The sequence below is a fragment of the Scyliorhinus canicula genome, chromosome 4 (genome assembly GCF_902713615.1).
Source record: "Scyliorhinus canicula chromosome 4, sScyCan1.1, whole genome shotgun sequence".
NCBI classification, from domain to species: Eukaryota; Metazoa; Chordata; class Chondrichthyes; order Carcharhiniformes; family Scyliorhinidae; genus Scyliorhinus; species Scyliorhinus canicula.
In genome coordinates this window covers 75,346,325-75,468,220 of record NC_052149.1, presented here as the reverse complement: position 1 = coordinate 75,468,220, position 121,896 = coordinate 75,346,325, and the positions used below count along the sequence as shown (strand labels likewise).

The 121,896-nt window shown below is 47.6% G+C and overlaps 1 protein-coding gene across 3 annotated transcripts; it reads left to right on the top strand.

Annotated features, from left to right (window-relative positions):
• The first annotated feature begins 312 nt into the window (after window positions 1-312).
• LOC119964682 (ubiquitin-conjugating enzyme E2 U-like) lies at window positions 313-111,834 on the top strand. 3 transcript variants are annotated; one of them, XM_038794482.1, is made up of 11 exons: window positions 314-654; window positions 4,347-4,495; window positions 5,884-5,965; window positions 28,650-28,742; window positions 33,747-33,844; window positions 74,323-74,452; window positions 77,797-77,881; window positions 86,794-86,879; window positions 89,653-89,740; window positions 98,253-98,371; window positions 111,493-111,706. In XM_038794482.1, exons 2-11 carry the CDS (start codon window positions 4,430-4,432, stop codon window positions 111,645-111,647), a joined length of 1,002 nt encoding a protein of 333 aa, XP_038650410.1. In that variant the 5' UTR covers window positions 314-654; window positions 4,347-4,429; the 3' UTR covers window positions 111,648-111,706. The 3 variants fall into 3 exon arrangements, with proteins under 3 accessions (XP_038650412.1, XP_038650410.1, XP_038650411.1); XM_038794483.1 differs by having other exon boundaries at window positions 316-683; window positions 111,493-111,834; XM_038794484.1 differs by lacking the exon at window positions 5,884-5,965 and having other exon boundaries at window positions 313-683; window positions 4,347-4,499.
• The last annotated feature ends 10,062 nt before the right edge of the window (window positions 111,835-121,896 follow it).

Sequence of the window (121,896 nt, the reverse complement as noted above, 5' to 3'; positions counted from 1 at the left end):
GGCTTTTATGTGTCTCATCCTAGAGGTGGGGTTGGTAGCTGTCTTGGGTGGGTCCTGGTCCTGGACCTACCGGAGATGGCGACCGTTGTCTTTTATCTTTAGGGATTGGTCATAGTCAGTGGGTAGGGGAGGGGGGCTTATGATTGGGTTTTTTTCAAGGGTAGGTGTTTATAAATGGTATTTTGTTTATATGGATTTGTTTATTATGTGTTTTATAAAATCGAAACTTTAATTAAAATATTTTCAAGATAAAAGTTTGAATGGTGATTGCAATAACCAAATTTTAGGGTGAAAGCTAACAGTATGAAACAATTTTGCGTTGACTGTATTAGACGCCTCAGGTTATGGAGAAGGGTTTGGTGGGAGATTTTTACGTTGTGCTAATGTTTGTATTAGAGGAATTCAGAGTGAGGTTTAAATGGAGTTAGTCAGATTGGATTAAGGTCAATTCCACAGACTGTTCCTGCAGCGACTGTGTGTAGCCAGCAGGGGGAGGAGGAAGCAACACCGCCTACTCCCACCGGAAACACCATCTACTCGTAACCGAGCAACCGGGGCAACACTTCCGGTCCTCAGGAGCACAGCTGTAGACACCCAATTTTGGGCGAAATTTGCTGGAAATCTGCGGATTGAGCACTCGGGCCAAAACTGAGGGTACTGCACGTTTCAGAAATATATTTCAGGTGCTTAAGTTTTAACCTTTCATTTAAAAGATAAATACATTTGCATTCACTCCATCGCTCCTAAAGGAAGCCGATCTCTGTAATTATTGTCCTTAACTTTTATTAAGTGTTGATAAATCTGTTTTGAGCTCCAACATTTGTGAACAAGCTGGACTGCAACTGGAAATGGAAACTCCCTCTCGATAATGCCCCTAAACGCCGCAGTAATACCCCAAATAATACCTCAATATCCCTTAAAGACTCCTACTCCTATACTTCAATACCCCATTTCACCCTCCCCTCACTATCTCAGACACTCCTTGATACAGACCCCCTCATTACCGTCTACATCCACCCCAAAACTCCTCCATTGCCTCAGTACTCTCGGCACGCTCTATATACCCTGTATACATACATCTACCATCTATGCCTCTCATACCCACCCTCTAGCAACTACATCTACCCTCAGTGCCCTGTACACTTAGGCCTGGTGGCCTTACACCTACCCTTAACGCAATGACTCCCTGCACCCATTCTTGGGATGCTATACACCTCGCTTAGTTCAATTCCCCAAACAGCTACCATTCATACCCCTTTATATCAACCTTTTGGGGGTAACCATTGATGAAAAACTGAACTGGACTAGCCATACCAACACTATGGCTTCAAGAACAGGTCAAAAACTAGGAATCCTGTAGAGGGTAACTCACCTCCTGACTCCTCAAAGCTTGTCCACCATCTACAAGGCACAAGTCAGGAATGTGATGAAATACTCTCCACTTGCCCAGGTGAGTGCAGCTCCAACAACACTCCACGAGCTCAACACCATCCAGGACAAGGCAGCCCGCTTGATTGGCACCCCGTCCACAAACAATCACTGCCTCCAGTGTATACCATCCAGAAGATGCACTGCAGGAGCTCACTAAGGTTCCTTGACAGCACCTTCCAAACTCATGACCACGACCATCTAGAAGGGCAAGAGCAGCAGACACATGGGAACCACCACCTGGAAGTTGCCCTCCAAACCACTCACCATCCTGATTTGGAAATGTCTCACTGGCCCTTCACTGTTGCTGGAACACCATCCCTAACAACACTGTGGACACCACATGGACCACAGTGGTTTAAGAAGGCAGTTCACCCCCACCTTCTCAAGGAAAATTTGAGATGGTCAATAAATGCTGACCTAGCCAGTGATATCCACATCCCAAAAATGAATTTTTAAAAATCGACGTCCGAACAATGCCCATTTCATTCGCCATCAGTGGCCACTACACCTCCCTTAGTTCATACTCTGAACTTCCCCTCAGTGCCTCGTTTACCTGCCCTTAGACTAATATCCACCTGAGGAAGGAGCAGTGCTCCGAAAGCTAGTGTTTGAAACAAACATGTTGGACTTTAACCTGGTGTTGTAAGACTTCTTACTTAGACTAATAGATCTACCCTTAGCGTTCCCTACAACTGCCCTCAGCTCAATGTCTCTACATCTGTCCCTTCTACCAATCCACAGCTCAGTACTCCCCCCCCCCCCCCCCCATATATGCCCTCAGCTCAGTGATCCCTACACCTGTCCTTTCACCAGCTCAGGGTCTTCCCAAATAACTTTCCAACCAATGATTTACTTTTTGAAATGTGGTCACTGTTGTAATATAAACTTAGGATCAGGATGTTACATAGATGATAGGAGAAGGAGGAGGCCTTTTGGCCCTTCAAGCCTGCTCTGCCATTTATCACAATCATGGCTGATCATCCAACTCAATAGCCTAAGGGTAGCACAGTAGCACAAGTGGATCGCACTGTGGCTTCACAGCACCAGGGTCCCAGGTTCGATTCCCCGCTGGGTCACTGTCTGTGCAGAGTCTGCACATTCTTCCCGTACCTGCGTGGATTTCCTCCGGGTGCTCCGGTTTCCTCCCACAGTCCATAGACGTGCAGGTTAGGTGGATTGGCCATGATAAATTGCCCTTCATGATCAAAAAGGTAAGGAGGGGATAGGGTGGAAGTGAGGGCTTAAGTGGGTCAGTGCTGACCCGATGGGCTGAATGGCCTCCTTCTGTACTGTATGTTCTATGTTCTAATCCTGTTAACCTATTACTGGCACAAGCTTGTGTCAAGTGTGTGATGCAAGACCTCAGAACTTCTAGTTGAAACTACTTTTTGAATTTAATTGATAGAGACTTTGAAGATGGGAAGTAATGACCAAAAAAGATCTTTTAAACCTTGAATTAATGCCAGATTTTTATTTTAACTGCCAGACTAAAGGGATTTTCTAGGGAACTTTCAGGAGCTGAATGTTAGCAAGTCACAGACCCACCAAGGATATTGTTGTCAGTTCTACTCTTTCTAGTTTCCCATCAGAGGTGTGTTGTGTTGTGAAGAGCCCACAAGGTGTCAAATCAGGTTAGCAAGGAATGAAATCTCCGTAAAAATGTGTTACGGCTGGGATGGGAGTAGTGCCCGTCTTATTGAGCCCCACGACATCGCATTTAAATTTTAATGTTTAATTTACTCATGAAAATGGGCAATTGTTTAAAACAATTAATAAAAGAGACTTTAACCAGGTACCTTCAATAAACTCAGAACAATTGTTTATTGTAAAACAAAACTCTTTAACAAGTTGCAGGTACTGGTTAACACAATAGTTATCCATCCAGATTACAATCTATCTCTTCCTAAAACAATGCCCCCAGCGCACATACAGACAAACACACACACAGCCTGTAGAAATGGGCTTTAGAGGGTAGGCATTATACAATAAAGGATAAAGTTTTAAGGGTCTTGATGCTGTCCAGCTGGAGTTCCCTCTTGTGAACACGGGCTGTTGGTCTGCGTATATGTAAGTTTTCACCAACAGAACTTTGGTGTTGAGGAAAATGTGGGGCTGGATCAATTCTTCTGGTCTCAGCTTTGCTAGTCCAAATGCGGAAACATTGAGGATTCTCAGGCTACAAGTTAATAACAACACAAAAATTCCAGCAAGGAACAGAGTGAGAGGGTAAGCCTTTCTTTCTCAGCTTATTCCCCAAGATTAACTTCAAAACAAGAGGCCTGCTTGTTGACATTTCGAAGATTAACATCTGACCCTTTTTTTAAAGAAACTCCCCGGTCAGCATCCAAATGTCTAGATAATACAATGGCTTTCCATATTTTAAAAGAAACATTTAGTCTTGAAAGATATGATGCTAATAAGTGTTATATCTTTGGTTTTGGAAACTTATTGGCAGTCAGCTTTATGGGTGGTGATCTCTGAAGAAGCCATGCATCTTCCATGTCACCTGCAGAGGTTGGGCAGAGAAAGGGGATAAATATACAATGGTTAAAAAAAAATCATACTCCAAAATACCCTTCAAGTAAGAAATAAAATAAACCTAGTGTTCACATCATATGGTATAATAGCGTGTCAATTCAGACTGCAGTTTTCCCGATCATCATCACACTAAAACAAGACAAACTCTCAGTGTGAACATATTAAACAGGATAATTTCCTACTGTCAAGAAACCAATTTTGCATTAAAGTTCAAATGGCATCTTGCCTTTCATACAAAATCACTTTTCTTCCTATTCATCCCTCAAAATACGTGATTGGCAATGTTGTTTGGATTTAGATGTTATTTAATTAATTTTGTTTATTTAACTATTGTAGTATATTAAACTGTGCTTTCTGATTTGTTTGACACTACCAAGGTGGAGGAAGGATAAAATGACTTATTTTATACTGATGCGATTAAGCAGATTGTTTCTTTGATGAGGAGTCATCCTGAAAGGCCATGCAATCCAAGGCTTACTTATTACTGGAAAGAGAATATGCACAACTTCAAGAAGCTAGACTCTTTGTAAGTAAGTCTGAAGAGCTTAATATATTAGTTGACCTTCTATGACAGGAAAGACTTTCGCACAGTCTGCTTTGCATTATTTTCTCCCTCAGAATTGACACAAAATCTGGGGATCAGAGCTAAGTGATTTGACCCTTTTTGACAGATCTCGGTTGTCATTTTCCTATTTTTCCCATATTTTGTCAACTTGATGTCCTGAAGTATTGCTCACAGACAAAACAGCTTTATTATATCATCCCAGTCCTGTTCAACTTCCAATCTTGAGTTATTTTTGGTACCTGCTCTATCTTTCAAATTCTCTCTCTCATAGTTGCTTCCATTGATGTCTCTGTATTGTCTGCAGCCTTGTTCTGATTCTTTCTCTGCCGAATTCCTTAGGTCTTTCCTTCCCTTTTCACTGCCACTGCTACCGTCCCAACCTCTTCACCCCCCTGATCATCACTTTCTCTTTGAATCTCCCCGGACTCTCTTCCTCACACTATCTTTCATAGTTAGATGATGAATAAGGTAAGTGAGTTGTTTGATTTTGTGCTGTTTGATATTTTTGAATTGGTCGCATTTAAGTACATAAAAGTTCTTGAGCCAATTTGTGCAATATGGAAATAATTGGCTCAGTTGGTAAGCATTTGATGGGTGAAATTTGAACAATCCGATGCTTTCTGCCATAAAGACACAGAATTCATATTCCCATATTTTACAGATATAGGCTAAACCCAAAATGTTTAAATATAGATGTACTAATGCATAATTTAATAATAATAATCTTTATTGTCACAAGTAGGCTTACATTAATACTGCAATGAAGTTACTGTGAAAAGCCTCTAGTCGCCACATTCCGACGCCTGTTTGGGTACAGTGAGGGAGAATTCAGAATGTCCAAATTACCTAACAGCACGTTTTTCGGGACTTTTGGGAGGAAACCGAAGCACCCGGAGGAAACCCACACAGACACGGGGAGAACATGCAGACTCCACACAGACAGTGACTCAAACCAGGAATCGAACTAGGAACCCTGGAGCTGTGAGGCAACGGTGCTACCCACAGTGCTACTGTAATTTATCTGATTAACAGGAATTTAGATTAAACTGATCAACAGGAATTTCAAAGCTGACGAGGACACTTTTTCTGCACTTTAACTTGATTTCCCTGCAGATAGTGCTTCCTGCTAAAGTACAGTTATGCGGGTGATAGCTGCCCTCTTGGGTGAGCCAGGACAGTATTGGTAGATTAATTTTCCATGGAAGGCAAAACTGAACCCAAATGTCTTCGCTCACCATTCAACTGGGTCACTGGATGTTGCAGTTGGGAGGAGGGCATCCAAATAAATGTGCATGTTTGAAGGTACCCAGGGCACTTCAATAACACAATATACTTTTATGCAACTGTAGGGCATTACCGTGTCCCCAGTCAGAGATGATCTGTTGGAGTGGGTGGCCACAGTTCAGGGATTGAAAGATTCCCTATGGGAAGGTAAGAAATGAACTGAACCGCAATCATTAATTTAATTTATTTCTGAAACTTCATGTGTTGTGGAGAGCAAAAACTGAAATGGCTTGTTCTACATCAGATGTTGGCAATTATTAATTTAAATGAAAAGGCCACAATAAAAGTCTGGCCGTCTGTTTCAAATCTTCAGCTGTTTGATAATTACTCGGCATTTCTTCCTGTCTGTGCACAGTTTTCAGTTCTAATAAATCTGAGCATTTTCACATTCCCCCGTTTCCTTTTTTGAAATTGATAAATGCGATGGTAAATTCACTCTGCATCACGTTGGCGCTAAATGGCTGACAGATGGGGTTGAAATTGCAAAGGAAATTCCATTCTGAAGGAAACAATTTAACAATTAATTTTAGGTTTTCATTGTTTTCTATACAAATTATCATTCTTTTTGCCATTTTTTTTCTTCCTTGTTTTTCTACCAGTTTTACCCCCTGCCCTCCTCCTGTCCTGAATTCATTGATTTCTTGCTGGAGGAGAATTCCATAAGCAACACTTATCACCAGCATCATCTTGATGTCTCTTTCCTTACTCTCTCCATCTTCCCTTAAACTCTGTCTCTGTATGTCTGTCTTCCCTCTTGCTCCCTCGCCCCTCACTCACTCACCCAACTCATATTATTTTCCTGTTGTGTTCCCTCTTTCTTCAAGGTGTTGCTCAATACTGATCACCAGTAGCAGGATCTATGCTTGTGTTCTACTCTCTAATCTCAGACCAGTGAAGGCAATTGTAGCTCAGTTTAAAGTCACTCCAACTGAGAAGCACAAACCCAGCATAGATTGAACCTAGGATCTTTGTAGTTTCAATTGCTCTAAGATTTACTGTTCAAAACAGTTGGACTACCTTACAAGCCCATCTCCTGTTCATTACTTATTTTATATTGAACTTAGTTGTCAAAATGAAGTGTAAAGTTTCAATGGTTGACCTACAAAATGTTGGTCTTTGAAGGCTCACTCATCCTGTCCAGTGTGTAAATAATCTCTATAAACAAGAATGTCTCAGGTAATTGCAATTTAAGTAGAATTAGAGGCCCTGCATTGGTCCTTGCTGCCTTCAAACTCCCGGAAAACATCTCCTGGCATCTGCTTCTGAACATTACTGGAAAATAGACATGGATGTCGGATGAGAAGGGGCGGATCATTGCATAATAGACAAAAAGTCTGTTAACACTTATCCCAGGCACACACACATGTTGGCAAATTATCAGAGGGTAGTCAGTGCCTATTGGAACTGTTGCCTACGTGTGTCAATACCTTCTGAAGAAATAAAATACAAGAAAAGGCTGGGATGCCGTGGGGGCAAAAATATGACATACACCATTTTTGAAAGGTGTGATATAGAATTATACCTGTGACCTATTGCAGCATTAAATTCTCAATCTTCACTCAAGGCCTGATGCTTCTGTACATCAAGGGAGTGTAAAATCTCTTGAAATATATTCAGGAGAGACTTCTATGTCAATATGTGGAAGGTCCAATAAGGGACAGCGCAGTGCTGAATCTAATTCTGGGGGATGAAGCCAGACAGATGTTTGAAGTGGCAGTGGTGAAGCATTTAGTGATAGCAACCACAACAGTATGATTTAAGTTTGTTTTGGAAAAAGAGAAAGTTGGTCTGCAAAAAACGGTTTTGGATTGGGGAAGGCACATTTTATTAGAATAAGGCAGGATCTGGCCAAAGTAGACTGGAAGCAGCTTCTTGTGGGAAAATCTACAGCAAAGCAGTGGGGGGGGGGGGGGGGGGGGGGGGGGGGGGTGTTCAAAAAGGAAACAGGGAGAGTACAGGTCCAATATGTTCCCTTTAGGTTGAAATGTAGGAGTAACAAACCTAGAGAATCCTGGATATCTAGGAATATTCACGACTGGTTAAGAGAAAAAGGCGAGGCTTTTCGCAGGTATAAAGGGAGCAATCAGCAGAAGCCTTAGTGGAGTCTCAAACGTGCAGGGGAACTTAAAGTAATTAGGAAAGAAAATAGGGGCCATGAAAAAGCACTGACAGATACGAATAGGGATAACCCCTCGACATTCTGTCAGTATATTAAGGGGAAGTGGATAATCAGGGAATGAGTAGGGCCCTTTAGGGATCAAGGGGACAACCTGTACCTGGAGCCGGAGGACATTGGTATTAAACAAGTACTTCGCAACTACCTTCACTCGAGAGGAGGATGTAGGTATAGAATTTGGGCAAATGGTCTACTGTGAAATCCTTGAACAGTTTGACATAGGATTTTGCGTGCTTTAAAGTGGACAGATCCCCACGTCTGGATAAGTTGTATACCAAGCTGCTGCAGGAGGCAAGGGAAGAAATTACAGGGGCCCTGACCCAAATTTTTAATTCCTCACTGGCCGCAGGGGAGGTGCCAGAGGATTGGAGGACAGCTAATGTAATTCAACTTTTTGAGAAGGGTGGCAGAGATAAACCAGGGAATTGCAGACCAGTGAGTCTCAATCAGTGATAGGGAAACTACTGGAGAAAGTTCTGAAGGAGAGAATTAATCTCCACTTGGAGAGGCAAGGTTTGATCAGGGACAGTCAGCATAGCTTTGTCAGAGTGAAGTCATGCCTGACAAATTGGTTGAATTTTTCGAGGAGGTGATCAGGTGTATAGATGTGGGTAGTGCAGCTTATATGGATTTCAGCAAAGCGAAGATCCCACATGGGAGGCTGATAAAGAAGATAAAAGCACATGGGTTTCAGGGTAATTTAGCAGATTGGTTCCAAAACTGGCTTAATGGTAGGAGACAGAGGGTGGTGATAGAAGGCAGTTTGTGTGACTGGATGCCGTTATCCAATGGCTTAGCACAGGGATCAGTGCTAGCTCCATTATTGTTTGTGATCCATATGAATGACATGGATGAGAATGTTGGGAGGACAGGAGAGGAAGATAAGTAAGTTTGCAGATGACACAAAGATTAGAAGGGTGGTTAATAGTGAGGAAGAAGGTCTTGGGTTGCAGGAACATATAGACGGGTTAGGCAGATGAGCAGATGAAATTTAAACCCTGAAAAGTGGAAGGAGTAACAAGATTCATTGAATGGCAGGACGCTCGGAAGTTCAGAGGAACAGATGGATCTTGGGAATCTGAGGGAGAGAGCAGGATCAGAGGGAGAGAGCACATCCTGAGTGAGGTAGAGTCAGAGTGAGTGTGGGTGTTGGAAATTTGGGGCACAGTGAGAATTTGGCGCAGAGGGGAAAGTGGTTGTTTTTACTTTTTTCTTTGCTTTCTAACTTTTGAAATCTTCAGAGTGGTCTTGCTCTATTGCAGTAGTGGAGCCTACAATGGAGAGAGCTGATTGGTAAGTACTGGGTAAGGTTGGGTAAGTATTTACTACCTTTATAGCTTATAGTTTGTCAGGTCTTTTTGTGGTTTATAGTTTGTAAGGTCTATATCTGTAGTAAAGAGGACCAGAAAAGAAGGGCCCTAGAGTAATTGATATTATCTGATATTAAACATCTTCCAATGGTTTAATTTAAAGGGATAAATCATGGCAGGAGAGTGCAAAGCCATGGTGTGCTCTTCATGCTCCACACAGGAAGCTGGGAACATTTTCAGTGGCCGGGGCCAGCACATGTGCAGGAAGTGTCTCCAGCCGCAGCTCCTGGAAACAAGGGTTTCAGAGCTGGAACGGCAACTGGGGCCACTGTAGAGGTAGAGAGTATTGTGGATAGCATGTATAGAGAGATGGTCACACCGCAAGCTGCGACCCCACAGTCAGGAAGGGAATGGGTGACCACCAGTGTGAGCAAGAGGACTAGGCAGGCAGTGCAGGAATCTCCTTTGACCATTCCTCTGCAAATCAGATGAATCACTTTGGATACTGTTAGTGGGAATGGCCTCTCAGGGGAAGCATCAACAACCAAATTTGTTGCATCACAGTTGGTTCGACTGCACAGGGGAGAAGTAAAAAGTGTGGAAATGCAATAGTTATGGGGGATTCAATTCCATCGTTATTAGTGTAACAAGTAGGCTTACATTAACACTGCAATGAAGTTACTGTGAAAAGACCCTAGTCGCCACACTACAGTGCCTATGCGGGTACACAGAGGGAAAATTCAGACTACCCAATTCACCTAACAAGCACATCTTTCAGGACTTGTGGGAGGAAACTGGAGCACCCGGAGGGAACCCACGCAGACACTGACTCTGCACAGACAGTGACCCAAGCCGGGAATCGAACCTGGGACCCTGGAGCTGTGAAGCAACAGTGCTAACCACTGTGCTACCATGCCGCACTTGTAAGGGAAATAGGTAGGTGTTTATCTGGCCACAAATGAGTCGCCAGTGTTGGTGTGTTGCCTTCATGATGCTGGGGTCAAGTATGTCTCGGAGCGGTTACAGGACATTCTGGAGGGGAAGGGTCAACAGTCATTGGTTGTGGTATATAATGGTGTACCATTGGGTGGCACGGTAGCACAGTGGTTAGCACTGTTGCTACACAGCACCAGGGTCCCAGGTTCGTTTCCCGGCTTGGGTCACTGTCTGTGCAGAGTTTGCACGTTCTCCCCGTGTCTGCGTGCGTTTCCTCCGGGTGCCTCCCACAATCCAAAGATGTGCTGGATAGGTGGATTGGCCATGCTAAATTGCCCCTTAGTGTCCAAAAAGGATAGGTGGGGTTACGGGGATAGGGTGGAGGTGTGGGGTTAAGTAAGGTGCTCGTTATAAAGGCCAGTGCAGATACGATGGGCCGAATGGCCTCCTTCTGCACTGTAAATTCTATGATTCTATGATTGTATGGTACAAACGACATTGGTTTAAAAAAAGGGATCTGGTCCTAAAAGCAGAATGGAGGGACTTAGGAAGTAAGTTGAAAAGTAAGACCTCGAAGGTAGTGATCTCAGGATTACTGCTCGTGCCACGTGCTAGTCAGAGTAGAAATAGCAGGATATATTGGGTGAGTACTGTGGTGATATATATCACTGTAAATACACAAGGGTTTAATGTAAATACACTACTACTAAGTAAACACTAGAGAGAGCACCAGAGACATCATGACATGCAGACATACAGCTAATGAACACATAGAATAGGACACGACCAATGGGCAGTCAAGACACCCAGTGGTGACACGACCACAAGGGGGCATTACACAACCCATATATAAGGACAGGGCACACATGCTCTGTCTCTTTCCGCAGGCGACACTTGGAGAGTAGGACAGGGGCAGATCAGAAGTATCACACCCAGCATGTGGCTTAGAGCAGACTGGTTGGTTAGAGTGAGTTACTATGGCATAGCAAGATTAGCAGGAGAGTTGAACTCATAGAGAACTGTGCTAATGGTTCAATAAATCACATTGAACTTGCTTCAAAGTCTGGAGTATCTTTGGGTCAAAGCTGCATCGAGTTGCAGCCTGTGTTATCCCAGAGTACATAACATAGCAAATACATGGCTGAAGAGATGGTGCGAGGAGGAACGTTTTGTATTCTTGAGGCATTGGGACTGATTCTGGGAGAGTAGGAGGACCATTACAAACTGGAGGGGTTACACCAGGGCAGGACTGGGACTGATGCCCAAGGAGGAATATTTTCTAGAGTGATTGGGGAATGTTGCAAATAAAATGGGGATGGAAAACCTGTGCAAGGAATCAGAGGAGAGGGAATCAAGAACAAGAACAAAAGACAGAAAGGGGAATAAGAAAAGTGATATGCAGATAAATCAAGTGCCAGAATCAAACAGATGCTACAGTGAAAAACAGTGAATGGATAAGTAATATTTAAAGACAAACCTAAGGCTTTGTGCCTTAACGCGCAGAGCATTTGCAATAAAGTTGATGAACTAATTGCACACATAGATGTAAATGGGTATGATATAGTCGGAATTACGGAGACATAAGAACATAAGAACATAAGAACTAGGAGCAGGAGTAGGCCATCTGGCCCCTCGAGCCTGCTCCGCCATTCAATTAGATCATGGCTGATCTTTTGTGGACTCAGCTCCACTTTCCGGCCCGAACACCATAACCCTTAATCCCTTTATTCTTCAAAAAACTATCTATCTTTACCTTAAAAACATGTAATGAAGGAGCCTCAACTGCTTCACTGGGCAAGGAATTCCATAGATTCACAACCCTTTGGGTGAAGAAGTTCCTCCTAAACTCAGTCCTAAATCAACTTCCCCTTATTTTGAGGCTATGCCCCCTAGTTCTGCTGTCACCCGCCAGTGGAAACAACCTGCCCGCATCTATCCTATCTATTCCCTTCATAATTTTAAATGTTTCTATAAGATCCCCCCTCATCCTTCTAAATTCCAACGAGTACAGTCCCAGTCTACTCAACCTTTCCTCATAATCCAACCCCTTCAGCTCTGGGATTAACCTAGTGAATCTCCTCTGCACACCCTCCAGCGCCAGTATGTCCTTTCTCAAGTAAGGAGACCAAAACTGAACGCAATACTCCAGGTGTGGCCGCACTAACACCTTATACAATTGCAACATAACCTCCCTAGTCTTAAACTCCATCCCTCTAGCAATGAAGGACAAAATTCCATTTGCCTTCTTAATCACCTGTTGCACTTGTAAACCAACCTTCTGTGACTCATGCACTAGCACACCCAAGTCTCTCTGAACAGCGGCATGCTTTAATATTTTATCGTTTAAATAATAATCCCGTTTGCTGTTATTCCTACCAAAATGGATAACCTCACATTTGTCAACATTGTATTCCATCTGCCAGACCCGAGCCCATTCACTTAACCTATCCAAATCCCTCTGCAGACTTCCAGTATCCTCTGCACTTTTCGCTTTACCACTCATCTTAGTGTCATCTGCAAACTTGGACACATTGCCCTTGGTCCCCAACTCCAAATCATCAATGTAAATTGTGAACAATTGTGGGCCCAACACGGATCGCTGAGGGACACCACTAGCTACTGATTGCCAACCAGAGAGACACCCATTTATCCCAACTCTTTGCTTTCTATTAATTAACCAATCCTCTATCCATGCTACTACTTTACCCTTAATGCCATGCATCTTTATCTTATGCAGCAACCTTTTGTGTGGCACCTTGTCAAAGGCTTTCTGGAAATCCAGATATACCACATCCATCGGCTCCCCGTTATCTACTGCACTGGTAATGTCCTCAAAAAATTCCACTAAATTAGTTAGGCATGACCTGCCTTTTACGAACCCATGCTGCGTCTGCCCAATGGGACAATTTCTATCCAGATGCCTCGCAATTTCTTCCTTGATGATAGATTCCAGCATCTTCCCTATTACCGAAGTTAAACTCACTGGCCTATAATTTCCTGCTTTCTGCCTACCTCCTTTTTTAAACAGTGGCGTCACGTTTGCTAATTTCCAATCCACCGGGACCACCCCAGAGTCTAGTGAATTTCGGTAAATTATCACTAGTGCATCTGCAATTTCCCTAGCCATCTCTTTTAGCACTCTGGGATGCATTCCATCAGGGCCAGGAGATTTGTCTACCTTTAGCCCCATTAGCTTGCCCATCACTCCCTCCTTAGTGATAACAATCCTCTCAAGGTTCTCACCTGTCATAGCCTCATTTCTATCAGTCGCTGGCATGTTATTTGTGTCTTCCACTGTGAAGACCGACCCAAAAAACCTGTTCAGTTCCTCAGCCATTTCCTCATTTCCCATTATTAAAACTCCCTTCTCATCCTCTAAAGGACCAATATTTACCTTAGCCACTCTTTTTTGTCTTATATATTTGTAAAAACTTTTACTGTCTGTTTTTATATTCTGAGCAAGTTTACTCTCATACTCTATCTTACTCTTCTTTATAGCTTTTTTAGTAGCTTTCTGTTGCCCCCTAAAGATTTCCCAGTCCTCTAATCTCCCAGCAATCTTTGCCACTTTATATGCTTTTTCCTTCAATTTGATACTCTCCCTTATTTACTTAGATATCCACGGTCGATTTTCCCTCTTTCTTCCGTCCTTCCTTTTTGTTGGTATAAACATGGCTGCAGAATGACCAGGGAAGGTAATTGAACATCTCAGGGTATTCGGTATTTAGGCAGGACAGACAAAAAGGAAAAGGCGGTGGATTTGCATTGATGGTTAAAGAGGAAACTACCAGGACAGCACGGTGGTGCAGTGGTTAGCACGGCTGCCTCATGGCACCGAGGTCCCAGGTTCAATCCCGGCTCTGGGTCACTATCCGTGTGGAGTTTGCACATTCTCCCCGTGTTTACGTATATTTCGCCCCCAGAACCCAGAGATGTGCAGGGTAGGTGGATTGGCCACACTAAATTGCCCCTTAATTGGAAAAATGAATTGGGTACTCTAAATTTTTTTTGAAAAAAAGAGGAAACTACCGTAATAGAAAGGAAAAATATTAGCTCCAACAATGTGGAATCTGTATGTGTAGAGCTGAGAAACACCAAGAGGAAAAAATTGTAAGGTTGATGTTCGGAATGGTATTAAACAGGAAACTAATGACGCCTGTGATAAAGGAACATCTGCAATTATGGGTAATTTCAATTTGCATATAGATTGGGCAAATCAAATTAGTTATAATACTGTAGAGGAGGAATTCCTGGAATGTATGCAGGATAGTTTTCTGGATCAATACATTGAGGAACCAACTGGAGAACAGGCTATCCTAGACTGGGTATTGTGTAATGAGAAAGGAATCATTGAAAATCTAGTTGTGCAAGACCCTTTGGGAATGAGCGATCATAATATGATATAATTGTTTATCAAGATGGAGAATTACATAGTTGATTCTGAGATTAGGATCCTGAATCTTAATAAAGGAGATTATGATGGTATGAGGCATGAATTGGGCAGCACAGTAGCAGAAGTGGCTAGCACTGTGGCTTCACAGCACCAGGGTCCCAGGTTAGATTCCTCACTGGGTCACTGTGCGGAGTCTGCAAGTTCTCCCTGTGTCTGCATGGGTTTCCTCCGGGTGCTCCAGGTTCCTCCCACAGTCCAAAAATGTGCAGATTAGGTGGCTTGGCCATGATAAATTTCCCTTGGTGACCAAAAAGGTTAGGAGGGGCTATTCAGTTATGGGGATAGGGTGGAAGTGAGGGCTTAAGTGGGTCGGTGGCCTCTTTCTCCACTGTATGTTCTATGTTCTATGATGGATTGTGAAACATTACTTTAAGAGATGATGGTGGATACGCAATGGCAAATATTTAAAGAATGCATGGATGAACTACAACAATTGTTTATTCCTGCATGACATAAAAGTAAAAACAGGAAAGGTAGGCAAACCATAGCTTACAAGGAAAATTAAAGATAGCATTGATGTAAGGAAGAGGCATACAAATTGGTCAGATAAAACAACAGGCGGATTAGGGACGGTTTAGAATTCAACAAAGGAGGACCAAGGGATTGATTAAGAAGGGGGACAAAAAGGACTTCCAGTGGCAGTGATGCAGCAGTAAGCCACACATGTGGGAGCTCCCGTTTTAAAGAGATTTTTCGGCTCTTTTGAGAGCCCAAAACGGAACTTTTTCGACGTCTCCCGGTGGGGGAAGGTGTGCTGAACGACTTTCCCTGCAGTCCATGACTCGAACTCGGAGTGGAAAGGTGGAAAAAACAGCAGCAGCTCCTCAGAAAAAACGGGGGAAGGGATCCAAGATGGCCACCGACAGAGCTCCAGAGGAGTGGAGACTCTGGGCCCAGAAACAACAAACTGATCTCCTGCGCTGCTTTAAAGAATTCAAGGATGAAGTACTGAGCTCTCTGCAGGAAACAAACAGAAGGCTGTCAGAGATTCAGTCCACCCAGGGTGCTGCCATCAAGAAGTTGCAGACGCAGGCCATTGAACGAGAGGAGGAGGCCGTGGTCCTCGTGAGTAAGGTGGAGGGGCACGAAGCACTCCACAAGAAGTGGCAGGAACGCTTCGAGGAGCTGGATCACCGCATGAGGCGGAAAAACCTGCGGATCTTGGGCCTTGCGGAGGGGCTAGAGGGATCGGACCTGACAGCCTATGTGGCTGTAATGCTGAATTCGCTAGTGGGGGCCGGGTCTCTCCATCTGCCCCTGGAGCTGGAGGGAGCACACAGAGTACTGGCCAGGAGGCCTAAGGAGAATGAACCCCCGCGTGCGGTGCTGGTGAGGTTCCACCGGTCCAGTGATCGGGACTGCGTGCTGCGCTGGGCCAAGAAGGTGAAGAGCAGCAATTGGGAGAATGGGGTAGTGCGGATCTACCAGGACTGGAGTGCGGAGGTGGCTAAGCGGCGGTCCGGATTTAATCGGACGAAAGAGGTGCTTTATAGAAAAAAGATAAAGTTCGGAATGTTGCAGCCCGCGAGCCTGTGGGTAACTTATTCGGACCGGCACCATTATTTCGATTCCCCGGAGGAGGCGTGGGCCTTCGTGCGGACGGAGAAACTGGACTTGAACTAGGGGTTGGGGGTTGCGAGGTCGGCTGTAAGATATTAGTGCTGGATTCGGCTGTTGCTGTGTTCTCTTTTTCTTCGGTATTTTTCGTCTTGTTTTAGTACTTTTGCAATTTTGATATGGTTATTTACGGAGGGGTTGTTCTGCTATGTTTTTGTTTTTGTGCTTGGGGCATTGTTTGGGCTGTGTATCTTGCGGGGAGGGTCGGGGGGGTATGTTGTACTCTATGTCGGAGTGGGGGTATGGAGGGGGGCTGATATTTGGGAGCTGCGTCAGAAGGGTGTGGTGGGGCAGGGCGAAAGCGCGGGCTTTCCTCTGGTTTCCCGCACTGCGGGGCTGGGGGGCGGAGACGGTGACGGGGGAGGTGGGGCCTTAACTGGTTCTTCCCCGCACTGGAGCGGTGCCAGGAGGAGGGATAGATTGGGGGATGATCCCACTTCGGGAGGGGTCGGGCTATTGGCGGGAGTTTCCGGGGTCAGCAGAAGTTAGCTGACCCACGGAAGTACAATGGAGGACGGTTCGCGGCTGGGAGAGTTCCTAGCCTGGGGGGGAAGGGAGGGGGGGAAAGGGGAATACCGGGTTGCTGCTGGTAGGGGCAAGAAGGAGCTGGTGGGGGCTGGGGGGACAGAGGTGAGGGGTTGTCGCTATGGGGACGGGGTCGAGCAGGGGATGCTGGCCTGGGGCGGGCAGTCGACGGGCTATGGCTAGCCGACGGGGGAGGGGGGCGGGACGCCCTCTGATCCGGTTGGTCACCTGGAATGTGAGAGGGTTGAATGGGCCGGTGAAGCGGTCAAGGGTACTGGCTCACCTGAAGGGGCTAAAGGCGGATGTGGCAATGCTTCAGGAGAGTGGCGATTCTGGTGGGGAAAAATGTGTTGTTTGAGGCATCGGAGGTGGTGGCGGATAAGGGGGGTAGGTATGTGATGGTTAGGGGCAGGCTACAAGGAGAGAAGGTGGTACTGGCTAGTGTGTATGCCCCAAATTGGGACGATGCGGGCTTTATGAGGCGTATGTTGGGACGGATCCCGGATCTGGAGGCGGGAGGTCTGATCATAGGGGGGGACTTTAATACGGTGTTGGATCCTTCACTGGATCGGTCCAGCTCTAGGACGGGCAGGAGGCCGGCGGCGGCCAAGGTACTGAGAGGGTTTATGGATCAGATGGGTGGAGTGGATCCATGGAGGTTTGTGAGGCCGAGGGCACGTGAGTACTCTTTCTTCTCCCACGTACATAGGGCCTACTCTCGGATAGATTTCTTCGTGGTGAGTAGGGGACTGATTCCGAGAGTGGAGGAGGCCGAGTATTCGGCCATTGCAATCTCCGACCACGCTCCGCATTGGATAGAGTTGGAGATGGGGGAGGTGCGAGACCAACGTCCATTGTGGCGGTTGGATGTGGGGTTGTTGGCGGAGGAGGAGGTGTGTAGGAGGGTCCGGGCAAGTATTGAGGGGTACCTTGAGGTGAATGATACGGGGGAGGTTCAGGTGGGGATGGTCTGGGAAGCCCTGAAGGCAGTAATTCGTGGGGAGCTGATATCCATCCGGGCACACAGGGAGAGAAGCGAGAGGAGTGAGAGGGATAGACTGGTGGGAAAGATGCTGGAGGTGGACAGGAGGTATGCAGAGGCACCAGAGGAGGGACTGTTGGGGGAGAGGCGCAGCCTGCAGGCTAAATTTGATTTGCTGACCACTAGAAAGGCGGAGGCACAGTGGAGGAAGGCACAAGGGGCAGTGTACGAACATGGTGAAAAGGCGAGTAGGATGCTGGCTCATCAGCTCCGTAAGCGGGATGCGGCTAAGGAGATTGCTGGAGTGAGAGACAAGAGTGGGAATGTGGTGCGGAAGGGGGTAGAGGTGAATGAGGTCTTCAAGGACTTTTACGGGGAACTGTACCGGTCGGAGCCAACGGGGGAGAGGAAGGGAATGGAGAGGGTCCTTGACAGGCTTTCTTTCCCGAAGGTGCAGGAGGAGAAGGTGGAGGGGCTGGGTGCGCCGATTGAGCTGGAGGAGCTAGTTAAGGGGATCGGGCAGATGCAGTCAGGGAAGGCACCGGGGCCGGATGGGTTCCCGGTGGAATTTTATAAAAAGTTCGTGGACCTAGTGGGCCCCTTGCTGGTGCGGACACTCAACGAAGCGTGGGAAGGGGGGACTTTGCCCCCGACGATTTCACGGGCGCTGATCTCGTTAATTTTAAAGAAGGACAAGGACCCCCAGCAGTGTGGTTCATACAGGCCCATATCTCTCCTCAACGTGGATGCTAAGGTGCTGGCAAAAATCCTGGCCACCAGGATAGAGGACTGTGTGCCAGGGGTTGTGCATGAGGACCAGACAGGTTTTGTGAAGGGAAGGCAGCTGAACACGAATGTGCGGAGATTGCTGAATGTCATTATGATGCCGGCGATTGAGGGGGAGGCAGAGATAGTGGTGGCGCTGGATGCGGAGAAGGCCTTCGATAGAGTGGAGTGGGGGTACCTATGGGAGGTGTTGGGGAGGTTTGGATTTGGTGAAGGGTTCATTAGATGGGTAAGGCTGCTATATGAGGCCCCGATGGCGTGCGTGGCCACGAATAGGAGGAGGTCGGAGTACTTCCGCCTTTACCGAGGGACCAGGCAGGGTTGCCCCTTGTCCCCCTTGTTGTTTGCACTGGCAATCGAGCCGCTGGCGATGGCATAGAGAGGTGGAGAGGCTTGGTGCGAGGTGGAGAGGAACATAGGGTGTCGTTGTATGCCGATGACCTGTTACTGTATGTGGCGGACCCGGTGGGAGGGATGCCGGGAGTGATGGAGTTACTAGCCGAGTTTGGGACCTTCTCAGGTTATAAATTAAACTTAGGCAAGAGCGAGGTGTTTGTGGTGCACCCTGGAGACCAGGAGGAAGGAATTGGTAGGCTCCCGCTTAGGAGGGCAGGGGAGAGCTTTAGGTACCTGGGGGTGCAAGTGGCCAGGGACTGGGGGACTCTCCACAAGCATAACTTTACCAGACTGGTAGATCAGATGGAGGAGGAGTTCAGGAGGTGGGACATGCTGCCATTGTCGTTGGCGGGGAGGGTGCAGTCCGTCAAAATGACAGTGCTTCCGAGGTTCTTGTTCCTTTTTCAGTGCCTGCCCATATTTATCCCCAGGGCCTTCTTTAGGAGAGTGACCGGCAGTATTCTGAGCTTTGTGTGGGCACATGGGACTCCGAGAGTGAGGAGGGTGTTCCTGGAGCGAGGAAGGGATAGAGGCGGGCTGGCGCTGCCCAACCTTCTGGGGTACTATTGGGCAGCCAATGTGTCAATGGTGCGTAAATGGGTGATGGAGGGGGGAGGGGCGGCGTGGAAAAGAATGGAGATGGCGTCATGTAGAGGTACGAGCCTGGGTGCCATGGTAACGGCACCGTTGCCGCTCTCCCCCAAGAGGGTTACCACGAGCCCGGTGGTGGTGGCGGCGACCCTAAGAATCTGGGGACAGTGGAGACGGCATCGGGGGGAAACAGGGGGCTCGATGGAGGCTCCACTGGGTGGCAACCATCGGTTCATCCCGGGGAACACGGATGGGGGATTCAGGGGATGGCAAAGGGCGGGCATCAGCAAATTGAGGGACCTGTTTATTGGCGGGAGGTTTTCGGGCCTGGGGGAACTGGAAGATAAATTTGGCCTTCCCCAGGGGAACATGTTCAGATACCTGCAGGTAAAGGCGTTTGCTAGGCGACAGGTAGAGGGATTCCCTTTGCTGCCCTCGCAGGGGACGATGGACAGAGTGCTTTCGGGGGTGTGGGTAGGAGAGGGGAAGGTGTCTGACATCTATAAGGTAATGCAGGAGGTGGAGGAGTCGTCAGTGGAGGAGCTGAAGGCTAAATGGGAGGAGGAACTCGGGGAGCAGATAGAGGACGGGACTTGGGCGGAGGCCTTGGAGAGAGTCAACTCTTCCTCCTCATGTGCGAGGCTTAGTCTCATCCAATTTAAGGTGCTGCACCGGGCCCACATGTCCGGGACTAGGATGAGTAGGTTCTTCGGGGGTGAGGACAGGTGCAGCAGATGTTCGGGGAGTCCTGCGAACCACGCCCATATGTTCTGGGCATGCCCAGCACTGGAAGAATTCTGGAAGGGGGTAGCGGGGACGGTGTCGAGGGTGGTTGGATCCAGGGTCAAACCAGGGTGGGGACTCGCGATTTTTGGGGTTGGGGTGGAGCCGGGAGTGCAGGAGGCGAAAGAGGCCGGGGTCCTGGCCTTTGCGTCCCTAGTAGCCCGTCGAAGGATTCTGCTACAGTGGAAGGATGCGAGGCCCCCAAGCGTGGAGACCTGGATCAGTGACATGGCGGGATTTATAAAATTGGAAAAGGTCAAATTTGCCCTGAGAGGATCAACACAAGGGTTCTATAAACGATGGCAGCCTTTTCTGGACTTCCTGGCTCAGAGATAGGTAACTGGGTCAATAGCAGCAGCAACCCGGAGGAGGGGGGGGGGGGGGTGCATTATTGTAGTGTTTATTCTGTAACTTTATAGTGTGTTAATTTGCGTTGTTGTTAAAATGCTGGGTTGTTCATGGGGATGGGGCGAATGTATATGATTGTTAATATTATTGTTATTTTTGGTATTTTACTAAGGTGCGTTATTGTTGTATAAAATCAAAATTTCTCAATAAAAATTATTTAAAAAAATAAAAAAAGAAGGGGGACAAAAAGGACGAGAGTAAGCTTGTGGGAAACATAAAAACTGACATTTCTATAGGTACATGAAGATAAAAAAGATCGGTGAAGACAAATGTTGGTCCCTTGAAGTCAGAAACAGGGGATTTTATAATGGGGAATAAAGAAATGGTTGACCAACTAATTACATACTTTGGTTCTGTCTTCACAAAGGAGGACACAAATAATTATCAGAAATGTTAGTGAACATAGGGTTTGGTGAGAGGGAGGAACTGAAGGAAATTAGTATTAGGAGTGATAAATCCCAGGGCCTGATCATCCACATTCCAGAGTAGTTAAGGAAGTGGCCCTAGAAATATTGGATGCATTGGTGGTCATCTTCTGAGATGTTATAGATTCTTTAACAGTTCCTACAAATTGGAGGGTAGCTAACGTAACTCCGCCATTTAAAAAGGGAGGTAGAGAGAAAACAGAATTATAGACCAGTCAACCTGGCGTCGGTTGTAGGGAAAGTTCTAGTGTCCATTGTAAAAGATTTTATAGCAGAGCACTTGGAAAACAGTGGCAGGATTTGACAGTCAGCATGGATTTGCAAAAGGAAAATCATGCTTAACAAATCTACTGGAATTCTTTGAGGATGTAAAGAGAGGGGGAACCACTGGATGTGCTTTATTTTGACTTTCAGATGGCTTTTGACAAAGACCCTCATGATAGATTAGCATGTAAAATTAAGGCGTGTGGTGGGAGCAGCACAGTGGTGGAATGGTTAGCACTGTTGCCTCACACCGGCTAAGACCCGGGTTCGATCCCGACCCCGGGTCACTCTCCATGTGGAGTTTGCACATTCTCCCCGTGTCTGCGTGGGTCTCACCCCCACAACCCAAAGATGTGCAGGGTAGGTGGATTGACTACGCTAAATTGCCCTTAATTGGAAAAAAATAATTGGGTACTCTAAATTTATTAAACAAAAATGAAAGCACATGGGATTGGGGATAATGTCTAGAGGTGGATAGAAAAATGGTTGGCAGACAGGAAACAGAGTAGGATTAATGGGTCTTTTTTCAAATGGCAGACAGTAACTAATGGGATACTGCAGGGATCGGTGCTGGGACTCTAGCTATATATTAATGATTTAGATGAGGGAACTAAATGTAACATCTCCAAGTTTGCAGATGACACAAAGCTGGTGGGAGGGTGAGCTGTGAGGAGGATGCAGAAATGCCTCAGTGTGATTTGTACAAGCTGAGTGTATGGACAAATGCATGGTAGATGCAGTATAATGTAGATAAAAAATTGTGAGGTTACCCACTTGGCTGAGGAGGAGTATCCTTGCTTTAGAGGGAGTGCTGGGATAGTATACCAGATTGACTCCTGTGATTGTGGGACTGACATATGAGGAGAGATTGAGTTGATTAGGATTATATTCACAGGAGTTCAGAAGAACAAGGGGCAATATCATAGAAACCTGTAAATGAGAAAGTTCTTCACCCAGAGAGTGGTAAGTCTGTGGAATTCGCTACCACAGGAAGCAGTTGAGGCCAAAACATTGTTTGTTTTCAGAAAGGAGTTAGATATAGATCTTGGGGCTAAAGGGATCAAAAGGTATGGGGGGGGAGGGGGGGGGGGGGGGTGGAGAGGGAACAGGTTACTGAGTTGGATGATCAGCCATGATCATATTGAATAGCAGAGCAGGCTTGAAAGGCCAGATTGCCTACTCCTGCTCCTATTTTCTATGTTTCTGTGTGCTTGTTCACAGATCCCTGAAGGCGGCAGGATTGGTTAATAGGATAGTTAAGATGGCAGAAGAACATAAGAATTAAGAACAGGAGTAGGCCATATGGCCCCTCGAGCCTGCTTCGCCATTCAATGAGATCATGGCTGATCTTTTGTGGACTCAGTTCCACTTTCCGGCCCAAACACCATAACCCTTAATCCCCTTATTCTTCAATAAACTATCTATCATTATCTTTAAAACATTTAATGAAGGAGCCTCAACTGCTTCACTGGGAAAGGAATTCCATAGATTCACAACCCTTTAGGTGAAGAAGTTCCTCCTCAGCTCAGTCCTAAATCTACTCCCCCTTATTTTGAGGCAATGCCCCCTAGTTCTGCTTTCACCTGCCAGTGGAAACAACCTCCCCGCATCTATCCTGTCTATTTCCTTCATAATTTTGTGTGTTTCCATACGATCCACCTGCATCTCAGGATTGCTACCAGTGCCAAGGTAGTAATCTCAGGATTGCTACCAGTGCCATGAGACAGTCAGAGTAGAAACTCAAGAATAGTCAGAATGAATATGTGGCTTGAGAAATGGTGCAGGAGGGAGGGGGTTCAGATTTTTGGGACATTGGAACCGGTTCTGGAGGCGGTGGGACCATTACAAACCGGATGATCTACACCTGGGCAGGACTGGAACCAATGTCCTAGGGGGTGCTTTTGCTAACACTGTTGAGGAGGTTTTAAACTAATGTGGCAGGGGGATGGGAACCAGATTAGAAAGTTAGAAGTCAGTAAAGAGGCAGCAACTAAAGCCAGTAAGGTACTAGATAATAAACTCAATGTGACTAAGGGGAAGAGTAGACAGGGAAGAGATGATGAATGCAAAGGGACAGGTGGTCTGAGGTGCATTTGTTTTAATGCGAGAAGTGTAGCAGGTAAGGCAGATGAACTTAGGGCTTGGATTAGTACCTGGGAATATGATGTTATTGGTATTACTGAGACTTGGTTGAGGGAAGGGCAGGACTGGCAACTGAATATCCCAGGGTATAGATGCTTCAGGAGGGATAGAGAAGGAGGTAGAAGGGGTGGAGGAGTTTCATTACTAGTCAGAGATAATATCACAGCTGTGATTAAGGAGGGCACTATGGAGGATTCCATTGACCATGGCAGGTTGATGGAAAAAGTGAAGTTGTATGGGGTTCAGGGTTTACTAGCTAGATGGATAAAGAACTGGCTGGGCAATAGGAGAGTAGTGGTGGAAGGGAGTGCCTCAAAATGGAGAAGGCTGACTAGTGGTGTTCCACAGGGATCCGTGCTCGGACCACTGTTGTTTGTGATATACATAAATGATCTGGAGGAAGGTATAGGTGGTCTGATTAGCAAGTTTGCAGATGATACTAAGATTGGTGGAGTTGCAGATAGCGAGGTGGACTGTCAATGCAGCAAAATATAGATAGATTGGAGAGTTGGGCAGAGAAATGGCAGATGGAGTTCAAACCAGGCAAATGCGAGGTGATGCAGTTTGGAAGATCTAATTCAAGAGCGGACTATATGGTCAATGGAAGAGTCCTGGGGATAATTATGTACAGAGAGATCTGGGAGTTCAGGTCCATTGTACCCTGAAGGTGGCAACGCAGGTCGATAGAGTGGTCAAGAAGGCATACAGCATGCTTGCCTTCATCGGACGGGGTATTGCGTACAAGAGTCGGCAGGTCATGTTACAGTTGTATAGGACTTTGGTTAGGCCACATTTGGAATACTGCGTGCAGTTCTGGTCGCCACATTACCAGAAGGATGTGGATGCTTTACAGAGGGTGCAGAGGAGGTACACCAGGATGTTGCCTGGAATGGAGGGTGCTAGCTATGAAGAAAGGTTGAGTAGATTAGGATTGTTTTCGTTGGGAAGATGGAGGTTGAGAGGGTCCTGATTGAGGTCTACAAAATTATGTGAGGTATGGACAGGGTGGATAGCAACAAGCTTTTTTCAAGATTGGGGGCGTCAATTACAAGGGGTCACGATTTCAAGGTGAGAGGGGCGAAAGTTTAAGGGAGGTGTGCGTGGAAAGCTTTTTACGCAGAGGGTGGTGGGTGCCTGGAATGCTTTGCCAGCGGATGTGGTAGAGGCGGGTACGATAGCATCATTTAAGATGCATCTAGACAGATATATGAACGGACGGGGAACAGAGGGAAGTAGACCGTGGAAAATAGGGGGCAGGTTTAGATAAAGGATCTGGATCGGCGCCTGCTGGGAGGGCCGAAGGGCCTGTTCCTGTGCTGTAATTTTCTTTGTTCTTTGTTCTTCTAAATTCCGAGTACGTCCCAGTTTACTCAACCTCTCCTCGTAATCCGACCCCTTCAGCTCTGGGATTAACCTGGTGAATGTCCTCTGCCCATCCTCAAGTGCCAGTACGTCCTTTCTAAGGTAAGGAGACCAAAACTGAACACAATACTCCAGGTGTGGCCTTACTAACACCTTATAAAATTGCAGCATAACCTCCCTAGTCTTAAACTCCATCCCTCTGGCAATGAAGGACAAAACTGCATTTGACTTCTTAATCACCTGTTGCACTTGTAAACCAACCTTTGGTGACTCATGGACTAGCATACCCAGGTCTCTCTGCACAGCAGCATGTTTTAATATTTTATCATTTTTCTGTTTTCCTACCAAAATGGATAACCTCACATTTGGGGTAGCATGGTGGTTAGCACAAATGCTTCACAGCTCCAGGGTCCCAGGTTCGATTCCCGGCTGGGTCACTGTCTGTGTGGAGTCTGCACGTCCTCTCCCTGTGTGCGTGGGTTTCCTCCGGGTGCTCCGGTTTCCTCCCACAGTCCAAAGATGTGCGGGTTAGGTGGATTGGCCATGCTAAATTGCCCATAGTGTCCTAAAAAGTAAGGTTAAGGGGGGGGGGGGTTGTCGGGTTACGGGTATAGGGTGGATACGTGGGTTTGAGTAGGGTGATCATTGCTCGGCACAACATCGAGGGCCGAAGGGCCTGTTCTGTGCTGTACTGTTCTATGTTCTATTTGTCAACATTGTATTCCATCTGCCAGACCCTAACCCATTCACTTAACCTATCCAGATCCCTCTGCCGACTTCCGGTATCCTCTGCACTTTTTGTTTTACCACTCATCTTAGTGTAGTCTGCAAACTTGGACACATTGCATTTGGTCCCCAACTCCAAGTCGTCTATGTAAACTGTGAACAATTGTGGGCCCAACACTGATCCTTGAGGGACAACACTAGCTACTGATTGCCAACCAGAGAAACACCCATTAATTCCCACTCTTTGCTTTCTATTAATTAACCAATCCTCTATCCTTGCTACTACTTTACCCTTAATGCCATACATCTTTATCTTATGCAGCAACCTTAATTGTGGCACCTTGTCAAAAGTTTTCTGAAAATCCAGACATACCACATCCATTGGCTACCCTTTATCTACCGCACTGGTAATGTCCTCAAAAAATTCCACTGAATTAGTTAGGCACGACCTGACCTTTGTGAACCCATGCTGCATCTGCCCAATGGGACAATTTCCATCCAGATGCCTCGCTATTTCTTCCTTGATGATAGATTCCAGCATCTTCCCTACTACTGAAGTTAAGCTCACTGGCCTATAATTACCCGCTTTCTGCCAACCTCCTTTTTTAAACATACGAGATGCTTGCTTTTATCAGTCATGGCACAGATTATAAGAGCAGGGAGGTTATGTTGGAACTGTGCAAAACTGTGGTTAGACCACAGCTGAAGTGTGCACTTCTGGTCACTTCAAAATAGGAAGAATGTGATTATACTGGAAAGGGTGCAGAAGAGATTAACCAGAATGTTGACTGGGATGGATCATTTGAGCTATGAATAATAATAATCTTTATTATTGTCACAAATAGGCTGACTTTAACACTGCAATGATGTTACTGTGAAAATCCCCTGGTCACCACATTCCGGCACATGTTTGGGTACACTGAGGGAAGAATTCAGAATATCCAATTCACCTAACAAGTATGTCTTTTGGACCTTGTGGAAGGAAACCGGAGCATCCGGGGGAAACCCATGCAGACATGGGGAGAACGTGCAGACTCTACACAGACAGTGACCCAAGCCGGCAATCGAACCCGGGTCCCTGGCGCTGTGGAGAAACAGTGCGAACCACTGAGAACAGAGGCTGGATAAGCTGGGGTTGTTTTCTTCAGAGCAGAGAAGACAGAGGAATGACATGATTGAGGTGTATAAGATTATGAGAGGTATGGGCATGGTAGATAGAAAGCAGCTGTTCCCTTTAGAATCAGAGAAGAGTTGCAGTATCATAGAATCCCTATAATGCAGAAGGAAGCCATTCTGCCCATCGAGTCTCTACAGACCCTTTGAATGATCACTCTATCTGTGTCCACCCCATCCTATTCCCGTAACCCTATAACCTAACGTGCACATCACTGGACACGAAGGATACTAAGGGGCAATTTATCATGGCCAGTTCACCTAACCCACACATCTTTGGACTGTGGGAGGAAACCGGAGCTCCTGGAGGAAAATCTCACAGACATGGGGAGAATGTACAAATTCCACCCAGACAGTTACCCAATGCCTGAATTGAACCCAGGTCGCTGATGCTGTGAGGCAACAGTGCTAACCACTGTGCTGCCGTACCACCCACTAGTTGAAGGTCCAATAACAAGGAAGTATAAGGTGAGGGACAAGAGGTTTCGAGGGGATTTGGGGGAAACATTTTTCACCGTGAGAGTGATGGGAGTCTCAAATGCACTGTATGGGAGGGTAGTAGATGCGGGAAACTTCACAGCCTTTAAAAAGTACGTGTATGAGCATTTGAAATGTCATAACATTCAAGGCTGTGGGCCAAGTGCTGGAAAGTGGGAATGTAGATTAAGTGTAGTTTTGTCAGTGCAGGTTCGATGGGCTGAAGGGCCACTTCTGTGCTGTATGGTTCTATGACATTATAATGAGGAGCCATCTCGGTCTCTCTCTCATAAACCGATGAAGTGCAACATCAGAATTTCAGGACTGAGAGCAGGTTTGCTTTCTCGGTTTTGAACATTGCATGAGCAAAAGACCACGTGCAAAGGAAATGCAATTTGTACAATAGTGGCTTACCACAAAAATAAAATTACTGAACGATATTGAACCCATTTTGTTTTGGTCTGAATAGCTAATTACTGTCATATATAATGAGAAGTTGCATTAATTAAAACCATGTTGTTGTGCTTTTGCAGGTGTTCTGAACTAATGCCAACAGGAATAACTTTAACAAAAATTAAACTCTTCAAATAATTGTCAGAATCAAGTCCCATGGGCAGTTCTAGTTGCAACAGTGATTCCCATTCTGCATTTTGTAATCCTTGTTGAAAGAGTGTTGAAATGTTTACTCTGTGCATTTGAAATGAAAAGAAACTTTGATTTTTTTTATGTGATTGAAAAAAGTCATCAAAACTATTGACCTCCTCCTCAAACTATTAATTTCTCCCTCTGTAAGTTAAATTGACTTTAAACATTTCTCAATTATTCAGCTGACAAAGGGATTGACCAGTTTGGAAAATCCTAATATATGCCGTTAGTTGATCTCAGTTGGAATGGCTTTATTCTCTGACTCCTGACCATTTCCCAGTGACCCCTGTCGGAAAGTGTGCATACTGGGTGAGGGCAGGAGTCGATTCAGCTGTGATGCCTCTATAGCTAAATAGCCTGCCGAGGGAATTCTGATAGGTTGCCCTTTGTATCACTTTGTGGAGTTGATTGGACAGTGTGTTGCACTTTCGGCTGGCGGCACAACTCCTTCAACAACATGACATTGAATATGGTGTCTGGGGCTCCTCCAAACCTGTAGGCCCACATGACCAGAAAAGATTGGCACTCAAATAACGTCCAGGTAGTATGTGAGCATAGAGACACAGTGCTACAACCCCGTCCTTCAAGCCTCTGCTTTCCTCCTCCGTGCCAGAAGTTCTTGATTAACTAAAACATTTTTTCAACTTCATCAAGGTGCTTCTCTTCAACTATCCCTGAAGTATACAGAAGATTATGACTCAACCCCTCCAAATGTTACTTTCAATACAATTCCATTTCATCCCAATGGTGAGTATCTGCAAACATTCTCTTAAGGGATGGGTTTGCCAGGAACAACATAATCTCAGCATCTCTTTCAGAATCCGATTGGATGGCAGCACGGTGGCGCAGTGGTTAGTACTGCTGCCTCACGGCGCCGAGATCACAGGTTCGATCCCGGCTCTGGGTGACTGTCTGTGAGGAGTTTATACATTCTCCGTGTTTGAGTGGGTTCGCCCCACAACCTAATGATGTGCAGGGCAGGTGGATTGGTCAGGCTAAATTGCCCGTTAATTTGAGAAAAATGAATTGGGTACTCTTTTTTAAAAAAAAAAACTTTTTAATTATTTTTAAAAATAATTTTTATTAAGATTTTCAAAAACATATTAAAAACATAAAATAACAGCAAGAAAACCGTAGTAACAACAACAAAAAGAAAAAACACAATAACCCCCAAAACCAAACCCCCCCCCCCCCCCCCCAGTAACTACAAAAAGAAGGAATAGATAAGCACCCGGCATATTCAGTAAACACATATGCACATTTCTCCTTTGCCCCGCAACAGACCCCCCCGCCCCCCTCCCCCCCGGTTGCTTCTGCTGCCGGCCCATTTTCCTACCGTTCTGCCAGGAAGTCAAGGAAAGGCTGCCACCGCCTAAAGAACCCCTGTACTGATCCCCTCAGGGCAAATTTCACCTTCTCCAATTTGATGAACCCCACCATATCATTGATCCAGGCCTCCACACTTGGGGGCCTCGCATCCTTCCATTGAAGCAAAATCCTCCGCCGGGCTACTAGGGACGCAAAGGCCAGAACACCGGCCTCTTTCGCCTCCTGCACTCCCGGCTCCACTGCCACCCCAAAATTGGGAGTCCCCAGCCTGGCTTGACCCTGGATCCTACCACCCTCGACACCGTCCTTGCTACCCCCTTCCAGAACTACCCCAGCGCTGGGCATGCCCAAAACATATGGGCGTGGTTCGCTGGGCTCCCCGAGCACCTAGCACACCTGTCTTCGCCCCCCGAAAAACCTACTCATCCTCGTCCTGGTCATGTGGGCCCAATGCAGCACCTTGATCTGTATGAGGCTAAGCCTCGCACAGGAAGAGGAGGAATTCACCCTTTCCAGGGCATCCGCCCACGTCCCCTCCACAATCTCCTCACCCAGCTCCTCTTCCCATTTACCCTTCAGCTCCCCCACCAGGGCCTCATCCACCTCCTGCATGACGTGGTACACCCCCGAGAGCACCCTGTCCCGCACCCCACGTGGGGGCAGCAAAGGGAACCCCTCCACCTGCCGCCTGGCAAATGCCCTAACCTGCATGTACTTAAACATGTTCCCCGGGGGGAGCCCAAACTTCCCCTCTAACTCACCCAGGATCGCAAACCTCCCATCCACAAACAGGTCCCTCAACTTCCTAATACCTACCCTATGCCAGCCAAGAAACCCACCATCGATGCTCCCTGGAACAAACCGGTGGTTCCCCCGTATCGGGGACTCCATTGAGCCCCCCACCTCCCCCCATTCCGTCTCCATTGCCCCCAAATTTTGAGGGTAGCCACCACCACCGGGCTCGTGGTATACCTCGTTGGAGGGAGCGGCAATGGCGCCGTTACCAGCGCCTCCAGGCTTGTGTCCACGCAGGACTCCATCTCCATCTTCTTCCATGCTGCCCATACCCCATCCATTACCCACTTACGCACCATCGCTGCATTGTTAGCTCAATAGTACCCACAGAGGTTGGGCAACGCCAGCTCCCCCCCATCCCTGCCCCACTCCAAAAACACCCTTCTCACCCTCGGAGTCCCATGTGCCCATACAAATCCCGTAATACTCCTTTTGACCTTCCTAAAAAAGGCCTTCGGGATAAGGATGGGGAGGCACTGGAACATGAACAAAAACCTCGGGAGCACCGTCATCTTGACGGACTGCACCCTGCCCGCCAGCGACAGCGGCACATGTCCCATCTTTTAAACTCCTCCTCCATTTGCTCCACCAGCCTAGTGAGGTTAAGTTTGTGAAGGGTCCCCCAGCTCCTAGCCACCTGGACTTCCAGGTACCGAAAGCTCCTCCCTGCCCTTTTCAGTGGGAGCCTACCAATCCCCTCCTCTTGATCCCCCGGGTGCACGACGAACAGCTCACTCTTACCCAGGTTGAGCTTGTACCCCAGGGCATGGTCCGAAATAACTGTGGCCGAATACTTGGCATCCTCCACCCTCGAAATCAGCCCCCTGCTCAGGACAAAAAAATCGATCCGGGAATAGGCTTTATGCACATGGGAAAAAAATGAATACTCCCTGGCCCTCGGCCTCGCGAACCTCCACGGATCCATCCCTCCCATCTGGTCCATAAACCCCCTCAACACCTTAGCCACCGCGGGCCTCCTGCCCGTCCTGGACATATATCGATCCAATGGGGGATCCAGCACCGTGTTAAAGTCCCCCCCCAGTATCAAGCCCCCCGTCTCTAGATCCGGAATGCGGCCCAACATGCGCCGCATAAAACCCGCATCGTCCCAATTTGGGGGATAGACATTCACCAGCACCACCCGCTCCCCTTGCAACTTGCCGCTCACCATCACATACCTCCCTCCACTGTCAGCCACCACCTTTGACGCCTCAAACGACACCCTTTTTCCCACCAGAATTGCCACCCCCTGATTTTTTGCATCCAGCCCCGAATGAAACACCTGGCCTACCCAGCCCTTTCTCAGTCTAACCTGGTCCGCCACCTTCAGGTGCATCTCCTGGAGCATAGCCACGTCCGCCTTCAGGCCCTTCAGGTGCGTAAACACCCGGGCCCGTTTGACCGGCCCATTCAGCCCCCTCACATTCCAAGTTATCAGCCGGATCAGAGGTCTCCCTGCCCCCCTCCCCTGCCGACTAGCCATAACCCGTCCCCTGCCCACCCCAGGCCAGCGCCCCTCGCTCGGCCCGTTCCCCACGGCGGCAATCCCCCACCCCGGCCCCCCCTGCAGACTCCAGCTCTCCCCCCCCCCCCCCAAGGCTAGGACCCCTCCCAGCTGCGTTACTCCCTCCGTAGCACTCCCGTGAGCCAGCTAACTTCTGCTGAACCCGGCAGCGCCCACCACACCTCCGACCACTTCCCAACGTGGGGGTACTCCTCCTCCCCCAGATCCATCAGCAGACCCTCCTCCTCCTCCTCCTCCCCCTCCCGCTCTTGTGCGGGAAAAAAGCCCGCGCTTCTCAGCTCCGACCCCGCCCCCATCCACCCTCAGCGCGGCATGCAGAAGAAAAGCCTGCGCTTTCCCTCTGCCCGACCCCGCCCCCGCAAAAAAAGACAGCACCCCACCCACCCTAGAAACAACACACAACCATCTTAAAACAACATAAAACAGAGACCATTCCCACCAAAAGTTAACACAGTTATTTACAAACCCCCGACCCTCAGTCAGAGTCCAACTTCTTGGCCCGCACAAAGGTCCACGCCTCCTCCGGGGACTCAAAATAAAAGTCAAAATAAAGACATTGCCCCACCCACCCTGAAGGCAACACACATCCTGCATTAAACAGAGAACCCCCCCCCCCCCCCCCCCCCCAGAGAAAAAATTAAACACAGTTACATTTTCATGCAAAACCCCCATCCTTGACCCTCAGTTTGAGTCCAGTTTCTCGGCTGCACAAAGGCCCACGCCTCCTCCGGGGACTCAAAATAATGGTGAAGGTCCCTGTAGGTGACCCACAGACGTGCCGGCTGTAACATGCCAAACTTCACACTCTTTCTGTGAAGCACCGCCTTCGTCCGGTTGTACCCGGCCCTCCGCTTGGCCACCTCCGCACTCCAGTCCTGGTAGATCCGCACTACTGTGTTCTCCCACTTGCTGCTCCGCTCCTTCTTGGCCCACCTAAGCATGTCTGTCAACGAACCGGTGGAACCGCACCAGCACCGCCCATGGCGGCTCATTCGGTTTGGGCCTCCTGGCCAGTATTCTGTGGGCCCCCTCCAGCTCCAGGGGCCCCTGGAAGGACCCAGCTCCCATCAGCGAGTTCAACAAAACGACCACATAGGCCCCCAGGTCTGACCCTTCCAGCCCCTCCGTGAGGCCCAGGATCCGCAAATTTTTCCGCCTCAAACGGTTCTCCATCTCCTCGAACCACTCCTGCAACTTCTCGTGGAGCGCCTCGTGCATCTCCACCTTTACCGCGAGGGCCGCGGCCTCATCCTATCTTTCAGAGGCTTGTTGTCGGAGCTCCCGGATCTCCACCCCCTGGGCTGTCTGCGTCGCCAGCAGTTTGTCCGTATTCGCCTTCAGCGAGTCCAGCAGCTCCACTTTGAGCTCCTGAAAACAGCGCTGGAGAGTCTCCTGCTGCACCTGCGCCCCACTGTCTCCATTCCTCGAGGCCTCCGCCGGCCGCCATCTTGATTCTCTTCCCCTGCTTTTTCTTAGGCGCTGCCACTGCTATTCTGCTGGCCCCACTCCTGGTCAAGACCATAGACCACTGGGGATCCGCTGCAGACACCTTCCCACGTCGGAAACCGTCACGCAAGTACCGCTGGGGGCCCTTAAAAGAGCCCAAAAGTCCGTTCCTGGCGGGAGCTGGCGAACGTGCGGCTTAGCTCCGCATAGCTGCAACCGGAAGTCCTCTAAATTTTTTTTTAAAAAACGATTGGATGGATGGTCTATTTTGGGAATTGGATTGGAAGTTCGGAGGGAAGTAGATGAAGACCGTGGTTGTTGAATACTCCATGGGACACAATCCTCACAGTTTTGGAGTGAAGACAATAGAGCATTATTCACAGAGAGCAATAAGCTTTTGTGGTGATGCAAAAATAGATGATTGTTCTGCAGTTTTTCTGCCTCCATTAGTGATCATGGAATATTTACACAGAACATACTTGGAGGTTAAATGGATGTCATAGAATCCACGAATAAGCCAATTGTAATTGTATGCAGAAGAGATGCGGAAGGGTTTCATTGCTGAATGATCTGCTCTTGTTTTTATGTCCTCTTATAAGATATCAGTTACTTGACAATTCATTCCACTTTTTTTTCTGCTTATCCTTTGTTCACAGTGGACGCAGTTTCAGCCAAACCATGTATAGACTTTCTTGAAAATCCCAGTAAATGGGAAGAAGGCTTTTCCTTGACAACCATTCTACTTACCATTCAGGTAGGATGACATTTATACAGGGGGGGGGGGGGGGGGGCAGCAGAGAAGGAGACCAGAATCCGAGATTGGGACTGTTTCCAGGTCTCAGACCTTCAGAGCAGGGGAAGTACTCACTAATTGTGATTTTCAGATGGACACCCCTCAGTTGACATTGAGATAGGTACTCTGTCCAATTAAGGGTGGTGGGCTGGTGGGGGAGCGGAAGGATGAAGAGGAGGACCATCTACAGGGAAACCTGAGACTATTGTAACACCCAAACAGGCGGAGAGAACTTCTAAGTCTGTCTCTAATGTCGGAACCCCGACCTGCCATCATATGCTCCAGGCACCTAAACTAACTCCCCCTGCCTGTGGGAACTTGGAGGTTGACTCAAAAATTCCAGTACGGTGGGTAGCTCTGCTGGCTGCCAGGTCCTCCTCTGCAAAAATAGCCTGGAGACAGGATGGAACAAGTGAACCACCACTCCAGTCAGCAGGGTTAATTTTCAGTCCCAAATCCAGGCAATTATATCTTTCATGTTCATTTGAAAGGAACTGATGGTTCTGTACCTTTACATTAATAGCATGCCAATGTCCAAAGCTGCCAACTTTGAATGAGCTAAACTCTGAGCATTCACTAGCATCTGGAATCTGTACTTTGGACCCCGAGGGCAGAGGCTTTAAGTATCGAATTGTAGGGCTGGTTTTTATTCATCCTCTAGTAAGGACTGGTGATACATTGGCCTGGAGTTTAGCTTCAAAGACATGTGAGGACTGTTTCAAGGTCGGGAATCCAAGAAGAACAAACTGTCAGTTAATCTCCAGAAACTGGAGGAAGATTCATGAAAATCAATAATGAGCTAAGTACTTTGTAAGGCTGTATGGGTGGATTGACACCTCAAGCCATCCATCCTCAGTTAGACCCTAACATACCACATTAAAGTGCTGCCAATATGTCCTGGTCATCTTTGCCACTATCTGCACTTTCAATCAGCGGAATCAAGCATAAACCCTACTTATGGAAGCATTTTATTGGGTGTTGAGTGGGATTTACATTTGATCATTTATTCAACAGAGCTGTCAGAGTCAACCATGTCACATAAAGAAGGCATATGAGGGGCTGTAATACTGAGCTAATTATGCACGGGTCCGTAATTCTGCTACTATGATAAGAGAACCAAATGTAGCAGCATATATGATGGGAGTCACTCGTGGATCCCAGTTTTATAAAATCCAAACTACAACAATGCCAATATAAAAGCTGTTATGAACAGCAGATGGCCAGCAGGGAACAGGCTAATGAGAATAGCCTGGAGGAAAAGTGTCAAGTGAGGAAATAAGACGAGATGGTTCGTGAAGATAGCTTTAATTTTTTCTGTTTAAATCAACACGTCTCCTTCTTGACACTTTCCAACAGAAAGATAATCTATACATATTGTATTTTAAATATAACTAATGCATTAAAAAAGTCAAAATATGTATGCGGTACTATTTAACTAATCAACAAATCATCAATTTAACTTTTGTATGAAATCCACTTTGATATCATTGGCGTCACTGAGACATAGTTGAGCGAGGGGCAGGATTGACAGCTCAGTATTCCAGGATATAGGATCTTCAGGTGAGACAGGGAAGTATTTTCAACAATTTCAATAATTTTGATCAGGGAATCAATTACAGCAGTAAGGAGAGATGGCATCTTAGAAGGCTCTTCAAATTAAGCCATATGGGTAGAAATTAAAAACCCAAAAAGAGCAATCACATGCTGAGAGTGTTCTATAGGCCCTCTAACAGTCCAAAAGAAACAGAAAAGTGATAGGGTAGTGATCATGGGGTTTTCATCTTCCCCCAACATTAACTGGGGTAATCATAGTCTGAAAGGTTTAGAGGGAGCGGAACTCTTAGAATGTGTCCAGTAGAACTTTTTAAGCCAATACATAGAAGGTCTGACAATAGAGTGGGTGTCCCTTGGGGGGGGGGGGGGGGGGGAGGTTCAGACCGGTACAGTTCCCCATAAAAGTCCCTAAAGACCCCATTAACGTCTACCCCCCTCTGCACCACCTTCCAAACTCTATCCATCACTCCCCCAATCTCCCTGGCCGCGTCTCGCTTTCGGAGCTGGTGTGCCAGCATCCTGCTCGCCTTCTCCCCATATTCATACACCGCCCCCTGTGCTTTCCTCCACTGAGCTTCCGCCTTTCTGGTGGTCAGTAGATCGAACCTGGCCTGAAGGCTACGCCGCTCGCCCAGCAATCCCTCCTCCGGAGCCTCCGCATATCTCCTATCCACCCTCACCATCTCCCCTACCAATCTCTCCCTCTGCTCCCCTCTCTCCCTATGGGTTCGGATGGAAATCAACTCCCCTCTAATCACCGCCTTCAATGCCTCCCAGACCGTCCCCACTCAGACCTCCCCGTTATCGTTGGCCTCAAGGTACCTCTTAATACACCTCCTAACCCTCCTCATCTGCCAGCTGCCCCACCTCCAAGCGCCAGAGCGGACGCTGGTCCATCTCCTCCCCCATCCCAAGGTCCACCCAGTGCGGGGCATGATCCGAAATGGCAATGGCAGAGTATTCAGCATCCTCCACCCTCGAAACCAGCCCCCTGCTCAGGACAAAAATAGGCCTTATGCACGTGGGAGGAAAGCGAGTACTCCCTGGCCCTTGGCCTCGCAAACCTCCAGGGATTCACCCGGGCTCGTGGACCTGGATCGGTCCAATGGGGGATCCAGCACCGTGTTGAAGCACCCCCCCGCAATGATCAGGCCTCCAGGTCCGGAATGCGGCCCAACATGCACCGCATAAACCCCGCATCGTCCCAGTTTGGGGCATAAACATTCACCAACACCACCCGCTCCCCCTGCAGCTTACCACTCACCATCACATACCTCTCGCCACTGTCAGCCACCACATTTAACGCCTCAAACGACACCCTCTTTCCCACCAGGATCGCCAACCCCCGATTCTTCTCATCCAGCCCTGAATGAAATACTTGCCCACCCACCCCTTCCTCAGTCAAACCTGGTCCGCCACCGTGAATTCTTCCGCCGGTGCAGACTCGATGGGTCCGTCTCTAGGAGCATGGCCACATAGAACATAGAACAGAACAGTACAGCACAGAACAGGCCCTTCGGCCCTCAATGTTGTGCCGAGCCATGATCACCCTACTCAAACCCACATATCCACCCTATACCCATAACCCAACAACCCCCCCCTTAACCTTACATTAGGACACTACGGGCAATTTAGCATGGCCAATCCACCTAACCCGCACATCTTTGGACTGTGGGAGGAAACCGGAGCACCCGGAGGAAACCCACGCACACAGGGGGAGGACGTGCAGACTCCACACAGACAGTGACCCAGCCGGGAATCGAACATGGGACCCTGGAGCTGTGAAGCATTTATGCTAACCACCATGCTACCCTGCTGCCCACATCCGCCACATCCGCCTTCAGCCCCTTCAAGTGCGAAAACACTCGGGCCCGTTTGACCGGCCCGTTCAGCCCCCTCACATTCCAGGTTATCAGCCGGATCAGAGGGCTACCTGCCCCCCTCCCCTGCCGATTAGCCATAACCCACCCCCTGCATACTCCAGCTCCTTCCTGGCCATTTCAGCAGCAACCCTGTACCCACCCCGCCCCAAGCTAGGACCCCTCCTAGCTGCGCCCCTCCCTCCGCAGCACTCCCGTGAACCAGCTAACTTCTGCTGACCCCGGCGACTCCCGCCACACCACCGACCCCTCTCCACGTAGGACTACTCCTCCTCCTTCGTGCCCATCAACTGCCCCCCCCCGCTCTTGCGCGGGAAAATAACAACCAACAAAGGCCCGCGCTTCTCAGTCCCGACCCCGCCCCCCATCATCCCACAGTGCGGGAAACCAGAGAAAACCCGCGGTTTCGCCCTGCCCAACCCCGCCTCCTCTAGGGCAACTCCCATTGCCAGTCCCCACCACCAGCTCCCCGCACACCGAGTTTACCTCCCTGCCCGAACCCGTCCACCAGACCCATACAAAAAGACATAAAGACATCGCCCCACCCACCCTGAAGGCAACACACATCCTGCATTAAACAGAGAACCCCCCCCCTCCAGAGAAAAAGTTAAACACAGTTACATTTTCATGCAAAACCCCTATCCTTGACCCTCAGTTTGAGTCAGGGCCGGCTCAAGGCACCGGCAACTCGGGCAGTCGCCCGGGGCGCCATGTGCTCGGGGGCGCCAGAGACTCGGGACCCGCGCATGCGCAGTTGGGCCGGTGCCAACCAGCGCATGCGCGGTGGCCGCCCGCCCCCAGGGCGGCCCCCCGGCTCGGTCCGCCCCCCCGCTCAGTCCCCCCCGCCCCCCCTCGGGTCCGCCCCCCCGCCCCGCCCTCGGGTCCGCCCCCTGCCCCGCTCTCGGGTCCGCCCCCTGCCCCGCCCTCTGGTCCGCCCCCCTGCCCCGCCCTCGGGTCCGCCCCCCCGCCCCGCCCTCGGGTCCGCCCCCCCGCGTGTCCGCCCCCCTCTCGTGTCCGCCCCCCTCTCGGGTCCGCCCCCCCGCCCCGCCCTCGGGTCCGCCCCCCCCCGCCCCACCCTCAGGCCCGCCCCCCCTTTGGGTCCGACCCCCGCGTCCGCCCCCCCGCGTGTCCGCCCCCCTCTCGGGTCCGCCCCCACGCCCTGCCCTCGGGTCCGCCCCCCCTTCGGGTCCGCCCCCCGTGTCCGACCCCCCGCCCCGCCCTCGGGTCCGCCCCCCCTTCGGGTCCGCCCCCCGCGTCCGCCCCCCCGCGTGTCCGCCCCCCTCTCGGATCCGCCCCCCCGCCCCCCCTCGGGTCCGCCCCCCCGCCCCCCCTCGGGTCCGCCCCCCCTTCGGGTCCGACCCCCGCGTCCGCCCCCCCGCGTGTCCGTCCCCCTCTCGGGTCCGCCCCCACGCCCTGCCCTCGGGTCCGCCCCCCTTCGGGTCCGCCCCCCGCGCCCGCCCCCCCGCCCCGCCCTCGGGTCCGCCCCCCCTTCGGTTCCGCCCCCCCGCGTGTCCGCCCCCCTCTCGGATCCGCCCCCCCCGCCCCCCCTCGGGCCCGCCCCCCCGCCCCCCCTCGGGTCCGCCCCCCCTCGGCCTCGCCCCCCCCCCCCCTCGGCCTCGCCCCCCCCCCTCGGCCTCGCCCCCCCTCGGCCTCGCCCCCCCCCTCGGGCCCCGCCCCCCTCTTGCCCCGCCCCCCCCTCGGGCCCCCCCCCTCGGCCCCGCCCCCCCCCCTCGGCCCCGCCCCCCCTCGGCCTCGCCCCCCCCCCACCCCCGAAGGGCGCCGAAGTTCAGCTTGCCCGGGGCGCCAGCAACCCTAGAGCCGGCGCTGGTTTGAGTCCAGTTTCTCGGCTGCACAAAGGCCCACGCCTCCTACGGGGACTCAAAATAATGGTGACGGTCCCTGTAGGTGACCCACGGACGCGCCGGCTGCAACATGCCAAACTTCACACTCCGTCTGTGGAGCACCGCTTTCGTCCGGTTGAACCCGGCCCTTCGCTTAGCCACCTCCGCACTCCAGTCCTGGAAGATCCGCACCTCCGTGTTCTCCCACTTGCTGCTCCGCTCCCTCTTGGCCCACCGGAGCACGCACTCCCGGTCAACGAACCGGTGAAACCGCACCAACACCGCCTGCGGCGGCTCATTCGGCTTGTGCCTCCTAGCCAGTATTCTGTGGGCCCCCTCCAACTCCAGGGGCCCCTGGAAGGACCCAGCTCCCATCAATGAGTTCAGCATAACGACCACATAGGCCGCCAGGTCCGACCCCTCCAGCCCCTCGTGAGGCCCAGGATCCGTAAATTCTTCCACCTCGACCGGTTGTCCAGCTCCTCGAACCGCTCCTGCCACTTTTTATGGAGCGCCTCGTGCATCTCCACCTTCCCCACCATGGCCACGACCTCATCCTCCCTTTCAGAGGCCTGCTGCTGCAGCTCCCGGATTGTGGCCCCCTGGGCTGTCTGAGTCTCCATCAGCTCTCTGGTGGTGGCCTTCAGCGACTCCAGCAGCTCCACCTTAAGCTCCTGGAAGCATCGCAGAAGAGTCGCCTGCTGCTCCTGCGCCCACTGCCTCAGCTCCTCGAGGCCTCCGCCGGCCGCCATTTTGTTTCCCTTCCCCCGCTTTTCCAGGGGCCCTGCCACCGCTTTTCTGCTCACCCCACTCCTGGTCCGGACCATAGAACCCTGGGGATCTACTGCAGACCTCTTCCCACGTCGGGAATCATCGAAAAAGCTCCTTTGGGGGCCCTGAAAAGAGCCCCAAAGTCCGTTTTTAGCGGGAGCTGCTGAACGTGCGGCTTAGCTCCACATAGCCGCAACCGGAAGTCTATTGGGAGAAATTCTAAGAGACAGAATTAAACTGCATTTGGTGAGGCACGGATTAATCAAGAACAGTCAGCATAGTTTTGTTACAGGTAGGTCATGTCTGTCCAATATGATTTAAGTTTTTGAAGAGGTGACCAGGTGTATTGATGAGGGAAATACATTTTATGTAGTTTATTTGGACTTCAGCAAGGTGTTTGATAAGGTCCCACATGGGAGACTGATAGAGAAGATAAGAGCCCATGGGATCCAAGGAAATTTGACAAATTGGATCCAGAATTGGTTGAGTGGCAGAAAACAAGAGGGTGAAGGCCGAGGGGTATTTTACAAGGAATCACTACTCTTTTCAGCGATTTAAAGATATTATCATCCCCAAAACTGAAACTTGCGGAACTATCAAATTCCTTAACTTTGTTCCGATCGTTGTCATTTAAGAGTCCAAGTAACATTTCAGTTGTTCTATTCCACATTCTGTAGATGTACATCCGCTGTTTAATACAGCATAATTGAAGGATTCTGCAACCAGCTCGTTCATCACTGGACTGAAACTTATCGTTACTAAGTTAATGCCTTCTCTTTGGTTAATATCTCCCTCTTCTTCACAGTTTTCTATCTCGTGTTTGGTTTCAAACACCCTATTATATCTCTGATGGCAGTTTGTTGCATAATGGAATTTTGAATAACACCTAAAACACCGACTAACACGCATCCTTGGCATTTCTGGGGTTCTGCTTCTGTAGAAATTTCCCCATTCAGTCCTTCAGTTTTAATTGTTAAAGGTGTATCTGTTCTTGTTATTTTTAGTTTAAGTCTCCTTTCATATCACGCTTCCGGCCTGATTCTCGATCACTTCGCCATCCCGTTAACATTGTGTCTTCCATAGTCTGTCTTATTGCTGATCAGCCCATTTGTGTCATGAATGCTGCTGAGAATAAACGTTTGCCCAGAAACTTTTTGGCCTCTGACATTTGTTCAAACAGGTGTGTCTTTCTGCATATTTAACTCCCATCAAAGCAGGCGCTTATCCATATATGTAACTTAGCACAGTCCAATCATTTAAACGCCAACATGGTTTGGGGGATTTCTAGATGGAATTTTTTGCAGCCTAGTAAATAGTCTACATACTCTTCTATGGAGGTATCACCCAACTCTCTGTCAAAATCTGACCAGGCCTCATAAGTGCTTAATAAGTAGTCCTTTTGGTAAATTTTAGCCATGGAAGTTAATAATGTATCCAGACTGTCATCTGAGTCTAACTAATCCAATTCCAAGAATACCTGGCATCTAAGTTTGCTTTTGTATATTAGTGAAAGTGCCAAGCCATTCCTTGTTTTTTCTTGGGCAAGGACATAATCCATGTCCATATGGCAACTTCATTATTCCATTGGTCATAGGGTTGATGCTCAGAAAACAATGAAGGACACAGAAGAGAAATTCACAAATGCGAAAGTAAAGAAATTTGTTCCAGACAACATCTTTGGTATCTGTGCCCATATGACTGAAGACAATAAAGACCAGTTTAAAGGGAAGGATCTGCTGGTAGCTTACTATGACATGGATTATGAAAAGAATCCAAAGGGTTTGAACTACTGGAGAAATAGAGTGATGAAGGTCGCTCAGAAATTCCTGGAAGCTGGTGAGAAGCTGCATTTTGCTGTTGCGAACCACAACGCGTTCGGTCAGTAGCTCTCAGAATTTGGCCTGGACACTGTACTGGTGACGTTCCTGGGGTCACAATCAAAACTGCAAAAGATCAAAAATATGTGATGCAGGAAGATTTCTCACGTGATGGCAAAGCACTGGAACGATTTTTAGAGGACTATTTCGCTGGCAAACTGAAACGTTACCTTAAGTCTGAACCAATTCCAGAGAGCAATGATGGTCCTGTGAAGATTGTAGTAGCTGAGAACTTTGATGACATTGTAAATGATGAAACAAAGGATGTCTTGATTGAGTTTTACACTCCATGGTGTGGCCACTGCAGGAGTCTGGAGCCAAAGTATAAGGAACTCGAAGAAAAGTTGAGCAGCGATTCTACCATTATTATTGCCAAGATGGATGCTACAGCCAATGATGTGCCTTCACCATATGAAGTTCAAGGGTTTCCCACACTTTATTTCTCCCTGATGGGTAAGAAGCAGAGTCCAAAGAGATACGAGGGAGGTTGTGAAGTTAATGACTTCATGAATTACTTGAAGAAAGAATCTACAAACCCTCTGGCTGTACCAGTGGAAGAAAAGAAATCAAAGAAGAAGAAGGACAAGGAAGATCTGTAAATTACTAGAAGCACCTCTAATTCTAACATGTTGATATGCAAGGAGTAATTGGAGCCAGGGTTGAGTTTGAGATTTGGTGGTGGCATAGTCACTTTCTAAGAGGATTCACAGTCTGCCATACTGGTCCCATTTCTGTATCAATTTTAAGATGCACTATCGGAGTTATTGAATCAAAAGGGGCAGAAATTCAGGTTTTGTTTTGGTCTTATTTTGCACTGGTGAATGTTTTTGTACATTTTGGAACAATAAACCCCTTTAAACCAAAAAAAAAGAAAACAATGGAGGATAGTCGTACCCTGACACTCTACACTTGGATTCAGCCATTTGTTTTCCAAGTTTGTCTAAATCACTCTTCTAGGTGAGAATTCATCCTAAAAAAATCTTAATTTTTAATCCTTTTTACTTACTATGGGCGGGATTCTCCCTTATCTGGCGGGACAGGGGGTCCCGGCGTAGGGTAGTGGCGCCAACGACTCCGGGGTCGGGCCTCCCCAAAGGTGCGGAATTCTCCGCACCTTTGGGGGCTAGGCCCGCGCCGGAGCGGTTGGCACCACGCCGACTGGCACAAAAACCGGCGGCAGCGGGGCTGGCCGAAAGGCTTTCGCCGGTTCACGCATGCGCGCTGTGGGTTTCTCTTCCGCTTCCGCCATGGCGGAGGCTGTGGCGGCGGAGGAGGAGAAAGAGTACCCCCAGGGCACTGGCCCGGCCCCTGATAGGGGGGCCCCGATCGCTGGCCGGGCCACCGTGGAGGCACCCCCCGGGGGCCGATCGCCCCGCGCCCCCCCCCCCCAGGACCCCGAGGGCCCGGTCGCGCCGCCGATCCCGCCGCCACCAGAGGTGGTTCAAACCTCGGTGGCGGGAGAGGCCTCCCAGCGGCGGGACTTCGGCCCATCGTTGGCCGGAGAATCACCACAGGGGCCTCGCCGATCGACGTGGCGAGATTCCCGCCCCCGCCAATTCCCGGGTGGTGGAGAATCTCTGCCACGGCGGGGGCAGAATTTTCGGCGGCCCCAGGCGATTCTCCGACCATGCTGGGGGTCGGAGAATTTCGCCCTATATCTCTGTAATAAGAACTAGGAAGGAAGTCTTGACTTCAAATCTAATTTTATTGTGTTCTACAATCAATTACGTGGGCAGCATGGTGGTACAGTGGTCAGCACTGCTGCCTCACAGCTCCAGGGACCCAGGTTCAATTCCGGCCCCAGGTGACTGTCTTCCCCATGCCTGTATGGGTTTCCTTCAGGTGCTCTGGTTTCCCCCCACAGTCCAAAGATGTGCAGGTGAGGTGGATTGGCTATGTTAAATTCCCCCTCAGTGTCTAAAAAGTTAGGTAGGGTTATGGGGATAGGGTGGAGGTGTGGGCTTAAGTAGTGTGCTCTTTCAGAGGGCCGGTGCAGACTCGATGGGCTGAATGGTCTCCTGCACTGGAGGGATTCTATGATCATAATTCTACTCCCAACACCATAGTGCCACATGTATCCCCTTATACATGTCTATACAATCTATTAAACAATAAGTGTGGTCTATTGAACAATTAAAGCTCCATTTCTAACTTAAGCACTGGGGAATATTAACTCTTTCCTAACAGATGTACTGTACTTAAGATTTCCAGAAGGCAGTTGATGATATCCAGAATGTAATTGATAAAGTGCCACATCAAAGGCTATTGCGGAAAATGGAAACTCATGTTATGGGGTAAGATATTGACATAGATAGAAGATTGGCGGCTAACAGAAAGCAGAGAGTAGGCATACATGGGTCTTTCTCAGTTGCCATATGGTGTGCCCCGGGATCAGTGCTGGGACCTTAACTGTTTATAATTTACACAAATAACTTGGATGAATGGAATGAAGAGGTGGATAGGATTGTTGCCAAATGTTCTGATGTCACAAAGCTAGGTAGGAAAGTAAATTATGAAGAGGACATATGGAGGCTACAAAAAAGATACAGATAGGTTAGTGAGTGGGCAAAAACTGGTAAATGAAGTATAATGTGGGGAAATGTGAAATTGTCCATTTTAGCAGGAAAATAAGAAAGAAACATATTATCTAAATGGTGAAAGATTGCAGACACCTGAGGTGCAGAGGGATCTGTGTCCTGATGCATGAATCACAAAAGACTACTATGCAGGTACATGAAGTAATTAGGAAGGTTATCATTTTTTGCCTGGGGAATTGAATATAAAAATAGGGAGGTTATGCTTCAGTTATTCTGAGCACTAGTGATACCACATTTGGAGTACTGTGTATAATATTGATCATCTTATTTAAGGAAGGATGTAAATGCATTGGAAGCAGTTTACCAGGTTTACCGGACCAAATACCTGAAATGGTCAAGTTGTCTTTCAAGGAAAGGATGGACAGGCACGGTTTGTATCTGCTGGAGTTTAGAAGAGTAAGAGGCGACTTGATTGAAATCTACTGAGTGATCTTGACAGGGTGGATGTGGAGAGGATGTTTCCACTTGTGGGACAATCAAGAACTGGGGTCACTGTTTAAAAATAAGGGGTCACCTATTTAAATGGAGATTAGATAAAATATTTTCTCTCAAGGGGTTGTAAGTTTTTGGAACTCTCTTCCTGAAAAGGCAATGGAAGCAGACCCTTTGAATATTTTTATGGCAGAGGTGGATAGATTTTTGGGAAGCAAGGAGGTGATAGGTTATTGGGGGAAGATGGGATGCAGATTTGAGGGTACTATCAGATCAGCCATGATCTTATTGAATGACAGGGCAGGCTTGAGGGGCTGAATGGCCTACTTCTCCTACTTGTTTATATGTTTCTTCACATGACTAGAAGAATCTTGACTACTCCAAGCAGATCTTAGAAGAATGGGTTCATGTTTGACAAATCATGTTTAGAAAATAATAGTTATGCCTCTATGAGTGGGCAGATCAAATGCTGACTATGCATATATATGCCCTACAGGGAAGGGAATAAAAACCAGAAAGAGACTGGGTATTTTAGTGCCTCATCCTCCAGGGGTTCATGTCCAACACTGTGAAGCTATAGCTAAAGTGAACTAGGATGAAGTTGTGATCACAGGACAGTTTACTATAAAACAAAACCTCCACTTTTGCTCTTAAAGAAGCATTTAGATTGGCCTGAATTAGAAGTAATTTGTTCTGATTTGATGTTGGCTGTTAGTGATGCTTTGAAAAGGTGCAAGAGAAAGGGGCACAAATTAGAATCACAGTTTTCAACACTTGAATTACCCAGACTTAAAGAGCTGCATCTGTTTCCAGAACTTTAGAAAAATGTAGGGTTAAGGAAGATGGAGGTTTATAGGATAATGAAAGAACTAGATTTGTGTTTATATGGAAGAATAAATTCAGCTAAACAAGGAATGTAAGAGCAGAGACAGGTTGGATGTTGGGTCTTGTCACTTTCCCAAAGAATAGTGGACTAATAAAACAGATGGCTGGCCAATGCAGAAAAAACTGATTTGCTGTTTTCTTCAAGGTGGAGCCACCCTGGGTTCTGCTGGGATCTATAGGAACATATGAAATCGGAGCAGGAGTAGGCCATTTGGCCCCTTGTGTCCGCTCTGCCATTCAATAATATCACGGCTGATCCGATTGTAACCTCCCACATACCCCCAATAACCTTTCACGCTTTATTATCAAGAATCTAACGGCCTCATCCTTAAAAATTGTCAAAGACTGCTTCCACAGCCTTTTGAAGAAGGGAGTTTCAGAGATCCACTACCACCTGTCAAGACGCCTCAGGATCTCGTATGTTTCAATCGAGTGCAAATTACTTTGTCCAAGAGGTAGCCATCCTGTAATATAAATCAGAATCAGTGTGATCCCCTGGGTTAGCTTTGATCACACAAAGGGATTGGAGTGGAATTTTCCTGTCTTGATTCCTAAATTGGCATGGGTTTTTGTCTTTTTGTTTGGTCTCTCTCAGGAGATTGCACGGCTCAGACAGATTTAAGATGCGCATCACGGCTCTATGGGACAGGCTAGGCAAACCAGGCTGTCTGTTCCTGTACATTGCTTTGATACATTCTTATGTATGATTTCGATATTGGAAAATTCATGTGGATGGCTGTGATGCAGCTGCAAGAGTAACAAGTCAATGAAAAGAATGTACAAATCACAACATTCCTGCTTTATTGCCTCATGCTGATTTACAGGTCGATGCACTTGCAGTAGCTGATGGATGCTTTATTCCAAATCTTCGCAGAAACATTGGAAGAAAGGTTATGGAAAATCAGCATTATTACTTTGAAATATAAGACAAGAAAGTTAATCCACATTCAACATTCATATTTTAAATGCAAATCTTTCCCAAAAAAAAGGAATTAATAGAAATGATAAAGCAGTCTGACTTCCAAGTCATGTGTATCCAGGAGCATCATCTCCATCATGATGATGAATGGATTTTTACAAAGAATTACAGTAGTCCCTGTATTCTTTCTCAACCCACATTTATTAAATCTGTAGATGGAATCGACTGTAGAATACTTAATTGCAGAATTCTCTGAACCTATCGGTTACATAATAACCTGCTATGGCCCAAAGGACCATAGTCGTCGATCTAGAAGCACTCAGATTTTATGAAGAATGATGCCAAATAAAGGAATCTGTTCCACCCCATAACTACCTGATTAACAAGGCTGATACGAATGCACAACAAGTAAATGTGAGCAAACGAATAGTTCAAGACACCTTTCATGATGATACAAATGGAGAATTTCTTCTTGACTGCACCATAGAATTCAAGCTCTGGTCTGCAGATAACAACTTGCAAAGAAAAAAAGGGTAATTTTGAATGTATGAATCTTGAATATTGCTGAAAAGCTAGACATGTTGCCAAAGCAGATGAGTGCAAAGCGAAAAGCTTAAGCAATATGTCTCTCTTTATAGCAAAATATGAATCCCCAAATATAAGATGCCCAGCTGGATTACATCTTAGTCTGGAAAAAGTAAAACAAAACCGGATCTGGAATGTTGGAGCTTACAACTCTGAATACAGTTGGATCAGATCATAGAATAATGACAGCAAAAATAATCTTAGTTTAAGGTTTCCAAGAACAAGTAGCCAAGTTCTGGGCAAGAATTTATGCTGGAGCAGATTGAATAAAGATAGTTAACATGAAAAACCTATTTATGATCAGAGACCCAAACAGATTTTCAAACCTTTGAAATGGAAAAGACAGCACACCATCAGAAGCTTGGATTCTGGTAAAGTAAGTAGCTGAAGCAGTGGTAAAAATAATCCTCAAGAAAGCACATCACTTGAAACCTGATATCAAAACTCATCCATTTGTTCAAGAAAAGATAGAACAGATAGGACAAAGATATGTTAAAACAGAACATGTAGAAAATATTTCAAGAAAGTCTATGGTGTTATGCGAGGGAGACATTAGGAAATTAGGTCCAGAAATGAGATTGAAGATGTAGCAAGCAATTTCGGGGTTAAAGTGACTGAAGGAAAATACTGCTAGCACGGCTTCAGAGGGCTAGGCCACACCTTGCTGAGTTACGTTGTCCCAGTCATACTTAAATCCGTTAGTAGGAATAAGCAAGGTGCCCCAGATCCATTGTTCTTTGGGACATTCTGTCTGACTAGCTATTAATCCATTACAGAGTCTTGTGGCCTCTTTGTCTGTCAATAGGAGGTTAGTTGCATATCTATAGCATGGCTCTGTTCTTTTGTATAAATCGGAGAGGGCAATCAAATAATCAAGATAACGATGATAGGTTTAAGTCTGTAAACTCCAGAGAACCTTTGCTTGAGGGGCTGGGTGGAGGTTCGAGAGAGAGAGAGAAAAAAAATCCTGTTTTGAATAGGTATAGGAGAAAGCTTTAGAAAAGGTTTCTGAATAAATGTCCCTAACAAGAAAGATTGCTTTGTAATGCAAGTATTGCCTTTTGAGTAAGTGGTATGAGTGCTGCATGTTTATTTAAAGTGTTGTTTAATTGGAACTAGTATATTAAGGTATATAATCTACATGTAATCTGTTAGTGTTAGAGTTTAGAAATTTAAATATTGTTTTCTTTTGTTTCAATAAAGTTTGTTTGTAAAATAACCAAGCCCTATTTCTTATATTGATTTCCATGCCATCTTTTGACTTAAAAAAAGTTATGGTCCTGGTCCCATCTCTTAGCCACTGACTGACCAGGCGCCTGTAACAATGGTCAAGGTGATGCTGCTGACTTTTACTTTTTTTTGAAAATATTTTATTGAGGCAGTTATAATTTTAACAATTTTCAACATCAAATTTCAACAAAAACAAGCTGCTGACTATTACAATAAGAAGTTTGACAACTAAAAAGACAAAATGAAGATTAAGGACAATAGATATGTATGTACTAATACTAGCCAATTTTGTAACTGGATTCAAAAATACCCTAAAAGGAAAATTTAAAAGGAAAGAATAAAATAACAGAGAAACACTCATGGAAAGTTCACTTTGACCAGCTGTTGGGCCAAGAGCTGTCAACATATACCTTGAACATATATGTCAGAAAGAGAACGTGACATTAACAGCGAGCCATTTACTTATGAAAATCTAGTAAACCGAATTGCAAAAGCCAGATCAGCAAAAGGCCCTGGTCTGGATATGGTTTTAGAAATTGAAAGACGCTTAAAATTATGTTCTATGGCTGAGTAACCATACTTTCACCAACAAAAGCGAAGGCAGCTGCCACATTCTTGAAAAGTTGTATCATACACCCTCAAAAGCAAATTGAAACCTTGCGATCAACTCTGTGGGAATCTCACTTAAACCAAAAGCAGCAAAGATTTACAGATGACTTCCATTAATAAAGTACTCAACTTGTATGGTATAGAGAAATCCTGATAGAATACATGATGAATAAAGAGAATAAGAGAAGGACTGTCATAGGGACTTTGACATTTAATTGATGATAGATGTGAAAGTTAGTTGCTGAATGAAAATTATCTATTGACTTCAGTCGTGCTAATAACGCAAGGACACTCCTCTGACTCATATTCCTGAGAGTGGAAGGAAAAGGTGGAGTCAGGCAGGGCATTGCAGCAGACAAATAGTGACACAGGGATGCTTTCCCCTATAACCTAGTTCTTGTGCTGTTGAACATTACAACCCAATAACCCCTCCTAACTGTCTTGGACACTAAGGGCAATTTATGATGGCTAATCCACCTAACCTGCACGTCTTTGGACTGTGGGAGGAAACCGGAGCACCCGGAGGAAACCCAGGCAAACACGGGGAGAACGTGCAGACTCCTCACAGACAGTGACCCAGCGGGGAATCGAACCTGGGACCCTGGCACTGTGAAGCCACAGTGCTATCCACTTGTGCTGTCCCTGGTCGATCCAGGATAGGTGTTCCCCTATCTCCTTGTTCCTCTGCCTTTCCCCTCTCCCTTTTGTGTTCTCCCTCCATCGGCTTCAGCTGTGTTAGTTTTGTGGGGGGGATTTGCCCCCCCCCCCCCCCAACAAACCTGGCCCCTTCCTCTACTGTTGTCTCACTTTGTCCCTCTTGGGCTCTCTGCCTCCTTCCCCCCTCCTCCCCACTAGGTTGTGCGTTCCTGCCATTTCTCCTTGTCCTTCTTTTTCCCTTTTTAATCCTTCCCTTTTCCCTTTCTACGGGCTGTTGCTGCCCTCATAAAGGTTTTGGAACAGACCAACAATTGCCCCCATGCAGTGAGGAAGCCTTCCTCTGACCCTCGGATGGCATATTTGATCTTCTCCAGATAGAGAAATTCAGCTAGCCAGTCTACAGCTGTGGGTGGTGCTGCTGATCACCAGCCGAGCAGGATTCTCCGGCTTGCGATTAGGGAAGCGAATGCTAGGGCCTCAGCCCTCTTCTCCACGTGTAGCTTCAGCTGCTCTGATGTCCCGCATGGCTTCATCCTCACCCCCACAACCTTAGACATTGCCTCAGAGAAGGCTGTCCAGAACCCATCAAGTTTGGGACAAGCCCAGAACATGCGAGTGTGGTTGGCCGGGCCCTTCTGGCACCGTTCACATTTGTTCTCTACTTCTGGGAAGAATCTGCTCATTTGGGTTCAGGTCAGGTGTGCTCTGTGCACCACTATGAACTGCATGAGACTGACCCCTGCACAGGAGGAGGTGGAGTTTGTCTCCGGGGCCCAGGGGTATCCTACTGTCACTTTGCAGAGGAAGTGTTTTATTTGTAGTTATCTCATGTCCTGCCCTGTCGGTAATTCCCATTCCTCCGTCAGTTCGTTCAACGTCGCTAGTCATGTCCTATGTAGAAGTCCCTGACTGTCAGCATGCCCCTATCCTGTCTCCATTTTTAAAAGGATGAGTCTAGCATGGCTGCGGGAATCTGTGGTTCCTGCAGACGGGGACCATGGGGGACATCCCGGTCAGCCCAAAGTGCTGTCTTAGTTGGCCCCATGTTTTCAGTGAGGCTGCTACCATTGGGCTCGATCTGTATTTCGTTGAGGGGGATGGGAACGCTGCCGTGGCCAGGGCCCAGAGGGCCATTCCCTTGCAGGAGGTATCCTCCATCAGCTCCACTCCGAGTTCAGTTCATGCACCCATCCCCTCACTCTTTCCGCTGTTGTTGCCCAGTGTACATTTTGGAAGAAGGCCTTGGATATGGTATGGACCTAAACTGGAAGAGGAGCCTCAGCAGCACGTTCATTTTGATAATCTGCACTCTCCCCGCCCAGGAGAGTGGGAGTGTGTCCCATCTCTATAGGTCTCTTTTGACTTTCTCCACCAGGCTGGTTAGGTTCCACTTGTGGATCTGTGTCCAGTCTCTGGCTATTTGGTTTCCCAGGTATCGGAATCTGTTTTGAGCTCTTTTGAATGGGAGTCCCTCCAGCTCAGTCCCTCCCTCGTTTGGGTTCACTGGGAATGCCTCAGTTTTGCCCAGAATGAGTTTGTAACCTGAGAAGGTTCCGAACTCTCAGGGCAGCACGGTAGCATGGTGGTTAGCATAAATGCTTCACAGCTCCAGGGTCCCAGGTTCGATTCCCGGCTGGGTCGCTGTCTGTGCGGAGTCTGCACATCCTCCCCGTGTGTACGTGGGTTTCCTCCGGGTGCTCCGGTTTCCTCCCACAGTCCAAAGATGTGCGGGTTAGGTGGATTGGCCATGCTAAATTGCCCGTAGTGTCCTAAAAAGTAAGGTTAAGGAGGGGGTTGTTGGGTTACGGGTATGGGGTGGATACGTGGGTTTGAGTGGGGTGATCATTGCTCGGCACAACATCGAGGGCTGAAGGGCCTGTTCTGTTCTGTACTGTTCTATGTTCTATGTTCTTTCAGGATCTGCATGATTGCTTTCAGTCCCTCCTGTTACTTTAAGACGTACAGGAGCAGGTCATCCGCATAGACTGAAACTCTGTGCTCTCTGTCTCTTCTTTGGATGCCCTTCCAGTTTTTCACACCATCGTAAGGCTATCGCCAGGGGTTTGATTGCTAATGCAAACAGGAGCGGGGCAGTGAGCATCCCTGCCTTGTGCCTCTTTGTAGCTGGAAATATTCAGAGCTGGTGGTGTTGGTTCGAACATTTGGGAGCGTTGTATAGGAACCTCACTCGGAAGTTGAACTAGCCCAAACGTTTCCAGTACCTTGAGGAGATACTTCCTTCAACTCTGTCGAAGGCCTTTACTGCGTCCAGGGAGACGATCGCCTCTGGTGTTCTCTCCCCGGGGGGGTCATTTTTACGTTCAATAACCGCCTGATATTCGTAGTGAGTTGCCTACCCTTGACAAACCCACCTCAACGACTACCTCTGGTACACAGCCTTTTAGCCAGGCCTTTATAAGAATTTCCGCATCCACGTTCAGCAGCGAAATAGGTCTATATGATCCACATTCCATTGGGTCTTTGGCTTTTTTGGGTATCAATGAGATTGGGGCCTGCGCTAGCCTAGGAGGCAAAGTGCCCCTTGCTAGTGAGTCTGCGAGCCTGACTCTTTGGTAGGGCCAGGGCCGGTGCAAACTTTTTATAGAAGTCCGCCGGGAACCCATCCAGTCCCAGTGCCTTCCCCACCTGCATGGAGCTGATGCTTTCCATGATTTCTCCCAGATCTATTGGTGCTTCCAGCTCCCCCCATCTGTCTTCCCCCACAACTGGCATTTCCAGTTCGTTGAGGAACTGTTTCATCCCTGCGTCCCCGTTGGGAGGCTCAGAGGTGTAGAGCCCTTGGCAGAAGGTCACAAATGCTTGATTAACCTCTTTTAGTTCCGCTACCAGTCTACCTCTGCTATCCTTTACCTGCGCTATTTAACTCGTGGCTGCCTGCTTTCTCAGCTGGTGAGCCAGTTGGTGGCCAGCCTTTTTTCCATGTTTGTAAAAGGTCCCCCGTGTCTGGCGGAGTTGGTATACTGCTTTCCTGGTGGATATGCTGCCCCACAAAATTGCCCAATCATTAATTTTAACCTTCACTGACCTCTGTGGCCAGATTCCCAATATGTGTTGCTCACATAAAAAGCACAGCACTGGAGTGTAAGTTCATAAAATCAGCTTTTTTAGTCCAGGCCTGCATACCCCTGCACGCTACCAGAAGGCAACGTTTGAAGCATTCTTTAACCTGGCTTTGTGTTGAAAAGAGGTGAGGAAAACATTGGAGATGGTGTGGACAGGACTGGGAGTTAGTCAAGAGTAATTCTTTCCTGTTGGCATGTATACTACACATAATTTACAATACAGAGTAGTGACACCTTACTGAATATTGTGACAGGTTCTGAGGGCTTAGCACAAATCTGAAAACACCAGAAGACAATGAACAGAGCTTTTCCTAATGACTCAGTAAGTGCGTTCCCAGCTCTGTATTACGTCAGCTAATCTCAATGAGGGTGCAAATTGGAATGCTGGAAAATGTTTGGAGGAAACAAAATAAAACAATTACCTTACACATAATAGGAAGAAGGATCGATTCACATTGAGATTGAAATAGAAATAAGGTTTAAAGTAAAACATAATCCTCTTTAAGTTCTTTAATGACAGCCTATACATTCATAATTCAACCAGTATTGTTAATTGGTTGGGTTTTCGATGCATGGGGGTGTGGTGTGGTTTGTATAAATCGTAATTGAGGGACACAGTGCTTGACTGGCTGCTTCTCATATCCAGACTAAAGGTAGAATATGGCAGCTGCCTAGCTTCATCTGCGAATATAATGAATTAAGACAATATAGAATAACCTCAATATTGAACTGCAGTCAGAGATAGAGTTTTCTTTTCAGTGTTTACGATGGTGTTTCAAATTTACTGCCTTTGAGGTACATATTTTGTTTTTTCTATACTGTATTGTCACTCCATTTAATTAAGTGTAATAGCCAGTCATTCCAGCAGAGAGAGCCATTGTCTGCAGTTTGTGTTTAATCTACAGTGCACTCACTTTCACAGAAGCATAAGATTTGACACTCCCCCCGCCCCCCCAACATTTTGACCTACCACACCTGTGGCAGCTCCCCGAAAGATCTACCCACTTAGTCCCTTTCCTTGTTTCTTCCCCATAACTTTGTATAACATAGAATATCATAACTGCATCCTTGTTACGTGCAGTGATTTTTAGTTTGAATTTGGGATATAATAAACAATTAAATTAATCTTATTTTCAGGTCAGCACAGTGGTGCAGTGGTTAGCACTGCTGCCTCATGGCGCCGAGGACCCGGGTTCATTCCCCGGGTCACTCTCCATGTGAAGTTTGTACATTCTCCCCGTGTCTGTGTGGGTCTCACCCCACAACCCAAAAGATGTGCAGGGTAGGTCGATTGGCCACACTAAATTGTCCCTTAATTTGAAAAAAAAGAATTGGGTACTCTAAATTTTTTTTTTTTAATGAATCTTATTTTCTTTTGTATTTGTAATTTCTAATTGTACATAGCAATCCTTTCGATTCTTGACCTGCTACTCTTTATCTAACCCCCTCATTTGTTTTTCTATCCCATCCAACGTACTCTGAGCATTCTCCGCCACTCCCACATTTCAAAAGCTGTTATCCTAGATGTAGGAGCTGTTTCAAGGCCTGTGTATTGAGTCGGCTTCAACGTGGGCTTTTCTCCTGTGGCTCAACTCAGTACAAAGAGCAGCAGACACATCAACAATCTGAAGACGGTTTAATATTCTACAAACTTGCTTTCATGTACATGAGATATAAAACCTGGAAAGCTGCCAAGGTCCTTCTACCGAACAAAGATACAAACTATACAACATTTAAAAATCAATAGCCCTCCCCAGCTGGATGTGATCCAATCCCTGAATCTGCTATGTTTAAACTCACTCAATAGAATTGCAAGCAATGTTTAAACTTCACCCAATAGAATCGCAAGCAACCCATGATTAATGCCAGGATCCTCATCCTGACAGCTATGTACAATTGCAACATCCTGTGCTGTTTGTTTGTGAGAAACAGAACAACAGAACCAGCACCCTGGATTGTTTCACTATTGATTACTTATTACTGCTGTGTCCTAAAAATACATGTTTAATGGTTAATAATGATTACTCGGCACTCTTCCTAGAATTCATCCCAATCCTTAATAAAGTAACTTATGTAAAACTAATCTAGTAATCTAGTGGCATGCAAACTATTTAGTGGTAAGAGGTATCATCGCTGACCCCCCCCCCCCCCCCCCCCCCCCCCCCGGCCCCCGCTTGAATCCCCCCTTTTGGCCCTTGGCTAGCCCAAGAACAGGCCATCAAAGAGACATAGAGAATTTATTGGAGTCTGGCCTAGGTGTGCAATGGCCAACAGGCAAGAGCCGTAACTGTTCCTCTTTAACTAGGGGGCGACAGTCTGTCTGCCATTCCCTAATGCGGCGTCAGAAGCAACAGAGCGTGATAAAAAAGACAAGCAATATAAACAGCTGCAAAATTACAGCAACGTGCGATATAATACGTATCCATGGATGGATATTGGTATTCAATCCCCAATTCCATATTTTAGAGAAAAAGTTCTGTGACTGAAACTGTTCCGTCGCCTTCTCAGCTTGAGTCTGGATGAGCACCCGCTCTTTGTTCCTGTGTTGGCCAATGGTAATAGACTCGGATAAATTGGTTAGAACAACATTATGTCCCGGCAATTCACACACAATGCCACACTTGGTATAATTGTGGAATGACGTCACAATGTAGTAGTTGTCCAAGTATTGAGCATGATTAAACACAGTCTGATTGGTTAATTTGACCGCTAACGTGCAGTTCTCACACGTAGTATACCCGCAGTAATCTTCCGTACTAATGGCCCTCTCTGGGCACAACCAGTTATTTCCCCAACCCCTTTGCATACCGGAGGTTGATAGAGAATATTCTACCTGCCCTTTGGATTGCATGTGCTTCCTTCAGTTTAACTAACACATCATTCCCATAGTGTCCCAAGTTGTTCACCTGAAGAAGTTCATGAGTACTGTTCTCCCCTGCCCTGGGAATATGCAACATCATTCCCACTAGGAGGGTGTGGTTATCATTGGCAAAGGGAACGCGACTCGCCAATGCAACTCCCTCAGGTGTTCAGGAGCTTGGTGGGCAGTTTTTTTTTTAATAAACAATTTTATTGAGGTAGTTTTTGGCTTTATAAACAGTTACAGACATCATCAGAAAGGAAGCAAAAAAGGCAAAAATGTGCAAACATCCACGTACTTTCAATACTTCCATCGTAACATATTGCACAAGCCCGCTCCCCTCCCACCGGTACTACCCGCCATATTTTCCCTCCTACTCTACTGTACCCCTCCCCCCACCCCCCTGCTGACGCTCACTCTCCCGCAAAGAAGTCAATAAATGGTTGCCACCTCCGGGTGAACCCCTGCACAGATCCCCTCAAGGCGAACTTAATTTTTTCCATCCCCAGGAAACTCGACATGTCCGCAAGCCACCACTCAGTCTTCGGGGGCTTTGAGTCCCTCCACGCCAATAATATTCGTCGCCGGGCTATCAGGGAAGCAAAGGCCAGCACATCAGCCTCTTTCTCCCCCTGGACGCCCGGGTCTTCCGAAACCCCAAACATTGCCACCCCTGGACTCATCACCACCCTTGTTTTTAGCACCTGGGACATGACCCCCGCAAATCCCTCCCAGTACCCCCTCAGCTCAGGGCATGCCCAAAACATGTGAACATGTTTCGCTGGTCCTCCCGCGCACCTAGCGCATTTGTCCTCTATCCCGAAAAATTTGCTCATCCGAGCCACCGTCATATGGGCCCGGTGAACGACCTTAAATTGGATCAGCCCGAGCCTAGCACATGTCGCAGTCGAGTTTACCCTACTCAGGGCCTCTGCCCACAGCCCATCCTCCATTTCCCCGCCTATCTCCTCCTCCCATTTAAGTTTCAGTTCCTCTGTCTGGGACCCTTCCTCCCTCATGAGCACCTTATATATACCCGAGACTCTGCCCTCCCCTTCTTCCCTCCTAGAGACTATTCTGTCGAGGATCCCCATTGGCGGGAGGCGCGGGAAAGATGGGACCTGTCTACGAACAAAGTCCCGCAACTGTAGGTATCTAAAATCATTTCCCCTTACCAACCCAAATTTCTCCTCCAAGCTCCTCAAACTCGCGAAGCTCCCTTCCAGGAACATATCACCCACCCTTCCCGCCCCTGCTCGCCGCCATACTCTGAACCCCCCATCCATACTGCCGGGGGCAAACCGATGGTTGTCGCAGATTGGCGCCCAGACAGACGCCCCCATCTCCCCCACATGCCTCCTCCACTGGCCCCATATCCGCAGGGTTGCCACCACTACCGGGCTGGTGGTGTACTTGGCCGGCGGCAGCGGTAGAGGAGCCGTGACCAGGGCTTCCAAACTGGAGCCCCTGCACGAAGCCGCCTCCACCCGCTCCCAAATAGACCCCATACCCACCATCCACTTCCTTATCATAGCGATGTTGGCCGCCCAGTAATAATTGACCAGACTCGGCAAAGCCAGCCCTCCCTCGCTGCGGTTCCTCTCCAACATCGCCTTCTTCACCCGCGGAGACTTTCCCGCCCAGACAAAGCTCATGATCAGCCCGTTAACTCTTTTGAAGAAGGACTGTGGGATAAAGATCGGGAGGCACTGAAAAATAAACAAAAATCGAGGGAGGATTGTCATCTTTACAGTCTGCACCCTCCCTGCCAGCGACAGCGGGAGTGCATCCCATCTCCGAAACTCTCCCTTCATTTGCTCCACCACCCTGGCCAAATTTAACTTATGCAGCCTGCCCCAGTCTCGTGCCACCTGGATTCCCAAATACCGGAAATTTTCCTCAACTAGCCTAAACGGTAGCCCTCTCAATCTGTTCTCCTGGCCCCTTGCCTGGACCACAAACATTTCACTCTTGACCGTATTTAATTTGTATCCTGAGAACTGGCCGAACTCCCTCAGCATTCCCAGTATAGTTCCCATCCCGGCCACTGGGTCCGACACGTACAGGAGCAGGTCGTCTGCATAAAGAGAAACCCTGTGTTCAACCCCGCCCCTCACCATCCCCTTCCAACCCTCTGCGGCTCTCAGCGCAATCGCCAGCGGCTCTATGGCCAGCGCAAACAGCAGCGGGGAGAGCGGGCAGCCCTGCCTGGTCCCTCGGTACAACCTAAAGTACTCCGACACTTCTCTGTTGGTCCTGACGCTGGCCCTCGGGGCCTGATATAATAATTTGATCCAATCCACCAATCCCTCCCCGAACCCAAACCGTCCGAGCACCTCCCATAGATAGTCCCACTCCACCCGGTCAAAGGCCTTCTCGGCGTCCATTGCCACCACTACCTCCACCTCTCTACCCGCCGGGGGCATCATTATCACATTGAGCAATCTCCTCAGATTGGCCGCCAGCTGCCTACCTTTCACGAACCCCGTTTGATCCTCCCCAATCACCTCCGGTACACAGTCCTCCATTCTAACCGCCAGTACCTTTGCCAGGAGCTTGGCATCTACATTAATCAGGGAGATTGGCCTGTAGGACCCGCACGCCTCCGGGTCTTTACCCCGCTTCAATATCAGAGATATGGTGGCTTGTGACATTGTCGGCGGCAGGGTCCCTCTGTCCCTTGCCTCTTTGAAAACCCTCGCCAAGACCGGGCCCACCAGCTCAGAGAACTTCCTATAAAACTCTACTGGGTATCCATCCGGCCCCGGGGACTTCCCCGACTGCATGGCCTTTAGGCCCCCCAATACCTCCTCTACTCTAATCGGGGCCCCCAGCTCTTCCACTCGCCCCCCCCAACTGTTGGGAATGTTAACCCGTCCAGAAATCTTTTCATCCCCTCCGGTTCTTCCGGCGGCTCCGAAGTATACAGCTTACGATAGAAGTCCCGGAATACCCTATTCAATTCTGCCGGATCCTCCACTTTGCGCCCCCCCCTCGTCCCTCACTCTACCTATTTCCCAGGCCGCCTCCCTCCTCCTGAGTTGCTGCGCTAACAGTCTGCTGGCCTTTTCCCCATACTCGTACACCACTCCCCTCGCCTTCCTAAGCTGTTCCACGGCCCTGCTCGTGGATAGTGCCCCCAGTTCCGCCTGTAGTCTCTGCCTCTCCCTGAGTAAAACCTCCCCCGGAGACTCCGCGTGCTCTTCATCTATCCGACCCATTTCCCTGACCAATCTATCCATCTCTGCCCAGTCTGCCTTGGCTCTGTGGACCCCAATTGAAATCAGCTCCCCCCGCACTACTGCCTTTAGTGCCTCCCACACGGTCGCCGCTGAGACCTCCCCAGTGTCATTCACCTGCAGGTAATTTTTTATACATTTCCGAAGCCTCTCGCAGATCCCCTCCTCCGACAGCAGTCCCACATCTAGCCTCCATTGCGGGCGTTGATAGCTCGCTCCCCCGAACTGCAGGTCCACCCAATGCGGGGCATGGTCTGAAATGGTAATTGCTGAGTATTCCGTGTTCTTTACCTCCCCCATACAGTCCCTGCTTAGTACAAAGAAATCTATCCTGGAATATACTTTGTGGACGTGCGAGTAAAACGAGTAGCCCCTTCCTGTTGGCTGTCTATCTCTCCAGGGGTCCACTGCCCCCATTTGCTCCATAAACCCTTTCAGCTCCCTTGCCATTGCTGAGAGTCTACCCGTTCTGGGACACGACCGATCCAAAGTCGGGTCAAGGACCATGTTAATGTCCCCTCCCATTATTAGCCTGCGAGAATCCAAGTCCGGGATCTTCCCCAGCACTCTTTTAATGAAGTCCACGTCATCCCAGTTCGGGGCATATATATTCACCAGCACCACTCTTCTCCCCTCCAGTCTGCCCCGTACCATCAGGTATCTGCCCCCCCTGTCTGCGGATATGCCCTCTGCCTCAAATTGCACTCGCTTGTTGATCATGATTGCCACCCCTCTGGACTTCGAGTCCAAGTCCGAGTGGAAGACCTGGCTAATCCAGCCCTTCCTTGGCCTGGTCTGGTCTGACACTTTCAGATGTGTCTCCTGCACCATAATTACGTCCGCCCTCAGGGCCCGCAAGTGCGCGAACACCCGCGCCCTCTTAACCGGCCCATTCAGTCCCTTAACGTTCCAGGTGATTAGCCTGGTCGGGGGGCACATCCCACCCACCCCCACCCCGCCGGTCAGCCATAGCCTTTCTCGGGCCGGCCCCTGACCCGTGCGTCGCGCCATTCCTGGGCCGCCCTTTGGCTGCATCCACCCTCGACCTCCTTTCCAGTGCCTATTTCAAGTCCCTCTCCCGTCAGCAGAACAACCCCCCCCCTCCCCTAACCCCCTCCCCCGATACCCCCACCCCTGCCACCTACTGGCTGTAACTTCCCCCCCCATCTGACTTCCTTGACTAGCCAATCTGCTAGCCCGGTGACTCAACACTCCGGCGCCTTCCTGTCCCATTCCCCTTGTTTCCCCGTCCTCCTCCCCACCCACTGGGGCAAGCCGGCTCCAGTGTCTTCCGCGAGCTGCACAAAAAGCACAAACCAGCCCAAACAGGAAAAAAAAAGAAAAAACCACAGAAAAAAGAGAAAAAGCACATAAATGTCCATGAACAAAGGAAAGAGTCTCAAATGTTCCGCTTGGCCCCCTTGGCCCAGCAAACCGTTGAGCAGCAGTCCAGGCACATTCGGCGTTCCTTCCCACAGAAATCCTCGGGCCCTAACTCGCGTCCTTGGGGCCTCCTTTCGGGACCAGCCCCAGGTCCCTCACAAAATTCATTGCTTCTTCGGGCTCGGAGAAGTAGTGGTGTTGACCCTGGTGCGTGACCCATAGCCGAGCTGGGAACAGCAGACCAAACTTCACGTGCTTCTTGAACAGCACCTCCTTGACATTCTTAAAGGCTGCTCGCCGCCGAGCCACCTCCTGGCTTAGGTCCTGATAAATGCGGAGAACACTGTTGTTCCACGTGCTGCTCCTGGCGCTCTTTGCCCACTGCAGCACCTGCTCCTTGTCCACGAACCTGTGGAACCTAATCACCATCGGGCGGGGGGGGGGGCCCGCCCGGCCGCCCCTGCCTTGCCTGCACTCTGTGTGCCCCCTCCAGCTCCAGCGGTCGCGGAAAGGCTTCGGCTCCCATCAGCTGCTTCAGCAGGTCTGCTACAAACGCTGCAGCATCAGCTCCCTCCGCCCCCTCCGGGAGGCCGACCATCCTCAGATTGTTCCTGCGGACTCTATTCTCCAGCTCCTCCACTCTGTCCAGCAGTCTTCTCTGCCGCTCTTTCAGGCCGTCCACTTCTAGCGCTGCAACCGTTTGAGCATCCGCCTGCTCCTCCACCGCCTCGCCCAGCTCCTTAACTTTAACATCCTGGGCGTCCAGCCTCTGGTTCAGCTGATCCACCGCTTTCTGGATTGGGTCCAAGCTGTCCCGCTTCAGCGCTTCAAAACTGGACTTCATTACCTGGAGCATGTTATCCAGCGCCAGCTTGATTGCTGAGTCCGGGGTCCGTGTGTCCGCCATCTTAGGTCCCAGGTAATTTTCTTCAGGTCCTTGTCTCTGTCCCTTTTTCTCCTTCTTCTTCTGCCTTCTGGAATCCCGCTGTTCCATGTGCCGCAGCCCGCTCCTCAGCGCCTTCGCTGCCGCTTTCCTTCGCCCAGCTCCTTGAATTTTACCTCCTGGGCATCTGAAGTGGGTCCAAGCTGTCCCTCCTCAGCAACTCCAAACTTTTTTTTTCCTTTGTCCTGGAGGAAGGAAGGTCCGTGGGTCCGCCATCTTACCCTTCAGGTCAGCTTCCTCCTTGCCTCCGTCTCTCTCTCTCTCTTTCTTCCTCACCTGCTGGCCTCCCACACTTCCATCTGCTGCAGCCCGCTCTCCTCTTCTGTTCCCGGCAGCCTTTTTGCCGCCCCCGTGGTCCCGTTATCGCGGGGAATCAGCTGTTCAGCCCCGCCGGAGTGAGAGCCCACCGAATGTGCGGCTCACTCGTACATCGCCGCCACCGGAAGTCCCTGGTGGGCAGTTTTGACCCAAGCTATCAATTGATCATTGCTCACCGAATTAGGTACTCGGTGTGCAGCAAGCTGGAGTAGGTTGGCCTGAAGACTTTGTAATAAATATATTGCATCCACATTACATGCCTGCACGCAGTACACCTCCTTTGAGATAGCACTCTGTCTATCAATTAACTCATTAATCGTGGTCTGATATGGTTGCAACTGTTTAGGTTCTCTCCACATAAGCTGATTGACTTGCTGGCTAAGGTCTGTAGTCGTTTCAGCATCCTGGTATATGTCCTTAACTGTAGCTCTCATTTGCCCTTTCATAACCTCAATCTCCTCACTTATCTCAGCAATGTCAAGGGCATTGACAGTCGAAACTCCTGCCCCATAACCTCCAACCGCCAGTTCCACTATGTCTCTCTGTCGTTGCTTAAATGTTGCCAATCCACTTCCATCCAAAATCTCCCCCTTCAAGGCTACAAACAATCCTTGCCCATAGCAATAGGCTGGTAAGTGTAGACTGGTGAGATTAACCATAACATGTTCATATCCAGGTACTATCGTCACTAATTCATCAGAGGGGGTCAGAACTAACCCGTGTCCCATCGTGTGGCTAGTGATATACTCATCACATTCGGTCTTGGGGGTTGTCCTTGGACTCATGGTTGTACTCGAGCCGGAGTTCGCCGGTGTCACAGTGGTGGTGGTAGGCTTCTGCCTGGCCCCCACCCGTATCCGCTGGGGAACAGGCAGAAGCCTACCACCCTGCTTCCGACAATATCCCACACGATTCTCGGGCTCCGGTGCTGACTGGCTGCCTACCGCACTTCTTTGATACAAAGCTGTTAATCTGTCACATATCATCTCAATGATTTTCATTACGGTTAGGTGGCAGGGATCTATGCTGTGAATTTCCAGATGGTGCCCTATTACTTTATATTTCACAATTGGGCGATTTGAGCCATCGATGGTATTTAATGTTCTCTGGTCGGTCATTTAAAAAACAGTGTCATCTTGCCTGGGGGCAAAGGTCCTGCACCCCAACTTTCCATATCACCTGTAATTCCCTTGATCCTGGGTTCCCAACTGACATAGGGCCTAGGTATTTTGGAATTGCAAGTAATTCGTATAAGCTGCCCCACAGGAACATATAGAGTCCCATTTCTGCATACATCCTGAGTCCCATCATAATAAAAACCTATACCACTCCTCCCCTTTGCATCTCATAACATTTACAGCAGCCCGACGCACCTGCGTGACATTGGTATACGATCATTGGTTCTTCTATCCACAATATCCAGCGCCTTCCGCGTCCCTGTTAGGTGGTCGATGTTGATAGCTGCAACCAAAAATGAATAGGGGCTCCAACGTGTACTAGCAATAGAATCCTATGGGAATAAACAAACACCTTCCAGCGCTCAATTAGCATGATACCATTCGCATCATCTTCACTCCTTCCTCATATTTGTCCAATATCCTGAACCACTCTGGTGGCCCATCTACAAATCCAGATAAGTCCCATTACAAGTGCCGCAGTTGGCAATGCCATGGCTACCCCCCCCCCCCCAATGAGGATATGGTTTCAACTGTGTCCAGTGTCGCCACCCTGGACCGGGTTTCGTGTCTATTAGAGCACTTTTGTCCAGCAATGATTACTGCATTGGGTCCCTTCCATCGAACCTCTAGTCCCTTTCTACTAGTCATGAGTTTGACCATTACCCTATCCCCGGGTGTTGGTAGTTTTGGGGCCTCCTTTCCAGTCCGTTTGATCCAATCTCTATGTTGTTGCTGTGCAATTACCTGACCCTTAGGGCATGCAGGTGGTTCACCAGATCTTGTATGCATTGGAGTACAGTTCCTTTGCTTATCACAATTTGCACCCTACCAGTTATCACCTCCTCCGGGAGGCGCATTGCTCTCTCTCTCATTAACTCAAAGGGGTTAGAACCGTCCCCCGGGCAGGGGTGGCTCTTTGACGCAACAATATTGCCGGCAGGGCCCACAGCCAATTATTCCCTTCCTGCAATATAGCTTTGGCTAGGCTGTTTTTTAAGGTCCGATTCATCCGCTCTACCATTCCCGAGCTTTGAGGTTGGTATAGGATGTGGAATCTTTGTCGGATCCCCAAAACCTTACAAGCCTGCTTCATGACTTTTCCTGTGAAATGGGCCCCTTGGTCAGAATCCAGTTGGAAGAGCACCCCCCACCTTGGTATTATTTCATTCGCCAATATCAAAGCCACGGTACTAGCGGTGGCGTCCTTACACAGGAATGCTTCCACCCACCGGGTGAATTGATCTACAATCACCAAACAGTATGTTTTACCCTGTACCCGAGGCAAAGGCCCAGTAAAATCCAATTGCAAATTTTCCCATGGTCCTTTGGGCCGGGGCTAACTTCCCATTTTTATCTTGCAGGGGCGGCCTGGTTCCACCAGGGCACACTGTATGCATCGCTGGCAGAATTTGGTCACATCCCTGCCCATTCCATTCCACCACCAACATTCCTTTAATAGTTTGATCATATTGTCCCTCCCTGTGTGTGCTTGTCCATGATATATGTCTAACAGGGATTTTTACACGGCTTCGGGGGCTATTATCTTTCCCTCTCTCCTCCATATTCCATCACGGCCTATCCATCCCCTGGTCTTTCTCCACCCCTCCTTTTCCTCCACTAGTGCTCGTTCTTGCACCTGCCCTACATCAATATCAGCATTGCCTGCGGCCTTCATGGCTGCTATTCCTGGAGTCTGCATCCTCACCCATTCCTGCTCTAATAGGTCTTTCGCTGCCTGATTGGCCCGACTGTTACCTTGCTGAGCAGAATTCTCAATTCTCCGATGGGCTTGGACCTTAATCACAGCTGCTTCCAAGGGCTGTCGGGTGGCCTGGATCAATTCCTTGTTTAAACTTGATGGAACTATCAATTCTACGGACACGTGCTTGTAGGATTAGAATAGCGGCTTTAATATACTTACAACAGAGCCAGCCTGTTCGCCGTTGAACTTTCGATGAACTGGCCGGCTAGCTCTGTAGCATGGATCTTTATACAGCAGCTCCAGGGGGAGGAGTTCTGGGCGGAGCCAAGGGGGAGCCCAGTACAAACTCTCGAGTACTCCCAGAGCTGCTCCTCCTGGTGGTCAGGTAGTGCAACTGCACTTACAATATCGGTACGTATATACAATGGGAATAGAGTGACATTGGTAACTTATAACACCGTGTGAATCTCATTCACCACAAAACTCTCATGCTGTATGTGTCCTCCGCTGGAGGTCACAAACCCTCGGCTACTCCAAGCTGTCATGAACTACACCAAAAGCATACCTACTGTCCGTGTACACATTGATTCGCTTTCCCTTGTCCCATTTCAGGGCCCTTGTTAAAGCTATTAATTCAGCTATTTGTGCTGAGTGGTTCCCGGGGATCTGTTCTCCTGCAATCATCTCACCTTCACTATCCACTACAGCCCATGCTGTACGGGGCTCTCCTCCTATATACTTCCTTGCTCCATCCACATATAAGTTGCTCACTCCCTCTCCCACCAGTGGCTCTTCTGCCAAGCCTCCACTAGTGTCCTCCTCTACTTCCACGACGCAATCATGCTCCATTCCTTGTATCGCTAACCCTATCGTGGGATTTTCCCTCATATCTAATAATATAATAATTGCTTATTGTCACAAGAGGCTTCAATGAAGTTACTGTGAAAAGCTCCTAGTCGCCACATTCCGGCGCCTGTTTGGGGAGGCCGGTACGAGAATTGAACCCCCGCTGCTGGCCTTGTTCTGCATTACAAGCCAGATGTTTAGCCCACTGTGCTAAACCAGCCCCAGATTTCTGTACAGATTTCCACATGTCTGTCCCCAGGTAAAATAATAGCTTCCCACTTTGAACGTCTACTATCCGAGACACCCTTCAGTCTTCCTGCCTCTTAGAGTTGAACAATGGTATGAGGGCTATGGAGGATTATCTTACCCATCAGGGTGATGGGTTCTGATGCATTTATTGCCCATGAAGCGCACGCCAAGGCCTGCAAACATCGGTGCATGCCTGTGGCTACCGCATCCATTTGGGCGGAGTAGTATCCGACTGGTCTTAATTTATCTCCATGCCTCTGGGCTACGACAGCGGCCTGCATTCCACTATCCTCTTGGCAGAAGATGTGGAATGGCTTACTGAAGTCCGGCAACCCCAGTGCGGCCGCCTTCACCATTTCTTGCTTTAGATTGGAAAAAGCCTGCGTCTCCTCCTTCCCCCACTCGATCTTGTCTTTTCTAGCCTTTGGTCCCTTGGTTAAATCCTGTAGGGGTTTTGCAATGGCTGTGTATCCCTCCACAAAGTTCCTGCAATAGTTAAATAATCCCAGCACTTGTCTGGCCCCTTTCACCGTGTGGGATCTCTGCATGCAGAGCATGGTTTTCTTTCTGTCTTCCCGGATTTTTTTCTTTCCTTGAGCAATAATATGTCTAAATATGTCACCTGACTGTCCAAGCTGTGCTTTGTTCGGATTTAGTTTAAGTCCAGCGTCTTGGATCGCCTGCACTACCTGGTGGAGGGCCAGGCAGTGTGATGCTGAACTGTTTGAGGCGATTAAAATATCATCCACGTATTGTAAAATGGTGGTCCCGACACAAGGGGTTTGATTATCTGGGTGATATTCTTATGAAATATAGCAGGGCTGTTGTGATACCCTTGTTGTAAGCGGGTTCAGGTGTATTGCTGGTTCCCCACTGTAAAAGCAAACTTGTACTGATGCTCCTCAGCCACGGGGATTGACCAAAACCCGTTAGCTATGTCTAGAACTGTAAAAATATCAAATGTTCCGGCCCTTTAGTATTAAGAATACTCGCCGGGTTTGCTACTATCGGTGTATTCCCTGTTTGCATGATTATTTAGGGCAGTGTAGTCAATGGTCAGTCGGTAACTGCCATCCGGTTTTTTCAGTGACGTGCAGAGGTCTGGTGATGCCCGGGGCAAATCTTGATTGTATGCCCCAAAGACTCAAGTATAAGGCCTAATATACTGAGAAATATTATGAGAAAGGAAAACATTTTGAATATATAAACACAGATGAAACATGAAATAAACGCTTTATTCGATTTTAATATAAATCAATCAAATTTATTAAGTTCTTTTCCCCAAATGATACCTCCTGTCACAAAACACCTGAACTACTTCACTTTTTACATCAGCTGTGAGAAATTCTTTTTCAATGCTTATTAAAGCCAGGTTGGTCAGTCGCTCCTGTGACATAGAAGACCTCAGATATGTTTTTATTAATTTCAGTTTTGAAAATGACCTTTCACAGCTTGCGACTGAAAATGCGATTGTAAGCAGTAATCTGTATGAAACACACAGCGTCGGAAAGACATCCCTCCCATACTGCAGTAAAGACTCCAGAGCATCTTTAGGATCAGGGGGAACTCTATTCCCTCCAGCTCGAAGGAGCATCACAAAATCAATAATTTTGTCATATAACTGAATTGCAACCACATCATTGTCATAATAATTTGCAAAGTCTGAACATTCCTTTTTTAATTTCTCTCTTTCTTGTTCATCTTCAATCACTCCTGAATTCAAGTTCAGAAGAAAAGAAAATCGGTCACTGAGTCTTTGAAGACGGACACTGCGGTCTTCAATTTCAGTTTTTAATCTGTTCACAATCTCTACCATTACTCTATTCATTTCTTCTTGTGCCGTCAGTCCACTATCTCTTGCTGACTCTCCAGGCATTATTCTTCTTCTCCTTGTTCGTGCAATTGGTATTCCCCAATTTTGACAATATTCATTGGCTAAATCTATTGCATTGTGGATAATTTCATCATTCTTCAAATTCAAGATATGAATAAGTCCTCTCAGATCACAAGAAGCTTCATGGAACCCCATTTTCGGACCCTGCAAACGTTTTGAGACTTTATCCACTGATGATAAAACTGAGTACCAAAAATTTAATAAAGCTATAAACGGGAACTGTTGAATAGAGTTCAGTAGCGATCCCGCATCAGATTTAGTTTCCCTTGAAAATTCTCCTTCCAGCAGGTGTTGAAGGCTTGCAATAACGTTGTCACACTCTTCATGGATTACTTGCACAGCATCATGGCTGGAACTCCATCTTGTGTCACACTGTCTTTTCACAGTCCGAGTGACAAATGATTTTAACACTTCCCAACGAGAAGTAGATGAAGAAAAAAAAGTAGAGTTTTTCTAGAATGCCAAAAAATGTAACAACAACAGGTTGCACCTCACTTGCATGGACACAGGACAAATTGAGGCTGTGGTTCTCGCAGTTCACAAACACAGCTTTTGGGTTAACTTCAAGAATTTTTTGTTGAACACCTCCTCTCACTCCAGCCATAACTGCTGCGTTATCATATGCTTGACCACGACAGTCATTCATGGAAATTTTGTCTTCTTCCAATTTTTCCTGAATTTTATTTACCAGGCTGACTGCATCTTTCTTGTTGACTTGAAAAAATCCCAGAAATGTCTCCTTTATTTCTACTTTTCTGTTTTCATCAATATGAACGTAACGCAGAATTTCAGAAACCTGATCTTCATGGGCAATATCTGGAGTTGAATCCAGCATTATGCTAAAATATTTTGCGTCCTTAATTTCGGACATTATATTTTTCTGGACAGTTTCACCAAGAAGATTGATTATTTTGTTTTGAATTCTGTTGGACAAGTAGGTGACACTTTTTGGTTTCTCTTTCCCTCTCTGCAAGTGTTTTGCTAAGATGTCATCATATTTGGCCAAAAGTCTGATTGTTGCTAGAAAGTTTCCTGTATTTTCACTGACTGTCTCCCCTGGCTCTGATAACCCAGATATTCCTTCTCCTCAATGTCCACGATAGGCCAGATTCTGTTTTGCCAGAAAGGATATAACCTCGACAATCCGTTCAGTTATAGCTTTCCATCTTTTCTTTTCAGCAGACATTTGCTGTTGAAGTTCAGCATCTATCGTAGTTGAATGATGGAGTCGAACTACAAGGTTCAGGTATTCCCTCATGTGAGCTCTATGAGAAGGGCTTTTCTCATGGTCAGGTATTGTTGGATTTAATTTTCTCCAAGTGGAGAAACCGTCTTCCTTTCCAAAGTTTGACACAGACAACAAATGCTCCTTTGAAAACAAAAAGCAAACAAAACAGTAGCATGCTTTCCGATATGGAGAGTATAACAACCATTTTCTCTCCACAATTTCTCCGTTTGTGGAAACTTTATCAAACCACTGTTTGGAAAATGATCTCCCATCCTTCTCAGCAAATGGACCACTTTTATTCTGATATCTTTCAGGGCCATGTTGTAATATTGTCATCTTCAAATGATCTGGAATCGGTTTCTTCAAACAGCCAAAATCGCTTCTTTGCAAAAATATGCAAATATCTTCTTTATTTTCTTCACATGGATCATCATCCTGACAACGAGACTGAGGAGAGAGAGTATTATGTTCTGACCGAGCTGAATCCGTATCAGAAAAATCCTTCTCTGCACCCACATCATCTTTTACTTCTCCAGGTTCTCCTACTTCTTCTTTACTTCTTTTTATCCATGCATCTAATGCCCCTCTTTGATGGGACTCTTCTTCGACTCTGGCCCTCTTTTTTTTCCTGTTCTCTGCTCCACTCGGTTGTACACGAAATACTCGTAACATTTCATTTTCTATCTCAAAAACCGTAAGACGCATGAGAAAATGGGAAGAAAATGGTAAACAATCGGTCAGTTGCAGACAGATAAACCATATTTAATTTCTTTGTTCCTTCGTATCAAATTATTTCACACTGATAATTTTGTGCAATTTATATCATAGACTTGCAAATTAGTGGTATCTGTATTCGAATATTAGCATGTTAAGGAATAAATGTCTCCTATTCCGAGATTAAATGCCATAGCAGTCCTCTGATCATCCAGGCTTCACTCTTACTACATCCCACGTAAATATTTCATTAAATATCGCCAAAAAACCTATAAAAACCGTAGTTGCACCTGTTCTAGAGCTATTCACTGACCTGAGTAGGTAAAAGAACTAATCTAGATGCACAAAAAGCTGAAGAAAAGACGAGTTATGACTCGAGGAAACGCAGGAACGAACAGCCACGTCTGCTTGTTGCTTTTGATGGTTGCACCACGTACATCATGCGCATGCGTGTGGGGGGGGGGGATGGGGAGAAGGACCATTTTCTCTAGACAGAAAGGGTACACCATGTTAAAGGAATAAAGGGCTAACAACTGCCTCTGCAGTGTGGTGAGCCTCCAAAAATTGATTTATCACCGCTGAAATTTTAAAATTACTATCTTATTTCCTTCTCTGGGGCAGCATGGTGGCCTAGTGGTTAGCACAACCACCTCACGGAACTGAGGTCCCAGGTTCGATCCCGGCTCTGGGTCAATGTCCGTGTGGAGTTTGCACATTCTCCCCGTGTCTGCGTTGGTTTCGCCCCCACAACCCAAAAAATGTGCAGAGTAGGTGAATTGGCCACGCTAAATTGCCCCTTAATTGAAAAAAATAATTGGGTAATCTAAATTTTTTTTAAAAATTAAAAAAAAAAAAATTGTTTTTTTTTTTTTCCTTCTCTGATTGGATGCCCCCATCCAATGGATGCCCGGGGCCAATGCACCGTCGCCCCCCCCCCCCCCCCCCCCCTCTGCACGCCACTGGGTTTTTTAAAGGGCCATATAAGTGAATTAGTACAGGAGGACGTTTTAGTTACAATCCTTTGCTGTTCTAGATCAGCAATGATGCCTTTGACGGCTTCCAATGCTTCCAATTTAACAGGATACTGCTTGTGTGGAGGGTGAACTCCTCCAGGGATTGCTATGGGGCTAACGGCAAGGTAACCTCAATCCTGCTTGTGTGTGGCCCAGACCTGGGGGTATTGGGAGGCTAGGTTTCCCCAGACCGTTCCCTTTCCCCAACTGGGCCAAATAGTCGCTACCTGGGAGATTGTACATCCTTTCCGTTGCCCCCATCGGTCCCGTCTGTAGGGTTTGTTCCATGTTATGGCGGCTGCCTTTGTGTCAATTACAGCCACTAGCTGTTCTAATAAATCTATCCCCAGAATGCTGCCTTCCCCAGTTGAGCATTTCCAAATTTGAATCTGTTCTGCTTGACCCCCTATTTCTAAAACGATCGGTTCACTTAAGATTGCTGTTCGTGTTCCTCCAGTCACTCCCTGTAGTTGCATATTATGATTAGTTGTCGGCAAGGGTAAATCTGTAATGGACACAGCTGCCCCGGTGTCAATCAGTATTGTACAAGGCTGACCCCCCAACACCGTGTCCACATACATTCAGGGGGTCCCTGCCCTGGGTTCCCAGGGCTGCTAATTGTCATTTCTGTCCCAACAACCTCTGTAATTCGGACATTGTGTTTTGAATCACTGGCTGAGTCTGCGCTGAGACAAGGCTGCTAGCGAGGAATTCTGTGCCAGTCTTTGATTGTTGGGTCCCTGTCCTTCCTTTCCTCCCCCTATCACCCAGCAGTCCCGTTTCTCGTGGCCATTCCTCCGACAGTTAGTACATCGGATTACCCACCCGGTGGCCCTATTCTGACATTTCCTTGCAAAGTGCCCCTTCCTCCCACATAAGAAACATTCCCCTTTTGCTTTGGGTTGGAATTCCCCAGTTTGAATTGTGGCAAATTTGGAGTTTTTCTGGCAATTTGCCTCAGTTTTCATGGCCCAATTCATAATTTCCTGATATGTATTTCCCACCGAGAGACCCATTTCTACTATTTTAGTTAGGGCTGGACTGAACCTGTCCTTTAACATATTTAAAAATATCTCATCATCTTTCTGGGGGTTGACTATACCCCCCTCATCTACATACTTTGGAACTTCCGTTCCCCATATTCGTCTGCTGTTTCTTTGGGACCTTGTTTAACGAGTGTCACCTTTGTCCAATTAGCACTACCGTGTCCTCAGGCTCGCCCCGTTAAAAATTATCATATTTCTGCTGGTCTGTTCTGCCGGCAGCCATTATCCAGCCCCTGCTTTGTACATTGGCGGGTAACATCTGCCAGGCCGAACCAGGTAATTTCCCCTTTGTTGACAGTCTCATGTCATCCAGGGTTAGATCGTGGGTTTCCCTTAATTCATTCATAGTTTCCCAAAAGGTTGAATTTGTCCATGAACATTTGTTTCTCTGCTGCAGTCAGCGGCATTGCTTGAGTGGTCGTTATGGCCCCTCTCCCACCTGCGGCGGTTTTGAATGTAGTTCGAATTAGTGCCATGGGAGCGGATGGGATTTTTGAATTATACGAGGGTGGATAGTCATTATATTGGGCTGCTTCATCAGCTAAACTTACCCCTGTCTATTTTCCCCTGTTTTCCTTCCTCCTCAGGGAGGGAGGGATATAGTGGCTCAGCCACCATCCTTCTCTGTGGTTTGTTAAGTCCCTCCTCCTGAGCTTTTCTTATAAAGGCTGCTTGTTTCTGCTCTGCCTCAGTGTTGAGGTGATTTTTAATCAGAGCAGCAAGTATTACAGCTGTCATCTCTGCTTTATTTTCAGTCTGCCCTCGCCATCAAGCCTTTTGCCCAGCTTCAGGCGCTTCTGAATCATATCCTTTCTCAACCATCTTTTTGATCAACTTCCTATGCTCAATAACAATGGTTTGTATCATACTGCCATCAGGTCCCCACTGTGGAATCCCTGCTTTAGACTCCATCGAATCGTCGCCAGGCCCTACCCTTTCCAGTCTTCCTTTTTTAAAACGCACGGCGGTTTATCCTGCACTGCTCCTTGGCTTGGTACAAAATTCCGTCTTTGCCACCCAATATTAGCGCGTTCTCAGTGTTGCTTGCGTCTGCCGCTACCTTCTCGCAACTTGCACCCCTTGTCCAAATTACACAACTTATGGATCCGACCTTCTGATACGCAACCTCTATTTACTTGGTGGTAAATCAAAATGTACTCACCCGGGGAGGCATATCATTCTGGTCAGAATCCTGTGGACGATAATGCTCGCAGTGCCAAATAATGTAGGAGCTGTTTCAAGGCATGTGTATTGAGTTGGCTTCCACATGGGCTTTTCTCCCGTGGCTCAACTCAGTGCAAAGAGCAGCAGACACATCAATAATCTGAAGACAGTTTAATATTCTACAAGCTTGCTTTCATGTACATGAGAGATAAGACCTGGAAAGCTGCCAAGGTCCTACAGGATAAAGACACAAACTCAGCACATGTACAACATCCAAAAATCAATAGCCCTCCGCAGTTGGATGTGATCCAATCCCTGAATCTGCTATGTTTAAACTCACTCAATAGAATTTCAAGCAATGTTTAAACTTCACCCAATAGAATCGCAAGCAACCCATGATTAATGCCAGGATCCTCATCCTGACAGCTATTTACAATCGCAACATCCTGTGCTGATTGTTTGTGAGAAACAGAACAACAGAACCAGCACCTTGGATTGTTTCACTATTGATTACTTATTACTGCTGTGTCCTAAAAATACATATTTAATGGTTAATAATGATTAGTTGGTACTCTTCCTATAATTCATCCCAATCCTTAATAAAGTAACTTATGTAAAACTAATCTAGTGGCATGCTGACTATTTAGTGTTAAGAGGTATCATCGCTGAACCCCCTCCCCCCCCTTCACTAGAATAGAGTTCCAGAGTGCAATAGATCTTGTGATACCTTGCCAGACTGGTAATCTCTCAGTTTTTATGCATTGAATGCTCACAGAATTTACTGATGCTGAGTTTGGTCTTCCAGCAATAGCTATACATGCACTTTCTTGAAGGTTGTGGCAAGAAGCAGAACTCCTATCTGATTTATTTCCTTGCTTTCTTGCTAATGGAAAATAATAAGAATCTTTAATAGTGTCACAAGTAGGTTTACATTAACACTGCAATGAAGTTACTGTGAAAATCCCCTAGTCACCACACACCACAGCACATGTTTGGGTACACTGAAGGAGAATTCAGAATGTCCAATTCACCTAACAAGCATGTCTTTCGGGACTTGTGGGAGGAAACCAGAGCACCTGGAGGAAACCCACGCAGACACAGGGAGGAACATAAATTTAAGGTGAATGGTGGAAGATATAGGGGGATGTCAGAGGTAGGTTCTTTACCCAGAGTAGTGGGGGCATGGAATGCACTGCCTGTGGAAGTAGTTGAGTCGGAAACATTAGGGACCTTCAAGTCACTATTGGATAGGTACATGGATTACGGTACGGTAGAATGATGGGGTGTAGATTAATTTGTTCTTAATCTAGGACAAAACTTTGGCACAACATTGTGGGCTGAAGGGCCCGTTCTGTACTGTATTTTTCTGTGTTCTATGCGCAGACGACCCAAGCTGTGAAGCAACGGTGCTAACCACTGTGCCACCGTGCCGCCCATACTGTGCCAATGAGACCAGTTGGATTTTTATGAATGGTTGATGGGGTATGATTTTGTAATACTGCCATTAAAGCCAGTAGTCTAATGATAAGATTATAACACAATAAACTGCAAGAAGAGGAAGTTGAATTTTACCCTGTCAATTTAGTTTGGGTTGAAAACTGAAGTCCAGGTGTGGCAGGATGGTATTTAATCAATCAATTCACCACTCAGTCCTTTTCTGTTGTTATTTTAATTGGTCTGTTTGGTTTTGAAACTCAGTTGCGGAAACACTGATTCAGAGATGTGCTATAATCTCCAACTAGGTGATGTTGTCCAATCCAGTGCTGGAAAATGCGGTCAATGTGGAAGCCGTTGAGATGTTAAAGGAGAACCCATCACGTTATCGAGAAATGATTTTGGAATGTGTCAGAACCAGCAGAAAGCTTAAAGAAAGTAAGATCTTTAGAGTCATAAACACCTGAAATATTTATATAGTGAAAATATAAGGCATGGTACTGTCTGCCTGCTAGGTTTCTATATATTTTAGCAGCACACAGAGCTGAGACAAGGGAAGAAAGCTCATTTCTGAATTTGAAATTAGAAACTCTTTTTAACAATGGAATCGAGCAGCTCAGTGGCTCAGCTGATGTATGAAGCACATCTGTATTTGCCAGCAAGGTTCCAGGATTGATCTTGAGTTCACTTTTATTAACTGAGCCTATGGTGGTGGATCTGAGCTGCCCTGGCTTGCAGGGGGTGGGGGGGGGGGGGGGGGGGGGGGGGGGGGGAATGAACCAGAGATGTTGCTGCTGATCACTATTAGGTCTCCAACTGGGAAAGTGGACACCTCTGCTGTGTACAGATTGGACATAGGCATGATGTCTATTGGAGTGAATACTATTGATATTCATCGTCCAGAATTACCACTTGAGTGGTGGTGGAATGACTTAAGGAAAGAAAATTGAAAGAAAGTAAATGTTTCTCAAGTGTTAATTTATAAAAACAAAGGGATCTTTGATTCAAATATGAATTTATGAATGTTGCTTCCAGCTCTCGCCCTGAACTAGGGATTTAGTTAACTTTTCATTCTTTCCGTCAAATACCTCCCTTTAAATCATAGAATCACAGAATTTACAGTGCAGAAGGAGGCCATTTAGCCCATCAAGTCTGCACTGGCCCTTGGAAAGAGCGCGCACACCTCCACCATATCCCCACAGTTCCACCCTATCCCCATAATCCCACCCACCCTTTTTTGGACACTAAGGGCAATTTAGCATGACCAATCAACCTAACCTACACATGTTTGGACTGTGGGAGGAAATCAGAGCTCCCGGATCAAACCCACGCAGACACGGGGAGAACGTGCAGACTCCGCACAGACAATGACCCAAGCCAGGAATTGACCCTGGAACCCTGGAGCTGTGAAGCAACTGTGCTAACCACTGTGCTACCATGCTGCCTCTATCGTTCTTCACTGACTCTTCCTTGTTTTGCTTTACCTCGCTTGCTCTAAATTTGAATATGGAGATGCCAGCGTTGGACTGGGGTGAGCGCAGTAAGAAGTTTTACAACACCAGGTTAAAGTCCAACGGGTTTGTTTCAAACACTAGCTTTTGGAGCACTGCTCCTTCCTCAGGTGAATGAAGAGGTATGTTCCAGAAACATATATATAGACAGTCCCTGCTGGAAAGTAGACCTGTGTGTATATGATTCAGCTCCATTGTGATTTCTCCCACGGTAAAATTGTTTGCTGACATTCACATTTCAGGCTCGTGCTTGAAGAATGGTCTTGTTGGAGAAGTGTTTGTGATGTGGAAGAATAACCCCATCTGCTCTAAATTTGAAGATGTTTATTCCCCTCTTATCTATTACAAGCAAAGCTACTCCACAGCTCCCTAGTTATACTTTTGACCTCCCATTTCCAAAGAGGACTCCATTCCTTTAATCTATTTTCACCATGTCCATCAGAGGTGTTATGATTAGGGTGGCAGGGTGGTGCAGTGCTGCCTACGGCGCTGAATTGACCCCGGGTCACTGTCTGTGTGGAGTTTGCACATTCACCCTGTGTCTGCGCGGGTTTCACCCCCACATGTGCAGGTTAGGTGGATTGGCCGCACTAAATTGTCCCTTAATTGGAAAAAATTATTGGTTACTCTAAATTGATTTTTAAAAAAGAAGTTTATGCCATCTTCCGCACCATACTTTCCAATATGTCCTCCCTGTTCCTCAGCCAAGGACTCTTTTCTACATTGTAGACAAGATCCTTAATCACTATCATCCCATTTTCCATGCTTCTGCTCCTACCATCCTTCCTTTCTCCTGCAACACTAACAGGATCAGCACGGTAATTGGGCACCACGGTAGCATTGTGGATAGCACAATTGCTTCACAGCTCAAGGGTCCCAGGTTTGATTCCGGCTTGGGTCATTGTCTGTGAGGAGTCTGCACATCCTCCCCGTGTGTGCGTGGGTTTCCTCCGAGTGCTCCGGTTTCCTCCCACAGCCCAAAGATGTGCAGGTTAGGTGGATTGGCCATGATAAATTGCCCTTAGTGTCCAAAATTTCCCTAGCGTTGGGTGGGGTTACTGGGTTATAGAAATAGGGTGGAGGTGTTGACCTTGGGTAGGGTGCTCTTTCCAAGAGTCAGTGCAGACTCGATGGGCCGAATGACCTCCTTCTGCACTGTAAATTCTATAATAATAATAATTACGAAGATCCACCTTATTCTTGCCTTCCACCCCACCAGTCTGCACATTCAATTCTTTTCTCCACCTCCATCATGATTCTACCACCAAACACATTTCTCTTCAGCGAAAGGTCAGTCTTAAGATGAACTTGAAGAAAGGAAAAGGGTGGATGGGGGAGGAACTAGAGAGCATTGGTCATTCACGGTGAGAGTGGGTCTGGAATAAGGTTGGGCTGAGCAGACAAGGGAAACCGGCAGCAATAGCTGAATGGATGGTCGTTAACAAAGAAATCCATGAGTTTTTGGCAACTGTTATTCGGCAGACAGGATATTGGAGAAGGGTCTAAGGAAGAGGTCTGTGTCCAATGCAGACATGGCAATAGATGGCTGTGCCTGTAATGCTGAGGCTTCTGGCCCTTGGACTTGTGTGAGAAAACAATGGAGCTTTATGAGGGGGTTGGGAATGGATGGAAGATAGTAAAAGTCTCGGGAGTGATCCAGTTAGCTGCTAAGTTGATCTCAGTTAGCTGCTGTCAGCTGGGGGCAGCAGTTAGTATCAGCAGCATTTGGATAGGGAGGATAGAAAATTGGCCACCGTCCAGGGTTTCCACCCTTGACCCTTATCCAGTGGCTCCTGCTGGAAAGTAGACCTGTGTTGATATGATTCAGCTCCATTGCGATTTCTCCCACGGTAAAATTGCTTGCTGACATTCACATTTCAGGCTCGTGCTTGAAGAATGGTTTTATTGGAGAAGTGTTTGAGATGTGGAAGAATAACCCATCAATGTCTGATCCACACAGAAGGAAATTGCAGAAATGGTGGGCGGGCTGGGGGAATTTCCGAAAAGCTGTAAATTACGTGGGAGGAATGTAGTTACGATGAGATGAATTTCCATGCCAGAGATAATATTTTGATATAAAAAAGATACTCTTCAATAGTGTCACAGGCTTCACAGTCAGAATGCTAGAAAGGGAGAATCTGAGGATTTTAATCTGGCAGCTCAATTTACTGGCGTACGGTGAAAAGTTTGGGAAATAAGAAATACAATGTGACGGTGTTGGTTCTTTGTATGGGTACTGGAGTTTCTCAAATTTGCCTTTGCCCTCAACAGCTGGAGTCAAGTTAGCAGTTAAGAGTTTTCCTGTGGCCCATTTTCAAGACCAAGTTTCCACACCAATTTATGGGAAGTCACTACCGTGAGTAGATTAATACAATCTTGCTGTTGAGCAATATTTGGATATTCTGGACCCACACAACTTGCTTGAACTCATTTAAATAATAACTTTGATGTAATGAGGATACTGGTTGATAGTATATTTTCTGGTAACCATCACGACTCTGTGGATTGATACTTTTAATCTCCCATTTTGCAGTAAGGTTTTGTCCTGATTTTCATTTTTTGTCTTCCAAAATAATTATAAATGTTCTTGAATTTGTTTATATCATGATGCTTAAATGAAACTAAAATATATTAATTAATTCAGTGAGAAACTGATTGAAATTGAAGTAGTTACAAGATGTCAGTGAAAGACGAAGAAAATAGGAATCTTAAAACCATAGAATCTCTACATTGCAGAAGTAGGTCATTCGGCCCATCAGGTCTCGCACCCACACTCCGAAAGAACACCCTACCTTGGCCCACGCCCCCTCCTTTATCCCTGTAACCCCATAACCCCAACTAACCGTACAACCTTACAAGAGGAACTCTTACAGCATAAATTGATGGGAGCAACAAAATACATAACTCTGTGGTGTTTGCAGATCAAGATGCTTTTAAGGCTACAAGTTGCTTTTGAAGTGCTATAGTGTGAACAAGATGAAAGAAGACCTGCCAGGGAGATCGGTAGGCACTGAGTGGATTACATTCTTACCCAACAATGTAACCAACCATGTTAAGGTTCTGCCACACATACGTGCTGATGACTAAGGGGAATTGGTTGTGCTCAAGATTGCTCAAGGCCATCAAAAAGCCAGATACCAAGCTGTCACAATGGAAACAGCTGGTTCCCTGCAGTGCCAAATGTTGGCACTCATCAATAAGCAACACATAAATGACCAATTTGACAGCATGTCATGGAACAACAAGTAATTGATGTTGGTGGTTATTCAGTACACCAAGACTTCTTCCAATAATTCATAGATAATTTGAATCTCATGGATTATCTTGATGCAGTCCGTAGCTTGAGACAAAACTAGAATCATAGAATCCCTACAGTGCAGAAGGAGGCCAGTTGGCCCATCAAATCTGCACAAACCGTCCGAAGGAGCACCCCACCCAACCATTTGGCCACTAAGGGGAAATTAATATGGCCAATCCACCTAACCAGCACATCTTTGGACTGTGGGAGGAATGCAGTGCACCTGGAGGAAACCCATGCAGATACAGGGAGAATGTGTAAACTCCACACAGAAAGTCACCCAAGGTTGGAATTGAACCTGGGTCTCTGGTGGTGTGAGGCAGCAGTGCTAACCACTGTGCCACCCAGGTTAAACTTTTAAGAAAACAAAAGTCATTAAATTTCTGAGCCGTAAACTTAATCAGACAAAAGCAAAATATCAGTCGAAGAGGGTATGCTTCAGTTGTTACAAGGCTGAGTCAAAGATTGCATGGGTATGATGTCCTTATAACTTTCTTTTGTTGTTTTGTCTAATTGTCTAACCTTTTCTCTCATTTCTTGAAGGCATTGAGTTACTATCCATTTGGATCAAAAATCTTCTGTTGCCTCAACCAAGTGATTATTCTTCATGTGTTAGAGTTTACACAAAGACTGTTTCCTTACTATTTGACTCTTACTATTACCAGATGTCCAATTGTCTGTCCTCAGCACAGGTTATTGGATAGCAACAGGTTGTCGGATAGCTATCATTACAGGAGTAGAATTTCTCCTCTTCAGGCCAGGATCACAGAGGTCAATAGTACACATCACCCGCTGCCCAATCAACTACAATGGACTGGGCTTTGTAATCAGCGGACATGAATGGCAGTAGCCATTCATTACATTAACCACAAACATTCCATGGGTCTTGGCGCTGGAACTTTCTGTGATTACAAAGCTATTTCAGCACAGCTTCCTCTTTAGGTCCGCAACCTGTAAGAACAGGTTAAAAGCAACTGTACATTTTCCTAAAGAATCAAATTGAAGAATTGTTAATGAGGATCCCAGAGTCTGAACCAGAACGTATAGGTTAGAATATTTAATTCAATGTCAAATCATGTAAAGAAAGCAAAATAAGGGCAGCATGGTGACGCAGTGGGTTTAGCCCTGCTGCCTCACGGTGCCGAGGTCCCAGGTTCGATCCCGACTCTGGGTCACTGTCCATGTGGAGTTTGCACAGCCTCTCCGTGTTTGAGTGCATTTCGCTCCCACAACCCAAAAATGTGCAAACTAGGTGGATTGGCCATGCTAAATTGCCCCTTAATTGGAAAACATAAATTGGGTACACTAAATTATTTTTTATAAGAAGAAAGCAAAATCATAGGAGGGAAAATGTGTTTACGAGAAAAATAAAAGAACCCTGAAGAAAAAGTATTCTTAAAAATCTAATCTCCAACAATAATTAAAATTTGAAGGAAAGTGACTCAATTGTAAAATTTAATTTTCAGCACCAGAGAGGTTTTGTTTTAGCAATCAAGACATATCATGCGTTAATCATCTGCATGTTTTGGACTGAACAAGCCCAAACATTTTCTATTGCATTTAGTGGGTATCTATCATATAAGTGCCACAATTTAATATCCATGCATAAATTTCAATGATATGTCTCTCTGCTAGCTTTTGGATAGGCAGGGCATCTTGGGCAGCAACTTACTGATTTCTGCATTTCGCTGCACATGTAGATACCAGATGTTGCCGTACAATTTAAACTTCACCATTATTTTTACGGCAAAATATGACTCATTTTTAATCTAATATTCATCAACTTCTCTTTGGAAAGGAATGAGTACAGTATGCTGAAATTCTCCTCACTTCAATGTTAGGAAGATTGACCAAACTTTGTTTTGTGAAAATTGTCTGGTAGTTATTTAAACTCTCTGATTTCAGTATCAGGTTCTCAATAATCTTTTCAGAACTGCACACCTATGTGATCTGTATACTGTTATCTTTATATATCTATATAATTTTCAAAAGCTTCTGAAAAGTGTCTCCATCTGTTTTGTTATAACTAAGGCCCAATGGCATTTCCTTTACTATCTCAAATTTCAGTCAATCCGAAGAGACTTTCAGACCCTTTCTGCAATCTCTGCCTCCATTTAAATTGTTGCTTGGGGTTAGTTGTGATCTGTAGGAAATAGAATCATTGGAAAGTGTTTGTGTGTTAACCCTTTTAAGCACCAAAATCTGAGTGTATTTCCAACGATTCAACACCTTGGGTATTTGGAACCTTCCTTGAATTTATGGCTCAATACTGGGCAGCAAGGTAGCGCAGTGGTTAGTACAGCGCCAGGGTTCCAGGTTCAATTCCCGGCTTGGGTTACTGTCTGTGTGAAGTCAGCACATTCTCCCCATGCCTGCGTGGGTTTCCTCCCGGTGCTCCAGTTTCCTCCCACAGCCCAAAGATGTGCAGGTTAGGTGGATTGGCCATGCTAAATTGCCCTTAGTGTCCAAAATGGTTGGTCGGGGTTACGGGGATAGGGTGGAGGTGTGGGCTTGGGTAGGGTGCACTTTCCAAGGGCTGGTGCAGACTCGATGGGCCTGATGGGCCTAATGGCCTCCTTCTGCATTGTAAATTCTATGATTCTATGAGTACCACACCATGTGATGCATTTAATTAACAAGCCAAGCCATATATCAAACGTTTTTTTCAAATGAATATCAATATAGTTTTTCAAGCTCCCACTGACACATCTGTGACTTCCTGATCTTGTGTTGTCCCCAACCAAGAGGACAAGAAACCAACCTAGTCTTCTCAGCTTCCAGCGTCCCGGATGGCTTCATCTGCAGAAAGTGCACCCAACTGGAGCTCCTCACAGACCGCATGGTTCGGTTGGAGCAGCAGTTGGATGCACTTCGGAGCATGCAGGTGGCGGAAAGTGTCATAGATAGCAGTTATATAAATGTGATCACACCCAAGGTGCAGGCAGAGAAATGGGTGACTACCAGAAAGGGCAGGCGGTCAGTGCAGGATTCCTCTGTGGTTGTCCCCCTCTCGAACAAGTATACCCCTACTGTCGGGGGGGGGGGGGGGGGGGGGGGGGGGGATAGCCTATCAGGGGAAAACAGCAGCAGCCAGAGCAGTGGCACCACGGCTGGCTCTGGAAGGGAGGGTCAAAGCGCAGAAGAGCAATAGTCATAGGGGACTCAATAGTCAGGGGCACAGATAGGCGCTTCTGTGGACGTGAAAGAGACTCCAGGGTGGTATGTTGCCTCCCTGGTGCCAGAGTCCAGGATGTCTCCGAACGGGTAGCGGGCATTCTGAAGGGGGAGGGCAAACAGGCAGAGGTCGTTGTACATGTTGGTACAAACGACATATGCAGGAAGGGGCATGAGGTCCTGCAGCAGGAGTTCGGGGAGCTAGGCAGAAAGTTAAAAGACAGGACCTCGAGGGTTGTAATCTCGGGATTACTCGCTGTGCCATGTGCCAGTGAGGCTAGAAATAGGAAGATAGAGCAGCTAAACACTTGGCTAAACAGCTGGTGTAGGAAGGAGTGTTTCCGTTATCTGGACCACTGGGAGCTCTTCCGGGGTAGGTGTGACCTGTATAAGAAGGACGGGTTGCATCTAAACTGGAGAGGCATAAATATCCTGGCCGCGAGGTTTGCTAGTGTCACACAGGAGGGTTTAAACTAGTATAGCAGGGGGGTGGGTACCGGAGCAATAGGTCAGAAGGTGAAAGAATTGAGGGAGAACTAGGGAATAGGGCCAGTATGGCTCTGAGGAAGAGCAGACGGGGAGATGTTGCTGAAAGCAGTGGGACTGGTGGCCTGAATTGCATATGTTTTAATGCAAGAAGTATTACGGCTAAGGCAGATGAACTTAGAACTTGGATTTGTACTTGGAACTATGATGTTGTTGCCATTACAGTGACCTGGTTGAGGGAAGGACAGGATTGGCAGCTAAACGTTCCAGGATTTAGATGTTTCAGGCGGGACAGAGGGGGGTGTAAAAGGGGTGGCAGAGTGGCGCTACTGGTTAGGGAGAATATCACAGCTGTACTGCGGGAGGACACCTCAGAGGGCAGTGAGGCTATATGGGTAGTGATCAGGAATAAGAAGGGTGCAGTCACAATGTTGGGGGTTTACTACAGGCCTCCCAACAGCCAGCGGGAGTTAGAGGAGCAGATAGGTAGACAGATTTTGGAAAAGAGTAAAAACAACAGGGTTGTTGTAATGGGAGACTTCAATTTCCTCAATATTGACTGGGACTCATTTAGTGCTTGGGGCTTAGATGGGGCAGAGTCTGTAAGGAGCATCCAGGAGGGCTTCTTAAAACAATATGTAGACAGTCCAACTAGGGAAGAGGCTGTACTGGACCAGGTATTGGGAATGAGCCCGGCCAGGTGGTAGAAGTTTCAGTAGGGGAGCATTTCGGGAACAGTGACCACAATTCAGTAAGTTTTAAAGTGCTGGTGGACAAGGATAAGAGTGGTTTTGGGGTGAATGTGCTAAATTGGGAGAAGGCTAATTAAAACAATATTAGGGAACTGAAGAACCTAGATTGGGGCAGATGTTTGAGGGTAAATCAACATCTGACATGTGAGAGGCTTTCAAGTGTCAGTTGAAAGGAATTCAGGACCGGCATGTTCCTGTGAGGAAGAAGGATAAATACGGCAAATTTCAGGAACCTTGGATAACGAGAGATATTGTAGGCCTCGTCAAAAAGAAAAAGGAGGCATTTGTCAGGGCTAGAAGGCTGGGAACAGACGAAGCCTGTGTGGAATATAAGGAAAGTAGGAAGGAACTTAACCAAGGAGTCAGGAGGGCTAAAAGGGGTTACGAAAAGTCATTGGCAAATAGGGTTAAGGAAAATTCCACGGCCTTTTACACGTACATAAAAAGCAAGAGGGTAGCCAGGGAAAGGATTGGCCCACTGAAGGATAGGCAAGGGAATCTATGTGTGTAGCCAGAGGAAACGGGCGAGGTACTAAATGAATACTTTGCATCAATATTCACCCAGGAGAAGGAATTGGTGGATGTTGTGTCTGGAGAAGGGTGTGTAGATAGCCTGGGTCACATTGAGATCCAGAAAAACAAGGTGTTGGGTGTCTTGAAAAATATTACGGTAGATAAGTCCTCAAGGCCTGATGGGATCTACCCCAGAATACTGAAGGAGGCTAGAGAGGAAATTGCTGAGGCCTTGACAAAAATCTTTGGATCCTCACTGTCTTCAGGTGATGTCCCAGAGGACTGGAGAATAGCCAATGCTGTTCCTTTGTTTAAGAAGGGTAGCAAAGATAATCCAGGGAACTACAGGCCGGTGAGCTTTACGTCAGTGGTAGGGAAATTTCTGGAGAGAATCCAGCATCTACTGCCATTTGGAAGCAAATGGACGTATGAGTGAGAGGCAGCATGGTTTTGTGAAGCGGAGGTCGTGTCTCACTAACTTGATAGAGTTTTTCGAAGAGGTCACAAAGATGATTGATGCAGGTAGGGCAGTGGATGTTGTCTATATGGACTTCAGTAAGGCCTTTGACAAGGTCCCTCATGGTAGACTGGTACAAAAGGTGAAGTCACACAGGATCAGGGGTGAGCTGGCAAGGTGGATACAGAACTGGCTAGGTCATAGAAGGCAGAGAGTAGCAATGGAAGGGTGCTTTTCTAATTGGAGGGCTGTGACTAGTGGCGTTCTGCAGGGATCAGTGCCAGGACCTTTGCTGTTCGTAGTATATATAAATGATTTTGAGGAATATGTAACTGGTCTGATTAGTAAGTTTGCAGATGACACAAAGGTTGGTGGAATTGTGGATAGCGATGAGGACTGTCAGAGGATACAGCAGGATTTAGATCGTTTGGAGACTTGGACGGAGAGATAGCAGATGGAGTTTAATCCGGACAAATGTAAGGTAATGCATTTTGGAAGGTCTAATGCTGATAGGGAATATACAGTGAATGATAGAACCATAAAGAGTATTGAAAGTCAAAGAGATCTAGGTGTACAGGTCCACACGTCACTGAAAGGGGCAACACAGGTGGAGAAGGTAGTCAAGAAGGCATACGGCATGCTTGCCTTCATTGGCCGGGGCATTGAGTATAAGAATTGGCAAGTCATGTTGCAGCTGTATAGAACCTTAGTTAGGCCACACTTGGAGAAGAGTGATCAATTCTGGTCGCCACAGTACCAGAAGGATGTGAAGGCTTTAGAGAGGGTGCAGAAGAGATTTACCAGGTTGTTGCCTGGTATGGAGGGCATTAGTTATGAGGAGCGGTTGAATAAACTCGGTTTGTTCTCACTGGAACGACGAAGGTTGAGGGGCGACCTGATAGAGGTCTACAAAATTATGAGGGGCATAGACAGAGTGGATCGTCCAAGGCTTTTCCCCAGGGTAGAGGGGTCAATTACTAGGGGGCATAGGTTTAAGGGGCAAGGTTTAGAGTAGATGTACGAGGCAAGTTTTTTTTACACAGAGGGTAGTGGGTGCCTGGAACTTGCTGCTGGAGGAGGTGGTGGAAGCAGGGACGATAGTGGCATTTAATGGGCATCTTGACAAATACATGAATAGGATGGGAATAGAGGGATACGGACCTAGGAAGTGTAGAAGATTGTAGTTTAGTAGTTTAGTCGGGCAGCATGGTTGGCAGTGGCTTGGAAAGCCGAAGGGCCTGTTCCTGTGCTGTACTTTTCTTTGTTCTTTGTTCTTTCTTTGTATTCTGTAGAATGTTGTTCAAAACAGGCCACTGAAAGATGCAAGAGGGCCGGCTGTACTGACCCTTCTGATTTCCTTTTCCTTCCTCTGAAACGAACAGCTAAAATTGAGGAATCAATTGTGTGCACAATCCATTTCTTAACATTGTATTGCGCAATGACTCGGCTAATTCACGGCATTGAAGAGACAATCAAAAGCAATTAATTTCACTCATGTCCTGCATTTTCTCAGTTTGGATTAAAAAATATCTCAATAGAAGCTCTGGTGACCTGGATAAATACAGTGTAGAATGAAAATTGGGCATACAGATCAGAATGTTCAAACCATAGTTATTGTGATTTAGGTGATCTCAGAGGGGTAGGCGTCAATTGCTCTTTGTCCAATTTGCCCCCTCTTGTATTCCAGCTGTCCTTTCTTATGGGACTGTGTTTCTTTCTCCAAACTTCCCTTACTCATCATCTCTGCCAATGAAACAAAATGAGAAATGAAAATCGCTTATTGTCACAAGTAGGCTTCAAATGAGCTTACTGTGAAAAGCCCCTAGTCGCCACATTCCGGCGCCTCCACAGGGAGGCTGGTACGGGAATTGAACCGTGCTGCTGGCCTACCTTGGTCTGCTTTAAAAGGCCGCAACTTAGCGCTGTGCTAAACCAGCCCCTTTCTCATGGCCCCTGCAAATCAGTTTGAAGACCTTGATTCTCACCTTCAAATCTCTCCATTGTTTCACACCAATGTTTCTCTACTCCTCTGACTCTGCATCATTGCTTCTTCCTCCATCCCTGTTTCTTCATTGGAGGCTGATAAATCAGCCACTGCGTCCTTATCCTCTGGAAGTCTCTCCCAAAAGGACTGCCACTCCTCCTGGAACTCATCCTTTTAACTTTGGACACTTCTCCAACCCCATTGAAAATCTATTAATTGTCAAGAATCACACTTGAAGAATGGCTGCTGAGCAGGGTTACTGGAGTGCTTCTGGTGACTAGGAACCAATCTCGAATCCAGCATTCAGAAGGGAAAGAGGAAATAAATATAAAATCAAAGAGCAAGAGATCTATGTTATTCTGCGACTTTTGTCTGCCCATGTCAGTCAGATTCCCATTTTTTAGTTGCCTTGAAGCTTTTTTATAGGAGCATTTCTGTGAGCATTTACTTCCTGATCAATCATAAAAGCAGGACCAAGCTAGATTTTTTTATCCTCACCTATTAGCCCTTGCATGCTAAATGCAACATTTTAATAAGTGTGTACCTGTAGGAGATCAGTTAAGCTTTTCTTATAATTAACATAATTAATTATGCTTTACTATAGAATTAAAAGGATCGCATTTGCTGATTATCACAAGGCCTGGAGTGAAATTGCCACGTCAAAAGCAACTGAGAGCTGCAAAGATCAAAGTACGGTAATACGCCTCCTCCTTAGTCACCTTGAGAAAATGTATCATGGAATTTGGTGATCTAGTGGGTTAGTGTGCCTCTTTATCGGTAGCATAGTGGTTAGCACTGCTGCTTCACAGCGCCAGGGACCCGGGTTTGATTCCAAGCTTGGGTCACTGTCTGCCTGTTCTCCCCATGTCTGTGTAGGTTTCCTCTGGTTTCCTCCCACAAGTCCCGAAAGACGTGCTGTTGGGTGCACTGGACATTCTGAATTCTCCCTCTGTGTACCCGAACAGGTGCCAGAGTCTGGCGACTAAGGGATTTTCACAGTAACTTCATTGCATTGTTAATATAAGCCTACTTGTGACATTAATAAAGCTTATTATACATCTAGGGCCTGTACTTGAATTCAGCCTAGAGTGTGTCTGCTGGTTATAAGAGTTAAATCTGCAATGAGTTTGGGACAGGTACAACCCTCGTTGCCAATTGTTTTGGGTATACAATGCAAAACTAAGTTTTAGATAAGTTCTGGATGAAAACGACAGATTGAGGTTTGAAGGGGAATAGTTATTGCAAAGCCTGTGGAATTGGTGGAGGACTCATTCCTGAAACTCTTGGTTCCAGAGGAAAGCTTTCAAAATAACTTATAATTTACCATTTGTCGAAGAATCTTACCATTTAGTGCGCACCACACTTTGGAAGACAATCACCTGCCCTTAACGAAACCCGTTTGATCCTCCCCAACAACCTGTCGAGACACTCCTCCAACCTGAGTACCAGTACCTTCGCCAAAATGTTTGCATCAACATTCAACAATGAGATTGGTCAGTATGACCCATGCTCCACTGGGTCCTTGTCTTTTTTCAATAGGAGCGTGATGGATGCCTGACTTATCATCTCTGCGAGTGACCCCGGACCACCAAATCCACAAATGCCTCCACCAATAACGGCACGACCCGCTCTGCAAACTTATTAAACTCCACCGGGAACCTATCTGGCCCTGGTGCCTTCCCCGGCTGCATTCTCCCAATCGCCTTCCTAACTGCCTCCATCTCCAAAGGCTTCTCCAACCCTTCCTGATCCTCCTCCTCCAGCCTGCGACACACCAATCCCTGTAAAACCTCCACCATATTGAGCCAACCCCCAGCGACTCTGAGCCGTTCTTCTAGAATGCCTCAAACACTTATTCACCTCCTCTGTTGCCGACACCAGCTCCCCACCCCCTCACTCAAACCTTAACAATTTCCCGGGACACCACCTGTTGCCTCAACTGGCATGCCAACAGGTGGTTTGCCTTTTCCCCAGAGTCATAGACTACCCCCTTTCCCCATCTCAACTGCTGCACTGCTTTATTCATTGTCACCAAACTGTCCTTGTAGCAGCTTACTGCTGGCCAAGAACTCTGAGTATTTCTCATCCACCTCCAATATCTCAATCACCAGCCGCAGGCGCTCCTTCCCTATCCACCGGCACACTGTAAGCAATTGCTTACCCCCTCACCACCGCCTTCAGAGCCTCCCACAGCACTGAGGTCGAGACCTCCTCATTCTTATTAAACTTTATGTACACGTCCAACACCTGAGCCATCCTCACACAGATACCCAGATCCCCGAGCAGCCCAACATCCAAACTCCACGCCGGCTGCTGGGCCTGCCCCCTCTCCAACATGCAGAGCATGGTTGGAAATCGCGATTGCTGAATACTCTGCATTCCTTACCCCCAGCAACATCGCCTTCCCCATTTAATAACATCGATCCTAGAGGAGACCTTGTGCACAGGCGAAAAGAAGGAACCCTTCTACCTTCTGCTTCTAGTGAGGCAAGCTGGTCACTGAGCCTTGGCACTGCCTCCTGCTCTCCCTTTAGCACCTCATCCTGCTCCCACACCACCTCCTGTTCTCCCAGGCCAACAGATCTTCCACTGAATGCTTGAGCGATTCCAACATCTCCCTCCCTTGCCTTTCAAAGTGCTTATTAAACTGACGTTCAAATCCCACTGCCATCACCTCCTTCAGTGTATAGACCGTTATAAAGGCAGTCCCACCCGACCAGCTTGACTCTGCCATCTTCCCTGCCAGCGCACCTTTCCCAATGCTAGCATTCAAATTCTTTCTCCTAACAGCTTTATAGTTGGCTCGTGGTCATTCTTCATCTACTAAGTCTCACTGGGGACAAATATTCTTATGATTTGTCCCCCAGAAAATGGGTGGAGAGTACCAAAATCCCGACTCTAGCAGGAGCTACCTAATGTGCGACCTCCTCTCTCAAGCCGCCACCGGGTGTCCTGTTGGTTTTGGTTTTACTCTCTTCGTTTTCTCCTTTTCAACTTTCAGAATGCAGCTGTTAATTATTCTGCATCTCTCCTGTCTCTGACCCTATCACCACACCTCACTCCCTTCACATACTTAAAACCGGGACATTTCCAACTTTTCCCATTTCTGTTGAAAGGTCATCGCCTGAAACATTAATCGTTTCCCTCTCCAAAGATGCTGCCTGGCCTGCTGAGTATTTTCAGCAATTTCTGTTTTCACAACACTTTTATACTGGAAAGGGAAGGCAAGTAAAGAAGTTATGTTAAGGAGTTTTAATTTATCGAATGTTGAAAGATCTTCCCAACTCTCCACAATGCTTACTTTTTGTGTTGCATAAGAATAAATTCCATTCTCTTGTGTACCCATTGGGAAATCTGCTCTTCAAGAGAAATGACAACTGCATTATAGCTCTCCAATTTGTTAAACCAGTAAAAGCTAAGCGGAACAAACAAATCAGTGATTTTTTTCCCACCTTTGTTACAGGGCCCGTGACCTATCCCAATCTTCAAGCATTATATAATGGACTGGGAAAAGAGGACTTAGAAAAAGAGATTGAAGCACAGAATAAAGAGTGCGTATTCATCTGAGTTCAATAACTTAGCACCTGACTGTACAGGTACACACCTATAGGAGGTTATATAGACAGCCAGTATTGTATACCAAAGCCAGGGTATTAATGATACTGTCTGAAGTATTATTGTATTTTAGCTGCAAGCGACCCATGCCATTGTGAACACTGACCTGAAATGTTCTCGTGTGGAAGCAATGAAAACACAAAGCACTAAAAACACTAGAAGCCTGTGTAACAATTGTCTGAGGTCTCATAAAACCCCAAATCAGCTGCAAATGAGAGGTTTCCATATAATATGGCTGAAATTACTGAGCAGCATGCCATTTCAGCATCTGTTTGGAATGGATGCTTCAAAGAAAGCCGAACTGAAAATGGAACAAAAGTGCTGCTGAACAGTCTTCACTCAGCTTGGTATATCTCCATTTTTCCTTCCTGCTCCAGTTGGGATTTTTTGGTTTCCAACAGATGGGACAGCTAGTAGTCCTTTATTAGCTGCAGCTGATTAACCTAGGACAAAAGTTCGGCGCAACATCGTGGGCCGAAGGGCCTGTTCTGTGCTGTATTTCTCTAATCTCTAATCTCAGCCAACAGTCATTACATAACGAAAGGGAAAATGCTGGAAAATCTCAGCAAGTCTGGCAGCATCTGTAAGGAGAGAAAAGAGCTAACGTTTCGAGTCCGATTACTCTTTGTCAAAGCCAGACTTGCTGAGATTTTCCAGCATTTTCCCTTTCGTTTCAGATTCCAGCATCCGCAGTAATTTGCTTTTTAACAGTCATTATGTCCCTGACTCACTTGGCATACTCAGCATGTCATGCACAACATGGCACGAGTATGACAAAAATATTTAAATATTCTAATTTCACATTATTGTGTGAGATCAGCTCATTTGGATGCAAGGACACACGGAGCTTCAGGAGCTTCTACCCTCATGGCATGACACAAGAAATCATCGTCTGCCCTCATATGCTAGTATTTATAAGCCTTGTCTTTGGTACATATACCACCACAAACTAACTAGTTAAATCACTTAAATAATTAATCAAATCACTTTTAGCTACCATTTAAATCAGTATGTACAGCCATAAATAACACAGAAAAAAGGGGAATTGCATTTATATGGTACCTAATTTGTTTCCTTTCATAAGAACCATCATCTCCACTCCGCATCCATTCCTTCAAAGGATGATTAAGTGGGTGGCACTTGGAGTAGTGGTTAGCACTTCTGCCTACAGCGCTGAGGACCCGGGTTTGAATCCCGGCTCTGGGTCACTGTCCGTGTGGAGTTTGCACATTCTCCCCGTGTCTGCGTGGGTTTTGTTCCCACAACTCAAAGATGTGCAGGTTAGGTGGATTGGCCACACTAAATTGCCCCTTAATTGGAAAAAAAAATAATTGGGTACTCTAAATTTATTTTTAAGAATTTAAATAAAGGATGATTAAAACATACAACTGATATCAACTGATTCCATGCTGTCCTGTGATAGAATCCTCTGTGATTATGGCAACAGTCCAGCAGAACTTCTGAGGAAATCTGGATTTCTTTATGTTTCTCATATGTGGAGTCAAAAAGTGCCATCTCTTTCTTTTGCAGACTCCAATCTGAGTTGACATTGTTGGACTCACTGCCTCTTCTAATCTCAAAGAACTCCATTCCTTCATATTGCACAATCAATAGTTTCTGGTTTACTTAATCTCTTTATTCAACCTATTTGTCCTTTATTAAAGGCCTTGGACCAAGTTAACTGCCATCAAGCAATGGCTAATTAGGTACATAACCTCATCAGCACTAAAATAAAGCTGGCACCACCATCCAAGGCAGAGGGCAGATTATGATGGGCATGTTGAATCACTACTACCACTCTTTTACTACTCCAGTGGTGGGACTCAGCAATGCAATTGTAATCTCATCAAACGATCTTGGATTATCGCTGTGTAGTTAAGCAACAGATTGAGGGGTTAAAACAAAAGTGAAAGAGGGCGGCACGGTGGCACAGTGGATAGCACTGTTGCCTCACGGCGCCGAGGCCTCAGGTTCGATCCCGGCTTTGGGTCACTGTCCGTGTGGCGTTTGCACATTCTCCCCGTGTTTGCGTGGAGTTTGCCCCCACAACCCAAAGATTTGCAGGGTATGTGGATTGGCCACGCTAAAATTACCCCTTAATTGGAAAAAATTAATTGGACACTCTTAAATTAAAAAAAAAAAATAAATGAAGGTGAAATATCAGGAGGGAATTGAGGCACGAGAGTGACAGGACAACAGTGAGTAAAAGAAAAGAAGCAACAATGGAGCTCGACAGCAAGTGTGTGGGTCAAATGCCCTAAACAAGTGTAATTAATAATTTTTTTCATTAATTTTACCATACTCCCACCATTCAGTTTTCTTTGCACTCTTATTTGCTATGGATTAGCTACTAATTGCACAATTATTGTTACAGCCATCTGAAATTGTAGCAGTCACTTACTGCTCTCCCAGTTGGCATTCAGAGACCAAAGCTGTGTTTCACTACAAAACTTCTACATATCCTGCCTAATTAATGCCTCCATGTTTTCCCTTAGTGATGATGTAAGTAGTATTTCTAAACCTGCACCTCCATGGGAGGAGCATTTTTAGGAGTTGGGTTAAGCTGCTAGCCTCCAAAGTTAGCCATGGTCATTTACCTCTTGAGTGCAGGGCCTGGATTACACTTTGCACCTCTCTGCATTAAATTTCATCTATCATGTGTTGGTTATTTCACCAGTCTGCCTTTGTCCTGTAGTCTGTTATCAGCCTCCTCAATATTGGCCACGTGTCTGAGTTTTGTGTCATCTGCAAATTTTTAAATTATGCCCTATATAGAAACATAGAAACATAGAACGATACAGCGCAGTACAGGCCCTTCGGCCCTCGATGTTGCACCGACATGGAAAAAAAAAAACTAAAGGCCATCTAACCTACACTATGCCCTTATCATCCATATGCTTATCCAATAAATTTTTAAATGCCCTCAATGTTGGCGAGTTCACTACTGTTGCAGGTAGGGCATTCCACGGCCTCACCACTCTTTGCGTAAAAAACCCACCTCTGACCTCTGTCCTATATCTATTACCCCTCAATTTAAGGCTATGTCCCCTCGTGCTAGCCACCTCCATCCGCGGGAGAAGGCTCTCGCTGTCCACCCTATCTAACCCTCTGATCATTTTGTATGCCTCTATTAAGTCACCTCTTAACCTTCTTCTCTCTAACGAAAACAACCTCAAGTCCATCAGCCTTTCCTCATAAGATTTTCCCTCCATACCAGGCAACATCCTGGTAAATCTCCTCTGCACCCGTTCCAAAGCTTCCACGTCCTTCCTATAATGAGGCGACCAGAACTGTACGCAATACTCCAAATGCGGCCGTACCAGAGTTTGGTACAGCTGCATCATGACCTCATGGCTCCGGAACTCAATCCCTCTACCAATAAAGGCCAACACACCATAGGCCTTCTTCACAACCCTATCAACCTGGGTGGCAACTTTCAGGGATCTATGTACATGGACACCGAGATCCCTCTGCTCATCCACACTACCAAGAATTTTACCATTAGCCAAATATTCCGCATTCCTGTTATTCTTTCCAAAGTGAATCACCTCACACTTCTCCACATTAAACTCCATTTGCCACGTCTCAGCCCAGCTCTGCAGCTTATCTATGTCCCTCTGTAACCTGCAACATCCTTCCGCACTGTCTACAACTCCACCGACTTTAGTGTCGTCTGCAAATTTACTCACCCATCCTTCTGCGCCCTCCTCTAGGTCATTTATAAAAATGACAAACAGCAACGGCCCCAGAACAGATCCTTGTGGTACGCCACTCGTAACTGAACTCCATTCTGAACATTTCCCATCAACTACCACTCTCTGTCTTCTTTCAACTAGCCAATTTCTGATCCACATCTCTAAATCACCCTCAATCCCCAGCCTCCGTATTTTCTGCAATAGCCGACCGTGGGGAACCTTATCAAACGCTTTACTGAAATCCATATACACCACATCAACTGCTCTACCCTCGTCTACCTGTTCAGTCACCTTCTCAAAGAACTCGATAAGGTTTGTGAGGCATGACCTACCCTTCACAAAACCATGCTGACTATCCCTAATCATATTATTCCTATCTAGATGATTATAAATCGTATCTTTTATAATCCTCTCCAAGACTTTACCCACCACAGACGTTAGGCTCACCGGCCTATAGTTACCGGGGTTATCTCTACTCCCCTTCTTGAACAAAGGGACCACATTTGCTATCCTCCAGTCCTCTGGCACTATTCCTGTAGCCAATGATGACCTAAAAATCAAAGCCAAAGGCTCAGCAATCTCTTCCCTGGCTTCCCAGAGAATCCTAGGATAAATCCCATCCGGCCCCGGGGACTTATCTATTTTCACCTTGTCCAGAATTGCCAACACTTCTTCCCTACGCACCTCAATGCCATCTATTCTAATAGCCTGGGTCTCAGCATTCTCCTCCACAATATTATCTTTTTCTTGAGTGAATACTGACGAAAAGTATTCATTTAGTATCTCGCTTATCTCCTCAGCCTCCACACACAACTTCCCACCACTGTCCTTGACTGGCCCTACTCTTACCCTAGTCATTCTTTTATTCCTGACATACCTATAGAAAGCTTTTGGGTTTTCCTTGATCCTACCTGCCAAAGACTTCTCATGTCCCCTCCTTGCTCGTCTCAGCTCTCTCTTTAGATCCTTCCTTGCTTCCTTGTAACTATCAAGCGCCCCAACTGAAACTTCACGCCTCATCTTCACATAGGCCTCCTTCTTCCTCTTAACAAGAGATTCCACTTCTTTGGTAAACCACGGTTCCCTCGCTCGACCCCTTCCTCCCTGCCTGACTGGTACGTACTTATCAAGAACATGCAATAGCTGTTCCTTGAACAAGCTCCACATATCCAGTGTGCCCAACCCTTGCAGCCTACTTCTCCAACCAACACATCCTAAGTCATGTCTAATGGCATCATAATTGCCCTTCCCCCAGCTATAACTCTTGCTCTGCGGGGTATACTTATCCCTTTCCATCACTAACGTAAAGGTCACCGAATTGTGGTCACTGTCTCCAAAGTGTTCACCTACCTCCAGATCTAACACCTGGCCTGGTTCATTACCCAAAACCAAATCCAAAGTGGCCTCACCTCTTGTTGGCCTGTCAACATATTGTGTCAGAAAACCCTCCTGCACACATTGTACAAAGAACGACCCATCCAATGTACTCGAATTATATCTTTTCCAGTCAATATTAGGAAAGTTAAAGTCTCCCATAACAACTACCCTGTTACTTTCGCTCTTTTCCAGAATCATCTTCGCCATCCTTTCCTCTACATCTCTAGAACTATTAGGTGGCCTATAGAAAACTCCCAACAGGGTGACCTCTCCTTTCCTGTTTCTAACCTCAGCCCATACTACCTCGGAAGAAGAGTCCCCATCTTGCATCCTTTCTACCACCGTAATACTGTCCTTGACTAGCAGCGCCACACCTCCCCCTCTTTTGCCCCCTTCTCTGACCTTACTAAAGCACCTAAACCCCGGAACCTGCAACAACCATTCCTGTCCCTGCTCTATCCATGTCTCTGAAATGGCCACAACATCGAAGTCCCAGGTACCAACCCATGCTGCCAGTTCCCCTACCTTATTTCGTATACTCCTGGCATTGAAATAGACACACTTCAAACCACAGACCTGAACACTGCCGCCCTCCTGCGAAGTCAAAACTGTGCTCCTGACCTCTCTACTCTCAATCTCCCGTACCCCAAAACTACAATCCAGGTTCCCATGCCCCTGCTGAATTAGTTTAAACCCCCCCAAAGAGTACTAACAAATCTCCCCCCCAGGATATTGGTGCCCCTCAGGTTCAGATGTAGACCATCCTGTCTATAGAGGTCCCACCTTCCCCAGAAAGAGCCCCAGTTATCCAGAAATCTGAATCCCTCCCGCCTGCACCATCCCTGTAGCCACGTGTTTAATTGCTCTCTCTCCCTATTCCTCATCTCACTATCACGTGGCACGGGCAACAACCCAGAGATAACAACTCTGTTTGTTCTCGCTCTGAGCTTCCATCCTAGCTCCCTAAAGGCCTGCCTGACATCCTTGTCCCCTTTCCTACCTATGTCGTTAGTGCCAATGTGGACTACGACTTGGGGCTGCTCCCCCTCCCCCTTAAGGACCCGGAAAACACGATCCGAGACATCACTTACCCTTGCACCTGGGAGGCAACATACCAAACGTGAGTCTCTCTCGCTCCCACAAAATCTCCTATCTGTGCCCCTGACTATTGAGTCCCCAATTACTAATGTTCTACTCCTTTCCCCCCTTCCCTTCTGAGCAACAGGGACAGACTCCGTGCCAGAGGCCCGTACCCCATGGCTTACCCCTGGTAAGTCGTCCCCCCCACAAGTATCCAAAACGGTATACTTGTTACTCAGGGGAACGACCGCAGGGGGTCCCTGCACTGACTGCTTCTTCCCAGTCCCTCTTACAGTTACCCATCTATCTCCAGTCTTTGGTGTAACTACTTCCCTGAAGCTCCTATCTATGACCCCCTCTGCCTCCCGAATGATCCGAAGTTCATCCAGCTCAAGCTCCAGGTCCCTAACACGGTTTTTGAGGAGCTGGAGTTGGGTGCACTTCCCACAGATGAAATCAGCAGGGACACTGACGGCGTCCCTCACCTCAAACATTCTGCAGGAGGAGCATTGTACTGCCTTCCCTGACATCCCCTCTAGATTAAAAAAAAACAAGAAAAAGAAAAAGAAAGGAAGAGCTTACCTGATATTACCTCAAACCCTGATCCCGCTGAAAGGTAAGCAAATTTAAAGGCACTCACTCACCTTCACGACAGGCCCCTGCTCCCGCTTCCCAACCACCGTGGGGTGGGGGGGTTGGTTAGAGGAGGAGGTAGGGTGGGAAACACTCACAAAGTGTTTCGGGTTTAACTGTCACTTGCCAACAGCCCCTCCACAAACCACCTTCAACTTAGGCTGACCGCACTGCACGTATGCAAATTTCCCCAGAACAGCTGATCAGTAGCTCTGCTCTGCTGCCCTCTGCTGGTTGCTTGCCTTTACTCAAACTCCTTGGGTCTTCTTCGCAGGTTCACCTTCAACTTAGGCTGACCGCACTGCACGTATGCAAATATAACCAAGCTCAGGTCATTAATACATATCAAAAAAGAGCAGTGATTCCAATACTGATTCCTGGGTAGACCACTACAACTTCTCTTTAGTCTGAAAAGCAACTGCTTACCACTGTTCTCTGCTTTCTGCCCTGTGGTCTATTATGCAATCTCAAGCATACTACCCTCATCAGCCCTCCCTGGTACTTCATCAAATAACTCAAACAAATTAGTTAAACGCAAACAGTTCTGTGTTTGCATTCGATTATTAACCCATATTTTTACAAGTGCTATTTTACTTTGTCCCAAATTATTGCTTCTAAAAGGTTTCATTACTTGGGAGCTGAACTCTGAAATCGTACCACCATTTTGAAAGGGTGCCCCAACCTCTAAGTGAGCTTGTGGTCCCCCCCACCCATGGGCAATGTCACCCCCCACTTACATGGGCATTACCTAACCCCCCCACCCTGAAGAGATGATACACCACTATGGGGTCCCTGGGCCCCGCCCTCTTCAGGCCCCCTATTACAGGACCCCACCCATCACCCACCCCCAACATCACAGAGGCCCATTCTTACCAGCTCTGCCTCCCCTTAATACCCCCTCCACCATATTTTCATGGGCATTGCCCCTTGAGCTCTGACCATTGACCTGGGGACCTTGGCAATGTCAGGGCGGCAGTGCCAAAGTGCCAGCCTGGCAATTCCAAGGTTCCCACATTCCAGGGGGTAGTGCCAGTGGGCCGCCCTGCACTATCTCTAGCCACCCAGGGGTCTTGGGTGGCCTGGGAGAGCCCCCCTCCCCCCCATTTGCCATTCCGCCTGGTCCACATTTGTGTGGACCAGAACTGAACAGCCCTCGGCTGCAGCCACCCTGGGGAGGGCAATAGATCCCGGGAGGCCGGCAGATACCAGGTAAGTAGGCCTGAAATAGGTTTAAGACCTACTTACGTGAGCGAGGTTTGGTCCCGCCCATTGTTAGTGAGTTCCTGATCGCGGCACCTCGCGGGACTTGGGCAGATCCCACGAAGCATCGTGGCTGTCGGAAAGCCCATGAGGGGCTTCACCCCGCATCGCACCCATAATCTGGATACAGTAAGAAGTCTTACAACACCAGGTTAAAGTCCAACAGGTTTGTTTCAAACACGAGCTTTAGGAGCACAGCTCCTTCCTCAGGTGAATGAAGAGGTAATTTCCAGAAACATTTATATAGACAAAGTCAGAGATGCCAGGCAATGCACATGGCACTGTGGCTCATGTTCCTGTGGCTGGCTTTTCCTTGACTAAACAATCTCTGAAGATTTAGAATCACAGTGAACAACTAACTGCGAGATACAAACAGAGTACTTTTGTGTCATGGTATTTGCAGATTCAATGATGTGATGTATGGAGTATTTCGGAAAAAAAGAAAAACGCGAATGACATTGGACCAGAAACTGGAGCGAATCGATTGCATGAAGAGGAGTTACATTATGGATAAACCCTTAGGTGATTTTTTTTTAAAATACTCTTTCATGGGATGTTGGTGTCAGTGGCTAGGCTAGCATTTGTTGGCCATCACAAATTGTCCATGAAAAGATAGTGGTGATCAGACTCTTTGAACAGCTGTAGCCTACTTATAGTGCTAGATCCCTATGTGAGAAGATATGTATTGGACTGGATTCTCCACTCCCCCAGCTGTGTGGTTCTCAGCAGCGTGCCATTCGCTGGCTTCTATACTCCTGCCGCTTGTCAGTGGAATTTTCCATTGAAGCCACCCCACGCCGCCAGGAAACCCAAGGGTGGGGGTGTGCTGCCAGCAGGAAAAGTGAATTGCAATGGCCGGGGAATACCGGCCATTTTCTCTCAGTAATGGGATGATTTTCTTCTCCACTCCACCAGATCCTTCCAATTCTTTTGAAGATACTGATTCATGCTGCGGACTCTTGCCACAGGAGCTTGCAGAACTGTGGTATTTTATCCAATTGGCCACTCTTAAATGTGACAGCCTGTTTTTAAAAGGTAGCTGGTAGCTTGATGAACTTCCCTGAGCTTCATAACTGAACCCAATATGAACAGCAGTCACGCCCATAGCAATCACTACTGGATATCATTTGAAAGTGAAACTCCTCTCATTTCATGAATTGGCATAAAAAGACAGCACAACTGTATAGAATGTAAACTCCCTGATGGGTCCGTTGCCAAGTATGACACTGAAGCATACACAGCAGGAGCTGTCCAAGTTCAATTGCTAGTTTGTACTGTAGTGAGTTATCCAGCTTCAGTTGAGATGATCACGACAACTAATTGTGTTCGTAATCTAGGCATAAAAAAGCAGCAGTGTTTCTGCTTCTACCATTATCATTCAGTCCTCTTCTAGAAAGTGCACAGGTGTGGATATTAAGTGAGGGATGAGGTCTACTTCTATTGTGAAACTCCAATAGTAGATAGAATTTAATGCCCTCCGACTCCACGGTCCCACCCTTACTGCCCAGGAGCAGGCATTTAACTGGGTTGAAAAGCACAGGCTGGCGAGCCCATTGCCTTCCCAATTAAGCTGGGATAGCAAAGGCTGGGGTTTGGCCTTTCCGTTTTCTGGGTTAAGTGACCAATTAAGGGCCACAACCTGCCGCTACTCGTGGATGAGTGGGTGTGGTGTTATACCGGGTAGCTTGCAAGCAGCCTTTGCTTGGGAAGTCCTCTTATTTGGGCACCCTATTCAGGGGCCACCCCTGCAGGAAAACACACCCACACCCTGCCCTCCACTGTCATGTATTGTTCTTTCTGTTTGGACACAATGAGCAGGCTTTTTCCATGGCCCCATGGCAGGTTCAATAATTTGATGGGAGTGCAAAAATTGGCTTTATGCTGCGTGAATTTTCTGCGGTAACTTCCGTTAGTGCTCACTATGTTGGATTGGCAAACCCGCTGGAGGCTCACATAAAACTGATTTGCTATTGGATACAGATGAAGCCCCAATCGGAATCTTCCATCCATGTCCAATTTTTCTCAACGTCAATGTGAAAGACGCCAGTCCGAAACAAGTCTGGAACAACATGGTGTGCATATGTCAGGACTCATCCGAACAATGTCTGGGGCTGCCTCTGAGTTCAGAATGGATGCCACCAGCAACCCTGGGCACCATAATAGCACAGCAGTGGGTGGAAGTAGCCTCTGGATCTTCCAGATTCAATGTCATCGAGGAAGTTATATCTCTCAGCCTCAGAGTGTTCCTGGAGATCTATCGTCTTTCTCAGAAGATCCATCCTCTTTCTTCAATACTGGGTCAGTGATATTGAGCACCTTTTCAATATGGTGCCCAGATACAATTACAAAATATGTGCCTTCATGCTTGCCCTACTTAGGAATATGGCACAAAACATCCAGTTGTATAACTATTGGGGGTCAGGGCCAAAGATATGGGGTGGGATTCTCCAGCCTCCCAGCCGCATGTTCCTTGGTGGTGGGAGGTGGTGCACCATTCGCTGGCTGTGGGATTCTTTGCCCCTGATGCTGTCAATGGGATTTCCCATTGAAGTCACACCACATGGCCAGTAAACCCATCGGCGGGGGTATGCTGCTGGCGGGACCAGAGAATCCCGCCGCCAGTGAACAGCCAGAGAATTCCAGCCATGGCGTGGTTTCCCACTGGTCTCTACAGTGGAAACACTCCATGTTCCCATCCCTGCCTCTGGACTTAATTCCAAATGAGAGAATTCTGCCCAATGTAATTTGCTGCTGCATTTGCCAAACATGTTGAATCTGTCTCTGATTTTATTCCCAGTTTATGCTGAATTAATTGCTATCAGCCAGAGCAGCAGTTTTTAAAGTTCATTAACGGAATGTGGATGTCGCTGGTTAGACCAGCATTTATTGTCCATCCTTAGTTACCCTTCAGAAGGTGGTGGTGAGTTGCCTTCTTGAACCCCTGCAGTCTTAAGATGTAGGTACTCCCACAGTGCTGTTCAGGAGGGAGTTCCAGGATTTTGGTTCAGCGACAGTGAAGGATCGCCGATATATTTCTAAGTCAGGGTGGTGAGTGACTTGGAGAGGAACTTCCAGGGTGTGGGGCTCTTGTCCCTCTAGATGGTAGTGGTCGTGGGTTTGGAAGGTGTTGCCTGAGAAACCTTAGTGAGTTATTGCTGTGCATCCTATATGTGGTACACATGGCTGCCACTGTTCATCAGTGGTGGAGGATTTGAATATTTGTGAAAAGCGGAGCAATCAAGCAAACTGCCTTGTCCTGGATGGCGGCGAGCTTCTTGAGTGTTGATGGAGCTGCACTCGTCCAGGCAAGTGGAGAGTATTCCATTACACTCCTCACTTGTGCCTTGTAGATGGTGGACAGGCTTTGGGAGGTGGGTTAATTGCCATAGGATTCCTAGCCTTTAGCATGTCCTGGTAGCCACATTATTAATATGGCTAGTCCAGTTCAGTTTCTGATCAATGATAATCGCCCAGATTGTTGATTGTGGAGGATTCACTGATGATAATGCCATTGAATGTAAAGGGCTGATGGTTAGATCCTCTCTTGTGGGAGTTGGTCATTGCCTGATATTTGTGTGGCGCGAATATAACTTGCCACTTGTCAGTCCAAGCCTGGATATTGTCCAGATCTTGCTGTTTTTGGATATGGACTGCTTCATTATCTGAGGGGCCGCAAATGGTGCTGAGCATTGTGCAGTCACCTGCAAACATCCCCACTTCTGACCTTATGGTGGAAGGGAGGTCATTGATGAAGCAGCTGAAGATGGTTGGGCCTCGGACACTACCTTTAGGAATTCCTGCAGTGATGTCCTGGAGTTGCGGTGATTGACCTTCAGAATTCGACTTCCGGGCGGCGAGCGAGGAGGTCGCAGGGAGAGGGGCTCCCGCAAGCGCCAGACAAGGAACCCCCCCGACAGGCCGGACGGCGGAGGAGGAGAAGCGGCAGCGGAGGAGGAGCGAGCGGAGGAGGGGCGGCGGAGAGGCGGCGGCGGAGAGGCGGCGGCGGCGGCGGCGGCGCAGAGGAGCAGCGGCGACAGGGTGGAGCAGCGGCGACAGTGGGCCGGGAGCGGTGCGGCAGCGGCGGGCCCTCTTCTCTCTCCCCCCCCCCCCCAGACGCGGGCCGGGAGCGGTGCGGCAGCGGCGGGCCCTCTTTTCTCCCCCCCCCCCCCAACCAGCAGCGGGGACCCCCCCCCAAACCAGCAGCGGGGACCCCCCCCCAACCAGCAGCGGGGACCCCCCCCCCAACCAGCAGCGGGGACCCACCCCCCAACCAGCAGCGGGGACCCCCCCCCAACCAGCAGCGGGGACCCCCCCCCCAACCAGCAGCGGGGACCCCCCCCCCAACCAGCAGCGGGGACCCCCCCCCCAACCAGCAGCGGGGACCCCCCCCAACCAGCAGCGGGGACCCCCTCCCCAACCAGCAGCGGGGACCCCCCCAACCAGCAGCGGGGACCCCCCCCCCCAACCAGCAGCGGGGACCCCCCCCCCAACCAGCAGCGGGGACCCCCCCCCCCAACCAGCAGCGGGGACCCCCCCCCCCAACCAGCAGCGGGGACCCCCCCCCAACCAGCAGCGGGGACCCCCCCCCCCAACCAGCAGCGGGGACACCCCCCCCCCAACCAGCAGCGGGGTCACCCCCCCCCTCCCCTACCGGCAGCGACCACCGGCCCACTCGCCCCTCCCCCCCCCAACTGCAGTGACCACCACGTGGCAAGGACAAAGGGACTCTCTCTCTCTCTCTCTCTCCTGGGCGAGTGGGGAGAGAAAACAAAAGAAAAAAGAGACTTATATTTCTGTTCTTTTTAAAAAAAAAACCAAAAGAAAACTGGTAAAGAGAAAAGGGGTAAAATAAAGGGGTAAAGGAAAGAAGGGGGGAAATAAATTTTTATTTAAAAAAAAATATATATATGTATATATAATAATAAATAAAATAAAAATAGGGTGTGGAAAAGGGGGAAAAGAAGAACAAGGAGAGAAGAAAAGATGAAGGGGAAGGGGGAGAAAAAAATGCCAGAAGGGAGCCAAGAGAAAGGGGGCACCGGAAGTAGACGGGGCAAAGGGCAAACCAGCTTGGGCGAACGAGTCAACACGCGAAGCAGCGGGAAGGATGTATCGCCGCATCCAAAAGAGCTGGACGGGCGGGCAACCTCTCCCCTGGGGTTAGAGGGGGGCGTGAATTGGAAGGAAGCCTTTGCCGAGGTGGTGAGGGAGCAGCTGCAGGCAATCAAGGCAGAGTTAAAAGCAGACGCAGAGGCCGCAGCACAGGCAGCAGTGACCAGGGCCATGTCAGGGGTGCAGCAGGCTCTGACCAGATTGGAGGAGAAAGTGGATGCCCAAGGGAAGATACTGGAAGCCCAGGGGGCAACCATTAAAGAGCTGGAGAAGGCAGCGACTGACGTGAGCGACCGGGTCATGTCCCTGGAGAGGGAAATGGCGAAACTGAGTGCAACACAGGGGAGCCTGAAGGGCAGGGTAGACGACCAGGAGAACAGCTCGAGAAGGCAAAATATTAGGATAGTGGGCCTGCCAGAGGGGATCGAGGGTAGAAATCCCACAACATTCGTGGCTGCGATGCTGGGCTCCTTAGTGGGGCGGGAAACTTTTCCCACCCCACCGGAAATGGACAGAGCTCATCGGTCACTGCGCCCGAAGCCCAAGGAAGGGGAAAAACCGAGAGCAGTTATAACCAAACTGCACCGGTACCGGGATAGGGAGACAATCCTGCGCTGGGCCAAGGAGAATAGAGCCTGCAAATGGAACGGGCACGCCATCCGAATCTACGAGGATTTTGGAGCGGACATAGCTAAGAGACGGGCGGAGTTCAACAGAGCGAAAGCAGCTCTCTACAAGAACAAAGTACGTTTTGGTATGCTGTACCCAGCAAAACTCTGGGTCACATACCAAAACAAGGAATATTTCTTTACAGCCCCTGCCGAGGCGAATAGATTCGTCGAGGAGCACGGGCTGGAAAAACGCCATGGGAAGTAGGGACGAGGGGCCCATGGCAAGGAGAAACGTCATGCCGACGGGGGGGTGGGGAGGGGCGAGGCAAAGCCAGCCCCCTCCCCCCTGGCAGGAACACCCAGAACGAAAAACAACCCAATGCCCAAGGGCCCGCTCCAGGTGGGAGGCCAGGCCCCGGCACGAGGGAACGGGAGTACTGGAGAGGGGAGAGGAGAAGCGGGACAGCAACCTCCGAGAGGGGAGCCACCGTGCTAGCAGGAAAGCTAGCGACGGGGGCGCGCAACAGAGCAGGGCCGCAGCGCACCCCCAACAGGGGGGAAGGCGCCAGGCAGGGGAGGGGGGGGATCATCCATCAAAGGTGGGAGAGCAAATGGGGACAGGAATGGGGGAGAGAGGGGCAATGGAGGGGTATACAGGGGAGGGGGAAAAGGGATAGAGCGGGGGGGGGGGCACTCGGGGGGCGAGAGACCAGGGAGGGGAAATGCAGGGACGAAGGGACAAAAGAGGCCAGAAAGGGAATAGGGCCACAAAGTGCCACGGACAAGGGCTCGAAACAGGGAACCGCTGCAAGCACCCACCCAGTACGGTCTGTGGGTGAAGGGGCCCCCCGGAGTGCAGGGGACTACCCGCGTGGCGGACACACAGTGGACGGCCATGGCGGGTGTCCCCGGGACAAGGGGGAACCCCGGAGCGCAGGGACCCGACCGCATGGGGAGAGCAGTGATAGTGGACATCCTGGACGGCCCCCTAACAAAGGGAAACCCCAGAGGGCAGGGGCGCGTCCACCGGACAAATATGGTTAACCCCACAGGAGCAAGGGGGCAGAAGCCCCCCACCAGAATAGTCACCTGGAACGTAAGGGGACTTAACGGCCCAGTGAAGAGATCTAGAGTCCTCACCCACCTTAGAAACATGAGGGCCGACATAGTCTTCCTCCAAGAGACGCACCTGAGGGAGCAGGACCAACTGCGGGTAAGAAAGGGCTGGGTGGGACAAACCTATCACTCCTGTTATGGGGCAAGGGCCAGGGGGGTGGCGATCCTGATTGGCAAGAGGACAATGTTTAGGGCGACAAAGACGGTTACGGACCCAGGGGGACGGTATGTCATGGTCAGCGGGGCCCTGGATGGGGCGCCGGTAGTTCTAGTTAACGTGTACGCGCCCAACTGGGACGACACGAGCTTCATCCAAAAGACCATGGCAGAAATCCCGGACATAGCGACGCACCGACTAATCATGGGGGGGGACTTCAACTGTGTACAGGACCCAAAGACGGACAGATCAAACCCCAGAACGGGGAAAACCTCAAACATGGCAAGGGAACTCAGTCACTATATGGAGCAGATGGGAGCAGTGGACCCCTGGAGATTCGCCCACCCGGGGGAGAAAGAATTCTCTTTCTTCTCCCCAGTACACAATGTGTACACCAGAATTGACTTCTTTGTGGTGGGGAAAACGGTGCTTCCAGGGATAGACAAGGTGGAATATTCCGCAATTGTGATATCAGACCACGCCCCACACTACATGGACGTGCGGCTGGAGACGGGAAGGGCCCAGCGCCCCACATGGAGGCTGGACGGTGCCTTACTAGCTGACAAGGCCTTCAGCGAAAGGATAGCGCGGGCCATAGCGGAATACACGGAGAACAACCAAAACGGGGAGGTCTCATCCTCCACGTTCTGGGAAGCGCTTAAGGCCGTACTAAGAGGGGAAATCATTGCCTACAAAGCGCAAAGAGATAGGGAGGAAAGGGTGGCTAGGCAGAAGCTGGTCGACTCCATACTGGAGGTAGACCGTAAATACTCCGAGGCCCCGACCGTAGAGCTCCTGGCGGAGAGAAAAGAATTACAAAGGAACTTTGACCTGCTCTCCACCAGGAAAGCAGTACACCAACTCCGCCAGGCACGCGGGGCCCTGTACGAACACGGAGACAAAGCCAGCCGCCTGTTGGCACACCAGCTGAGAAAGCAGGCAGCCAGCAGGGAAATTGCGCAAATCAGAGGTACCAGAGGCACGTGGGAAACAGAAACAGAGAGGATTAACGAAACCTTCAAGGCCTTCTACCAAGAACTATACACCTCGGAGCCCCCAACGGGGAAGGCTGGGATGAACCGGTTTCTTGATGGACTGGACATACCAGTCGTGGGAGAGGGCAGAAAACGGGATCTGGAAGCACCACTAGCACTGGGAGAGATCATGGAGAGCATTAGCTCCATGCAGACGGGGAAGGCGCCGGGACCGGACGGATTCCCGGCGGACTTCTACAAAAAATTCGCGACAGCGCTGGCCCCGCACCTGCGGGAGATGTTCACAGACTCGCTAGCTAGGGGCACACTGCCACCCACGTTAGCACAGGCCTCAATCTCGCTGATACCTAAGAAAGACAAGACCCAACGGAATGTGGGTCATACAGACCCATATCTCTGCTGAACGCAGACGCCAAAATACTGGCCAAAATCCTAGCCAAAAGGCTAGAAGACTGTGTACCTGAGGTGGTCACAGAGGACCAGACGGGCTTCGTCAAAGGTAGACAGCTTACCGCGAACATCAGGCGCCTGCTGAACGTGATAATGACCCCCTCCGGGGAGAGAACACAAGAGGTGATCGTCTCCCTGGACGCAGAAAAGGCCTTCGACAGAGTCGAATGGAAATACCTCATAGAGGTACTGGAGCGGTTCGGGCTTGGAACAGGGTTCACCGCTTGGGTAAAGCTCCTATACAACGCTCCCATGGCGAGTGTACGGACCAACAATACCAACTCCCAATACTTCCAGCTGCACAGGGGCACCAGACAAGGATGCCCACTGTCCCCGCTGCTGTTCGCACATGCAATCGAACCGGTAGCAATCGCGCTCAGGGCAGCAAAAAATTGGAGGGGGATCCGAAGGGGAGGTAGAGAGCACAGAGTCTCACTCTATGCGGATGATCTGCTCCTCTATATCTCGGACCCACAAAGCAGCATGGACGGAATCATAGCGCTCCTGAAAGAGTTTGGAGCCTTCTCGGGCTACAAACTCAACATGAGCAAAAGTGAGATCTTCCCAGTACACCCGCAAGGGGGGGGGGGGGGGGGGGGCAGCACTAAAGGGCCTGCCGTTCAAACAAGCCCGAAATAAATTCCGCTACCTGGGGATCCAAATAGCCCATGACTGGAAAGGGATCCACAAATGGAACCTCACCAGCCTGACGGAGGAAGTTAAAAAGGACCTGCAAAGATGGAACACACTCCCGCTCTCCCTCGCGGGGAGAGTCCAGACGATCAAAATGAACGTACTGCCCGGTTCCTTTTCCTGTTTAGATCCATTCCGATCTACATCCCCAAGGCCTTTTTCAAAGCGCTGGACAAACATATCATGGCGTTCGTATGGGGGGGGTAAAAATGCTAGGATCCCAAAGAAGGTCATACAAAAAACAAAATCCAGGGGGGGGCTAGCCCTCCCGAATCTACAATTCTACCACTGGGCGGCAACAGCCGAGCGAGTAAGGGGATGGATCCAGGAGCCAGAAGCCGAGTGGGTGCGTGCGGAGGAGGCCTCCTGCATGGGAACCTCCCTCCGGGCCCTCGCCACGGCAGCACTCCCATCCCCACCCAAAAAACACTCCACCAGCCCAGTGGTGACAGCCACCCTCCAATCCTGGAACCAACTGCGGCAGCAATTTGGCCTGTACAAAATGTCGGACAAGGCTCCCATCTGCAACAACCATAGGTTCAAACCAGCACTGACTGACGCCACCTTCAAAAGGTGGAGGCAGGACGGGGGGACACTGGCAGTCAGGGACCTATACACGGACGACAGGATCGCAACACTGGACGAACTGACAGAGAAATTTCAGCTAGCTGGGGGGAACGAGCTACGGTACCTGCAGCTCAAAAACTTCCTACGAAAGGAGACAAGGACGTACCCACAACCGCCACGACAGACACTATTGGAAGACCTACTGGACGCAAGTATCCTAGAGAAAGGGAACTGTAGTGACATGTATGACCAACTGGTAGACAGGGACGACACCGTACTGGACGCAACAAGAAGGAAATGGGAGGACGACCTGGGGATGGAGATAGGGTGGGGACTCTGGAGCGAAGCACTGCATAGGGTCAACTCCACCTCCACGTGCGCAAGGCTCAGCCTGACGCAACTAAAAGTGGTACATAGAGCCCACTTAACGAGAAACCGTATGAGTAGGTTCTTCCCGGAGGTGGAGGACAAATGTGAGCGGTGCCAGAGAGGCCCGGCCAACCACGCCCACATGTTCTGGTCTTGCCCCAGACTTGTGGAGTACTGGACAGCCTTCTTCGAGGCTATGTCCAAAGTGGTGGGGGTGAGGGTGGAGCCATGCCCGATAGTGGCGGTCTTTGGGGTTTCAGACCAGCCAGATCTATTCCTGGGGAGGAGGGCGAACGCCCTTGCCTTTGCCTCCCTGATTGCCCGCCGTAGAATCCTGTTTGGCTGGCGGTCAGCAGCACCACCCAGAGCTGCAGACTGGCTGTCCGACCTCTCGGAATCTCTCCAAATGGAGAAAATCAAATTCGCCATCCGAGGGTCGGACGACGGCTTCCACAGAACGTGGGAGCCATTCATGCAACTGTTCCGGGACCTGTTTGTGGCCAACGTACATGAGGAAGAATAGTCGGGTGGCCAAGAACCAGGGGAAAATGGGCGGGAATCGGGGGAAGGTAGCCGGGGGGAGGGGGGGGGGGCTACGGGCTCGGTATGGGGGTTTGATGGCAAGCCAAGGCCCAAAACCAAACTATAAATAAATGCCTATAAACATGTGCCTCGGCCATATTGGGGAATGTAAAATATGTATGCTGGCTAAAGGGGGCGGCCACAATTATTGTTATGAAGATGCTTACCTGTAAATATTCATGTAAAATTTTTGTGTTTTCCTTTTTTTTTTCTCTCTCTCTAATAACTTGTAATTTGTCATATATAAAATATGAAAACTCAATAAAAAAACATTTATAAAATGTGATTGACCTTCAACCACCACAACCATCTTCCTTTGTGCCAGGTATGACTCCAACCAGCATAGAGTTTTCACCCTGATTTCCATTGACTTCAGTTTGGCTTGGGCTCCTTGATACCATACCATACAATGCTGCCCTGGTGTCAACGACAACCACTCTCATCTCATCTCTGGCATTCAGCTCTATCGTCCATGTTTGAACCAGGGCTGTAATGAGGTCATGAGTTGAATGGCCCTGGTGGAATCCAAACTGAGCATCCATGAGCAGGTTGTTGCTGAGTAAGTGGTGCTTGATAGCACTGTTGATGACTCCTTCCATCGCTTTACTGATGATGGAGAGTAGATTGATAGGGCGGTAATTGACTGGGTTGCATTGGTCCTGTTTCTTGTGTACAGGATACACCTGGGTCATTTTCAAAATTGCCGGCTAGATGCCAGTGTTGTAGCTGTACTGGAACAGCTTGGCAAGGAATGCGGCAGGTTCTGGAGCACAAGTCTTCAGTACTATTACCGGGATATTGTCAGAGCCCATAGCCTTTGCAGTATTCAGTACCTTCAGCCATTTCTTGATATCCCGTGGAGTGATTCTTATTGGTTGAGGACTGACATCTGTGATGCTGGGAACCTCTGGAGGCGACCAAGATGGATCATTTACCCAGCACTTATGGCTGAAGATTGTTGAGAATGCACATATGTGCTGGGCTCCTCAATCATTAAGGATGAGGATATTTGTGGAGCCTCCTCCTCCAGTGAGGTGTTTAATTGTTCACCACCATTCACGGCTGGATGTGGCAGGACTACAGAGCTTAGATCTGATGCATTTGTTGTGGAATTGCTTAGCTCTGTCTATTACTTGCTCCTTATGATGTTTCGCAAGTAGTCCTGTGTTGTACCTTCACCAGGTTGACACCTTATTTTTCAGTTTGCCTGATGGTGCTCCTGGCATGCTCTCCTGCACTCTTCATTGAACCAGGGTTGATTCCCTGGCTTAGTGGTAATGGTAAAGTGGGTGATATGCCGGGCCATGAGGTTGCAGATTGTGGTTGAATACAAAACTGCTGCTGCTGGTGGCTCAAAGCGCCTCATGAATGCCCCAGTCATGAATTGCTAGATCTGTTTGAAGTCTATCCCATTTAGCACGGTGGTTGTGCCACACAACATAATGGGTATCCTCAATGTGAAGACGAGTCTTGTCTCCACAAAGACTGTGCGGTGGTCACTTCTACCGATACCATCGTGGACAGATGCATCTGCAGCAGGCAGATTGGTGAGGATGAGGTCAAGTGTGTTTTTCCCTCTTGTTGGTTCCCTCATACCTGCTGCAGTCCCAGTCTAGCAGCGTTGTCCTTTAGGACCCAACCAGCTCAATCTGTGGTGGTACTACTGAGTCACACTTGGTTATTTACATTGAAGTCCCCCACCCAGAGCATATTCTGCACCCTTGCCACGCTCAGTGCTTCCTCCAAGTGGTGTTCAACAGGGAGAAGTACTGATTCATCAGCTGATAGTGGCTGGTACGTGGTAATTAGCAGAAGGTTTCCTTACCCATGTTTAAACTGAAGCCATGAGATTTCATGGGGTCCAGAGTCGATGTTGAGGACTCCCAGGGTAACTCCCTTCTGACTGTATATCACTGTGCCGCTACCTCTGCTGGGTCTGTCCTGCCGGTGAGACAGGACATACCCAAGAATGGTGATAGTGGTGTCTGGGACATTGTCTGTAAGATATGATTCTGTGAGTATGACTGTGTCAGGCTGTTGCTTATCTAGTCTGTGAGACAACTCACCCAACTTTGACACAAGCCCCCAGTAAGGAGGTCTTTGCAGGGTCGGCAGGATTGGGTTTGTTATTTCCAGTGCTGGGTTCAATGCCAGGCGGTCCGTCCGGTTTCATTCCTTTTTGTGTTTTTGTAGCAGTTCAATACAACTGAGTGGCTTGCTAGGCCATTTCAGAGGGCATTTAAGAGTCAACCACGTTGCTGTGGGTCTGGAGTCACATGTAGGCTAGATGAGGTAAGGATGGCAGATTTCCTTCCCTAAAGGATATTAGTGAACCAAATGGTCATTAGACTTTTAATTCCAGATATTTTATTAGTTTAAATTCCATCACCTGCCATGGTGGGATTTGAACCGGTGTCCCCAGATCCCCGGTAAGGACACTACAGCTAAACTCCGCATTTCTGCTGGAAAGTGTGTCTGTATATACATCGTAAGAAGTCTTACAACACCATGTTAAAGTCTAACAGATTTGTTTCAAACACTAGCTTTCGGACCACTGCTCCTTCCTCAGGTGAATCTGAGGAAGGAGCAGTGCTCCGAAAGCTAGTGATTTGAAACAAACCTGTTGGACTTTAACCTGGTGTAAGACTTCTTACTGTGCTCACCCCAGTCCAACGCCGGCATTTCCACATCATGTATATACATCGTGAGTAGGGAATCAGGTTTGACACTGATGCTCTCCAGACTGACAGCATCTGCTGTTTCAGTTCAAATGTGATGATCAGGGACACTTGGCTCATGTATAGCTGTTACCAGTGACAGCCCGAGCTGTTGGAAAAGGAGGAAAAGAATTAGAAGTAAAATAATAAGAACTCCAAAATTTGTTCAGACTCTCGAAGGTAATCATGTGTAAAGTTTTTGAGTGTCAGATTATTCAACTCTGGATGGTTATATGTCATACATTGGTATATTGTCCTATTTGCTTTACTGTAGAAGATTCAAATTCAATAACCCTGAATCTGCCGACAAGCATCACAAGAAAGCGACCCAATGCCAGTACTCGAGAGGAGGAAGAGTGGAACAAGGAAGTAGACAGTTTAATTGACTGGACAACTGGGCTCGACATAGATGATCTCGAAGATGATTGAGGAAAAAGATCTCAACATTCAACTCCTTCATGGCCCTCATCTGTCATGAAATTAATTTGAAAGATATAACGGGCTCTTCAATGCTGCAATAACTCGGAGTTCCTCAAATAATATTCAAAAGTCATTAACCGGGAACATAACTTTATTTCCAGATTGTGAAATAAATGTTATCAATTTTTTGAAGTAAGCATGTTTGCATTTCTGAATTTAATTTGTGCTTTTTTTGTTTTCACTACTATTGGCATTTTCCCATCAGATATTGCTCAAAGCAATTCCAGGTATCTCAATACCATAAGTTCATAAGATATAGGAGCAGAATTAGGACATTTGGCCCATCGAGTCTGCTCCGCCATTCGATCTCATCCTGGCCTTTACTCCACCGTCCTGCCCATTCTTCATAACCCTTCAACCCATTACCAATGAAAAATCTGTTTAACTCCTTAAATTTACTCACTATCCCAGCATCCACCACACTCTGGGGTAGTGAATTCCACAGATTCACAACCCTTTGGGAGAAGTAGTTTCTCCTCAATCACGTTTAAAATTTGCTGCCACTTATCCTAAGACTATGATCTCTCATTCCAGAATGCCCCACAAGAGGACGTATCCACTCCATTTCTGTTTTATCCATACCTTTTATCATCTTGTATACCGTGAAAAATGATAGCATGATGACCAGGATCATTTATCTTCTCAATCTTCATTTTCTCCAGTGAAAATATTTCAGTTCAAACCTCAAGTTGTAGAGTTAGTATGTAACTCAGTCATAAAGTCCTGAAAGTTTCTCCTACTTTCTGTCGTAAATCTCATACATTTAATCTTGTACCTTGGCGCATTGTTCTTGAAACCTCAACTACTAGAAAAAAATCTTTCTGTCTATCTGTCCCATCCTTTCTTTATAAAGACAAACTTGAAAATTTACCTTTTCCAACCTGGATTTTCCTTAATGCAGTCATCCACTTTTGGATGGGGTAAGCGATCTAGCAAAGAAAATCGGTGACCTTCCTTTGAACCATGACTTCAAAAAATGGTGACCAAAGTTTTCCTCCACTGCATTCAGTATTTTGGTCCAAACCTCAGGGGAGACATGTTGGCTTAAAAGGTGTACATTTCAGATTCACTAGTGTGATACCAGGGCTTAAAACGTTTATCATAATGACTTCTGGTGGTGGCCATGTTGTGAGAGATCGCACATTTGGTAGCTCCTGCTTGTGGCGATGTTTTTGGACCTTTCTCCAATTAACAGGCAGATGTTTTAGTGGAGAAAGTTGCAGGTGTGGTGGAGGAAGAGTTTGTTCCACTGGTGAATGGATTTGTGGACCAGAAGTGGTTTTAGGTGAAAGGAGCTGTTGGAGCGACACAGGAGAAGATGGCGAAAGGTAAGGGACCAGCCCCACCATCTCAGTGCTCTATGAATCAGCTGGTGGACTTCTTGAACGAGAAGTTCACCCAGAAGAGGAAGAAATCTCTGGAAGACCTGGCAAGGACGGTGGATCCGCTTCAGGTCTGGGTTCTGGACAAGGAGCGGATCCTGAGGTGGGCCAGGATAGAGATGGTCAAGAATACTATTTTGGGATGCCAGACGAAGCAATGGAGTTTGTGAGAGACAATGGACTGAAGGAGGACAGTAAACTTTGGAGGAGGCGGTTTTTTTCTCTCTGGGGGTCATTATCCTTTGTTCTTCTGTGGGTATTGGGGGGGTTTTTTTGTTTTTTGTTTTGTGAATTTGTGAATGTTGCTGTTTGCACCAGTAGATTGTTGGTGCACTGGGGCGGGGGGGTGGGTAGGATGCTAGGTGCCATGGCGGGGGCTGCCAGGCTATCTGGGCAGGCTAGTTCACGGAAACGCAGTGGGGGGTGAGCAGTTGGTTCAAGTGTTGATATGGGTTGAGATTGTTGTTTTGCGGGGTGGGGGGGGGGTATGCTGGTAGGGGAGGGGTTTTTGAAATGTGGTTTGAGGGGGGTCGATGATGGTGGACATCTGAGGATTGGCCTGATGGGGTGTGGAATGCGGGCTGGAGGCTGGCCCAAGAGAGGCTATGGTTGATCGGCCGGGGAGAGGAGAGTGTGTCTCCCGACCAGATTGATCACATGGAACGTGAGAGGGCTGAATGGGCCAATCAAGAGGGCTCGCGTGTTTGCACATCTGAGGAACTTCAAGTCGGATGTTCCATTCTTACCGACGAGGCTTCAGAAAGGGTGGGTAGGGCAGGTCTTTCATTCAGACTGGGTTTGAAGATGAGGGGGATGGCGGTCTTGATAAATAAATAAATAAATAGATCCCCTGGATCTAATTTTTGAAGTGGGGCAGCACGGTGGCGCAGTGGGTTAGCCCTGTTGCCTCACGGCGCCGAGGTCCCAGGTTCAAATCCCGGCTCTGGGTCACTGTCTGTGTGGAGTTTGCACATTCTCCCCGTGTTTGCGTGGGTTTCACCCCCACAACCCAAAGATGTGCAGAGTAGGTGGATTGGCCACTCTAAATTTCCCCTTAATTGGAAAAATGAATTGGTATTCTAAATTTATAAAAAAAAAAAAAAAAAACATTTTTGAAGTGGAGAGCAAAGTGACAGATTCCAGGGGGAGGTTTGTTCTGGTGAGTGGGAAATTGGAGGGGATGCCGGTGGTGTTGGTGAATGGTTATCCCCCAAATTGGGATGATGTAGAGTTTATGACGCGGGTGCTGGGGAAGATCCCGGACCTGGACTCGCACCGGTTGATAATTTGTGGGGGGGGATTTTAACACAATTCCGGAGCTGAAATGTACTGTTCGAGCCTGAGGTCAGGGAGGGTGTCGGCGGTGGTGAGGGAACTGAGCGGGTTTATGGGGGAGGGTGAACCCGTGGAGGTAAGAAGGTGTTGCTGGGATGGGGTCGAGGGGGATGAGGTTAGCGCTCCCAAATTTGATGAATTAGTACTGGGTGCCGTATATAGCCGTGGTTCGGAAGTGGGTAGTGGGGGAAGGGTCTGTGTGGGAATGAATGGAGGCAGCCTCTTTTTAAGACAGGAGTTTGGGCACTGTTGATGGCACCTTTACTGTCCTCGCCGATCAGTGACTCCACAAGCCCGGTGGTGGTGGTGGCCCTGAGGGTTTGGGGACACTGGCAGACTTGATGCTGGAGGGGGCCTCGGTTTGGACTGATTTGCAGAAATCATAGGTTTGCTCGGGTGGCAACGGGCGGGGATTGAGCGGTTTGGGGACCTATTCGTTGGGGGCAACCTCACCTGCCACCCCAGGGGCTACAGAACAAGGTGGTGTCAAAAACAGGTGTAGGTGAGGGTAAAGTGTCGGGAATTTATAAGGAGTTGATGGATTGGGAGTGAAGCAAAGTGGGAGGAAGAATTGGGGAGGGGATGGAGGCTGGGCTGTGGGAGGAAGCCTTGAGGAGGATGAACTCGTCCTCGTCATGTGCCAGGCTTAGTCTTATTCGGTTTAAGGTGGTCCACAGGGCACATATGACTGTGGCCAGGATGAGCAGGTTTTTTGAAGGGGTGAATGATCGGTGTGGGTGGTGCGCGGCTGGGCCCGCAAATCATGTCCACGTGCTTTGGGCCTGTCCGAAGTTTGGGGGATTCTGGCAGGGGTTTGCCGACATTGTGTCGGAGGTCTTGAAGGTAAAGGTGCTCCCGAGTCCAGAAGTGGCGAACTTTGGAGTGTCAGTAGACCCAGAAATCAAGGGGGCGAGAGAGGCCGATGTCTTGGCCTCTCTCGCCCCCTGGGGTTAAAAAAAGGAGGTAGGGGTGTTAGGTATTTAGTTGGTTTGATTATTTGCAGCCCTGTTGGCTTGTTTTGTTTCATGGTTATGTTTGATGTGTAAATATATAAATGCCTGAATAAAATATATTTCAAGGAAAAAAATATTTATCATAATGTCAGATTGTTCAAATTTGGTTTGTATCCTATGAGTGATGGTTGAGGGGTAATCTAATTATGGTGTTAAAAGTAGTTAAATGGATTCAATAAGGTCAGTACAAATAAACTATTTCCTCCAGAGAAAGATTCAGAACAGAGCGACATATGCTTAAAATTAGATCCCGGGGATCTCGGAATTAAATCAGGAAGCACGTTTTCACACAAGCTGGAATCTAGAAAACAATACAGAAAAGAGAAAGAAAATGTGGAGAAACCGAAAAACATCTCGGAGGCAGTCACCACATCTTGTTGGAAGGACAATGATTTGTTTCCTCTTTCTCTGCCCCATATTCCTAGAGCTGGGATTTAATAACTTCATGCACATTTGTAAGTGGTGCGATAAAATATGTATGCAATCTGTTCCAAACCTGTTCAGGAACATGTTCCTAATTTTCCATTTTCTCAAAACACGAAACACCAACTATAACCATATATGCTTCACTTTCTTTACATTTATCATCCTTCTAAAAATCTAAACCTTAGCTGCACCCTGGCAGGAACAAAAGATGCATTTTCAAGACTCATTCTTGGAAGTGTATAAGAAACTAATCACTGAGATGCCCATCTCAAAATGTTAAACCAAGATTGCTTGTGGGGACCTCCAGTCATATATTGGGACCTGCTCCAGGTGGTAGCATTTATGCTTAGGTCCGGTAAGGTAGCAATTTATGGTAGCACACTGGTTTGCACTGTTGCTTCACAGCGCCAGTGTCCCAAGTTCTATTCCCAGCTTGGATCACTGACTGCGGAGTCTGCACGTTCTCCCTGTGTCTGCGTGGGTTTCCTCCAGGTTCTCCGGTTTCCTCCCACAAGTCCTGAAAGTCATGCTGTTAGGTAATTTGGACATTCTGAATTCTCCCTCTGTTTACCCGTACACACGCCGGAATGTGGCGACTAGGGGATTTTCACAACAACTTCATTGCAGTGTTAATGTGAGTCTACTTGTGACAATAAGGATTATTATTATTAGGTTCAAACCCTTGTCCACCAGCTGAACTATAGATCAAACGTTGATGAGTCTACAAATCTGCTACCCTCAGATTCTTTTGCCAGTTACCTAAATCTATGTCCTATAGTTACTGATCCTTCATCAGGAATAATTTCTCCGTATTCATCTGATCAATATCCTTTATGATTTTAAACACCTATTATATCTACTCTGGGCTTGCTCTGCTCTAATGAAAACCACCCCAACATTTCTCAGTTCCAGGGCAGCATGGTGGCATAGTGGTTAGCAGTGCTGCCTCACAGCACTGAGGACCCGGTTTCAATCCCAGGTCACTGTCCGTGTGCAGTTTGCACATTCTCCCATGTCTGCATGGGTCTCACCCCCACAACCCAAAGATGTGCAGGGTAGGTGGATTGGCCACGCTAAATTGCCCCTTAATTGGGAAAAAAGGAATTGGGTACTTTCAATGTATGAGAAAAATAGATTCCACATACTTTCCGCAGCTCTTGTTGCATACAAGTGTGACTAGAGGAATTTATAATGAAAAACATTTACAGGAAGAGTACTGAGATTGTCGAATGGTCACAGCATAGAAAGAGGTCCTTCAGTCCATCTTGCCAGAGCTGGCCCTCTGCAAGAGCAATTCACTTAGTGCCACTCCCAATCATTTCCCTGCAGCTCTCTCTAGATTTTAATCCAATTCTCCTTTGAATGCTCAGATTGACCATGCCCCCACCACACTCTCAGACGGTGCATTCTAAATCCTAACCACTTATTGCATTTTTTAAAATTTCCTTGGGTCACCATTGCTTCTTTTGTCAATTACCTCAAATCTGCGCTTTCTGGTGCTTGATCTTTCCATTAATTTTTTTTTTTAAATTTAGAGTACCCAATTATTTTTTCCAATTAAGGGGCAATTTAGCGTAGCCAATCTACCTATCCTGCACATCTTTGGGTTCTGGGGGTGAAACCCACGCAGACACGGGGAAAATGTGCAAACTCATCATGGACAGTGACCCAAGGCCGGGATTCGAACCCGGGTCCTCAGTGCCGTAGGCAGCAATGCTAACCACTGTGCCACCGTGCCGCCCCGATCTTTCCATTAATGGGGAGAAAGAGAAAATTGCTTAATGTCTGAGTAGGCTTCAATGAAGTTACTGTGAAAAGCCCCTAGTCGCCACATTCCAGCGCCTGTTCGGGAAGGCTGGTACAGGAATTGAACCATGCTGCTGGCCTGCCTTGGTCTGCTTTAAAAGCCAGCGATTTAGCCCTGTGCTAAACCAGCCCCTGGGAACAGCTTCTCCTCATCTACTCTGTCCAGCCCCTTCATGATTTTGAATACCTCGACCAAACCTCCACTCAATCTTCTTTCCATTCATCATTCCTGAAACCATTCTCATGAATCTTTTCTGAACCCCATCGAATGCCTTCACATCCTTCATAAAGTATGGTGCCCAGAACTGAACAGAACACTCCAGTTGTGGCTGAACCAGTGTTTTTTGCAGGTTTAATGTTATTTCCTTGCTTTTCTACATTATGTATAAACCCCAGGATGCCATATTCTTTATTCATCATTCTCTCAACCTGTCCTGCCATCTTCAATTATTTGTGGACATGTACCTCCAGATCTCTCTGCTCCTGCATCCTCTTTAGAATTTTACCTTTTGTTTTATGTTATCTCTCTGCGTTCTTCCTACCAAAATGAAGTACTTCAAGATTTTTTAAAGTAGATTATAGTCAGATAACCATTCTACTGGGTATAGGCACTCGTCAATGTTTTACTATGCCAATACAGATCTGAAGGTCCCAGGGTCAAATCCTTAAAGTCTCCCATTAGCTTTGAATTACTTCCCTTGTGCAGTGTCCTGTGAGTCATAGTTTACCCAGGTTTGGCTTAGAACTAGGAGTCTTGGTCTAGGGCCTGTTAGTTAGGACTGCGATGAAGCTAAATTTCTTCACTCAGAGGGTTGTGAATCTTTGAAATTCTTTACCCTAGAAAACTATGGATGCTCAGTCGCTGAGTATATTCCGGAATTGGATAATTGAACACCAAGGAATCGAGGGATAGGGCAGGAAAGTAGAGCTGAGGTGGAAGATTAACCGTGATCTTATTGAATGGTGGAACATGCTTAAGGAGCCACGTATTCTTTTCCTGCTCCTATTACATTCTGAAACACTTCTTCAACATTTGTCACTGTGACCACCCCTTGTGTCTACGACTCTTCTTATGATTGACCCTAAGCTTTTACTCCTATGTTGTGCTACCTCAATGTCAGGTTCTTGCATTGATGGAGCCTTGAAGAATTGTTGTGTTATTTGTCTCAGTAATGCGGATGTCTTTGCAGGATCTGCTTTTGCTGTCATGTCACTTAAGGCCTGCTGTCCGGGCCTTGACCAGAAACTCCATCCTGGGCTGGCCTTGTTATGGCTGCATCATCTGAGAAACAGGAACGCCTGTGAAAATCCCTTGTAGCCCATTAATGCTTGGCTAATAATCCAAATGACAACAGGCGAAATAGTTCCAATTAAGTCCTAAAACTCTTTGATGGGTCAAACTAGAGACAGTTTTAATTTATTCCTGCCCCATGCTGGGCCTTACCTTATGTTCATCATGCTGGAAAGCAGCTTGTATCTTTGAAACTAAAGCCTAACAAGTCATTGTTTTCATGAGAGAAGGGGAGCAAAATGGAAGTATTGGAGAGATTAACAACATACTAATCAACAATTTAGCTAAAGCCATCCCTCTGATTCCAAGGCAATAGTGTTGTAATTTATAGGGATCAGGTCATCGAACATGACTTTCAAATACTTCATTGGGAGTAGCTGCAGATGATGCACAAATAAAATAAATCTTTCATCAGGCCGGTGAGAACTATAGTACTGTCATAGCCTGCAGCACTGTGCTGCAACACTCAACTAATGAGTCCTTACACGTGGCTTTTTTCATATCTTGTGCATTCTGTAATTATATTGACTTGTTGCTGAAAATAGATGCATATCAAGAAATACAGGCAGTCAGATATATAGGAGATAGTGCTATACTATACATTCTGAAACAGATACAAAACATTGAAAAAATAACAGGCAAGCCAAACACTTTGCATTCAACATGTAGGAAGAAAAGAGTTGCAGTCACACAGCACCTTATCACATCTTGTAATAATGTTTCAAAATCTTCAGCTACACAAACTACTTTGATGAGAGTGGTTACTGTTGTGTTGTTCTGCTATGTACCAAGATTTGCTTTCATGAAATCACCAATGAAGTGATTAATGCAAAATCACTCAATGTACATTTAGTGTAAGGTGCCACAATAATGTTGGGATTTTATTAATTTTATGCTTATCAAAGTATCCTCTCGCGGTTTCACTTGTGAATGGCAATCATTTTCCTCTCAGTCGAGTTTTGGCACCAGATAAAATGTGTTTAGAGTGGAATAACATTTTGCTGTGCTATCCTTATAATTTGCCTTATTCCAGCTTCAGGGAAAAAAAACACTTCCAACTTACATGAATAACACTTTTCAATTCCAATTTTAAAAAAAAAAATATGTTTATGAAAAATTTTCATATTAATCAAAACAACCCAAATCTCTCAAATGGATATCACAATAGAAAAGAGAAAAATTAGCAAAAACATACATAACACCTTATTAACATCAACATAAAACTAACCTAAACCCTTTAAAAGCTGATGGTGACTAACTGCTTTAAAAAATGAATGGTTGAGGTAGAACCCTTCTACCAACCCCCTGACGGTGTACTTGACCTTAAAGTGCAGAAATGATATGAGATCACCCAGCCAAGCTGAGGTACCGGGCAATGGAGGAGGCCTCCACCCAAGCAGAATTCGCCTCCGAGCTTTCAACAAGGCAAAGACGAGGGCATCCGCCTTCACCCCAGACTGAGCCACCGGTGACCCCAACGCCAACAGACATGGATCCCGTTCTACACAGAATATCTCTGACATGGTGTTAAAGAAAGAGGCCCAGAAGCCTATCAACTTGGGACAGGACCAGAACATATGTGTATGGTTAGCCAGCCCACGAGAGCAAAGCCCACACTTATCCTCGTCCCCAGGGATCCTAGCCCTGATCAAGTGCATCCTATGCAAAATCTTGAACTGAATCCGACTCAGCCCAGCACATGAAAATATGGAGTTGACCCGATAAAAGGCCTTACTCCACACCTCACCAATTCACCCTCCCATTTAGACCTCGTACCACTCAATGGAGCAGAGTCCTTGAATGGGTATGACCTCATGGTCTGGATTCTTCCGCCCCGCCTACCACAAGATCGCCACAGGGTTGACACAGGCCATGTAAAAGTCCATTGGCCTCGAGCGTGAAATTCTGGTCGCTGGGTGGGCGTGGCCGGAGAATGCTGCCTGAAATGTCCCAAATAGACCTCCCATCAGGCCTAGCCAGAGACAGAGGGTGGGATTCTCCGGTCTCCAACGCCAAAATCGCGTTTGCCAATTGGCCGGAGAATCCATGTGTGCGACGAAATCAGGGGCGGCGCCACTTTCGCGATGCTCTGCCCCCTCCAAAGTGGCATACTCTTAAGAGTATGGCACGTGCTGTATCAACGGCCTCAGGACTTTACCTGAGGCCCTCTCCCCGATGCTCCACACCGACCGGCCGGGTTCCTGACCGTGTAGGGGTCTCATGCTATTTTAGGTCAGGAATTGGGTGTGGCGGCTGCGGACTCAGTCCAGCGTCGCCACAGTCAGGGTAGAGCTGATCTGCGGGTAGGGGGGACTTTGGCAGGAGCTGGGGGCAATGTTGGGGGGGTGGTCCGGGGGTCGCGAGCCTGGCCAAGGGGGGACACTATTTGTCAGGCCAGGTCCACGCACGGAGGCGCCATGTCGCATGCGCGGTCACGGACCTGCCAATTCTCCGGCCGTAACGGCAGCTGGAGCTGGGTGCTCTATGCTGCCTGCCTGCTAGCCCCCCACCAAACGGAGAATCGGTGCCCGTTTTACATCAAATTTCCGGTTGGAAAATTCCACCGTACCCACGCCGGCGTCAGGACATAGCCTGAAAATTGAAGAATCCAGCCCAGAATCTTCCTCAACAGGAAAGAGGATGGTGCCAAAGGAAAGGATTGGAAAGCTTGCGTGAAAAATCGTGAATTTGAAAAACTGGAACCATGCAGTTGGAATTTTTCAGCTAACTCCTTAAAACTCGCAAAACTCCCCTGTACGAACAGGTCCCTAAATTTCTCGGGCCCTTCCCTTCCCAATGTTGAGTCCAAACCAACTGGTGGGGAAAGTTGATGATTACAAATGGGGAGAAGACCACAACTGGATTTGACGAAAATCTATCAGGGGAAAAGGGCAACGGTGCAGTAACTATTGCATGAAGCCCATGAAGGGGCTGGTTTAGCTCAC

What these genes read in the sequence shown, in the direction of transcription:
- LOC119964682 (XM_038794483.1), top strand. Translation starts at nt 4,430, where the DNA reads ATGCAATCCAAGGCTTACTTATTACTGGAAAGAGAATATGCACAACTT. An exon ending in AATTCCATTTCATCCCAATG is followed by an intron (nt 28,743 to 33,746) that starts GTGAGTATCTGC and finishes CTTTGTTCACAG; the next exon opens with TGGACGCAGTTTCAGCCAAA. An exon ending in CATTATGGATAAACCCTTAG is followed by an intron (nt 98,372 to 111,492) that starts GTGATTTTTTTT and finishes GCTTTACTGTAG; the next exon opens with AAGATTCAAATTCAATAACC.